General features: G+C 40.5%; 1 protein-coding gene across 4 annotated transcripts; it reads right to left on the reverse strand.

The window, feature by feature from the left end:
* Nucleotides 1–17,590: 17,590 nt before the first annotated feature.
* CHD1 (chromodomain helicase DNA binding protein 1) lies at nucleotides 17,591–72,421 on the reverse strand. 4 transcript variants are annotated; one of them, XM_063180855.1, is made up of 37 exons: nucleotides 72,169–72,421; nucleotides 70,105–70,314; nucleotides 55,816–56,020; nucleotides 54,722–54,823; nucleotides 53,376–53,443; nucleotides 51,018–51,167; nucleotides 50,439–50,713; nucleotides 46,262–46,487; nucleotides 45,286–45,386; nucleotides 44,856–45,034; nucleotides 43,698–43,825; nucleotides 42,907–43,123; nucleotides 42,199–42,288; nucleotides 41,157–41,347; nucleotides 39,940–40,128; nucleotides 39,463–39,625; nucleotides 38,901–39,053; nucleotides 38,351–38,422; nucleotides 36,550–36,699; nucleotides 35,820–35,968; nucleotides 35,488–35,584; nucleotides 35,299–35,394; nucleotides 34,202–34,378; nucleotides 33,880–34,040; nucleotides 32,525–32,566; nucleotides 31,710–31,840; nucleotides 31,184–31,322; nucleotides 30,321–30,471; nucleotides 29,294–29,416; nucleotides 28,787–28,924; nucleotides 26,310–26,573; nucleotides 25,777–25,917; nucleotides 22,849–23,027; nucleotides 20,891–20,987; nucleotides 20,587–20,644; nucleotides 19,448–19,658; nucleotides 17,591–19,242 (listed from the first exon to the last, which is right to left on the reverse strand). In XM_063180855.1, the coding sequence occupies exons 2-37, from the start codon at nucleotides 70,155–70,157 to the stop codon at nucleotides 18,879–18,881; spliced, it is 5,430 nt and encodes a 1,809-aa protein (XP_063036925.1). In that variant the 5' UTR covers nucleotides 70,158–70,314; nucleotides 72,169–72,421; the 3' UTR covers nucleotides 17,591–18,878. The 4 variants fall into 4 exon arrangements, with proteins under 4 accessions (XP_063036925.1, XP_063036926.1, XP_063036927.1 ...); XM_063180856.1 differs by having other exon boundaries at nucleotides 72,075–72,176; XM_063180857.1 differs by lacking the exon at nucleotides 72,169–72,421 and adding an exon at nucleotides 70,472–70,933.
* Nucleotides 72,422–144,179: the final 71,758 nt, after the last annotated feature.

Consider the following 144,179-nt stretch of genomic DNA (forward strand, 5'->3'; position numbering starts at 1 on the left):
TATATAAAGTATCCAGAGAAGAAGAAAAAGAAGAAACTAAGCTACCAGAAAGGAGGTGGGATCCTTTAGACCATCTTCCTCTGCCTCCCCCTCCTGATCCCTTAGATTACCTCCTGTTACCTCCTCCTCCAACTCCTCCTATTACCACCTTCCTCCTCCCCCTCCAAATTTGTACCCCTTGGCACCATCTCACAAGGTGGATGCAATTTCAGTATCTACTCCCACAGGAGTTTTAAAATCACCTCAAGATTTTAATTCAAGTTGTCCTGCTCCTGGCATCCCGTCTTCTGTATCACCTCCCTTCCCAAATATACCAGAACCTGCCCATTCTAGTACTCCTTCAGTTTTGCAGATTCCCTCCAGTTCCTCAAGTACCCAGACACCGGTCTCTAGTACCACTCAGTGTCCATACCCCAATTTTGGCTCCCAAAACTTTCCAAAATTCCCCTCTTTATTTTTCCCCTGTACTTCAACCCATAACCCAGAGTACCTCTTCCCCTATTCTTATTCCTGGAACATCACAAAACATTCCTTTTTATTTATCCCCCATACCCCAACATACTGAGAGTCAAAAGCAGGAGCAAAGTTTGTGAACAAAAGGTCAGGGAGTGAAAAAGGCCTGTTGTTATAAAGATATAGAGGAAAAGAAGTTAATTGAACTACATGAGCATGCAGCAAGCTATCAATATAATAAAAGGTTCCAAGCAAAGAAAATTCAAGATGAACGTGGGAGAACTGAAAAGTTATATCCTCTAAGGGAAGTGCCTATGGGGGCGCCAGAGGTGGTACTGGTTTTGTGAATGCCCCATTAACCGCCTCTGAAGTTAGAAATTTTAAGAAAGAAATTAAAACTTTATTAGAAGACCCAATAGGCATCTCCCAACAATTAGACCAATTCTTAGGGCCTAACATCTTTATGTGGGAGGAATTAAATTCTATCCTAGAAATATTGTTCTCTTCCGAAGAAAGACAAATAATTCATGCCGCAGGTAAGAGGATTTGGGAAAGAGAAATAGTCAGGGTCCTAGAGGGGAAGATAAAATGCCTGTTAACCCACCTAACTGGGATCCAAACCAGGAAGAGGGAAGAGCGAGCATGAGGCAATATAGGACACTAATTGTAAGAGGGATAAGAGAGGCACTCCCAAGAACAAATAATGCAAGATTGGTATTTGATAGTCAACAAGAGCAAGATGAATCATCCAGCACCTTAGAAAGATTAAAAAGAAACTTTCAGTTATACTCAAGTGTGGATCCAGATAGTCCAGAAGGACAAATTTTAGTTAAAATTCAATTTGTTACAAGGGCCTGGGTGGATATATGAAGGAAATTGGAAAAGTTAGATGATTGGCAGGAAAAAGGAATGAACGAGTTATTAAGAGAGGTGCAAGAAGTATATCTAAGGAGGGACAAGGAGAAAACCAGGACAAAAGCAAAAATTATGGTAGCAGTAGCTAGAGAGAGTGCTAGATTTGAGAATAGTAAGTCACCAGGAGATGGAAAAAGCGAGTACACAGGTCCAAGAATAAGTGGGTTTAAAGATCAGCCAAGTAGAAGGTACGAGCCAGACATAGATAATAAGTCACCTTGGCCCGAAAGAAGACCATCTTGGGCAGAAATCACATGCTTTTATTGTGGTAAGAAAGGACATACCAGAAATTTCTGCAGAAAAAGAAAGATGGTTGAGGCTATTGCTCAGGAACAAGACACCTTAGGGAGAAGGCTGAAAGAAGAGGACTAGGGGTATCAGGGGCTATACTCTCTGAGGGACAATATTGGACATCAAAAGGAGCCCCTAGTAAACCTAGAAACTGGCCCTCATAGTGAGGAAATGGAATTTTTAGTGGATACTGAAGCAGATCCTTCAAGTATTTCAAAGTTTCCCAAGGGATGCAAATTAAGCAACTGAACCTGTAAAGTTAAAGGTGCAGAGAACAACCCTTTTGAAGTACCCATTATTGAAGAAGTACCTATAAAAGGAAGTTTCAGAGAAGGCTGTGCTGACCTGCTGTATATGCCTGATTTAGACTCTAACCTCTTAGGCTTTAGGGATTTACAAGTGCGGTTAAGAATAGGAGTAGTCCCTGAAGGAAAATGTATGGTAGTGAAAATGATGGTTTTAAAAGAAGAAGATGAGAGAGAGATAGATCTGAGAGTGTGGACAAAAGGAGGGGGTCGTGGACTGTTGGAAATTCCACCCATAGAAATCAAAATGAAACCTGACATTCTCCCAGTAAGAGTTAAACAATGTCCAATTTCTGTAGAAGGGAATGAGGGATTAACACCTGTAATTAAAGACTTAATTAAAGAAGGAATTTTAGAACCATGCATGTCTCCACATAACACCCCAATATTACCCATAAAGAAACCCAATGGTACATACCGGTTAGTCCAAGATTCATGAGAAGTAAATAAGCAAACTGTTACTCGATATCCAGTAGTAGCCAACCTGTATAATTCATTGAGCAAAGCACCATTGAGACATGCATGGTTTAGTGTTATAGATTTAAAAGATGCTTTTTGGTCCTGTCTGCTTGAGAAAGAAAGCAGAAAATGGATTGCATTTGAATGGGAAGATGAGGAAACCGGGACAAAACAACAATTAAAATGGACAAGGTTGCCTCAGGGATTCACGGAGTCACCAAACCTATTTGGCCAAACCCTAGAAGAACTAATGAAACAGTTTATACCTGAAGAAGGATCTCAAATCCTACAGTATGTAGATGATCTATTAATTTCTGGGAAACAGAAAGAAGACGTACAAACAGCAACTGATAATTTACTGAACTTCCTAGGGGAAAAGGGGTTAAAAGTATCTAAAAGAAAGTTACAATTTGTGGAATCAGAAGTAAAGTATCTAGGCCATATAACTGAGAAAGGATATAAGAGATTAGATGATGACCGAATTCAGGGAATACTGTCATTGCCAGCACCAAAACCAAAAACAGATGTGAGAAAATTAACAGGATTAATTAGGTATTGAAAATTATGGATAGATGGACGCACAAAATTAGGAAAGTTTCTGTATGATAAATTAGTTGAAAATGAGCCCATATGTTGGGATGAAAATGATGAGAAAATGTTAGAAGACCTAAAAGAAAAGTTGGCAAATGTTCCAGTATTAAGTTTATCAGATTTAAATAGACTGTTTGAACTACTCGTCAATGTAGAAGAAGGAATAGCTTATGGAGTTATTGTACAAGAATGGTGTGAGGTGCGAAAACCTATTGCTTATCTCTCCAAATTGCTGGATCCCGTAGTTAGAGGCTGGCCCACTTGTCTCCAGGCAGTGGCTGGAACTGTAACTCTTGTGGAGGAAGGTTACAAGTTGACATTAGGAAACAACATCAAGGTGTTTACTCCGCATGATATAAAAGGTATACTAAGTAAGAAAGCCTGTCAATGGATTCCAGATAGCAGACTTTTAAAATATGAATTGATATTAAACAAAAGTGAAAATATAGAATTGACAACAACAAGGATCCAAAATCCTGCACAATTTTTATATGGAGAATCAAAAGAAGAATTGGAACATCACTGTCTTGAAACCATAGATTGGCAGATAAAACTTAGAGAAGATTTATGAGAAGTACCTTTACTTGAAGCAGATATACTGTTTATAGATGGTTCATCACGGGTAGTAGATGGTAAGCGAGTTTCAGGGTATGCTATTGTAAATGGACGTACGATGACAGTCATAGAAAAAGGAAAGCTTCCCAATAGTTGGTCTGCACAATGCTGTGAGCTACATGCATTATTGAAAGGGCTAAAATGGCTTGATCAAAGGAGTGGGACCATATTCACTGACTCAAAATATGCCTGTGGGGTAGTATATACTTTTGGGAAGATCTGGGCAGAGAGATGATTTGTTAACTCAAAGGGAAGAACCCTAATTCATGGAGGCCTTATAAAGGCAGTGTTAGAAGCCTTGAAAAGACCAAAAGAAATTGCAGTGGTACATATAAAGGGACATCAAAAAGGCAATACTAGAGAAATAAAAGGGAGCAACTTGGCAGACGTAACTGCACAAAAGGCCCCTCTAGAAGATTCTGAAAAGATCTTCAGGTTAAATGAAGTAGGAGATGGGAATGAGGAAAATCAAGAAAAGGAGGAGATTCCCTATATTTAATGAAAAAGAACAAGAGGAGTTACTAAAACATGGTGCAGTCCAAAACGGAAAAGGAGAATGGAGGATACCAGACAGTAGACAAGTATTAAACAAGGCATTAACCAGAAAGATATTACAGGACCTACATGCCTCAACCAATTGGGGTACTCAAGCTTTACATGATCACTTTATGAGAACTTATGTGTGTATCGGGGTGTGGGAAATTGCCAAGATAATAACTTGAGAATGCGTGGTATGTCAGAAGATAAATAGAAAAAGTGTGGGATCTCAGCACCTCAGGATGAAGGTGCAGAGTGACCGAGACCACCCTTGGGGGGCTCAGGAGTCCTGGAATGTTGCCAGAAGTGTCTGGTGGCTGGACTTTGATCCTACACAGGAGGTGACACCTGTATGAGGACTGGGAGGATTTTACTGGGTGAATGGTGAAGGGATAAGTTAGTTAGAGTATAAAACACAGGGTTTAGGATTTCTGTACAGGGGGGTCTAGAGAAGTAAGATGGAGGAATTGGGGCGTGTCCTGTCCTTCTTCTTCTTCTTCTTGGCCTCCATCTTCTGTGGTGATGGTGGCACTTTGGGATTGGTCTTTACTAGAAGTGCACCGGTTAATAAGGGTAGAAGGTATTGGGGAAAAATTATAAATATTGTACACGTAACTTCGGGTATAAAGATAAGTGACCGCCCCAGGGGCTGCGGAGTGTGCCCATGGCTGACTTGCTGTGCAGACCTCTGTCGGGCTGAAAGAAAATCTTCTAGATAAACAATTAATAAACACCGAGACCGAAACAAGATCAGAAGTCTCTCCTCGTCCTTTGAAGCGCTGGGCTGTCCAAGGCCACTCTGGGCATTTCCAGGTCTTTGAAACAGCCGAGAAACTGAGCAAGTGGCATCCCTGAGCTATCCCCGGACATAAATCAGCCTAAAACAGCTGGGAGAAACAGAAAACCGACAAGCATAAAACAGCAAAAAAGAGAACACAGAAATCTACAACTGGCGTTTGCTCCGTGGGCTACTCCCCACCAACCCTTTTGGGGGGGGATCAGCCCTGAAGAGCTGAAGCTAAAGAGCTGAAAAGCAAAGAGGGCAGCTCCAATCTAGGACGAGTTCTCAGGAGAGCACTGATAGCTCCTGAGGAGAGAAGCCTGAAGAAAAAAGAAAAAGAAGAAGAAAAAAAAACGGCCAGAAGAGTCTGCAAAAAACAGCAGTCACTGAGAATTACATCTCTCAGCTTCTGCCGAAGACAGTTCGTAGCAGAGCAGCCCGGATCGGAACCGGAAGGCGCCTCTGGATCCTTCTCCTGTGACCTGCTGGACAGAGACGGGACGCTTCGGACAGCTCTGACGACAGATTCGGTGAGAAAGTCAAAATATAAGAACATAATTGCACACTCTCTCCCAAGAACAACGGGAAATTTTGTCCGCCTTACAAGGCGTGGCTCAAGCACACACAGAAGAGATCCCAAAGAAAGTATTAAAACAGCTATTGTTGTGGGCAAGGCTTAATTACCCACTGGCCGAAACATGCCTGCTATTCGAAGTGGGGTTTTGGCAGGAAATCAATAGGCACTGATATTTCTTAGCGACAAAAAAAGACGAGACGGCGTTAAAGCTGCTCTCGCCGGCAAGGGTAATGCTAGAAAAGCATATCGGTTCAGTCGAAAAGACTGGGAGAGCAATGAAAAGTTGCGGCACCCTCAGCAGAAGGGTGGGGAGCAAGACTCCAGGAAAAAAAAAATTAGCTCTGGCCTCAAGAAGCCAGGGGGAAAGGACTCTCGAGGAAAGAGAGCAGGAAAAAATATTAAAGCCCCGGTCCCAAAACCCAGAAACCCCAGGAAACTCCTAAAGTGTCCTGAAACTCCGGAGAGTACAGGGGAGTCAGGATCGGAAGGGGGGGTGAAGGGGGAAGAGAGGAGGGATTGGGGGGGACGCTTCCTCGCAGGGGCACGGCACGCCAGCGGCGGAGCCGGCGGGGAGCGTGGGTGAAGAGATACCGGGAGACACATGTCCTGGTGCGGCTTTTGTCAGCGCGGCGCCGGGGGGTGGCGGCCGCCCCGGAGACGCGCGCGGCGGGCAGAACTCGCAAAAATCCGCGGACAAATTCGGCTCGAATTGCGGGGCGGGGCGGGCCCGGGTGCCAGCGGGGGGCGGGCCGTACACACCGGCGGGAGGAATGGACACAGAGACAGAGTCAGGGGCAGACCGAGGGAGGAGACCTCGGAGGTGGAACAAGGGGGCGAGAGTGACGTCAGCCCGGGAGAGATGGGGGGTGGCTTGGAGAGCACCCATGCGCAGGGAGTAGAGCGCGGGCGGGGGCGGGCCAGGTCCCCTGTGACGTCTCGGGCGAGGAGGGGCCGTGCTCGGGATCCTATATCCCGGGGCCCCACACCCTCTTCAGACTTGGTACCTCTGGATGAAAACCCTCGGAGTCCCAGTCCCTTCCCTTCAAGGGAGACGTTCTGGTGTTCAAGCTCCATTTCCAGCTGAATTGAAAGCCAAGCAGACACGGTCTCAAATGAGATCACGAACACGGAAGTCGACAGGACGAGGGGCAGTCGAGCTCATGCTGTCGTCCGACCTGGGGAGGCCGGTGACAGCGCCACCTAGTGGGGGGCAAGGCTTTCGCTTGTGTTTCCACAGATCGAGATCTGACGTGGGTGTCGGCTCGACACGTGAAACTATTTCGAGTGCGAGAACATGAAAACGCGGATCCGAGAAACAAGATCTGAGAAACAAAGAAACGAGTACTCAGATAGGAGTCGAAACTCAGACTGCACAAGACGACTCGGAAGAGAAATAAAAATAAACTAAGGACTTTGGGGGAATTCTCTGTTAAGGTCCTGAAAGAAAAGCGAAACAATGATTTCACGTAGAAGCGAAGCCATGAGTTTTATGATGCTTATGTGCATCATTCTTTCATTCATTGCAGTAAGCAATGGGGGTAATTTACCTATTAGTCAGCAAAAGCAAAATGTGTGGTAGAATTCTTTGACATCTCTCCCATCTGGAGAGGAATTTTAAGGGTAGAGTTCTTTGACATCTCTCCCATTTGGAGAGGAATTTTAAGAGTAGGATTCTATGTTTTAATAGTTCTCTTAGTCCTCATACTTGTTATCCAATGCATATTTGCATGTTTAAAACACGCTATGAATCGGATAGCAAAAGAAGTTTTCCTAGTGCAAACAGAAGGGGGAGATGTGGGATCTCAGCACCTCAGGATGAAGGTGCAGAGTGACCGAGACCACCCTTGGGGGGCTCGGGAGTCCTGGAATGTTGCCAGAAGTGTCTGGTGGCTGGACTTTGATCCTACACAGGAGGTGACACCTGTATGAGGACTGGGAGGATTTTACTGGGTGAATGGTGAAGGGATAAGTTAGTTAGAGTATAAAACACAGGGTTTAGGATTTCTGTACAGGGGGGTCTAGAGAAGTAAGATGGAGGAATTGGGGCGTGTCCTGTCCTTCTTCTTCTTCTTCTTGGCCTCCATCTTCTGTGGTGATGGTGGCACTTTGGGATTGGTCTTTACTAGAAGTGCACCGGTTAATAAGGGTAGAAGGTATTGGGGAAAAATTATAAATATTGTACACGTAACTTCGGGTATAAAGATAAGTGACCGCCCCAGGGGCTGCGGAGTGTGCCCATGGCTGACTTGCTGTGCAGACCTCTGTCGGGCTGAAAGAAAATCTTCTAGATAAACAATTAATAAACACCGAGACCGAAACAAGATCAGAAGTCTCTCCTCGTCCTTTGAAGCGCTGGGCTGTCCAAGGCCACTCTGGGCCTTTCCAGGTCTTTGAAACAGCCGAGAAACCGAGCAAGTGGCATCCCTGAGCTATCCCCGGACATAAATCAGCCTAAAACAGCCGGGAGAAACAGAAAACCGACAAGCATAAATCAGCAAAAAGAGAACACAGAAATCTACAAAAAAGTAATGAGAAAATTAGAGAATTAGAGAAAAATCCATTTCAATGTGCACAGATAGACTTTACAGAATTACCACAAGTACAGAGATATAAGTATTTACTGGTGATAATAGATCATCTAACTCATTAGGTGGAGGCATACCCAACCACAAAAGCAGCAGCCAAGACTGTAAGTAAAATCTTATTAGAAGAAATCATACCCCAATATGGAATGATTAATACTGTTGACTCTGATAGAGGTCTTCATTTTACCACCAAGATATTACAACAAATAACAGAGGCCTTAAATATCATCTGTAGATTTCATACCCCATGGAGACCTCAAAGTTCCAGAAGAGTACAGAGAATGAATGAGACTCTTAAGATAACTCTCACAAAATTAACAAAAGCAACAAAAATGAATTGGTTAAGACGTCTCCCTCTGGCATTATTGAGAATAAGGACTAGACCAAGGGCGGATATTGGGATTTCTCCATATGAGATGATGTTTGGCTTACCTTTCTTAACTACTCCAGGTAATACAGGAACATATGAAGAAGGAGAATTAGGCATGAGAAAATATATAAAGATCATAACCTGCACTTTAGAGGAGTTAAGGAACAAGGGATACCTTTCTCAAACTACTCCTCTTGATTTTAAAATCCACAAATTCCAGCCTGGTGACTGGTGTTAATTAAGACCTGGAAAGAACAATCACTAACTCCAAAATGGGAAGGTCCATTTCAAGTTTTACTCATCACGGAAATAGCCATTAGGATGCAAGAACGAGGATGGACACACGTCACCAGAGTAAAAGGGCCAATTTCTGCTCCTGAGAGATGATCTCCCACTACAGATAAGTTAAAGAAGACATCAGGAACACCATAAGAACCACACAAGCTATAAGTTATAATAAGAACTCTGTTAGGTTTGTTATATTTAATTGAAAAGTTTTTAACATTCTTTTAACTTAAGGAAATGGTATTTATATATGGGAGTGAGATTATATGAATTATCAAAAACATGTGTTAATCTCTGGTATTCCTTGTTACAGATCCGGTGATCCGAGAAGCGACAGAGCATTCTCCCAGGCACCTAGCAATCTGGCCCTAAAAGAAAGGAAGAACAGGTTGATACAAAAGGGGAAGTAGACTCCTGCAACAGTAACCGGTAAGAACAGCACAGTAGTAAGGAAAGAGAAGGGGGGAGGGGGGCAAGACCGGATCAGGATATACTCTTGCCAAAAGGAGTCACTTATCCTCTGCGGAGGGGAGACATCAATGAGAGAGTAGCCTGTTCTATTGATCGTCCTACTTATCAGCATCAATAAGGGGGAGATACAACTGTGTGAAAAATGCTATCATCCTCTGTACACAGGAGAGTCTCGGACTGCTGTCCTCAGAACACACTCGAATCCAAGCCCCAGTTGTATCAACTTTTTATCATTAACCACTTCTAGAGAGGATGGCAAAGTGTATTGGCTATTCGAAAATATAGGGAATTTTTAAACAGAAATTGTTGGGGAAATGCCCTATGAAAGAAAAATGGATCTATTCAGAAAGGAAACAGATTAAAAGGAGAAGTAAGACATGCGGCTTATGAACCAGATTTACTGGACATTAAGACAACTATACACAATTGAAGAGGAAACGTGTTAAAGCACTGATTAAAAGACTGGTTAAGAAACTAATTAAATAACTGTCAAGACACTGTTAAGAGGTTGATGGGGGCTAAAGCCCAATCAAAGTTTTAGGGGGGAGATGTTACAAGTAAATGTTAAGTTATGTTAAATTAGGGTATAGTTCAATTATATTGCATTAATTATGTTATATTAATTGCATTATGTTAAGAGTGGGGGTGGTTATTAGAATGTTCTAGGAGAAGGGTCCAGGGTTTGGTGGAAGGGCGGTCTGGCAGGGCAAGGTGAGGTCAAAGAGGGATTGGATGGAAGATCTGACCAATCATTCGAAGCCCTGCAGAAATGATTGGTACGGAACGAATGGCGTTAAAGACCAATGAGAAGCCTGGAAATGGACCAATCATCATGCAGATCCACAATGGACGAATCCTGGACTCGAAGGGGGCTATAAATGGAGTGGGGGACTTTTGATGGGTCAGGATGCTTCTTTTTGGAAACTTGTTTTCTGGGGAGAACCCAGTGCACTTGGGGGTAGCGCACTGTTCTGTTTATGGCTTGCTGTGTGGGTGTTTGGGCTTATCCTAGGTAGTCTGTTCCTTACAGCTATTTTAATAAACGAGAACCTCTTTGTCCAGAGGAGGTTTGGCCTCGTTCACATTCACAACAGCTACCACCTGCATCCCCTTGATTACATGCTGAATGAGCTACACTAAGCAGGGTATCATGCAGGGTAAAAAAAGATTTAAGTTGCTATAGCACATAAAAGGAAAAATAGCATTTGTTTAACCCATAGTCCACCAGGTAACCATGAAAAATGTCCCATTACCATCCTTTTCATGTTTGGGCTGGTACATGAGTTAATTGTCTTATTTCCTTTGCTATCTGCTTGACCACTTTTCTGTTGTCATCCATTTGAAAACAGTAGTTTGAGTCACTTATCTTCCCACAAATTCTTCCTTTTTCTGCTAATAATCTAACACCATCCAATGTTTAAATATTGCATTCCTCAACTGAGTGGATTCATCAGCAAGAAGATTCAGAGCTGTACTTGTCTGGTTGATTAGTCTTTAAAAGACAGCTTGTAACCTAATTATCTAATTCCAATTATAAATGGGTTCTCTGGTACCTAACTTGTTAGGATTCCAGGTGGCTGGTGTGCCGTGCTGTATAATCTGTTCTGGTGGCCATTCAACTTTTCCCTGCTTTGGGGCAATCCCTGCAGCCAGGGATGTGTCAATTGACTGCTTTTCTCTACTTAAATCATCATATGCTTTGATCCCTGATTTCCCTGAATTTGTGGTAGCAAAAATACTCCAGCAGTTTAATATAGGATATACAACATATCCTTGACCAGTTTGGAGGTAACTTGGGATAATGATGTTGGCCATAAATCCCATAATGTCCTTTCAAGTTCCATATTCTGTTGGCAAAGAGACCTTCCCACTTTTCGTCAACAACTGGTGGGTCAAAATGTAGCTTATTTCCTGGGCCTAACGGTATTCCAACAGTACTTGCCCCACCATAAAAGCCACAATATTTCCATTTCCAAGCTCCTAAATGGAGTTTCCATTTACAATTGCATCCCAAGCTGCTTGTTGGATTTGGACCAGAATTCATTAAAAAGGGTTCAAGTTCTATTCTGATGTTACCACTTACACCGATTATCATGGACATGTGTCTTGCTTATAAAATAGGTAGTCAGAAAACTGTCCCTCCCTAGTGCTTTACAGCCTTCAAAATCCCTGAGATAAATGTGGTAGGATCACTTTACCCATTAGTATCATTAGTGAACTTAATGTACATGTGATTCCATCTGCCTCAATATTTAGAGCAATCATAAGGAAGGCAATTTGGGGTCCAACATTCATCCCAAAGATATCTATTTATCCCAAAGATAAAGTCCAGTCATTTACGATGTATTCATTTAATTAAAACAAAAATGAGGAAGCCTGCACTGTCAAAGGTAATACATCAGATGGAAGCTGTATTTTAAAAATTTGTCCAGAACATGCTAGAAGATGATTTGTTGTGGTAGTTCACCTTTCTTCAGTAATTAGCAGAGGCATTTAAAAGAAAGAATAGTTTTAAAACATCAAACTAGAGAGTGTTGTGCTTCATGTGCTTTTTCTTTTTCATTAAAGCACATGGTGCATTCTCCTGTGCATTTTTCCCTCCAGCATTATGGTTAATGCATAACTCCAACCTAACTCTTCAAATGTGTTTATTTGGAATTTGACATGACTTATTGAACACTTGGAAAGTAGTTCTCCAGCCCTGTTTTCTTACATGACAAGGAAAAAAAAATTAGTTAGACCTTACCCTTCCAGATTTTATAGCTTTGATAGAGTTCTGTGAGGTAGAATTACAATTTTGTAGTCTAGGTATTTCGAAACTGACCTCCTGCTTACTGTATTCTGGATAGAGGTTTCACCTGCAGATTTCATTACAAAAGGAATATCATCAACCCTCCTATGAGAAATGAGTGCTCAGTTTTAAAAAAATTAATGAAACTTTAACGAAAAGTACAAGGAAAAGACTAAATAAGGGAAAATTACAGCTCTGGGAGCTGCTGCAACTACCAGCCACATACACCTCTTCAAAATGGATGCTCCTCCTTCTATAACTTTAGCCCCTCCTAGAGTCTTGTCAGTCCAGTGGTGGAGATCACTTTCTTATATCTTGATTTGAGGTCAGGTGTCAGGATAGTAACAAGCCAACGCTCCCCAAGTGCCCCGACTACCAAGGCCATCCTGTGATAACAATGTGGGGAGGAGAAGGACATATTACAGGTAACATAACTACACATCTACAAAACTTCTCTTAACATACTCTGAACATTAACAATGTTTACCCGTTAATTGTGAGAGCTGAAATAAACAGGGCCAGGAGACTTCTTCTCCTTTTTAATGCCTTTATTATAAGTGATCAGCTCAGGATTGGGCAGCTCAGACAGGTCTGCAACTTCCAGTCGTCTCTCCCAGGGCGACTCAGAGGAGGAGGAGGATATGCGAAGCTTTGCCCACTAGGAGCAGAGCTGGGGATCCCGGTCCTCGTGGGAACCTTTAGGGCGTGGTGATCCCTTCTGATGTTACTGCTGCTAGCTCTCTTACACGGCTCTCAGCGCTGGGGACGACTCCCGTGGTCAGGGTGAGAGGGACTACGAAGGTGTTCCGCATCTCTGCAGGCTCAGCACTCAGCTCCTCACATCCAGACATCACTCCAATCTCTCAACTCTTAGGTGGCTCATTGTTTTTGGGGTTTTCTCAGTATGTTTGGAGCAGGGGTCCCACACAGCATGCTGGTCCTTCGAGTTATTTGCATATCCCTCCCCTCAAGTCTCTTCTCCTCACTGTTCGGGAGGTACCCCACACTTCACTGTCTCAGAGAAGGGCCATTAACTCGCCCCAGGGCTTTTACTGATACAAAAACAACTGTTAACAACAACGACCTGTAATTACCATAGCACAAGCAGCAGCCCAGCAGCAACAGTGGTAACCTTTTTCTCACAGAAAAAATTGGCAGAATTCTTGTTCATAACAAGAGCCAACCATCTCATTACTCATCTATAAAAATCCCAAGTGAAATTTAGTTAAATTTTAAACTAGAAAGCTACCTCTCTTATTAACAGCTTCTTTGCAAGCAGTACTAAAAAGAGATGGAACTGTAAGTTCTAGAAAAAAACATGTAACAACTTTATTATGGATACTTGGTGCCACAGTAGTTTTGGGGGGGTTGGGTTTCTTTCTTTTGGGGGTTGGGTTTCTTTATTTTTTCCTTCTTTTTCTTTTACTTACAGAATTTTTTCCACAAAGTTGCTAGGAAACTAATTACTGAGTACTTATGGGTACTTAAGACAAAAGAAGTAGCTGAAGTCAGGAGAAGAGTGTGGCATCTGGCTACTTTTTTCTCAGGGAGTTTCTCTTGGAGAGACTCTTCGAGAATAGAGGCAGGTAAAAGAGAGGAGATAGGCCAGCTGCTCCCTCTCATTCTTTAGCGTCCAGAGAAGGACGATCAGGCCGTCACTTACTGTGGGGAGAATTCACTGGCACTGCTAGAGTTCAGCCCTGAGGGACCAATTACCATCTGCTTGCATGTCCCAGGAATCCTGATCTTCGCCTCTCCCGGCCCTGCTCAGAGCTGGCAGGCCGCTCTTCTGTCCCCGCTGTTTCTTCTGTACTACTCTTGGTTTCCCTATGCTGTAATTCGCACCCTTCTGCCCTGCCAAAACGTCCTGCAGTTCCAGCTACCGCCGCCGAGCTTCTGATACATCCCATCCACCACTCTGGGATTTTTTTGCTCATTTCTGTTGTTTTCCAGCCTAGTGCACCTCAGAGTCCTGCAGGGGCACTGAGAATTGACTGCTGCAGGGTTTAGTGAAGCAGAGCTGCTCCTCCATCCCTTCCCGTCTTGGCCGAGAAGGCTGTCATGGGGTTCCTGGTTCTGTTTGTTGTTTGTTTGCCTTGTTACACATACTAGTAAAGAACTGTTATTCCTATTGTAATATATGTTACGAAATGCTTATAGAGAGAATGTATTTTATAAGATTGTTAAAACCAAACGAGTCTCTGACCACAAGCAGCCCAAAGACAGACGTCTACTTGAATTCTGAGATTCCTGGAGGCAGCAGGAGAACAATACTCAGTTAACTTATGAATAGACGTACCCAGCACGATCATCACCGCTATCCCGAGTGAGATAGCAGGAGTTGCCAGAAAGATATATCTGAATACATGACTTCCCTGGACACGATTAACACTGGCTATCGACAAGAAAACAGCGATTGTCCAGCTCTGCACAGTGAAAGAAAAGTTACAAAAGAACTCCTCTGCCTCAGGCATAAAACCGTATCAAACAGCCCCGCAAAAAGCAGTGCACATGAATGGGGGTAGACCTGATGTGTAGAGGTCGGATCTAAGTTCACTCAGCGCCAACCTCGGGCTCGACGCTGCCTCTTTGGCTGTGGTGGTTTTGAGGACTGTATTTTTGTCACATAAAAAGAAAAATAAAATCTTTCCACATTTTTGATAAATTGGCTTTTCAATTGATCATTTATAACACTATCTTCATATATTTGCCCAAGAGTCCCTTAATTTCAATATTATAATAATTTGGAGGGAGACTGAAATAAACAGGAGACTTTTTCTCCTTTTAATGCCTTTATTAAAAGTAAACAGCTCAAGATTGGGAAGCCCAACGGGTCTGCAGCCTCCATCGTCTCTCCCAGGGTGACTCGGAGGAGGAGGATATGCACAGCTTCGTCCACTAAAGGGCAGAGCTGGGCGTCCCATCCTCATGGGAGCCTTGGGCGTAACCCCAATCTTGACTCTCCACTGACTCCTGGCTCGGGGTCTTGGTGTCGTGCTCAGGGTGAGGGACAAAGGTTTTCAGCATCTCTGCAGGCTCAGCACTCTGTTCTTCACGTCCAGGCATCACTCTAATTTCTTAATTCTGTATTGGCTCGTTGTTTTTGGGGTCTTTTCGGTAAGTTTGACATTTCTCATGGCATGCTGGTCCCGAAGTTATTTTGCATCTTCTGATGCCCCCTCCCACGTCTCGTCCCCTCCCCTCACTGTCTGGGTAGAAGAGCCATTAACTTAGCCCTATCCAAGGCCTTTACTGATACAAAAGGAGCCATTAACTACCACGACTTTTGATTATAACAAACAGGTGTAACTGTAGCAGCAACAACTGGCTTGACTGGTTTGCAACTCTTTTTTTTTTTTTTTTCCCCAAAAAATTTGGCAGATTTTTTATTTATAACAGACACCTGTCTTTCAAACTAAGACATTGCTCAGTCATTGAACACTTTTCAGTGTTCCAAGACTGGAAAAGAATGTTGAGCTAGTATGCTTATACAAATCAAAACTTTGAAGTTTGCTGTGCTTCTTAGTGATTAAAAAGAATGTCAAAGTGTCATTTGGTCTATACAATACAGGTAGCCACCTATCAATGCTAGATTAGGGAAACCCAAATCTGGTAGCTAATTTTAAGTGATGAATGAAATTACTCTCCAAATGCTTCAGTTACTGCAGCAAATACTAGTTCTGATGCAAATAAAACACAGTGGATGTCTAAGAGTACTGCAGTAATAAAAGCTCTCTGATTATTTTCTCTCATGGGATCAGTGTCACATGATTTTCTTCCATGATATCTGTGTGTTTATTTTCAGAGAAGACAGACTTGTCTGATGAAAAAAAATGTGTGAAATAAATAATGTGTATTGTTCAAGTGTGTTATTCAGGCTTCGGTCTTAGTTCTTGAACTAGAATATATAGTTTATATGTCAAAATGTCTCAGAAGTCTTGCAGCTGCAATTTCCAAAGTCTTCAAGAAACATTAAGGGTGAAGTAGTGGGGTGGGAATTTGGGGTATAAAAATAGTTTCACTCAGTATCAGGCTGGGTTTGGACACTTTGGACACACTGGAATAGCAGGCATCAGAGGGACTTGCAGCACCCTGGGGCACCATTTCTTTCACAGTCACCTATCTGGCATACAAGAAACTTGCACTCACCTGACTCCCTCACAGGCATCCTAACACAGCTGAGACTGTCAGCCTTCCAGCAAAGCTCTTCTTTTTGTTACTGCAAAAATGGGATCAACTACTCAGTCTCAAGAGTAGGTTTTGAATAGGTTTATGAAGATGCTAAAAATAATTTACAAATCAGAATTATTTTGTTATGCAAGGTTCAGAAAGAGTTATTTTCTTTTAATCAGGACAATTACACAGAAGTTCTTACATTTTTATGCAAATTAACAATCATCACTAATCTTTTATGACAATTTTTTCATTTTTAAAAGCTTTAAAAATAAAAAAAAATTACCAATAAATTGGTAGGGCTATGGGCCTGGAAAATACATGCTAGAAATATTGGTTTTGTGTTGGCCATATCCAAATACACCATGGGCGTTTAAGGATAGAAGGTACTTACCATTACTCACGTGTTCTCCACTTATATCTTATGTAAATGGAATAGAGAGTTAAATAAAAGCTTAAGAAACAACTAATTCCATTAACCTTCTCTTCATTCTGCTCCTATCAGCATCCCACAAAATTGTGTTCCTTAGCTACTGCTTCTAGATTGTTTCACTGAATAAAAGATTCAGTGTAAAATTTTAAGAACAAAACTGAAATTTCAGCCGCAGCCACACTAGTTTGTTGGAAGAATAATGACATAAAGTGCCAGCACACACTTGTCCCAACACAGTTCACTAAAACAAACCTTGTTTGGTACAAATGGATAACTCATACCAGGTATTATTATTTTAACATTATTTACTACTCTCTAACAGAAACAAGATTTTTTCTACATTGATTTCTGTATAATTCCTAAGTAATGGTGAGGTCATTTCCTACCAAAAAGAGCTATTGTCACTGAACACAACACTAGGTGCAACACTGGAGATGGAAACAGCTCCTTAAAACTGCTTTGCTACCAGAGTACTTCCCTGGGATCTTATATTCTAAGTGGAGCCCTGCAGCTACCCAATTAGGGCTGTGAAACTCACAAGATATGTCTGTGGATGACAAACTATCTCACAGGGACAAAACAAGCAATCAAGCTTCAAAAGGGCATCAAAGGTACTTATCCTAGGGAGTCTCAAAGGGAGGTCAGTGCTCATGTTAACGCCGCAGGAACTGCCAATCCTTCAGTGAAAGATGCCCGAGTCTTTTGCAAGTCCTGTTGATTTTGGTGAAAGACTCTCAGAAACCAGAATGCTGATCAGACACCACGACATATACATGAAGGATCAAAATATGGGAAAACATAGAGGAGCAGAGAAAAACTGCAGCAGCAGATGCAGCTCCTGCTACCTGATGCCAGGCTAGGTACCTTCTCTATTTATCACCAGGAATAAAATTCAGTAAATCTGGGGAAAAGTAATGCAGTATAGAAAAACACAGCAGAAAACTACAAGACCCACATGTCCTTTTACTTTAAATTTAATTTGTCAGATAGAAGTTATCTATGTACAATCGGTGTGCATTGTAACAATTCTGTCAGTAAAGTCATAATTCAAATCTTCTAAAATACTAACTACCTGCATAGCACATTTGACATTATTGCCCGCGTTGAAGAGGGAACATATGAATTTACAATTAATTTTGATTGATTTGGATACTGAACTGTTCAGGTATTTGACACACCTCCTTTAAAACAAATGCACCTGAAAGCTTTCCAGAGCACAGTTTAGCTAGAAATTTCTTACCATTTCATTACAAACAATCACAACATCAACAGCTTAATACAGAAAAAAGACCCCCCCCTCCAAAAAAACTCCCACAAACCCACCCCAACAAAAAACCAACAAAAACAAACAAACCAAAACAAACAAAAAACCCCCAAAAACCACAAAACAAAACATGTATCTAAAGTATCAAAAAAATGGAGCACTAAATGCAAGTTTCCTTTCCCCATTTTTACATTCTGAACAGTGACTCCATCAAAGTTTTTTATTGAAACATGTACGTACACTGATTTTGTTTCATAACTGTGACTAGAAGTCCTGAGTTGCTGAGGAAAGGAACAGTCAAAAAAAGCCTGGGGGGTGGGGGGGAAGCTCATTTAATAAATTTACAACAATTTACAGCCATTATTTTGTGTTTTGCTTTTATTTTTATTTTTTTGTTTGTTTTGTAAAAAGGCATTGTAACTGATCACAAACAGGAGAAATCCTGACTATTTTACAGTTATAGGTACAGAATTTAAATATTCAAGCTTGTGATGAAAAGCGGCAAGGTGGTCGCAGTGTACAATGTAAACAAGTAGCTTTGGAAAGTGAATAAAGTCCTTGAGAATTCTTTACTAAGAAAAAAAATATTCTCCCCATTCCCTCCTGAAATATGAGCACAGGTCAGTGTTTAAAAGTTCATTTACAAACATAACTTAAAACATTATCAGCCTCAAACCACTTTGACATGAAGAGTGTCATACTAAGATCCAGTCTGAAATGGGCAGTGTTGAGGTCCCTGTAAAAGTAAACATCTTCAATTTCTTAAAAAAAGTGCCACAGCATTTGCAGCACAGTGCAGCATAAACTTTAAATACAAAAATATTTTTCTTCTGTTGGGATAATAGACCTTGCATCCTGGAAAGAAGTAACAATACTGCTACTGATAGAATATCCCGTCTGTATCTTTCAAGTCATGTAAGGCAATTACTGTGTTAATTTACTGTATATGGCTAAAAGAAGGTCCAGAAAAGATCAGTCTTTGTTATGTTTTCCGACTACTCCATGTATGTTCAGGTGTACTTTTGTGATCTGATGAATGTTCAAACGGAGATCTGTGACCGAGGGGAGATCTTGAACCATAAGGAGATCTCTGATCCAGGGGTGACCTTGGGGCACTACCTGAAGCTCTATGGTCCATTTGCCAGTCTGAGTGGTACCTATAATCTCTGGGAGATTTATGATGGCTGTACTCTGAAGAGGAACGGTGATCTGAATGTATCCTGTGGTCTGAATGGGAACGGTGATCCAAATGAACCCGGCTGTCTTTTAGACTCCCTTCCAGGCTTGACCTGTGGTCTCTGCTCCTGTAGTCATCTAACTTCCTATGTTTACTATCACTGTAGTACCTAAAAAACAGGAACTTATTTGTATTAGTTACTGGTAACACATCAAGAGCCACAATTATGTAAAATTGACAGAACTGCATTAGAGAAAGATCATTATTGCAATTTTGTGTTACTCAGAAAAGACTGTTTGGCACTTCCTACAAGCATAACTACAAAAACACAAAGGGAATTCTGACCAGCTTTCAAAATTGCTAAAGAAACTCACCTGCTGTCTTGTTTGTAGTGATCCCAGTCTCTGTGATCTTTTCCATTGCTGAAGGCTGAATAAGGCCTTTTCCTGGAATCATTTTTCTTGTAAGCATCTCCCTGATGCCTGTCCTTATGATGATCATGGTATTGTGACAGATGTCTATCAGAGGAATAGCTGTCCCTGCTACTGTCATCATGGTTTGTATTCTCCTTCAATCTTTCCACATCTGTTTAATAAAGCAGAGGTTAAAAGGAAATACCATAACATTTTTACTTCACCTAATTCAAACAGCACTTCTATCTGTCAGCTGTAAACCAGTATGAAATGGACATAATTTAGAAGAAGAAGACCTAAATAGCTGAAAATCAAATGCAATAATGCCAGTGAACACAAAAAAATCTCAGATTTAAGAGGAAATCAAGATAGAATGTAGATGCATAGGACTTGGAAATGTAGATGCATAGAACTTCTCAACCTCTCCAGTCTATGAAGCTGAGTGTCCAAATGGGCAGTGAGTAGAGTACCTTCAGTAGAGCAATTTTAGATAGAATGGCAGCAACTTCCTCTCTAAGAAGGCATAGACTTAGTATGAGTAATAGTTTAAAGAAACACCTTGTTAGCAAAAAAATTTCAGTGGTATTCCTAAAATTTGTGATTGTTGATTTTAAGTCCATGACAATATACTTGGAAGTTCAGTAACACAAGATTAAATAAAGCACTACATACAAAAAGGCAGGTGTGGAAACATGTGGGGAAAAAAATGAGTGTTAATGACAACAATAAAAGACAGCCCCTGTAACTAACAACTGTGACAGCAAGTCAGACTATGAGACTATAGTCTTTCATCATAGTGATACTGTGACAGCTACAGTCTCAGAATTTCTGGTAAGTTTACAGGTTTTAAGTAGACCTCTTGCCCTCTCCAAAATTTAACACAAAAATAGTTTTTTCTAAAGGATGCTCAAATAACCTGGTAAGTACCAGCTTCACTCTGCACTTTGCTGGATTTCAAGAGCAAATTAGTGAAGGTTTTCGAATTAGTCTATTACTGTGGTACTTAACCATGTGGAAAACAGAACCAGAAGACATGTGAAATGAAATAAACATGAATACTTAAGGTATTTAACACAATAATATACTTGAAAGTTTCTTACCTGGATTTCTAATTACATGTGTATTCACATGACCGCTAATATTCTGATCGCTGTGTTGCTAAAAAAGACAAGTACACTTTTTACACTGGTAAATGTACTTATTTAATATATGTACTTATTAGTAAATCCCAAAGTTCATTTGAATACATTAGAAAAATACTCTATCAAAAGAGACTATTATACTGCAAACACAAATAGCAACTTGAAGTGTATTTCCATGTTCTTCATAATCCTCTAAATCTAATAAAAATTATAAAAATTAAAATATATATTTGTATATTTCAAAACTATTTAAAAATATTACCTGAGACTCTTGACGTTTTTTGATTGCATGTTTATACAGTTTGTGCAGCTTTCTGGCATCGAATTCTGTAAACTTAGAGACAAAAATCCACAAATTTCTGAGGAAAAAGAAAAAAAGAAAAGTTGTAAATCCTCTTTAAATTTCTTTGCCCTTTATTATGTAGCAGAACATGGATTTGACTGACATTATTTGAACAGTACTTCAGTAAACTGGAAATGGTATATAAGCTACACAATATTGCCAAATTGCACAAGAAATGTTATGCGGTTGTAAATTAAATACTTGAAGGACTGATCTCTTTAAAAATTTTTCACTTTTTAATATTTATTGTAAGTACTTCAGAGTGTGAAGTGCAAGGACAATAGTACTAATAAGAATTGTTAGATTTTTGTAAAATTCTTATTTAAAACATAGCTATCATTTGATATATATATCTTCTAAAAATTTGTTTGAATTGTGAGTATTTACCAGTCTGTAAATTAAAAATTTAAGTACCTAAAGGAAGTAAAAATTCTTTCAAATGTGAAATTTCTTACAGGATAAAACACTTGACACAACAAACCTTATTGTATTAAACCATCAGCAAGAGAAATTTTCCACAGACTTTTGAAAGTCTAGTCAAGGCTTTTGGAAACCAAGTAAGAGATGTGAAAGAGAACAGAAGTCATAGGGTAATAAATCTGTGCCAAATCTGTGCATGAAGGAACTGAAGAAGAGCAAAGACAGTTTTTCGCTGTCAAGATGCCAAAATTCTGAAGAAAGCTTTTTCTTCCATGATCACAGGTGAAGTTTTTTTAACAGATACTTATTTTTTTAGTGAAATTTGCAGGTGGAATGCTTAGAAAAGTCTACAGAATACAGTGTTCAGAAATACTTGAAGTGTGGGGGTTCACAAAGCAGCAGGATTCTCCTTCACTGTGATTATTTAAACATGATAATTTCTGTCCACAAGTTTGACTAAGTATGCAGCCAGTCAATGAGACCATTCTAACTTAATATAAACTACAATACTTCTTATCAAATGTAGCTAAAATAATTTAATTTATCTACACATAACATCATAGCATTATTCTCAATAACAGCTCTATTGCAAGTTTCCATTTAAAATAATAAAAAAAAAACCTACCAAAACCTAAGACATGGATCTTGCTTTTGTATCTCAGATCACCTTACTATTTTCAAGTAAAGGAAGTAAAATCAGCAGAAGCAAATTACACTAACAGAATTCTTCAAGAAAATGCAAGACTTAAGAATTTGATATATATATATATATATATATATATATAATCAGAAGATGTATTTTCAAGCATAGAGACATTAACTGAACATTCTGACAAAAGTAAGTCAAATTGCATTAAGAATGTATCAATGAAATACAAGACCAGTAGTTTTTTCTTAGTTTTTTTTATATTGTCATCTGATATAGATGTAAACTCTTTCCTCGCTTTTCAAGTGCATCTGAGTATATTATAATAAATACTTGTCATCAAGTAATAGTTAATACATAATACACAATTTCATTTTAGAGTACATTAAAAAAAAGAAAGAATACTACAACTTGGAATCATACATTCAACATAATTTTAGAACTGTATTTTCAACATGAATTATTAAAAAACCAAAATGACCTGAAGTTGAAAAACCAGATCGTTAAAGGTAAGAATGGTTTTCACTGAACACAGTGGCAGTGACCAGTCCCTAGCATTTGCTGTCAGTGTTAAAGACAGAGATGTCTCCACCTTCTGGACAAAATACAGGGCTCTGCATCAATGCTTGAAGTCAATCCATTACAAGTCAGAACAATGTATAATCACCTTTTAATAGACTCCTATTTAAAACATCAGAAAGATACAAGAAAAGGGGAAAAATAAACAGGAGAAATAACTAAAATCTGCTCTTCTCAAAGGAACCAATTGCAGACTTCCCTTTTTCAAGTAAAAGCCAAGAAAATAACTTACTTTCTCCACTGTTTAATTTGTTCGGGACTTGTGTACTCCTTTAGACACTCAGTAATATGATCCCCAATTTTGATAAGACACTGTCTAGTATGTTCCAGCTGTTCTCTTTCAGAAAGGCCCTTCTCTGGTCGATCAAGCTGTTTCAATGCTGCCTTGACAGGTCTCATCCTTTCTTTGCACTGTAAAATGGAAAAAAGGAATGTATCGATCCAAAAGAAAAAAATTAATTCTCAAGCATGACTCACCTTTTACTGTGATATATAACCACAGGTGAAGACAAGATTGTTAGAAGTCAAATGAAACACAAGGCTGTCTCAGAGGTCTAAAAAATGTTTTACATGTTCCCTTTGGAAGATTATCAGTCCAATTGGAAATTCACTTCTCTATGAAAGCATCAGATTGTATAAAATACGTGTATCCAGCTGTAGAAGGTGCCAATGTGTATATCTCAAACATCAGCAGTCTGATAGCTGTGAAGCCACACTTTTTTCTGTTCAAAACCCACTGCTGTGGGCTTATATGGCAGGTCAGGGACTAATATACTGATTTTCATTCAAAGTGTGTAATCTACTAATAAAACCTTCTAAGCTTTTGCAGACCTGCTCACTTTTGAAGTTCCTTTTTCTTGCAAGCTTCCAGGAATCTAGGGTGATGTCTTCCCCTTAAGGGTAGGACACTACTAGGATATGAGAAAGCACTAATTTAATATATAGGATTTGTGAGGAAAAGGACTTACTACAACCGTATTTTGCAATTACAACTCTGAGCATAATCATGTAGGGCAAGACTTACCACATAAAAAGCTATACAAACTCAATGTCAAAATTAAATATGAGAGTGTTCAGTACATTTCAAACAAATACTTTCTGCCACCATTACACTTGGCATTCAACAAAGGGTCAAAATTGCTTCTCTGAGCATTTTTCAAACCTCACTCCTTTGCAGACATTAGCAGAAGTTAAGCTACCTAGAAGAAAGCTAGTTTGGGTATAGGACCATAAAGGGTGGAAACAACCTCCAAGATCATTAAATCCAAACTCTGACTGAACACAACCATCCCAACTGCACTATATCAAGTTCCACATCATTGTTCTTTTGAACACTTCCAGGCATACTGATTCTATCTCCTCCTTGAGCAGACTGTTCACTGTTCAACCACTCTTTCACTGAAGAAATCTTTCCTTACATCCAACATAAACCTTCCCTGAAGTAGCTTGTGGCCGTTTCTCCTTGTCCTGTCACTGGTTCCCTGGGAAAAGACCTAATCCTCACCTGGCTACAACCTGCAATCAGGCAGCTGTAGGGTGTGGTAAAGTCTCCCCTGATTCTCCTTTGGGCTAAAAAACTCCAGCTCTCTCAGCCACTCCTCATAAGACTTGTGCTCCAGACCCTTCCCCAGCTCCATTCCCTTCTCTAGACTGGCTTCCGCATCAAAATGTCCTTTTTGAACTGATGGGCCCAGAACTGAACACAGCACTTGAGATGTAGCCACAGGGAATGCTTAGACTAGCCACAGATAAAGGTCATGCATTCTTGAATTTTCATATTCTGAATCCAGTGTTTTAATAATAAATCCAGACAAATCCAGTTGGCATGGTTTAAATTGCAGACACTTGCTTAATCATACATCAAACTCCAATAGCATGGTACCCATGACCAAAAGAATATCCTCCTTGTCATCAAGGTCACTGTCAGTTAAGCCTGAACATTTCCATTTGAAAGTGCACTCAACTAGTATGTTTAGACTGCACCTGACCATGGCATAAGGATAAAAACCAATCATCTCCTTCCCCCGTTCTTCCCCACTATATGCTACCAAACCTAGAAAAACCAAACAAATACCTGGAATAGAATGAAATAGAATATCACCATTACCAGGTAAGCATCTAGGGACAACTCGGAAAAACTGGGGAAGCCATTCCATTGCCATCTCATGCCACTAAGGAATCAAGCATTTGGTTTACATATTAAACTTGCCACAGATTAAAGTGGCTTTTTAAAAGACAGCTTATAGAGTGCAATTCTTAAATAGAGAAGTGATCAGAAATATATAACTGCACATGGAAATCAAATTATTTTCTGTCATTAGCCACACTGACATATCCACTTGAATCACTCAAGGGCCATGCTGAAAATCACAGGTGAGTTAAGAATAAACCCATGGACAGTAACTGCCATAATCACAAGAATCCTACTGGTGTTCTCATGGCCAGTACCACAATACACCGAACAGACCTAGCTGGCAAAAACACAGCTGTTGAAATCTGAATGACAAAACAACCACAGCTGTGAAAGTAGCTCACTGATACTTTTCCACGGGCCTCAGCCAACCTATAAAACTTCATATAAATTGTGCATATACATTTTTCTCAAATGTTAATTATATTCTTGTAAGCAGTAGTGATTAAACAGAATTCTTTTGGTATCAGAGACATTACCTCAGCAAGATATTTCTAAGTGCTTTAGCACTGTTTCTTCCTGTGTTTACTAACTAAAGTTTGCAATACTTCAGAAGAGAAGTGCTGAATCCTAGTTTTTCTTGCTATCTTACAAAGAAGAAAAGCATATATTATATGGTGAAGCCAAAGACTCCATGACTTCCATTAACATTCATTCACATCTGCTCTTAAGAAGCAAGATATACAGATGATTCTCATGGATAAATCTTTAGTTAATATTCTCAACCTATTAATCCTACAATCTGTTGGGTTTTTCTATTATCTTGCATATACACAACAAAAATCCAAAATAAAACTGCTAGAACAGAGTCAAAAATCACTTTACTACACTGTCAATAACATTCATTGATCCAAGACATTGCAAAAGATCACCTGTGTTACTGTGCCAAGTAACAGTATCAAGAATATCAGTAATTGTCCTCATTTAGACTATTAAGTATACACAATAATTTATTAAAAGGTGACTTACCACACTGAAAGTTTTCTGATCTAGCTCTTCAGATTCTTCTGATATTGGAACTGGTTCACTAGATGCAGTAATATGAACTGGAGTATCCAGCAATGGAATTTTTTTAGTTTTTTCCTTATTTTCGGATTTGATTTCATTTACCTAAGAACAAGATACAAAAATATTTAACTATATTTTATTTTGGTTCTGCAGTTATAACAGATGACAATACCCATAATCACTGCATTCTCCTAAATATATAAGAATAAAATCTATGCTGACATTCAATTACAGCACATTTTACTTTCTCTGTGAAATGGAAAAATAAAATTTTTTGCATACATTCAGTCCAATTAAGAGCTGTATCACTGAACTTCCCCATTTCAAATGCCTGCCCTAATGATTTCAGGTAGTAAAAGTAAAGCTTCAAATAACATAAAATACTTTACTGAAATGACAACTAATCAGATCCACAACATTTTTTCATCTCAAAATCATTTACAAAAACCTGGTGGCCTTCTCTAGCACTATGTAAGATAAGTAAACCTAGTTACCTTCTCTTCCTTTACTTCTTTTTCTTTCTGTGTGGATTCTTTTACTTTGTTTTCTCTCTTTTCTTTAATATCCTTTTCTTTTAATTCTTTCTTATCCTCTTTTTCTTTTTTGTCCCTTTTCAAATCCCTCTTATTTTCCTTTTCTTTTGTCTCTCTCTTTTCTTCAGCCTCCTTCTTTATACCAGTATCTGGCTCAGGCTTTTCTTCATTTTCTTTTTCTGCTTTAAATTTTTTATGCAGATGTTTCACTGAAACAATCTCATCCTGCAATATGCAAGCATATATGTCACATCAAATTGGGTTCCTATCTATACAAGTTTTGCATAGATTAAAACACTTTTTATCTGTGAATTTTTTTATTTCTGGACATAGATTTATCATATCACCTCTAAATAGAACTGAATGCAGTTGGTCAAGAAATATGAGCACTATGCACTCACTTCCTTGATGTGACAAAGCACAAGTACTGATTGGTGGAGACAGTGGGCATGAGAAATTGTATCCAGTTAACTTGGAATAAAATTTGAATTTGATCCCATTAAAGGCTGTTAGACTGAAAACCTGAAATCTAAAAGGAAGTATGGTTTTGAAAAACTGACCTGGTCAGTCAAGCTAGTCAAGTGATGGGAGATGTTAGAAGACCTCTGATCTAATTAGCTCTGTCCCAATCCCATATTAAACACTCACAGGAGAAGGTAACAGAATCCCAACTTTCTCTTTTCCAGAACTGTTAATTTCACTAGGCTTTAAAAAAATCTTTAATTACAGACTCTCTGTTATGTGCCCATTTAACCTGTTTGGAGGTGAACAAAGTATTCCTCACTGCTCTTTATAATATTCACTGAAAAGGTCTAGGATAAAAACTAATATCCTTTCAGACACAGAAAAATACTATAAATAAAGTATTATTATAACACAGATGGAAGAATCATTATCATGTTTGAATTTATTTGAACATACCAGAGAGGCACATACAGAAACTGCTTATCTGTTGCATGAAAACAGATGAAAGACTGTCTAGTACTTGAACTGAACCAGTTACTTAGAACATGTATGAAGTTATGAGCTCAATCAGGGCTAAGTTTTAGTGTTTAGGTATCAGGGAACTACTTTCTAGCAAAAATCCAATGATTTGATAACTTTTTTGTTAATTCTAGCAGTAAAATAGGTAAGTTTTAGATACTGCACACAGTATGGAATCTATGTAGCTAAAGCCAGTAGTTTAGAAAGGTTGTAGTATACAGTCCAGTATTCAGAAATGGAATTGTTATTCAGTGCCCAAAAGTACTGAAGCGATGAGTACCTGTTATTAACAGAGAGGACAGAATTCTAGGCAGTTTCTCAAAACACAGTTAAGTCCATCAGCTGATGGCACTGTCTTTTCTTTTGAGTGGAGATGAAGACTAACACTCATTTTTTAAAGTAGTCTGAACAATTAATTTGCTTAGTTTTAGGGTCCAGTTGTTCCCATTAATGTACGGGCAACTGTGGTAACATTTGCAGGTCTTAGTCTTACATTCCAGGCAGATTATTCTAGCTATAAACACAGGGCAGTCTACATTGATTTTTTTTTTTATTGCTGGCTTCACATTTTATTCTTTATAGTACAAAGAAAGAGTGATTACACTGAAAGAGTGATTAAAAATTACTATTTTTTCATAGATTTATAATGGCTTTTCTAATGCTAATTTAAACTATGTATTCCATAAGCAGTTTTTCTTTTAGAACAAGCTGACAATTACAATAGCTTGTAAGTGTTTGCTTTAAACAAAGTACAGTATTTTATGGATTATAGAATTGCAGTTACTTAATTCAACTGCTTTCAAATCAGCTGTGACATGGTCCTAAATTTTATCCAAATTTTTATGTCTAGTGATTTTGCTATGTGATGAAGAACAAAAAGACACAACAAAAGCATAATACCAAGATTAATAATCAGAAGTAAAAACACCCAACAAGGTTAGTTTTTCTGAAAAATGAGAGCCATGATGTATACATGAGTTTTCATATGCAAGCCTTGAAATACAATTTTTTATGCTGCGCATTCCAATGGAGCTTGGTGACATTTTTCTCAGCCTCAATAAAAAAGTCTTTACCTTAAGAATCATTACCAGAAGTAGTAACACATGAGCAACATCCACTAGTTTTACAACTGTGATTTGCAATTCTTGCAAATACAGGGCTAATGCTTAAAAAAAAAGTTGAAACTGAGCAATGTCACTGTTATTTAGACTATAATATTTTAATAACTATTTGGAAAACTCATAATTCCTTATTTATTTATTTATGATTAAACTGAAATAGATAGTCTTCCATGTGCTTATACTGATGCAACATCAGTTGTAGTGGCCACGGGAAAAGAATGACATTCAGGTGTTTTAATTTTATTAAACCAAGCAGAAGATGAAATACAAATTGATACTAACAGGAAGAACTGAATGTATGGTAAGTATCTTTACTGTGTGAAAGATACTCACCTTGTTATTCTCATCATCATCTTCATCAGATTTTTCTGACGGTTGTGATGAAGAATCACTTTTTATTTCTTCTTTTAATTTTGCAGCCTTTAGCACCTTATTCTTCTTAGTTCTTGTTTTCCTTCTCTTTGAATTGCCCTGAATGTAAATTGATCTCTTTAATCATGTCAACTGACAGGCATCCTAGCACTATATTTGCAAAGTAAGATTTGGTTTTACATCAAAGAGAGAGTTCCTTTTATTTTATTTATTGCCACTTATGACCACCACTTTACTCAGGACTGCAGACAGAGCTTAGTGCAACAGTAGAGAATACACACAAATAGTAAGAGACTAATACTATATGAAACTTGCAATTAATATCCTGAGTTTGTCTTGTGTTCTAAAATTAGGAATAGAGTAATACTACACAAATAAAAAGTGTGGAACTGAAAAATTAAAAGGATCAGGTGACATGCCAATCAGCATATTGTTTTACCTTATTAATGAATGCCACATTTTACTTACTGCTCCAGCAAGCCTTTGTGCTTCCTTCCTCGCAAGGTCTTTATTCAGTAATTTAATGAGGTAGTCTGCACGGGTCTGTAACTGCTTTGCCTGGGGTTTCTTATCTGGATCATCAGGCAAAATCTGAGGAGAAAATGATAGCATCACAGCTGTAAGTACAGATTACCAACTTCAGATGGTAGCCTGGAGCACATTCCAACTATACTCAGTAAATATATCAGAATGTTTAAAGTGAAGGAGAATTTCATGTAAGTTTTCATTTCTCTCCAATGAAACCAATGCAAGTGACCAATGCAGTCTTGGAAATTGCATCAGAGTTTAAAACCAGCTCAAGAAACCAGCCTCATATTTCTATCTCCACTCTGATGTTTCATCTAAGAAATTACAGCCACCTGTACCAGTCAGTCACAGAACTCCAGCATCTGACTTATTCATCTTCTAAATGAAGCTGCCAAGAACACAAATACATGGTTTCAAAAGCCAGACAAATTAATGAAAATCAGGTGTAGGAATCATGACTAAGCAAATTTGGACACAAACCTGTCTTCTCAAATCCCAAAGCTATAGGTTGTTGTCACTGTCATAAAGTTTACTTCACCCCAGGCTTTTCCTCAGTATCTGCTGCTCACTATTGCTAAGAAGTTACTGCACTAATTCTAGTATAGCTACTCTCAATTGAGAGTAGAAGGCAGCTTCAACTGAAGAACCGGGGGATTAAGCAGGGATGGAGAAACAAAACCAGAACATCTGAAGTAAAGAAAGACTGAAAAAAATCAAATTACACAGAACCAACCACGTGAGAATATGAAAACACACACCGACTGCAAGAAGGCATACTTCAAAATAAATACTCAAGACCCCAAAATTTAGTACTCTACTATGAGAAGGATATGAATTACATATGAAGTACAACTGACGTACATTTTTGCAATTTCATGTATCATAAAATAAGTTCTTTCAGTAACACTACTTAGCAGCATCAATACCTAAGCAAACAGTCCTTGATGAACTATTGTAGACGACATACCTTCTGTGTCAAACTGAGATCAGGATCCATTTTTATCATTTCCCAGCTGCCATAACCATATTCATAGATGCCTATCAACAAATTGGAGTCATCTTCCTTACCCCAGTCTATATCAAAATGAGCAGCCTTAGTGTGGCATGGGATGACATATCTAGAAGAAATGTATTAGAAAGAAAAATACATGATTTTTACATCTGAAACTTAGTGAGGGGAAAGAGAACATACTGAAGGTAATGCAACTAGATTTATTTTCTCTGCTGAGATGCTGGTAAATTTAAGAAATTAATCCAAATATTTATAATAATATTTTCTTAGTATTTCTATAACACAGTTATTGAAATCAGCACTGGAATGTGTTTCAAAGCTTATTAAGACTAAAATATGAAGAACAGATATCTGTCTGTAGCCATGAGCTTTGTGATAGGATCGGCTAGCCACGAATAAAAGCAAAAATTAACATCCAAGTGTTCTAACGAAGTGGATAGCTTAGGAACTGCAATACACAAGGTGGCAAGTTTAGAGGGTAGGAACAACTACTGCTGCACTTTGATACTCCTCTCAAGCAGAGGTGACACATTTAGCTCCTCCTCAAGCCTGAATTCCAGTCCTAATTATTATTAGTAACTGAACACAGTTCATAGTGAATACAATTGACAAATTAAGGCTCTTACTGGCTTCTGTGGCAAAGGAAGAAAAAACAAAGTACAGCTGTGGAGCAGGTTACTGCTGCCAGTTCTTCAAGGGAACAGAGGAATAGAGGGACAATGCTTTTAACAAAATGTTTGAATCAAAGTTGCAAAAAAAAAAAAACTTGAGAAGTTTTCTGCATTACTACTCCCTTAAAAATATGCAAAAGTCAGTACCTTTTTCTTTCTTCTGGATCTGAAGGAATGGATTTGTGCAATGGTGCCAACTCTTCTTCATGAGAGATGACTAACTTTGCATTTACTTGCACTCCTGAGATTCGGAATGTCGGGCCTTTAACCTTCCCAAGTCTACCTCCTTAAAATAAATGACAATGCTATTAAAATATTTAGCTTTACAAATAACATGAGAAAAACGTACAGAAAACAATTATATCTCATCACCTTTTCTTGACCAAATGCTTGAATTAAATGCTTCAGAATTGAAAAGTCCCCACTTAACAGGAGTACATCCAAATTTTATAGCAAATCAAAAATCTATTTCCTTTTTCAGTGGTAAGTCACACAGAAAGGGGAAAAAGTCACCTTACTGTAACTCTGGGTTTATTTAAATTATCCAGTATGCACCCTAACAGTTTTGTTTGTATTTCCCAACAAAACTGTTTTCTGTTATAATCAGAGTGCAAGAGTGACTAATTTTTCTTGTCAATTTTCACTGTCCTCTCAAGCCCCCTGAATATTGTACCTGCTCTTTCTTGTCCAGATGAACTGTCCTTTAAGGCTTTAATGCATCCATTATGTACAAGCTCTCCCAAACGTCTGAGGTCTGTCTCTGATTTATCAACTAGCTCAGCATCTCTAGCTACAGCATCTAACCTGTAATAAAAAAAAAAGACTAATTTTTCTAAGTCTGAAAATTTGGCAGTTGTGAATGATTCCTTCAGACTTGAAAACAAAATATATGATCACGTAAGTTAGTAGTCAGCTGTGGTTTCTGTTTGGTTTACAATTTTGATCCAAGAAAAAAACCTCTACATTACTGAGGTATGAGGACAATAAAACAAGAACTGTAAAGAACCGTAACCCTAGTGTTAAATTATTTCACATTTCTTTAGAAAATGAATCATAAAATCATACACACATATATGTATCATATGATCATATGCACTATAAATATTTGTAAGGATTAACATTTTTAAGGATGGGAAGTTTTTCTTAAAATAGGAATAATGAAAGAAGCTCAAAAATGACAATTGGCAATATGTAAAATGCAAAACTAACAACAGGCTTATCAAACATGAAAAGTGAATGATTATCACCAATGAAGAGTAAAGAAGTCAGCAGATACATATAAAGGAAGTGCTCCTTCAAATGGCAAAGTCTGTTGTGTGGCTGTCTGCACACATACCATACATGAAGAAAAGGAAGATATTACACTAAAGTCACTCTATATTCAAGATTATGTATTTCCCCTACTGCCAAAAGTTTCATGGTACATTCTAATATATATAAAAAAATAGATTCCAAGCTGCCGCACAAATAATAATCAAACAACTTTACCTCTCAAGAGGGCCACCAAATTTCTTGTAACTCTTGATAAACCTAGTAACAGAAAATAATGTTACCATTTAAATACACACTTAACAAATAACATTTGTTTTAAAGTTGCATTGATACAATTGTTAATCTTAGTATAACGCTATGTGGACAATAGAGGGAAAAAAATTAGAGCAGCCTCATATATTCAGATAAAATCAGTTCTATGGGTTTAAGAATTGATACAAATAAAACAATAGAAGATATAATTTATTTCAGAAATCACTTTATTAATTTCACAAGACTGAGGATTCCGCAGCTGTACGTATCTAAAAATGAAAACTGAATGTGGATTTACAGTGAATGAAGATTTCAGACATCATGTTATGTATGGTTATTAAAAAGAGCAATAATTCCAACAGGTAACTGGAAGATTTAGGAAATTGACATGAAAGATACTCTCTGTTCAAATATATAAGCAATGGAAAAAAACTGGAGATATTTGGAGGAGAAAGGAAATTTAATAGAAAGAATTTTTTAAAAATTTAAAAAAAAAGAAGAAGAAGAAAGAAAACTTCTTCAACAATTGCTTGTTCATGCACAAGAATAGCCTTAAAAAAGTCCCAATTTGCCTCACTGTTAGATGAGATAGAAAGCAAAAAAGGATCTTTGAAGTTATTCCTCTAAAACAAATACTCTGAAGACTTTACAGCAATTTAGGGAAAAATTTCAGAAGCAAAGTAGCATTTCACAAACCCAAAAATGTTAACAAAAAGAATTCCTCCTCCTCCTACCAAAACAATACTTCAGCAAATATTTAGCATGTACAGAAGGGATCAATGATAATACGAGTTTCAAATAGGATTTTATATTTTCTTAGTTTTAAAAATGCAGGATGTAACAATTCAATTATAGTGCCAAGAAGTTTAAAATGAAAACAAAATCAAATCAAATTGTTTCATTTGTCACCAAAGAGATGTAACACAGTCTTTGAACACTGCAAGTTTTAGATAAATTGGTGGAAACCAGATTATTTTGCTTGTTAATTTTTAAAGGAAAGCACCCCTTGTAAAATCACTGTCAGTAATTATTCAGTGAAATTACTGTCTTCATAGGCTGCAGGAACTAAAAAATTTAAACCAATCATACATATATTTAAAACCTAATTTTACACCTCATTAAAATGGGTTCAGATTCTTACTATAACAGTTCACTATGTCAGCACCACAAGGTAAAAACAATAAATGTCTAGAATAAAAAAAAACTTCAGGAAAAACAGATTACCAGCTATAGTTTCCAGACTGATAATAATATTATTATTAATAAAAATAATCGTAATTTCTTGTTCCTTTAAATATGCATGTCCTCCCATATCTTACCGCCTTATCTCTGCATCACTAAATCCTTTAATATTTTCTCGAGGAATAGTTCGTGGTCTTCCACGTTTTTTTGGCCTTTTTCTTTCTGAGATGGAGTCACTATCAGATCCAGAGTATCTTCTACTCCTATTGCGTCTTCCTTCGCTGCCATTGAAGCTAATCTGGAATTCCAGAGCAAGCTATGTAAGTAACAAATATAAGCAAGTTTTACCTGCTCTGTCAAAAAAAAGTGTTCAGAAAAAGAAAAAACCCCAAACCCCAAAAGCAACAAACTACACCAAAAGCAACACAGAACTATAATTCAGTCAAAACCAAGAGATACCTGTTTTGCACAGTTTCTCATTCTTGGAAGCATGTATATTTCTTCAAGTTCTTTTTGTCTTTCCTCCTCTTCTATTCTTCGCCTCTGGACCTCCGGAATTATTTCTTCCCAATTTCTTGAATTTCTTTCTGGCTCCAACTCAATATCATCTTCATCCATATTGGAGAAGTTGGCCACCTTGTAACATCAAAATATATATATTCTTATCAAGTCAATACATGACACAATTTAAAAAAATCTGATCAATTACTATTTAAGGAAAACAAGGTTACAGATTCCATATTTTATGCATTTATACACATAACACGTATTTTATCTATATATATGCTGTTGTTTTATAAGATATATATTAAATTTATAAATTCAAAATGTTTCATGAAACAGACTCTAATGAAAGTACTTTTAATCATTTAGGGAAGATAGATTCCTTTCAGCATGGGCTAAGAAGAGACACAAGGAGAATCACACCACTCACACCTGTATGACTGTGGTTTAACTACCTTCAAAATAGGGCTAACAACATTTAAATGCCTGATTTAATCTGAAATTAAACTAATCAAACATTAATACAATGCTGATATAAAAATATGGTTTATTTATATTTTTATATTTTATATGAGTGATTAGCAGGAGAGCTATTTAATAATCTCCTGAACCAAACAAACATATCATGGTCTGCATTTTTTTTTCTTGCACACATAATATGTTTAACTCATAACACTTAAAAATACTTGATATTCCAAGTTTACTTTGGGGCTAAAGGCAACCTGGAGAAATTATCAGTTAAGAAACACAAAAAACACATTGCATTTATTGATACTATAGCTGCTTAATAACAAAGACAGTAAATAAACACTACCTTAAATTCTAAGCATTAACACATTCATAAATACAAAATACATAATATATTTCTATTGTTTATAATGACGGTAAGATATCATGTAGAGGCAAAAAACCATTTTACTAAGAAGTGATACACAGTTGACTTATTGAGGCATCTATTTCGGAATAATCAAGAGTTAGATACATAGAAGAGAAATAATACTGTTTAAAAAGGAAAGTATAATTATGGCAGGAAGGAGGGAACAGAGCCATACCTTGAACTGCGAAAGCAACTCATCTCCTACAGTTAATGGACCTGGCTCATTTTCCCGAGTTTCAGCCCTCTTCAATATTTCATCTATATCCATTTCCTGAGGGTAAAAGAAAGAAGTTTCTCTTTACAATTACATAATTCATACATATTTTGGGCTGATTTATCTACCTAGTCCAGAAGCACTACTTACTTGAGGCTCCTGTTCTTCCCCTTCAGGTTCTTTAAAAAGTTCCTCAGCACCAAACTTTAAAATTGCCGACAACTCCTCCTTATTAAAAGGTGTTGAGCTGAAATAAATGATGTTTTAGGAAAAACATTTTAACTTATAAACTTGCAGTTTTCTATAATCATGAGTCAATTAAGCATTCTTCTTACTGTTAAATATAAACTCTTAGTATATTTGCAATATGCATTTATTATGCAAATAAAAATCTACAAAGACCTCGCATCTTCTGTTTTGCCTTTCATTTACAACTGAAATATTCTTAAGGTAAGTTCGTAGAGAAACAAACATAAAGGTACCTTGAAGGAGTAGAGCCTGTATGTAACACAGTTTTCCCTGTAGTGTCCATTCTCTGAATTACTAAATGATCTAACACCATCTTTTTCTTGGCTCGTTCAAGAATATCTTCTTCTACTGATCCTTTTGTGACTAGTCGATAAATATTAACCTATGTGTATTTAAAAAATAAAAAAATTTAAAAGCAGCAATCTCAGTCTTCATTACATGATTTCTGAACTTTTTAATGGGTTCAAAATATGAAATACTAATTTAATCACATTATCACAGTCTTTACAGAAATGTTTTATATTAAGTCATCGTAGACCTTTCTTTATAAACTTCAGTGACTTGGCACAAGCTTTGCCAGAGGCAATAATGTCATATTTCTAACTGTTACTGTATGTCTTTAGTAAGAAGGAAAGAATCATCTTGAGAACTCGAATATTTAAGCATTGGGGATGTGCCTGATGTAGCAGTTATTTTGTAAAATGACATCATACCAATGAACATAAGACAGACAAGTTGACAACTCTTCTCCCTCTCCCACCCAAATACCACAGCTGCCATATTATTTCTTCCTGTATGGAGACTTAGGAAAAAAGAAATTAGCATTACTAACATTTCTGGAGATATGCAGAAAGTATTAGTTATTCTCAAAAATACATGAGGACTGAATGATGCAGACAGAGGGTGGACAGCTAATGTACAGAACTGTCTTTCAGGTCTGGAGCTTAAACTGAGTGTGTTTACCTGTTTCTTCTGTCCAATTCTATGTGCTCTAGCCTGTGCTTGCAGATCGTTCTGTGGATTCCAGTCAGAATCAAATATAACCACTGTATCAGCAGATGCCAAGTTGATACCTAATCCTCCAGCTCTGGTAGACAGTAAAAAGCAGAAGTCCTGAAATCATAAGGTAGGAAATAGTTTTATATACAATACTAGTAATATTCCTAAAGGAGTATATACTTTATGCCGTATGTGGTGCTACCAAATCCATAATTGTTCTATGCTTAAAGCATCTTTAAATGTAAAGCAAACACTGATTACCAATTTCTTTCATAAAGTTACTGACTTCTCAAGTCAGTTTAAAGGAAGCAGTGTCCTAGATGACGATCACTGACCAAGACATCCCAACAAAACCAGACTGGCCAAAAAATCACCAAATCTTACTGTCAAAGCCTTTAGTGCTACAAAAACCCTCTCCCACCCTCCCTGCCCCAAGCCCTGGAAGACTTAACAGTCATGTCAGAGCAGGGAAAGCACTTGAGCCTACACATAACTGATTAAGAGATAGAAGCAAAAACCTTCTTTGAAGTTCAATGCTGTTCAGCATATTCACGAACAATATGAAAATGGTAAGCAGCAAGGAGAAAAAACCCTGTAGGCAATATAAACTTATTGAGAAGGATGATCCTGTAGAAGGATATTGAGACATGCAAAAAACAAGATATGAAATCCAAGCTAAGGTAAAGCAGGTTAAAAAACTCCAACCAAACCAAATTTTCAGTACAGTTACAGGAAACAGCAACCATTACAATAAAGAAAGAGTCCTGAGAATTGTGTTAAAGATTTTCAGGTAGCCTGTAGCTCAGTAACACAAAAACTCTACAAAATCCACCCAAAAATATTATGAAATTTTAGGAAATAAAAAATAAAACTGAGAGCATTTTTCTTCTTGCTGCGCAAACGCAGAGTTTGCATCAATTTTAGAAATGCATAAATTCTTCTTCATCTCAAAAAATATACAGTGTTACTGCTAAGATTTCAGAAAATGTCAACAATGTCTATGAAAGAAATTTGAAAGAGAGTTAGCTTTTGTATTTAACACAGAATTTGGTCCTTCTCACTATACAAAGCAGAAACAAGCTCAGCAGCAACTAAAAAATGCTGTCTTCATATACAAATTAAACTAAACCAAAATCAATGACCAACCAACCTCCTCTCCCTCAAATCTGAGAGTGTAGGACAAAAGATTTAAACCAATCCAACAGTATGGAATGACATGCCTAATAGGAGTGCTAAATAAGGTACAAATATTCCAGTTCAGAATCTAAAGAATTGTGACAGATGCCTACGTACTCACAGGTTGCTTACAAATAATTGCTAGAAATCAGTACTTTACTATTTCTTCCATGGCATGTAACAGGTGTCAACAAATGAAGACAACGGGAATCGTATTTGAAACAAGTAAAATATGATTGTTTGTGCAAGGATATATGAAGTTAGTTGTACCCATTGCCGAAGGACTTTCGAATACTAACTGCTTAAGTTCAGTACTTTTGTAAATATTACTAATTCCTACAGAGGAACAAAGCTGGAGTTAAAATTTTGCAGCATTTATAGAGCAATCAGCTACCACTTTCCTAATTTATGTGTTATCTACTTAACATCTTAAAAAAATATTACATAAACCTTATACTCTAGGCAGTAGCAATGAATTTCCAACCTTATTGATATATTCCTGACTTTTTTCTTCTCTTCTTTTTTGTGCAATGTCTTTTGGTACTTGGGAAAAAATAAGACAGACTCCCCAGGGAAAAAAAACCTTTACCTCTGATCCTTCTGCATTAAAATGATCCAGTGCTTGTTTCCTCAATTCCCCTTTTATTGATCCATCAAGTCTCTAGAGAGATTGAGAACTACAGTTAAAAAGTAATTTTATATTGTACTCAACATCAGAACAATTTCAATTGCCAGCTGCCAAACTATTACATGAAGGGGAAAAAAGTAAATAAACAGCTCACATCATTTTTAATTCATCTGTTTCACTTCAAAATAACATCCATCATAGAGCCAGTCCCCTCCTGGAAAAAGAAGATATTTTCATCCTTTTTTTTTTTAAATCAAAGGGCTAAAGGCTACATAACCACAAACAAAGCTCAAGGGGACTGCTGAGAGTCATCTTGTCTAAATCCCCTACTGGGGCAGGGACAGCTAAAGCATGCAGCCCGAGGTCATGTCCAAGTAGCTTTTGTACCTCAACAAATTTCATAACCTCTGGAAAACCTCTTCCAGTGCTTTGACACCCTCACAGTAAAGAAAAAAAAAATTAATATTCAAGATCAAAGCTTCTTAGCTGCTACTATTAGCAAGTTTCTTACCTGAAATGGAAACTGACGATATTTCAGATATTCTGCCAGGATGTCCAGCATCCTTACCATCTGTGAAAAAATCAGGACTCTGTTGCCTCGTTCTCGCAGACGAATCAGTAGCTTGTCAAGAAGGATTAGCTTCCCACTGCTACGTATTAAATGCTACAAAAAGCAAGAAACACACATTGCAAAATAAATTAATCTCAATACTAATACACACTGGGGTATGTTGGACATCCATCTGAGGTTTGTTTTTCTTTCTGTTACTGTGGGAAGAAAAATAAAATTTATTATATTCCTGAAGAATTTTACAATTTAAAATATCCATTCAATAGTATGTAATTAAATCTGGGCATATTTATTTACTCAATTCTCTTTCAATTATTCAATTTCAATTAAGAATAAAAAAAACTCCAATGTAAAAACACAAGATGCACATTTAATGGAAAACCTGTTTTTTCTTAATACACTTCAATAAGAAGTAATGAGCTGCCAAGAAACTATAAAATTCTGTGAAAACTACAGATGTAAAATCTCTCTTTTTCTTTTTTTAATTAAAAAGTGACACTACCTGTAAGGCCTCCTGTTTATTATAGAATTCATTATCATCTGGTGGTTTAATGAGGTAGCAATGGTTGCAACACTTCTTGAGTTCCATCATGATGTTCAAAAAGCCTGAGGTACTGCCTTTTGAACCTTTGCTAAGGGCTTTATAATTCCTGGTTAAAATCCACCTATGAAATAAAATGTACAATATTAGTAACTTCTAACCGTATGTGGAAGTAAAACAGATGTAGCTGTCAAAATATGAACAAGCTATAAATTAAAAGCATCTCCCAAAAGAGTATATTAATATGCTGAATAAAAGAAACTACATAAATAGACATTAGACCAATGCAATTCCTGAGCCGTTGTTCACAGGATTTTATTGCTGTGAAACTCTACCAAAGCCCCAACTTCCATACAGTATACAAATCACTGTAATTCAGTAAATTGTACATAGACATAATCACTGAAACAGCAGAATACGCAAAGAGGGGGTACATACTTGTAGTATTGCTTCTGCAATGCACTCATTTCCATCCTCAGAATTTGCTCAACTTTAGCAGGTAAGGACTTTTCTACATCTTTTTTAACTCTTCTCAGCAGAAATGGTTCAAGTTCTTTGTGAAGACTTGCATAACCACATTCTCTCCCTTTGCCATGCTCCTCTTCAAAATCTTCCCATGAAGAAAACCTTCAACATAAAAAACACCCTGATGAAGCAAAATTCAGGAATAAAGGTAACACAGACACAGATCATATACCACAAGAACACTTATACATTCAGATTTCTTCCCCACTCCTTTCTGTTTCATCCCATTTCTGAATTTTCATCTCCCAAGAAATCCCAGATACTGTGCCTGTAAATAGAAGAATGGAATTTTCAAAAAATGTCTACAGAATTAAAACCTCTGATTCCTCAATGGAAATGCAATGTTTCTCTGCAAGGACACTTGTCTAGATGGTTGCAGAAAGGTCCATTATTATATTTTATCAAGACAGCATAAAAAACCAGCTCCATGTCCAGAGGATGTGCAAGAGAATAAGAATAGACTTAAAATATGTCTTGCAGCTTGTATGGTCTAACTAATGTGTAGCTATTGTCGGTACTAATAGACTTGGAGAATGGAGTTTATGATCAAACGAATAATGGCTACCCAACCTCAGTGGCTTTGCTTGTACTGTTCTGTATAATCCATAGCTCAGCTTAAACAGAGCGATGGTGCTTGGGATTTACAAGACGTCTAACAGGAACATGCACTTTCACACACGACCTCTAGTTTACCTTAGGTTTAAACAAGTCAGTACACAGTCAGGTCAATGCAATAAGTTTACTGTATTCAAAACACATGGGAAAACCAGCTATCTGATTGAATTACAGTATATGTGGCATCTTGACACAAATTTGTTTTCATCAATAGTATTAACATATGAAAAATTTCACTCTTCTTCCCCCAGAGCAAATCTATATGGTTTTTCTTTTAGGTGAAGATGAAGCCTTTTCCCCAGGTTCTGATCCATACATCAATCCATCATTTTTGCACACTGCTAAAATGGGAAAAGGTGACATCTGCTACCAGCATTACTTACCTAAAGCAGCATCAAAAGATACTTTCTGTAGAATATTTAAGCTATCTTTCAGTACAATTCTCTATTTCTACCGATTCTCACATCACTACACTACTTCACAACAAAAAACTTAACACAAAAAATCTTTCTTACTTTTCTGGCATGATGAAGTGGAGTAAAGACCAAAGTTCTTTGAGAGAGTTTTGCAGAGGTGTTCCAGTAATAAGAAGACGATGGTTAGACTTAAAGTCTATTAAAGTTTTGTACAGAAGAGAGTCATCATTTTTTAAACGATGAGCTTCATCAACTCCTATAAATGCCCAATTCAGACCACCAAGGAATGACTTGAAAAGGAAATGGAGATGGGGGAAAACATTATTGAAATCAACAAATTACATTATTTTCCACATAATATAAACAAGCTCTCAAACTGATCACTTCTTGGTTTATTTCAATAAAATAACAGCTATATGTTTTTAGTAATAATTATGGCTTTTACATTTTCAGGTTCAATGAAAAGCTGTGTAGTCATCCTAAGAAAACATAAATTCAATTTCTTATTTAAAAAAAATGCCCAGAACTCTGACCCACATTTTTTTACATGGCAGGAAAAAAATCATTATTGTTTTCTTCCCATACAAACACTGAAGTAAACAAAGTCAAGTGCTTCTTGAATAATTGTATCAACTTCCACATACTGTTAGAGGTATTAACAATAACTCCGCGCGCTATCACTTCAGAGACAGTATTAATACATGTGCACATACATATGCAAGAATATCACAGAAAAATAATTTGGGATTTCCTAGTTTTGCATCAAATTTGGGATTAAGGTTCTGTTAGGTTTTGCTTCAGTTCCTTGATGGTGGTCTGCAAAGAAGCAGAGCAAGAAGCTCAGAGGAGATCATTACAGCAATGAGATTCTCAAGCAAACTGAAGAAAATTAAGTGTTACCCACCTCATAAAATGGGAAAAGGCTGAAAGCCTGACCACATGTATGTAAAATCCAGAAGTGCTTAAAATAAGAAAAGACTCCCAAGAAACAAAAACCAAAACCCCAAACTACACACTGTTGTAGCACAACTATCAGACTCTCCATGAATTTAATGGGACATAAATCAAATATGTGCAAGTCTAAGCAGAATTATTCTATACTGGGGAAATTATTTTTACCTCCCCAAAGAAGGGCAATTACCTTATCCTTTAGCAAAATTTCATATGTTGTTAAGAGTATGTTAAATTTCAATCGTTTGGTCTGCGGATGCATCCATTCATGAGTTCTTATCTACAAAAAGAAACAAGTAAACTATAAGCTGCAGAAAAAAGGTCTTGCTGACTGGAATCAACTGCAACAATGTAGATATTTACTAGCATAAAACAATATGATAATGGAACAGAAGGACGACACACATATATATAATATTAATATGTATATAACATATAAATATATATATGAACATATATACATTTTATACATAAATATGTACACACGCATATGCATGCTATACACACACACGTACACATTTTATAACAGACAAGGACTCTTTAACAGGTAAGATTAATAACATTAACAAACCAACAACCTTTCAGGAAAGTAAGATCATGACTGGCTTTCTTATATACTTATATTCACTATATCCACCTAAACAATCACATGAGAGAAGATAACTGGTTTTCAAATGCAAAATTCTTAATTCTGTCCACTATTAAGTAGAAAGGAAACTTCTCACACACATTTACATGAGATCAAAATCCAAGTCTTCAATTCACATTTTAAAGACATAGGGCTTCAGCAAATATTTCCTCAGTCCCAACCAAAAAATCTGAGATATGCAGATGATAAAAATATTAAGTATGTCTTGTTTATGAACAAGACTTTCCAATGACAAGGAGAAATACTCACCATATTTCTACTAGTTATATCTCCTAAGTAAACTACAGCATTCATCTGAGGAGCCCAGGTTTGAATCTCTCTTTGCCAAGACGTCAAGGTAGAAAGTGGCACAACCAACAAGAAAGGCCCATACAATTGATGTTCATGAAACAGGTAGTTCAGAAAAGAAATTGTTTGTATTGTTTTACCTAGACCCATTTCATCTGCGAGAATACAGCTATTCCCTCTAAAAAAAAAGAAGAAAAAAAAGGAAACAAAACTATTTAGGGGGTGTGTGGAGATTGGGAAGGTTTGGATTAAAAGAAATCATTATCTTTTGAATATAAAATCCAATCATAAGAGTTTTCAAGATTTTACTACTACACATTTTGAAGACATTTATTTACATTGTTTTTCCATCACAAGATTTCCAACTGCTCCTACCCCCCGAATTAACAAAAAGGTTTTAAGTAGTTCTCCTGAGTCTAATTTTTAAATTTTAACAGTAATATTGACATTCTATAAATGTTTGTTCGGCTTTTCTAATATTACTGGTTTAGGTCTGTTGGTTGTTTTAAAAATATTACTTATTCCATTGAAACTAAAAGCAAAGCAATGACACATCTTAGCTGCTTTTTGTTGAGAACAACCATAAAATTGTAATTTTGGTACTACTTAGAGCAAAACCAGTCCCTTCAGATCTCTGTTTTGAGCTTACAGTATGAAAGTTTCCAACTTTAAAAAAAACCCACCCAACAGAAAAAACCATTTCAATATGTTACAAATGCTTGCAATTTACAAACAAAATTGAGAGTCCTTACTTGCACCATGAGTGAGCAAGCCAATTCAACCCATTTAACTGATAATCTCTTAACTCTAAACTTTCGTGTCCTCCAATGTAAGATGGTTGTTTTTTTAGTGCAACAAATCGTGGCCTTTGTTTTAGAACCTGTGAAAAGCAAATTGATCATCGGTCAATGATTGAACTGCAACTGAAATTACCAAAAGATCTTCCTAAAGAAAAAGTAACAGGAGGTATTTACTAACTCATCAACTCTAGTTTTTATCTATCAGTGTAAGCCAGGCCATAAAAAAACACCAAGTAATTGGCAAATTGAAACTAGTTTGATTGCCAACCTAAATGTCACAACATGAATGACATTAACTCACTCAAAGTTTCCTTTTAAAATAAACTGCAATACTAAACAAATCCATTTCTGAATGCTAGTAAAAATGCAGAGGACTGGCATCTACAAAACCTATTCTCAGTAGTGCTACTGTCCAGACATCCTACTATACAACATTATTGGCATTCTGAAAAAACTTTCAAAAAACTCACAATGTGTATTTGATATGTAGATTAAAAAAAAAAAAAATCTCATTTTTACTATTGCAACTGATGTGGTAGCTTGAACTTGGCCAGGAGCCAAGCTGCTACCCAACTGCTTACTCACTTACCACCCTAGAGGGATAAGAGAGAGAAATGAAAAGGTAAAAAGTGGGAAAAAAATTGTGGGTCAAAATAAGGAGTCTACTGGATGAAGGAAAAACACCCAACCAATCAAAACAAAAAACATATAGAAAAAAAAAATCCCACAAGGGACACAATGAGTCACACATCAATTCACCAGCAGACTGATGACCAACAAATTTCCAGGCAACAGGCAGCCCCTGCTCAGCCCACTAATTTATTGCTGAGTAAGACATTAAACGGCAACAAGCACCTCTTTGGTCAGCAGGTGGTTCAGCTGCTACTGGTGTGCTCCCTCCTAACCTTCTCAATAGTGGGGAACGAGTACACAGGATACAGAGAAGGCACTGCGCAAGCACTGTTCAGTAACAGCCAATATGTGTTACCAAAACCATTTAGGTCACAAAAATAAACCACAGACTGCAGAGCCTGCTATGAAGAAAATTAGCCCTATCCTAGTCAGACCTGGTACAGCTGATTATAAATCTATTGCAAGTTACCTACTCACCTTGCAATCTTTAAAGGGAGTGGTCTTGGATTGATTTCTGCTGAAGTATTCATCAATGCGTGCCTGAAATTTTTTGGCAATGAGAGCTCCATCTTCCCAGCTACATTCAGAATAAGGTAGACCCTGCCACTTACAATAGTAGTCTGGATAACCAGCAGCTGATTTCTGATTTGAATGAGCTGCAAAAATGCATCAGAATTCTGATCAGCATTTTACTTCTGTACTGTAGGAAAACATTCATTTTACATGATAATACAACAGAAGCTAGACCCATACAGACAGCCTGACAGCTTTTCTCTTCACCTGAAGTTTTGTTTTGGATTAAAATTTTGTGGTATCAATATTTGACATTTCTTAACTATAAAAACAAGATCATTGAGAACATAGAGAATCCCTGGCATTGATTTCTGTCCACAAGTTTGTAACATACCAATTATTCTTTCCACTATCTGGTATTGTTTATGTAGATCATCTGTAAGCTCCTGCTGGCAGTTGTAATATTCCACATCTTCTGGAGAAGCATTTTTCAGCCTGGAGCAGGAATTAATTCACAACACTTATTACACCATATACTTCTAAAACTAAGAAAATTCAGCAACTCTACAGCTCTGAATGTAAGCATCCCATGAATCTTGCCTGGAAAGTTTTTTTGAAGGAACAACCTAAAAATCCCTACTACAAAACGGCTGTGTCTGGCCTAAGTGCCTCACCATTAATGACTGAAAATACTTATAGCTGAAAATTAGTATTCTCCATTAGTTGCTTGACTAGTACAACTGATAGCTGTAGCTATCTCTCCAGATAAGCAGTACACTTTTACAGGTTATTTTCATGGAATAGTACTCAGGGTGGCTCACTCTGTAAGAATCCATGTTACGATTAGTGGCTAAAAATCCCACCAGCATTCACTGATTATATTAAACATTCTAATAAAACTGGACACCAAAGAGATGACTTTAAAATGTATGTATTTCTTCATGGTTTTTATTCTCAAGCTTCAACCTCAGGTTTCAGCAAAGAAAGCTGAATTCTGCAAAGTCACCTGAAATGGCTAATGCACCAAGAAAACATTGATCCTTGAAGCAATTCTTGAAGAACTCCAATCAAAGTATAATGGAAAAATTACCAAAAGCTACAATTTATTACTCATTTTTAAATACTACCCATCTTGTTAAAACTCCATTTATACCATACAGACACATACACACACACACGCACACACACACACACCAGATTCATAGAATTATGTTACTGGAACATGTTAAAGGGGCTTTGGCTTTCAAAGTTTTTGTCTTCCCAAAAAGACAAAAAACAGTTACCTTCTCAAAACCAGGTAACAGGTCTCAGAAACAAAACAGAATACCTACAGTGTTTCAAAATAACTATAATTAAAAAAATATATTCACCATCGTTTTGTTTCCTGATCCTTTTTCTTGTAATTGTCCAGTTTCTTCATTCCTTTAACATTTTGTTGCTTCAGTGTTTCCTCAGTTTCCCAAGTGTTGTGGATGTGTGACCAACCTTTCCATTTAATAAGATACTGCACTTCTGCTGGCTCCTTTGATTTTTCAAACCCAGCATTTGGATCACCATCGGCCTCAACTGCATATATTGTGGTTGCAGCACCTGTGGCTGAAAAAGAAACCACACCATATGCCTTGAGTAAGTGTGTGTTGTTGTAAGTTAACCAGTTAAAAATGTAGCAAAGTAGTTGGTGGTAATTTTACATGAGCACATACTTGACCAGTGCCTACTGCACTCATGTCATTACTATTATTTGAAAGATTATGATGTAGATATATTAAGACATGCACAAGTAGTCAAGAGAATAAAAGAGCAACCAAAATTTCTACACCTACCCTGCAATATCTTATCTTTCCTCATGAAAATTTTATTTGCATTCCCGGTTTTTAAAGTAGTCACTAGGGAATGCTCCACACTTACAATGCTTGTCATCTTCTGCTACACTAGTCTTATCTCTGAGCATAAAAAAGACATCTGATGTTATATCTGATCAGCTTCAAGACATGAAAAACCTACTAACAGGGACACTATAAATCTCCTTCTTCCTAAACAAGTTTGTTGCTTGTCCTGACTCTGTTATTTTACGAGGTAAAAATTATTAAGTACAGATTAAGCACAGACTGTATTGTAGCTGCAGCACACTAGCAGCAGGTAACAGCTCATTTTGGTGAGGACAGGGTACAGAATCACAGAATATTCTGAGCTGGGAGGGACCCACAAGGATCATGGAGTCCAACTCTTCAGCTTGTACAGGGATAACCCTGGCATTATTACCAGCCAGCTCTAACCAAGTGAGCTAATCTCAGTGATGTTGATAAGGAAATGAGACCAGCAAGCTGGTGGGGCAGATAAACTCTGCCTAGAGAGGCAAATGCCAAAAAAACAGCAACATCATCTATGCAGGAAGAATGTAAGAAGCTTTGTTCCTAAGGCTTTGACTACAGTAGTAACACCATACACTGGAGCAGGATATGGGAGAGAGAATTTGAGAGAAGAGTACTAGCTGTGACAAGGGTCAATCATTTAAGACAGCACGTATAACTAATGGAGAAAGGTAGACCTGCAGTGCAAGAGGCTTAGCATTTGAGTGGGGTTTTTTCATGTGTTTGTTTAGATATCTAAGAGTAGTATGGGAGGACTGGTTACTTGGGACAAGGAGCAGGCTGAGATACATGACAACTGCTTTGCCTCAGTCTTCACTATGCAAGTGACTAAGCCACACCAGAGAAAGCAAAGGCAGGGAGGGAATGGGAGAAGGAGGAATCACCCACTCCAGGAAAAGATCAGGTTTGAGACCAATTAAGGAAACAAAGTTTCAAGTTCGTGGGACCAGATAAGATACATCTACAGGTCCCGAGGGAACTGGCAGATGAAATAGCTAAGCCACAACCATAATCTTTGAGGTCATGGTGGTCCAGGGAAGTTCATACTAACTAGAAAAGGAGAAATATAACTTCATTTTCGAAAAAGAGGAAAAAGGAAGACCCCAGGTGTTGTATTCATGTTGTTGCATAATTATATTTCCTGAGTCTCATACCTTCTTGGTGGTTTTCTCATGGCAGATCTTCACAGCACTGGTGTTGTTGCTTCTCGGTCAGGGCTCCTCTCCCAGGCTCTCCCTGACCACCCCGCCCCCTTTTATCTCAGCTACCTCCATGGGCTACAGCTGCTGCCCAATCAAGGACATCACAGCTGCAGCCCATTTACAATAACTAGAATCAGGGCAGGGTCACTAATACAATACAAAGATCTTTCACTGCCATTCATATATTTACAATACATAAGTTAACTCAGGCCCCTACACCCAGGCTCTAGGGTCCCCACCGTAACAAGGATGTGGGCTTTCTGGAGTAGATCCAGAGGAGGCCACCAACACGGTAAAGTGGGCTGGAACAGCTTTGGTATGAAAGCAGGCTGACAGTTGAGGCTGCTATGCCAGGAGAAGAGAAGCCTCTGGGGAGACCTTGCAGCACCTTCTAGTACCTAAAGGAGGCTATAAGAAGGCTGGAGAGGGACATCAGACAAGGGCACATAGTAGTAAGACAAGAGGTAATGACTTTAAATTGAAGGAGACTTATATTAGGTATCAGGAAGAATTCTTTGCTAAGAGGGGGGTGAGGCACCATAACTGGTTGCCTGGCTACACCCAGAGAAGCTGTAACCCAGGAAGTAAGTGTTCAAGACCAGTTGCATGCGTCTTTGACCAAACTGGTGTAGTGAAATGTATACCTGCCAATGGCAGAGGAGTTGGAATTAGCTGATCTTTAAGGTCCCTTCCAACCAAAACCATTCTGTGAGTCTATGATTTTAACTTGCAGACTCAAATACAAAGCAGAATTCTAGATAGCATTGCAATTTTAGATGCATTTTCTGTAGCCATTCCACACATTGTTCTGTATTTGTACTGCAGTACCTGAAATCATTATTTCAGTGGTTCAGCCTTACCAACACTGTCTTTCAATGTTCAGACTACTAGTCAGCTCTCCCATGTAGTCTACTTTCTGCACATACACAATTTGCACTGATCAAGACCACTGAACTGTACAAACAGCATCACAACAACATGGTGTGCATTCATGCAATAGAGAGTTATCTTCCACCTGATTTTTACACTCTACTCAGGTATGCAATTTTTCTGTATTCTACAATACTTAGAAAGGAATAGAAACATTCTTACAAATATAAAAGGTGCAACAGTATGACTTCTTTGTAACTGTGGTGGTTGGACGGGAAATGGGATTTCTGGGATGCTGTGGTCACTACCATCAGGCCAATGGATGCTCAGATTGTAGGACCACCTCTGAGAAAAACACAGGGGTTAAAACCCAGAGCTGCCCGCCCCAGGAGTCTCTTGGGACTTCTGTGGGGAGAGGCTTTGGATCTCTCCCCCTGTCCCAGCTGCCGGCTGGGCCGGGGGAGGGGAAAAGCCACGTGGCCATGAGGTAGGCCCAGCCCAAGGATGGAAGGGTGGAAGAGACCAAGAGACATCAGGCAGCCCCCCAGGGAAGAGAGAGAGCCAGCATCTGAATCCGATAGCAGCGCTGGCCCAGGAGGAGAAGGGGGGGGAGTGTGAGGGCATTGTGGGAGTTCCAGAGCTCTGGGACAGGCAGAGACTGAAATTTTAACCCTTTCCTTGCATGACTGAGACCTTGCAAAATGCTGATCCTCCTGGTGCTGAATGAGAAGAGAGATAAGAGATAAGAGATAAGATAAGAGGGAATGGGCCACGAGGGAAGTGCAGAAGACTTTTGAGTGGGGGAGAGATGACAGAGTGGCCTTTTGGCTGGACTTTTCTTGTGTGGCCATAGACAGAACCATTTCTTTTTTTTCCTGTGACACAGAGACTGCATTTAGGGAGAGGCAGTGCCTCAAAACCGGGAGGGTTCAGTGTAGGTACCCCTCGGCCCCAGGGGATGAAAAACTGGGGGGACAGATGTCCCGAAAGAGAGACTGTGCCTTTTTTGGAGTGAGACAAGGCATCCTTGAAAGACAACCCTAGAAGCAGCTCTGGTCCATGTACAGTGGTGAGAGCACTGGGTATGGAAGGAAGATGTCACGATGGCATAAGGACTTTCTGGGTGGCGCTGAGTGACATGGGAGCACACGAGGTTTCAGTGTGTTTCCAGGGGAAGTCTATGGTGCAAGAAGGACTCCTCTCCTCTTGATGAACTGAAGATTGAGTATTCTAAAGGGTGGTGCCGGACTGAGAGTTGGTGATTTGGGGGAATGTATTGGACTGGGGAATTTGGTGGGGGGGAGGAGGAAAGTGCTTTTTGTAAGGTTTTCAATTTTTCCCTTATAGTTTTTTTCCTTCTTTTCTTGTAGTTTAGTTAATAAAGTTTTCTTTATTTCTAAGCTGGGGCCTGCTTTGCTTATTCCTGGTCACATTTCACAGCAGATACCAGGGAGAGGGTATTCTCATGGGGGCACTGGCTTTGCGCCAGGCCTAAACCATTACAGCAACTTTAAAATGATTGCTTTTTAACCTATAGACAAGAATATGCATTGAAGTTGCACCGTGATCTTAACAAGGATTTTAAAAACACTTAAAAAATATACCTCCTTTACGGCCAACTCGACTATCCATAAATTTCTCTATAGTTTCAAATTCATCTTCTTCAGGTTGTGGAACGTCTTCTCCACAAACTTCTAGCAAATCATCAGAATCTGTCTTAGTTTCTTCAGCTTCCTTGTAACTAATGTTGACTGTCGCCTGACGACGAGATCCCCTCTTATCATAATCATCATCATCCTCCTCCTCATCATCATCCTCTGAAGAATCAAGTTGCCTCTTTTTTGGTCCTGCATTTTTCTTCCCACTTTTTGGCTTAATTCTTCAAGACAATAATGTATGACACAAAAATGACGTTTCAATGGAGGCAACAATTAATTTTCTGCATTGTTTTCTGAATACAAGTATTTAATGAATGTTCAATTACTCTCCTTTCATTTAAAGCAGACAGGAAAATGTAGTCACTAGAAAGCATAAATATATTGTCATATTATGTATATTAAAAAAAACCCCTTTTTTTTGTCAGTAAGTACTACCATTTTCAGTCGAATGCATAGTAGTAGTAAATACTCAGTTGGTTTTTAGAAATAGTTTAGAATAGAGCATTCAAATGCCCAACTTCTTACCTGGTTGGAGGTTTACGGCTTTTGACCTTGTTTTTCGGCTCATAGTCAGATTCACTCTCCTCACAGCTGCTTTTCTCTCTGTCTTCCTCAGACTCAGAATCTGAACCTGTTCCCGACATTGACCCTGATCCTGACATTTGCCAGTCTTCACTGTACATGATGAAAGACAAAACAGTAATTTCATATTGTTACATGTTTTAGAACAGTTATTCACCCATGAGGGATCTGCTGTTATTTCAGGACTCTTCACAGAAATAAAAACCTTGTAACAGTTATTTCAACTGATGAGACAGAAATTTATCCTCAGTGAATACTGGGTAAGTTAAAAAATGTCCAATGGCATCAAAAGGATTTGGACTAAGAGGTAGATTTAAAATCTAAAAAAACAACAAAAATCTGGATTTCCATATAAATTTCAGCATGAAGAAATGAGTGAACAAGACATTAAGAAAACAAGTGTACCTGGTAAGATACACTTCATCAGAAGTTAGACATGTTCAAAACATAAAGTTCTATCATACTGTATTCTGCAGAGTCTCATATTTCTCATATTGTCTAATGCCTGCGGTCTCTGTGGCCCATGTGAAGAATCGGCAACTTTGGCACGAGAAATGAAAAATAACAGAGGCAGATTTGAGAAATGCAGAAAAACCTGAAAACCTGAACTGCAACAACTAGTGAGTGGCACTAGCTCCCAAAAGCTTCCACTAAACTCTCAAATCAGTGCTTCACAGCCAGGCAAGGTACTATGAGTAAGACACTTGTGACTGACTGTCCTAGGTTACAATATAAAGATGTATTCTATTCCCATCTTCAAGAGCTGCTGAAACCAGGAGGGGTATTGTTTTATCCTCATCTCCTGTTAATGGGCCCAACAAGGCCTTGCCACATGACTCAGAGATAACTCCCTCCAGAGGCCATTTCTATTTAATGGGTAATCAAGAACCCACTGCATAACTCAGAATGATATCAGCCCATCGTGAGATGCTCCACCCAAGGGGGAGGAGCTAAGCATCACCACCCAGATATAATCTGGGCTTTGGGACAGAACTGGCAGCCCTTACCTGTTTCCAGAGGACAAGCGCTTCCAGATCTTTTTCACAGGATCACCATTTCAACAAGACCATTTTATCTAGACTGCTACCACCACCCTAACTAGCAGGGTGTCAGGTTGTATTCTGACTCCGTCAATGGTTTTCTTCTTTTGTACTATTCCATGTATTTGGTTTTTGTTGTGTTGTGTCTGTTTAAGTTGAAGTGTACCGTTTCCCCCTTTCTTGTAATGGCTCTGCCCTGGTTCTCTCCTCCCTTCCTTGTGCTGCCAGTTATCCCAACTCCTCCCCAGTTGCCATGGCATCCAATGTATCCTATCGCAAATCCCTCCCCAGTGTCCTGTCCACCACTCAGCACTCCCACCTTTCTCTCCAGAAACTTCCAGCTAGAGCGTCAAGTGATTAGTTCAGGGACTGAACACCCTCAAGTTATCCCCATTGGTGCTTTCCCTAAGTCAATCTTTTGTATCTCACTCCTCCCTGAAATTCTATTTGCCCGAGGACTGACCCCTCCCCTGTCTCCTTTCCCCCTTATAAGCTCTTGTAACCTCTCTGAAACTGTCTTTGGGTGTTGGTTCCCCTGGGACTCAATAAACCTGGATTCACCACAGCTGGAGTCCGCTCTCTTCCTCTGCTGATTATAGCTGCAAGCCACGTCCTTCAACAAGGCTATCATTGCTGTGTCATAGCATAGGGCGATTGCCTTAGGTGCTGTCCTGGATCACTGAAATCAGGATAGTGCCCCCATACTGCTAGCTGTGCTGGATTTCTAGCAGGGACATCCAAGAAGGACAATCCTTCTCTAGCTGGCTGCTTCAGGTTTTATTACCTTTTCCTAATAAACTGTATTTCTGACTTGGAGTCTCTCACTGGTTTTGCTTTCAACCCAGAACTCTGAGTAGCAGGATTCCCTGGTTTCTGCTTAACTGAAATTTTTTAGTTCGTGACAGGAAAGATGTACAGTATCTTGAATCAAACTCTGACTTCATGCAGGAAAATTCAATCTTAATACCTTAAATAACAACTTTAATAGAGTTAACTTGTTGTTAAACTGCAACAAAGTTAAACTCAACAAAGTATTTTAGAAATAAAAGCACTGATGAATGTTTTCAAACATATTGCAGACTCATACTGCGAAAGTAGTGCCATAGAGATGCTCATTTGACAGTTCATTTTAAAATTACAAAATTAGAAATGAAAGATCAAGATAATTAAGAAGAGAAGCATTTTAAGAGTGAGGAAATGAAACATAAGCATCTGTCTCTATGATAAAAAATTTGTGCTATTACTTAGGAAAATAGCTTACTCTTTATGTGTTTTTTTCTTGGTTTCACTGGATGAGTCATCTGCTGAATCTTCACTACTTGAGGAGTCCTGCAGAGGAAGAAAATAAACCAAAGCCAAAGGACATAAACCAAAGACAACTCATTTTTACAAAAACAATTATGTAAAAAATCTTCTAACAAGTAGATTTTGAAACGATATATCAGTTTCCACTGTCAAATTTTACCCTCTTCATGCCTTCCAATTTAGCTGTTTGAATCCTGGTATTGTTTTTGTACTTACCCATCTATGAATACACTATGCCAATACTGCTCTGGAGAACACCACATAAAACTCCCAGCTTAAAAAATCAACATTGTGCCCACATAAAAACAGTCATGGTGTAAGCTGCTCCACATTACTCAAGATGGCATCTCTATAAAAATCCTAATGAAATCTCCTACCCTCAAGAGCTTTTTCACCTTTCATATCCGTTCACATTAAAACACCAGTTTAAGAAAATTTTGAGAATAACATATTCCTTCTTTCTTTACAATAAAAGTAAAAACAAGAACCCTCTAAAGCTAGGTTTTCTTAAGACCAGTCTCATTGTCTTAAACTTAGTTTAGAATAACTTTTATCCTGAAAAGCATCTTTCTTCAAGACAGTGCTTAACAGGTGTAAATTAAAATTTTAATGATACATGATTAAGTTTTCTGTTTAAAAGATGAGCTCCTAAATCAGACAAAAGCAGAAATTCAACCAAATGTGCGTGACTACAGTACAAAGTCTTTGTAATACAGGACAAAAAGACAGCTTTACAAATAAATTACATTTCATGGTTCCGATTACTGTTCTTAAAAGATATTCCTACTGCAAAAAGTCAGTATTTCTTTAGCCTATGATTTAGGTTTTGAAATACCTGGAATACAGGTCTCATACTTAAAATATAAGAATTCTTCTGTGGTAACTACTACTAGACTTGTAAAAATTAGTCTTCTACTTCATATGGAATTTCTTAAAACTCTAGCAGGCATCTTTTCCAAAAACACATTGAAAAAATAATTTAGCATTTTTATTTGTCTTTACAATAAACTCAAGAAGCCAGAAATACAGTGTAAGTCAGCACTGTGTGGCTTGAAAATTTTGTCTAGACAACACAGAAAAGCTACGTAAAAAAAGCACAGAATAGCACTGCTGTAATTTTGGGACAACTCACTTGGAAACAAGTAACCAGAGGTATCTTTACTTTTCTGCATAAAAATGTCAGTTATTTGAATGTTAATTTTATAGACTAACCCCAGGCTTCTATGCTCACTCAGAGAATATATATATTTGCTCAATGTAATTTTATTGCAATGTGTACATTTTAAAAATTACATTAATCACCTCTTCTGAAACACTGTCTGATGAGGCTGCCTTTTGTTGTTGCTGCTTCTTGAGTACTCCTGATCTTTGCACGGCAAGTATACTTGGACTAGACTTCCAAAACTAAACAGGAATAGACATGCAAGAGTCAGTTAAACATACTGAAAATCTCCAGTTTACCACATATTTACTTTTCCTAAGTAGCATCTTAATTTTATCAATTTAAACATTTCACTACAAAACACTTAACATTAACTAACAATATCAGACAGCTTTTTAAAGTCGTAAGATTTCTACAAAACAGAATGTTATATGCTAATCACTAGGATGATTACTGAAACATGTTTAACCATAGTTGTGTAGGTAATTGTTAAAGCAAAACTTCATAAAGTACATTTTTAAATTCACACAGATAAATTCGTTCAGATTGCTCAACTGCTATGATTTTGTTTCATACAGTAATAGTTAAACATATGGGAAAAAATTTAACAGAGAATCCTTAACTGTCTTCAGTTCTTGGTGTGATTCATCCATAACTACCTTCATAAATACGGTATACTACTCCATAAACATGGGAGAGCGCATGTAATTCTGGCCCACTGGATTGAAGAGATTTCTCAACATCACTTTTTTCCTGCTCTTAGCAGACTTATTGATAAAGAAAGCTAACCATATGTAAGCCTGAAATCTCTACACAATTATTTATACACACAATGAAACCAAGCATTTGAGAAACAATGTAAAAACAGAATTCAGGAACAACAGTATATGTTATCTTTCTCTTACATAAGTTCCAGTAAATAAGCACATGCTTCTGTATGATGAAATTTAGGTAGCCTTTTAACTGAAAATACTTACAACTGTGAGAATTTTAAAAGTACAAATTTAAACACTTATATGAGAAACCTGCCCAATGTTTAAGGCAGCAAAGTACATGCTTTCACTAACCCAATCAAGTTAAAAATCTAATTAAGAACATTTCATTACCTCTTTTTTTTAATGAGCACTGCTCTTTAAAATAATTTTTAAATATGTTTTTACTATTCCCTTTCCACTTTTTTAGTATTTCCTTTGCCATTTCCTTGACAAAGAATTCATTTATATATCTTGTTTACCTCAGATCCGTCAACTTTTGTTTGTTTAGATTGAATTTGTTTCTTCTCTCTAGATGTGTCAGACTCTGATTCTGACCGAGTCCCTGACTCTGAACCAGAGTCAGAATCACTGCTGCCTGACTGGCTGCTGCTTCCGTCACTACTGCTTCCAGAACTTGAACCAGATCCAGAAGCTGATGCTGACCCAGAATCATCATCTGATCGGCTGCAATGATAAGTTAGTAGGATATTACACAAGTGCCAAAGTAACAGGATTAAAAGAAAAAATAAGACACCTTAGCTTTACCTATAACTCAACTGCTAAGTCAGACCAGACTACATAAGCAGAGTTGAAAAATGCTAAAAATAAACAGGGAATAAGAATTTAAAGTGTAATTAGATACTTTATGTGAAGCCAAAATAAAGATAAAGCAAAACCATTCAAATTATTACAGCAGTGTCATACAGGGAAATTAAAAGTGGTAGAAATGCTTTGTAGCCATACAAACAAGCTTCACTCCCTTCAAAATCCCTGCCTTTAGAGCCATCAAATGCCATACTAGCTAATGGTTTAGACTACTTCACAAAAGACTATCCAATATTGTTTTCAATAAAGCCATGCTAGTCCTTAAAACAAAACAGAAAGCTACACAGACCATGGTCTTCTGTTAAAAGAGCAGCATAAACTTTCCCCACACAGGCAACTCTGAATTTATCAGAGGTGGTAAGACTTGTGCCAAAGCACTTTCTTTGGCATACATTTGAGCTGTCTAAATTACTTCATCTGTATATTCATCTTACACCACATTTAACATAATTAGAACACGCATTAATTAAAGATACTTCTTTTATAATTTTAGCATTTGTTTTTCACTGAGTAGATGAGTTTAAAACTTTAGTAAAATTCCTTACTAGATTAATACTACATTTCAAAGATATCATGAGAAAGAAACAGCGCATGGCAAAATTATTTCAAATTATGTACACACTGTCACAAATGCTTAAAAACCAGAGTACACATGAAGCTGGAACTGAAAATGTTAAAGCCAAAACCGTATCAAAGCCCATCTGGTCTCTGCCAGCACAATTCATCTGGCTGACAATCAGCTGGAGATGAGGTGAGGGAGAGGGAAGATTGATCATTTGCCCCAGAATATACTTAACTGACTATTTTACAACTGCAGAACAAAGCAAAATCACTCCTCTGCTTTTGCTGCAACCAACAAAACTGTGCCAGAAAAGAAGAAATGAAGCTATTCATTAACAGATCCCTGCAGAATGCACCTCCATCAGCCATCTGCAACCAGCAACCAGGAAAATAAAGAGGGGCTAAGTAAACACAGTGAAGCTTCCTTGCTCTGAAGGGCAAGATGTGGAGAAACGCTGCTACATGCCAGAGAGACTACAGAAGGCATTTACTAACTGTAAATGAAGATATATAGAAGAAAACTCAGCATGGAGAGACACAAATAAATACCGGACAAAGTTCTAGTCATAAAAAGCTAACAAAAGTATGTAAATCCTACAGAACCTTGAAAGAGGGGAAAGGAATCAAGTACCTTCATGCAGGACAAGGCTTGCTTGAAGAGGACATTAATAACATGGATTCCCAAATCAAAAACTTATGCAAAACACAAAGCCATATGGATGGTAATTAAGTTAGCTTTCCATATAGCAGTAAAATTGTTCACACATACTAATACAGTGCTAACCATAGGTTTAACTGCATACACAGAGGCAACCAAGACAAAGTGCCTGCTTTCTAAGGTAGCATGGGGAAACTAACACTGGAATAAAACATCTTCGTCAACTTCCTAACACTGTAAGAAACATCTAAACCAGATACAGAAGAGAATGGTGGAGAGATAAAAGAAAATACAAAAAAAAATTTCAGTTTACTCAGATAAGTAAGCCAGAATTACACTGATTAGATAGAATCACAGAATCATCAAGATTGGAAGAGACTTTTCAAGAACATCCAGTGAACCCAGCACTATCACTCAAACTCCTAAACCACACCACCCAGCACCAGACCAAATGCCTCTTGGATATCTCCAGGGATAAACAATTGATGGGAAATTTTAAGTTGTTTTATGTTCTTCCCAAAATTGAGTGTAAGTTTAAAACCAAAGAGGACTGAAATAGGGAAAATAAAACTGTAGTGGATAATGGTATTTGCTGTAGAGTTCAATGCAAAAAAACCAGCTAATACCAGATTTTATTATTTACTAAGAGATCAGCTACCTATCATCTAAGGTCTCTGTTAAACAATAGCAACATGTCAACGTGTGGATTTTGATGTAGATCATACAGTATTCGAAGACAAGAACATGGGCTCCTTATCTTGCCAGCTAGCTCTCAAAGCTCTGAGTCTGGTAATGAATTTCCATTAGGCTTACAAGAAGGACCAGCAATGTAAGAGCTATTCCATAATCCTTGTTTCTCAAAATAAATTGGCCTGATTTGGATAAAAGCAGCCTAACAGAACTCACATCACAACACATAGTAACATCTGACAAAGAGTAAAAATCTTAATTCAACCACATTACTAATAAATGCAAGACCAGAAAACAAACCTACACGCGGAAGTAAAAGAAATGGGGACAGAAATTACAAGAAAATTATAAGAAATTACAAGAAGAAAAAAAACAAATAATAAAGTTCACCACAACTGATTTAGAGCTTCCCTAACGATACCATGCATAAAGGACAATGTAGGATCCCTACCAGAGATTACCATATGGTACACAGAACAGCAAAAAATAGTCAAATGAAATTCAAACACTATAGCACCAATAATAACTTACTAGGCTTTCTTATGCCACAGCATCAAATAAGAACAAGGAAAGGGGAAAAGACAAACTGAGTAGCCTGAAACAATTTTACAACCAGGGTAACAGCAACAACTTGCTGAAATATTTATCAAAGCTTAGTAATCCACGACAGTTTACATACATGCATAAAACATTTGAAATTAACTCACAAAAAGCACTACAGATGTTCAAACACACAAGGCTACTCTATGTTGGGAAGAGCCTACTTCAACTATAATCATCCAAATTAATGCAGCTGCGTGAAACTTGTGTGAATTACAAGTTCTGCCTGTGCACCACATAGTCCCAGATATCTTCATAGAACTACAGCATGTATTAAGAAAATTAGGTAAGAATAACAAATAGGTTTTCACTTCTACAGTTGACTTGCCTGTTGACTTCTTCCTGATTGACTTACCACAGAACAAGTAACTGACAGGCTCTCTTGAGGGCTACCAAAGCAATGTTTCTTTTATCATGTACTGTCATACACTCTTTCAGCCTGAAACCTATAGGCACAAACTTACAAAGATAGCCCTATAAGTCAGAAACCTAAAGCTCTTGTTTGCAAAGGAGACAGAAAGTCGAATAATATATAAGCTCTGCATAACAACAAATTGCAGATCTTTAAGACAGTATAGACAAGCAGCACGGCATGAGATAGAACATTACAAATCCCCGACAGCTGCAACAGTCCATACTTCAAAGAACTTTCCTCCACAGAAATATGAAGGGTTTGAAGCAACAGTAACAGAGATGCGGCACATAAGGCAAAAAACACATCTACAGGAAGAACTACAGGTTTAGGGCTCAGTTTTCAGCGTGCAAAATATTTTCAATATTAGAGAGAAAATTTTTCTTTCTGTAAGTCAAAGACCCAAAAAAGAGCATGTTTATGCCAAGATCAAAATTTTATACTCTTCTGGATGCATACTGTCCTTTTGCTTTTCCTGTACTTAAAAAAAATAAAATATTTGTCTAGCACTTTTAATGATAATATTTTGTGTAACACAGCAGTTTAAAGAAAACATTTTTGTAGAAACACAAAAACAACAAAACCTCTATTGTCTAACAGGACTAGGTATATTCAATTTCTGTTTGAATAGATAATTTTTCAGTCCAAGAATTAGTTATTAATTAGCTATAAAGTTCTGTATCTGCAAGACAGAAAGAAAGAATAGTTGATTATCAACTTTTTTTTTTTTTATTTCTTCACATATCTCACGCAAAGCAGTTTTAGACTGATATCACATTCAACTAACAATCCACTTTTGATATAATGAAGCACCTTATTTGTTTTTTACAAAACACCTGTAAAAAAGCAGCAGCAATGAAGTAAAAGCACAGACCTATGTAACTTTTTCTAACAATGAACAAATCCACCAAAATGTGCACAGACTTATTTGGGACAAAGCGAAAAGAGTTATGTAAACAGGAGAGTAAAGAAATACGTTTCCCGTTACAACAAATGGAAAAGTTAAATATATCCATGGCATTTTCTAGCCATATCTCTTAAACAGTGTCCATAATGAAAAAATGGGGCAGTAAAAATTAAGTCTTACTGAAAACCCAATGCAGCAGCAGTTTTCCATTTCAACTTCTATTAGGCATAGATACTAGCAGTTACTGTATCATATCAATTTAACACAGAGAGACCAATGATTTCTAGCACTTTGCCTCTGCAGATGTAACATCACTGGGACATTATCTGTACTTCTACTTTTGTTTCACACGTAGAACAAAACAATGAGTTGTTGCTTCACATTATCGCATGAGCCAGACTGACCCTGCCTCAGGACTTAGCTGAGAAACTATCTCTTAAAGACAGCCTTCCTAGTGATAAAGACAATCCATACTTCAAACTGATGTGAGGAATGCCAGGATTTACCTAAAGGCTTTATCATGCTCCAAGGAGCCAGCCTTGGAGCTGCAGTATTTGCCCTAAAGTGTTTTATGAATGAAAAACAGCTTCCCCTTCTCCCAGCCACACCACACTTCACTGATGAGTGAAAACTGGCACATGAAGACAATGGTTATTAAAGAGGAGTGCACATAAGCAGACAAGACAATCAGTGGGGGTACGTAAAGAATACATTGGAACTGATATTAAGATTTATTTTTTATTTAAAACAAACAAAGAAAGCAAAAAACCCCACCCAAACCAAAGTAACAACCTATGAAATGCAAAAAGGAAAGGATGGGAAGGACAGCAAGGGACAAAAAGGAAGGAAGGGGAGGCAAGGAGACCCCCAAACCACAAAGTAAACTATACAAATATTCAACTATTTAATAAATGATTTGATGTTGGAATGTTGGGGGACACAAGACAGATAATGGACTTTGGACCTGGTTAACATAAGAGATTTGATTACAAGATGACTCGGCAAAAGCGAATGGAACTTTGAAAATTAGACCTAGGTTGCAAGAAGACTAAATCAGACACATTTATCAGAAAAAAAATCCCATTAAACTCTGCAAGCAAGAGATGTTATACGCTTAAGTTTGTGTATGTGATTTTAACTTAATCATTGTAGCACACATTACTAGTCTCTCTGAAATAGCATATAAGCGTTTGTATCCAACAATAAAATTGGATATTGATCAGCGAATCAGTCTTCCCAGTCTCTCTCCATCGCCAACAGTTTGACACCTGTAAGCTCACTCAGCCCGTATGTCTGTCTGATGGCCCGGTGTCACATAAGGCAGTTGAGGGGCCCTGGAGTAAGTATCTGCTCCACAACCCAGGGGTGACAGTGGCGCAATCACTCCATTCCTTCTGTGTGCAAGTGAGAGAGACCTGTGCGCAGCTTATCTCTGCCCGATGAGGTGGACTCCTGGATAGTATTACTTAGTTTTAACCAAATTAACCCTTACAGAATGGAGTAGTTTAAAAAGAGTCCTGTAAGGAAACAATGGACTCAAAGTACTGTGAGTGCATGTGAAAAGAAAATGCACTACAGCACTACACTTCTATTACAGTACAAGCTCTTCATAAGCCACACTCCCAAGGTAACAAACAATGACAATTAATGACATCTGACAAGAATTTGGATTAAAGAAAATTTCAGTTATCAAGACTACTCAAAATACTGCTTAACATTGTTAACAATTACTCGTACCCTAAATGTGTATCGTATCTTGAGATATTAGCCAATGGTAGCATGAAACCATCACAATTAACAAGACACCTGAAAACTAACAATCCAAAACACAAAGACAAACCTTCATTTTTTCCAGCAATGTTTCAAGTAATGCAATAATAGCAAATCTTGTACTTTAAAAAATGTCCCTTTTTTTAATGATAAATTAAAGTAGCAACCTGAGGTTTTCTTACCTAAGAGCAAGGGGGAAAAAACCATCATGCCATCTGAGAATTGATTTTTTGTGACTTAAAAATAGGTAAAATAATGCATGGAAAATTACAGTGACAAACTGAAGCCCATTTCTTTGACAGCAAATGCTGTTCAAAGACACATAGAAAACATTGCTGAAGATTTGAAAAAACAAGTACTAGAACAAATCATCCATTTCAGAAGGTTTGCTCTACAATTGGATGAAAGTACAGATGTTTCTAACATGTCTCAAATTCAGGAATTTCAATAATGAGGTACATTAAAAATTACTTTTCCTAAGCCACTAAAGGAAAAGCATTAGAGAAGTTACTTTATCAACAGTAAACTACTTCTTTAATTAAAAAAAGTAAAAAAAAAGTTTTATGAAAAAACTATGCAAATATATCTGGGAATGTGTGGTTGCTTTGACTGGAATAAAAAACAGAGTCTAGTAAGGGTGGTAAGAGATTGCAGTACAAAATAAATTCATCCACTCCATCAACAACTGGCAAGCTACTGCAGCAAAGAATCTGGAGCCAGAAGAATGTAGGAAGTCACTGATGTTCTTAATTTTAAGAAAATAAGTCTATTAAATAGTAAAATATTTACCATATTTTGTAACAAGATAGGAAATTAACTTAAGAAACTATTTATGCCATAAGAGGTTTAACTACTAAGAAGCACTGTCGACAAGGAATATTTGTTTGTTTTAAAAAGAAGAGTGCTTCAAATATACTGACCATTTCTGTGGAAATAATTTGTTACCAGTAGTATGCTACCTAGCAGATATTTTTGAAAATAATAAACAGACTTTATATATCCCTTCCAAGTGAAGGTGACATTTTAACAGTTAAAAAGCAGGTGCTTTTCATAAGAAACTCATGCCATAGAGATAGCATTTTGAAAACAGATGTTTGGAAAGGTTTCCATCATTATATGATCATATTACTAAAACCAATGCATGTTCCCTAAAAAAGCTATTGTATTTATACACATTAAAAGCTGGGGGATAAAAATTTCCAGCCTTTATGAAAATCTTCCAAGAAGTTTCAGTGGGTTTTGAACCCATTTGTTAAAAACATGAAAACTGTAACCCCTTCAGATTAACACACATGAAATGACTGTACAGGGTACTTGGAAATTTACTAGACAAAATATAATAAAAACCTTCACATAATTAGCTGATGGCATTGAAAAAAATAGTACTACAACTTAGTAAGTGCAGTAGACAATGCACTTCTTCCATATGAAGCCATGTATCTCTGCTGGGTATCTTCTTAGATGTACTAATCACTAAAATAAGGTAACAGAATAAACTTAATGAGGAACCATACCTTCAAGACACTGTGTCACAAAATGCTAAACCAAGATATTACTAAACAAGAATATTCTTAATATTTTTATTAAGTGATAAAATAGTTATTTTACCAATAAAAATCTAATATTTTCAAATACTAAATCTTTATCTCATAATTTTAAATTTTCTAATTCTTGTATATGTTTTATAAAGGTAGATTTTAGTACAAGTACTACTACATTTATATACTTCATAAATAAAATATATATACATTGAGATGCATGCTGAAATATTGCCAGGAGTGCACAAACAACAATTTTGGAGACCACTGCACCAAGGCATTAAACAGAAAAGGTAAAGGAGAGATGTCCTCCTTCACCCAGAGAAGGAGCAAGCCTTGGTTATTAAAAACAAACATCAGTCTGTAGTCCATTTTGCAAAATTAACTATGACACTCTTCCACATCAGCAGTAATTCAGATTAAATCCTAGTATGCTAGATGCTAAACTTAAGAGTAGAAATGGAATTACTTAGGGATATACATTTACACACATGGATTCAAAGTGAGCATTTACATCTGTCATCTCCTCATAGTAAAAGGGGAACAGAGAAACGAGAAACAGAACTGTAAAGCTTCTCTTTAACTGCTCCTACCTTTGCTCTGAGTTACAGAAATATTTACACAATTCACACTGGGAACAGTATGCCCTGCCACACTTTGAAAACACATTCAGTCCTCACCAATACATTCATCTATTGGTGAGGATATATAAAAACAACTTTTTCTGACACTGATATTTTTGCCCTCTCCAATGTCCCCTATGGTGTCAAAGAGAAGACAGAGCTTTTCAAAGCTACTTCTGTTCTCATAAACATTCTTAAGCATCTATGAAAATGTGGAAGAAACAAGCAGGAACAATCAAGCAGTATTCCTTGAGACTGCTGTCCTGAATCCAAGGCATAAACCAGTGGAAATCAACATAGAATCTAGGAAAAAACACTATACCAATTTCAAATGAAAAAGGCATCTTTGGTATTATTCAGTTTTAGCACATCTACTACATGGTGTAACACCTCTCCTTTCTATGTAACACCTCTCCATTCCTGCACATGGAACTGCAGATGTGACTGATAAAACAGGCAACAGCATAGAGAACTCAAACTACACTGCAGTGTCTAGCAGCATCACAGCAAATTTAGAGCCCATTTACCAGTTTTTGAAATGTAATTGTTTCGGTTTCTGAAAGTTATAGGAAAACACATACAGAAGTTTCAGACAGATTTTTAGTAGCTTAGCTGACATTTTCTTCATCTGCTGAAATGCTCAAAACAAGTATCCTGCCACACAGCCATTAGTTTAGCTGCCACAGTCTTAAGTTCAGCTTCACTAGTTGATTCTTTAGAACAAGATGCCCCTGAGAGAATCATACAATGAGAAACTAGTCACTAGGAATACAGATCCTAAAATGGAAAGCTAAACAAGCCACACTCTGGAAGAACTGACAGGAAATTTAGACTCCTGTCTAGGACAGTAACTGATCCAGAAACAGCTAATTTAACATCACTGATTTCAAGTGCATTCATTAGACAATGTTACCTTAGCCACCTTCTGTTTCAAGGCTAGTAAATCAGAGTGTAACAATTTAAGCAAACTATAGCTCAACACACTAAGAAGTAGAGATTACTATCTGCAAAGTCTTTGAAACTTATCTGAGATGACAGTGGACTGTCTCCTTTGATGCTTGGTTGCTGGGTTTTTTAAAAAAAGCTGAAGGAAGAAAAGCATAGGAATTTGAAGAACCCATTCAAAATATGCAGAAGTAATAGATACTAAATGCCAAACTCATAAAATTACAAGTAAGTTTCTATATGCAAATGTTATGTAAATAGTTTTATTTCTTCCAGAAATCTTAACTATTTAACTTAATTAGAATGCATAAAGCAGATTTATCTTATTCATCACTGCCAGTAAAGAACAGAGGGCACAAGAATATAATGTTCAATCTGCCAAATGTTATTTCCTGTTCTCAGCTATTACAGAGTATGAACTGCATTGAATTTTCCTGGTATGGGCTAACATTCACCAATATTGTGTTTCCTGTCCTGCAGACTAATTATTTGCTGCTACTACTGTAAGCAAAGCAACGTTATCAAAATTAAACTGATACCTACCAACTTTCATGAACGTATGAACTACAATCTTTATTTGAAAGATACAAGTCACGCCTCTTAAGAGCACAAAGTTGTTCCAGGAACCCTTCACAGGCAGGAGGTATCAGAGATTACCAGGGGTCTACTACTTTGTTGTGTAATCTGAGAAACCTTCAACACATAGCTGGATCCAGCAGCAACAAAATTATGTCTTTACTGGAAGCTCCTTAGAAACTACCAGCAAAAAGTATTACATGGAATTTAACAAACAAACAAAACAATCTTTGAAAACCCAAACAAACAAACAGACAAAAAAAACCCCAACCAAACAAAGAAAATTGTTGAAGACAGCTGAGGGACCACATCTGGACAGGTCTGATGTATACACTGCTGGTATCATAACACTTCGTTTGGAGGAACATGAAAAGCTTGCATCAGCTAAAATCCTGAAACTTCTAGAGTAAAGGAATTTAATTTAAAATATGTGGTACAGGTATGTGACATCCAGTTGGGTTACACAAAACACAGGGATAAATTCAGCAAGAGTTACAAAACCAAAGTTAAGAACACATGCAGAACAAGAGCCAGACCATGAATTTTTAATTTTTTCTTTTCATTAGAAAGGTTTCTAGGAAAAAAATACTTGGGCTTGGATACATGTTCTCTCTGAACTCTTCCAAAAAGAAGGGGAAAGATGCTTTTAACTTGGATTTGGACACCTTATCATACTTTAGTATGCTTAATTTTTTAACAGATTGTTCCTGATAAAATAACCATTTGTTAATTAAGGAGAAAAATACTGCAAAGAGCTTTATCCACTAGCTCTTTACAGTTCATGCTACCAACAGTTTTCTTTACCATTCAGGTACTTTCGTTGATCTGAGAATTCCTGTGCAGTAAATATGTATCTAAATATATACAGTTTTATTTACAGGCTCTCTCTTGCTGTATACACTTTTACTAATACCATCTATTAAACTCCTACTAAAAAGAAGTCAGTGCATACAAGTAATTCTGCAAATATGCTTGGTCAATTTCTGTTTTAACTCCCACTTAGATTTCAGGAAAGCGAGAACCTAAAGTCATGGCTTTAAACAAATCTTCTTTACCTTCTATGGAAGGTATGCATTTATATAGTAAATTGAAGCCTGTTGACCACGTCTTTACTGTTTACTTAATTATGTGATTCACAGATTGTGCAGTCCAGAAAACAAATTAAACCCACTGAAATTCCTCTCTTATTTTAACATCAACTTTCAAGTGTAAAAACTTGTAGAAGTCTTTGGTGTAAACAGCTGCTTCCTGCTTACTGCAAAAATGGCCAGCTACCTTCCACTCAAGCAACACTGAGCACATGCCTTTTTACCTAGGAAAGAAAGATATGCTCAAGTCCTCTATACCTTGTTCTGCAGAAACACATAACAGCAAAGAGATAGGAAATCAGATTGTTATTCAAATAGTGCCAACATTTCATTGCTGCAGTCCTTGTTCTACCTGGCACTTGTCTTGCAGTTCAGGTACAACTGCCCTTCCTTGCTGATTAAGCTTTCTTATTGCGATGTAATTTGAATGTATGTATTCACATTGAAGTTTATATGATGAATTGTACTGAATGACGTCAAGAACACTATACGAAGATACTCTGCTTGAGTAAGCTTCTCAGCATATTACTAATAAGTCTGCGTCTACACCCACTTGCTATGCAGATGAATAGTATATGTGATATTTTACCTTGAGCTACATAAAAACATTATAGAATAGTTATTTCTAGTAAACAAGAAACTGGAAACTAGACTCCATTGTGATTACTGGACAGAAACTGGAACACCAAGAAACAAGACTAATTAACAATGTTTACAACAATTTCCATCATGCTCAGTTCTAGTAGTGATTTAGAGCTTCAGAGGCTGAAATAGCCAAAGAAAGTCCAAATGGTGTGGCCATGCACTTTTCCACCTGTAGCAAAAGAGAACTTCAGGATGAATACCTGCAACCAGGGGAAGTTTTCTAGTGATCTAGCAGACAGATGAATAGATGCAATGCTGGAAAGGTATGAAGCAGTGTGGCAAACCGTTCATTCTTCTCACTTAAGAAAAAACAATCACCTTCATAGCTAGACACGGTGAATAAAGGCAAGCTACAATCCCGTACCACAGTGCACCAAGTCAAAGGTCTATGATCAGTTCTTTCTCCAGCCCTCCTACTGCTGAGAATACTACAAGCTTTCAACAACTTTTTCAAGTCATGGTGTTTCCATAAAATGATTGAAAATTGGAAATGAATGAAAATAAATGAAAGTAATTAAAATAAAACAACACAGGAATGGAACTTGACACCATATACCAAAGGCAAGTGAACTGCTTTACTGCACTTTTGAAGTATCAAATGTGCAAACTGACACAAATTTTCAAAGACTTCTCCTACTTAACACCAATGCTGTGGCTTAGATGATCACTGTACTCATCTTCACCTCTTCTTTTTTCCTGCTAATTCTTGAATTTGCTCTTCTTTGCAATTCACTCCCAGCAGCAGTTCTCAATTGCTTTCTTCACTTATTTCATTTCCACCCCTAGCATTCTGAACAGAATGGGATCACTATAAGCTTAGGAAACATATTCTGTTGCCAATTTTTACCTCCATTCTCTAAAATCACACATCCAGATCAGAAGGATAATTACAGCAACAAATCCCAAGTTACAGTAAAGTATCTGTCTACAGCTGCAGCTTGCTAAGGTACCTCAGGGTGAAAATCATCTCGAGTACTCGAAATCTACACATTAAAGTAAAAAATGCTCAGCTATAAACCAAGGCTAAGTCATATAAAAATATTTTGCATTATTTTAATAACGGAACTAGGTTAGACAGAAGAGAGTTCCATCATTTTAAATGCCAAGTTTTCTTGCTTCACTTATACAAACAGCTTTCTGATAATGAACATGAAAATAAACTTTCCAAGGCCTGCCTGTGAATTAGACTACAAGGTTATCAAGTGACACAAGTCTAGGAAATAGAGTTGTTTGGATTTTAAAATTTTAAAGTTTTAAGATGTGCTCAGCAGGACATTTAAGAGGAAGAATAAAGTCTCACTATCCAGGCAAAAATGAAGTTTGAGCACTGTGCATCCTCCTGATACATATTTTTCATTAAATTCATGGGAACTTTATGACATTTAATTTCTTTAGTCTTATGAACTGCTATGGCTTTTAAGTAACTTTGATATACAGATAGTTATGAGCAATCACAGTTAAATACAAAATAGCTTCTCCATAGACCTTTAGCAAGGTGGTTTCTTTCAAGCAGTAAGAAAATCCACATGCTAACTTGTCCCGGGTAGGTTCATGTTCCTTGGAAGGTTTTGTTTTGCCTTTTTTTTAAGCAACAAGCAATATTATTTCCCATAAGAGACTTCATACTTGTTTTTTAACTGTAACATTATCAGCTTTATAAGAAGCAGAAATCTTCAAAAATTACTATGTGTTAAGAGCTTACAAATTATTCACAAATTTGAAAACTTCTGCATATAACCAGAATCTTGACGTAAAAATACACAATAATAAAAGTCTCTTTAGTTTAACTGTTCATAAATTTCCTTCTGATTTGTACCCATAGTCTCTTAAACAATTCTCTCTTCCCTGTCTTCCCAGTCCATCATACACTGTAGAAGTTTGATGGCCAGCACAGACTGTCTGATTAGCTGGCAGTTATATGTTGTTCTTGTATTTCTTCTCTTAAGGCAATAATTCAGATCTCTCTCTACCCAGCTGGAAGTTTTATAGTCTGCAGAACGTAGTTTTCTTTATGGCACTCTGACTGAAAGAATTAGCTAACCAGTTGAACAGGCTGTAATCTGACAGGAAGAGGGGCAGAAAAACAGCACAGTCACAAACCACCTCTTAGAGAAGAAGTCTAATGCTCACCTTTTATTGGTAAATTGATTTTTAAACATCTAGGTTTATCACACTTCCAGTTTTAGAAATCTGAACTTTGTAGCACAGGAGGGGCTTTTTGAACTTAGAACTGTTCTAGTAAGTGAACTTAATTCCACACCCTACAAACTGGCTGTCACCCTGCATAAACACAAGGACATTCTAATCTTTCTCCAAACGTCTTAACATTCTGCACTTCATAGAAGACTGTAATCTGACATTAGAGAACTGATTTTAAGAATCGTTTTAGTTAAGAACACAGCTGGACAACAGTTCTTTCACTTCCAAAAACAAAGCTAACACTTTCAGCTACACAAGTCTGACAGCTCTGAAGAATGACAGAATCATAAAGTATTTCATATCAAAAACTGACGTGAACCACTGCTTCTTTAATGACACCCTAATTAGGGTTTTATACAACATATATTATGCATGTGTGCCTTGCACTTTATAGAGGATAGCTTTAACACTTTAATCCAATGGTTTTGAATTTGTTTTTTCAGGCACTTTTTTTCCTCAAGAGAGATACTAAGCTGCTGGATGCTGACATGGCTTTAATGCTACTTCAGCTTTATTATGTAAGACGTATACATGATCACTCCCATTCTTAGCTGAAATGATGTGAATGTAATAAGCAGATTAAGCACCTGTAGGAAAGCAAAGCCAGTCTTCCTAACGATGATCTGCCTTCTAACCACATTTCAGCATTCAGTTCAAATATAAATTAGTTTTAGTAAATAAAATGTAAGAAAATACATAGCCAAGGATAACTGAAATAAACAAACGCTTACCTTGACTCTCCACTACTGTTTCCTACACTTTCTTCATCACTGTGCCCATTCATTGTAAATATTAAAAAGTTCAAAAAAATAAATACAAGTCCACTCAAGGTACAAGGTGAATATCAGGAATCTACTTCTCGATACTCTGTATGTTTTCCAGACACTGTACGGGTTTGCTTTAGTGTTGTCAGCAGGTATTCAAGATTTCTCCCAAAACACCTAAAACAGGAAAGGAAAACATTAACACAATTTTAAAGTATGTTTGCAATTAAAGATATACCAAAAATAAACTTTTTTTTCCCACTAACAGTGAAAGGGGCATGTTCGACATCATGTCTGTAACTCAAAAAAAGCTTTTTTTTTGTGCGTGTGTTACCTGTTCATGGTTGATCATTTTATCACTATTTCCTTTTCTGAGGAAAAAAAAATTCCTGCTATCTGTGAAAACAAGAAAAAATAATGCCAGATAACAACAGGTCTTCACACTAATTATTTTTTAAAAACTGGAACATGTAAATAAAATACACAAAATGCAGGGGAAAATTTGTTTTGCTTTTTGTTTGTCTAGTGCACTTCTTTTTGCCATTATGCTTCTTTATGCAACTTTTCATGGATGGTGCTATAAAGATGGAAATTTCTGCTGAACTACTAGCTCCAGAATAAGAAAAATTACAGAAATTACATTTTCATTAGTACTGTGGCCTGAGAACAATTTACTGCCTATCTGCACTATACGTCGTGTCTTAACTTTGGGCATAGTATTGAATGCAGGACAAAACAGACCTAAATATTAAAGAAAAAATGCCTACTGAATGAGGTAGGTAAATATTAATGTTCTGCTAAGATCTTCTTAGTAAAATGTATTTCATACACAAAACATAGTGCAAGTATTTCCAGGAACACACGTAATGCGACCCACTTACAGCTGTGGGCAGGAGCAGGAAGATAAAAGACTGTACATGAGCTTCCACAAAATCAAATTAGCAAGATCCCAGAGATGGAATGACCATTATTCCGTATACATTAGTCTCCTAGGCCTGATTACTACGCAGTCAGTATTCGATGCAGCCAGAGAAAGTTTAGGCTCACGGTAAATAGGCCGCAAGTACAAGCTCAGTGATAATCAGATCAACTCGCGCCCTCATGGACTTAGTGGTGTGAAGGCGATTAGGGTCTTGCCTGCCCCGGGGTGCTCCCCAAGAACAAGCTACAGCCCAAACCCGAGCCCATCGAGGCGGTGGTGAGGGAACTCTCGCCCTGGGGCGGACACTGCCCTCCGCTGACACCACCGGGCCGCTCCGGACCGCGAACAATGGCGATGAGGAACGGCAGCGAGATCGGAAGGAAACCCGCAGCCACAGCGGGGCCGCGAAGAACAACTGGGGACCCCGCGGCGAAGTCGGGGGGCGCCGGGAGATCCCGCGACGGCACGAACCGCCGCGCCTTGGGCACCCAGGAAACATCGCGGAGGGCGGCAAAACTTTCTCCCCGCCGCCTGCTCTCTGCTCCGGGCCGATCCGATCTCGGCCCTCATCCTCCACCGCCCGCGCCGCTCTCTCGCTGCCCGCCCACAGGGAGCGCGGGCAGCGCCGCCCGCTCGCACCGCAATCGGCGCGGCCTGCACGGGCGCCGCTCTCTGGCAGCGCTTCCAAGGCCATCGCCGCCGCCCTCCACGATCGCTTCCCCCGGCGCCCCCCACAGCCCGGAGCGGAGCCGCTCTCGGGCCGCCCGGGTGGCTCCGCAGTGGCTCCCCCCGCAGGAGCGCGCGGGAGCACCTCGGCCACACTGCCCACCTCGGTCCCGGAGAATCCCTCCCTCTTCTCCACAGAGAACAGGCAGAGGACCCGACGAGCCAGCCTGGCGCCGGGCATCGACGCCCCTCGAGACCGGCAGCGGGCCCACATTTCCTCCACACCGCCCGCCCCCCTCTGGCTTTCATCTCCCGGCCGGCGAAGGGAGCCATGGAGGCCTTTGCCTACCTGCAGTGCGTAGGGCCCCACCGGCCCAACCCACCCCGAGACCCCCAAGGCCCGAGGCCTCGATGCGCCCCGCGGGGCGTAATGCCACTCGTACCGCAGTCCCGGGTCGCGGGCGGCTCCCGCGGCCGCGGCCGGGCCTGGGCGGCCGCCGCTGCTATTGCTGGCTCCGCGCTGCCCGCGCCGCGGGCTCGCTCGCTCTATCGCTCAAACAATGGGGTCAGGACCACGCTGGGAGGGGCGCAGGGAGAACCGGGGTGGGCGCAGCTCTGCTCCGCCGCCGACTCCTAAGTCCTGGCGACCGCCGCCATCACGCCGTCGCTCCGTTCAGCCTCCCCCTCCCGCGGTCGGATGGAAACCCCGGGCGTGATGTCAGCCCTGCGCCCTGGGACCGACCGGCAGCGGGAGGAGGAGCTTCGGGCGGGGACGATGAGCAGCAGCCCCGCAGCCCGGCCTCGCACTGCACCAGGGAAGGTGTGCGGTCGCTCTGGGAGCCGGTGGGCTCGCTGCAGCTCCCGCCCGCCATCTGCCCTTACCTCGCTTCTGCCTAGCGCTGGGAATACTCCCATCCCGGTGTGCGGGCACCGGACGCTGCCCGAGGAGCGCCATGAGCTGAGCGCCGCGGCCGCAGCCCGGAGCGGGTCGCCTGATACTGCGCTGCGCGGCGCAGGGGTTTTGTTTGCGGTTTTCGGTGTAAAATCACGGCCCGACGACAAATGTAACTGCGTTTCTCACTTCACGTGGTCACAAGCGGTGATGAAGCATGCTTAAAGAGGTTTGGACTGTACCCAGGCAAGGAGCTGGCCTTACTCCTCGAATCCAACTATCCGCTCCTTGCCAGTGATCAGTATGGTGTAACGAGACGCATGTTCGTTATTGGAAAAAACCGAACAACTCAACCCCGAAAAAAAACAACAAACAAGCAAAAAAGTATTTTGTGTGTCCAAATGTTCCCAGAGTGAGTGGCAAAGGAAAGTAGCAGCTGTGTGAGAGAGTGCTGTAAACAACATAGCACGGCGCTGGAAAGTGGAAGCAGCTTACCGGCCTTCTTCCCCATGAAAGCACACCTGCGCTGTAAGGCTCTGTCACTCTGCAAGAGGATTGTGGGGGCATTACTGACTGACATCTAGCACCAGACCTTTGAACACCCTGCAAGGGTGAAAGAGGTCAGATCAGCAGGAAAACAGTTCCGTCATCAGTGAAGGAGATCTTGAAGGAAGCTACTCACCCTGTGGGTATATGAGAGGAAGATAGTCACAGCAGCTGTCAAATTAATTCAGGCTTGAAGAGTTGTGTTGGCTGGAACCCACATGTGAGCCACAGTCACTCAGCTGGAGGCCTTAACTCATGGTTATTCTTCCAGGGTGAGCAATGCTGACTGCCTTGGTGCTCACTGATGTGTGGGACAGCTGTTGCACACACCACCCTGCAGCTGAGTTGGTTAGGTTTCTTGGAGCCTACCAAGGAACCTTCAGTGCGCCAAGCATGACGTGGTGTTGGCTGTCATACTTAGTTCCCTGTCTGAGGAGCTGCAGAGGCCAGATGAGGCACATGCATTGTCTCAGTTCTCAAGCGCCGTATAGGAGATTATGACAAAATCTTAGTGATGGATGGCAGAGAAAAAAATTTTCCCTCTGGAGTTAAAAAAGATGCATTTAGGAATTGCTTGGACAAGAAAACAGCCTGAAAGTTTACAACAAGGGGATAATTATACGATGTTCCTTACTGAAGCACTGAAGTTTGCCTAAGTCATCTTAACAGAGAATATTTTGTGATAGAGTGCTGCAAAGAGGAATGAACTCAAGTTTAAATTGAAGAGTGTCAAAATAAAAATAACTTTTAAATTAAGGTAAATTTTAAAAAAATACCTAACCCCTTCCCATGGGCAGGTGGTTGTTCAGCCATCCCTAGGGGAGCAGCGCCCTGTCACCTATCCCACCATCCTTCTTTTCCCCTCAGTTTTATATACTGAGCATGACACCATATGGTCTGACCCTGTGGTCATTTGGGCTCCACTATCCTGGCTTCCACTCCTTGTGCACCTCTAGCCTCCTCACTGGTGGGATGGGATGAGGAGCATGAAAAGCACTGACTCTGCATAACCCCTGCTCAGCAGTAATTAAAACACTTCTTTTATCAACACTATTTCTAGCACAAATCCAAAACATAGCCCCATTCCAGCTATTGTAAATAAAACTAATTTTATCCCAGCCAAAACTAGCACACCTACATGTTTGTTGTATTTTACTTAATAATCTTCTTGGCTTTTTCAGTTTTCTTTACCCTAGAAACTCAATGTTTATAGAGTTTCTCAGTTCTGAGCCTTGGAAATCCCTTTTGAAGGTATATTTTAACAATGATTTAAATAACTGGAGTCAGAACTGCTGTGATACCAATCTCATCTGCTACAAGAGCCAAAAAATATCCAGTTAACTGTCTGAACTAGGTCACCACGCAGCTGCACATGCAATGATCCCTGTGCAGTGTAATAGTAGCAGCAGTTGTTACTTAGAGTGCTTGAAAATTGCCAAAACATTGTCTGGAGATCTTTCTCCACTTCCATGTGAGAAGGACTTTTCTTTCACTTTTCTTTCTTCATTTTGCATCTTTAACCAATTCCTTCTTTCCCAGACGCCATAGCAAAATATAGATGGCATGGCTATCTTAGCACCATTTTATACTGTAAGTAAAACTGACTTCTGGTACGCACACCTTTCAGTCTGCATCAAGAAAGAAATACACATAATGCACAACATTTTAGGGACAGATGGACAAAGCTTTTTCTCATTACAGAAAGCTACCACCTGTGGAATAAATTATAATTAAATATAAAAAAAAGAATTAAATTGTTTTTTTGTGAAGCTGTATTGCAAGTTTCTGACACCTCACCAGGGTGTGGGTGAGAATATTGTGCCTAAGGAGTCACTGATTTACCCCACCCCAGCAGTTTGAGAGTTGGATATTTGCTTATAGACAAGAGATAATCAATGCACTGTACAACACAGCCGCACTGTTATGCATGAACAGAATCACTTTCAATGTCTATGTTTTCAGATTATTTATCTTTCTAACACTGGTAGGGGTTCATGTTTATCACAGCAACTTTTGTTTAAGAAAGGACTTACCACTGTTCTATTCTTAACATTTAGAAATTCTGGGTAAAGAAGGTTTTTCTTTTTAAAGTACTGAAGCCTTCAATACTGCACCTAGCATTTTTAGTGAGGCAAGATAGATGCAAGAAATAGCCTTAAGATTTAACTATGCACTAAATTATGTTCTAGTTTCTTTGCTTTTTGTTCTCTTCTTTCTAAGCAACTCCTTCACCACACTTAGTACTTTGATTCTTCTGCTTCCACCCTTCAGGTAGCTCTAAAACATGTCCTGAAGATTTTAAAGACCACAACTTGAGATATAATTTCATAGCAAAGATTTTCTTTCTCTTGAGTATCTGTTAAATGCAGCAGGTATAGTCTAGTTTGCTTCTTTTCATTTTCATTCATTTTGTATCCCTACTGTTACTCCATTTAATTTTACATTCTCTCTTCTACTAAGAAGCAATTTATGTAAGTAACACAGTCATTATCCTGTGACTTGAGTCTTTCTTGCCTTCTTTCTTGCCTTCTTTGCCTCTCACACTCATTTTTAAGATACGCACTTGGGCCTAACCAACCAGCCAGCTGCAAAGTGCTAAAGACTAGAGAGATAAGATTTAGAGAAAAACAACAGTGACAAAAACTCCAGTTATTTTATAGAATTAGTTGAAAGAAAAATAAATTGATTCAGTGCATTCTGGTCTAGGGGGAAAAAGCTAGTCTGAATTTTTTTATCAGTTTAGTCTGTGGGCCTCTTTCAGATTACTCTTGTTAGAAATCAGTTTAGTTTAGATCTGCGACTTGCTTAGGTCTTCACAAACAGTTGATCAGAAGTGGTTATTCCAAAAGAATTTTATGTAATATGCAAAGTCTTGTTAAATTTAAATATCAATTATCTGCCAATACTTAAAGTGCAAGTAGATTTGTCAACTGCAGTGCACAGAAACTGGAATTATGGAAGAAAAAAGAAAGAGTGAGTAGTTAGATATATTGCTTAAGTTTGACCAACTAAGCATAGAGATTTTTTTTCATTACTTAATTATAAAATTCTTACATTGTTTGTGTGATTCATGAAAAAATATGTCAGTACATAATTTAAATTATTTTCAATTTAAAAATAACACCTTTGGCTGGTACAAATGTATGCATAAAATTTCTTAACTATATGGATTTAATTAAATAGAACAACAAACTGATCGCTGGACAAGCATGACTACTGCTTCACTTAAAACTGCACATTACAATCAACTAAAGTTTTAACAGATTGCTACCTTGTTTGAACAGAGTATCTGTACACAACTGGACCTCTACAGAAACACTGTATCTCTGCATTGGCTGAATATCTTGCTGAAAAGCTGAAACGACTAATATAAACAGGGGCATTTATATGGTTATAATAAGCCTCTAAAGTTAATATGCATCAGGACATCTGAGAAAAGTTCACACTTTTCTTTGAAGTACTGTTTTGTTTGGTCTAATTCACCACAGATTTGTTGGAAGTGTTAATTCTCTCCAAAAACAGCTGCAGGGTGTAGACCATAGATGTCAAATAAGCATTATGTCTATTACTGTTTCCTTCTCAATGTTTAGCTAACAAAAGTATAAATTGAGTGTAAACTGTACTTTTCTTTCTCTTCTTAGATATTAACCTGAACAATCAAATATGTCAGGTTCTACATGTTGGTAGGTTTAATATGCCATAACTCTCCTTTAGAGATCTGTTATACTATTTCTAGGGCAGACTCTTTTTCAGGGTTTGCAACAGTCATATCATCCAAGTCTTGTTCATCTGGCACCTTTCTCGCTTTCCTTGTTTGCTTGGTGGTGTATCGTGAACTTGTAGAGATCTCATTCATGATTTGTCTTCCCAAATTCACGTGGCTGGCCAGCTGGCCTGGTTTGTAAAGCGTTGATCAGGTACACTTGGCAGGTAGAATATCACAGCAAAAGGCATTATACTGCGCAGGTCTGTTGGAATTTGCACCCATGCTTAATAAGCTCCCATCATTAAGCCAAAACATTTCTTGTGCTGCAGGCTCTCCTCTGTGACCATGTGTTAGCAGGAACCTGTTTTTCATTTGATAAGCATTGTTATGTAGCCTAGTGCATATAATGCCAATTCTTTGTAATGTGTCACTGTAGCCTTAGTTTTTCTAATTTACTGAAGTTAAGAAGCATAAAGTGGTATAACTATATGCTACTATATATAACACTCTATTTATACCTGGAAATTTTATTTGCATGCCTGTTTCACTCACAAGCTTCCGCTGCTCATATTCCAATCTGACAGAGCTTACACTGCAAATGTTTACAAATGCAGATGTTTGGAGCTTCCTCTCTGCTACAGGAAGGCCAATCTTAGGCATCAGTTCTAGCAAACCAACATATTTTATGCTAGTATATTGGTTACATTTGGCCAAAACCTTGAAAACTATGCCCTTTGTACTGGAGTAATGCAATTCTCTAACTGGACCAACTGAAAAAATGTATTACAATAGACTTAGTGCAAGTTGTATAAGACTTTTTTTCTGTCTGAATTGTGACGGTATAATGGGTAGGTCATACTAGAAGTTAAAGTAATGAGTAGTCTTTTGGTACTTCAGTGCAGGGGACGGGAAGATATAAGTCCAATTGTGTCAGGAACCCACGTCTTAAAAAGGAACCCACTAGGCTGTGGCAAAATATCCAAATATGGATAACATTGTAACCAGACCAGTGAAGAGATTTTTGCTTTTATTTCCAGCACATCAGTCTCAAAATACAAAATGGAGACATGACAGCTCACTGATCCACACCAAAAAATGTCTCCTCCCGCAGCGCTGGTATAGAAATACATAAAATCATCTCAGACTAGAATTCAGCCAATCAGACACAGAAAACACATATTGACAAGCATTCTATCCAATCCCACAAAGCACATGCAATGATAGTTAAAACAAAGACTAGTTCATAAGAGACAAAGAACAAAGTTCTATTCATGCTAACCTCTAGACATATACATTAAATAAGCTTGTTGCCATCCTAAAGCCAATTCTACAGAAGCCTATTGTTATTTGTCACGTCTACTGCTTGGGAAACTTTTCTGCTTGCATGGGAAACTTTTCTGCAATGCTAACAAAACTCCAATCTAAGGCCTACATACTTTTTTTAACCATTTCTTAAAAATCCTCTAACCTTATGGATTCCAACACTTCAGTACTTCTAGGTACAAATAAGTTTATAAAGAGCAACAGTTTTCAGTGTCTGAGTCTTTTTCTGAGAAGAGCTATTTGAGTGTGCAGAATTCAGCTCAAAGCTAAGATTTGTTACTTAAGCCTAATGCTGTTAAGAAAAATATACTAAGAATTTGAAGGAATCATATGTGAACAGTTTATTCCAGTTACTAAATGGAGGATAAGCAGGAATGCTGTCTGAAAGAGGAATTGTGCTTCTGTACCTAACATGTAACATATAAAATATGAAGGTGTGTTTGGAAAAGACCTGAACTATATTGCTCTGTACAACAAAACCAATCAATTCTTTGATAGAGTGATGGAAAGCAGTGATTTTGAAGCTGAGAAGAGTTGCAAAAATGCAGAATATATTTATTCCTTCAAAGTGTTTGTACTGTCATTCAGAATTTAATCCTCAAAATATTCCTGCAAGACACAGTAAATAAGAATTAAAAGGATACAATAGCATTGGAAGAAAAAATGGCTACGAAGTGTTAACTGCATGTACTTTACAGCAAGACACTGAAGATGTAACAGTGTCTCTATCTATTTTCTCAGGTTGATTTTTAAACTAATCACAAAATTCATTTACTGCTAATGTAAATAAAAGAAGGGCAGATTTCTGAGGTCTTGTCTAAGACAGATCATTAATGTATTAAAATATAGATCTCTGTCTCCAGGTTTTACCAACAAGATTGGATAAAAATTCTGAAATTATTGATACCAAGCCTTAATTCTTCCAAAGGATTATTATAGAAATTAAATAATTAACTTTAGAAGTAGAGCTGAGAACTCAGTTTAGTAGAAAGGATCACCTTAGAGACAGGGATTTGTTACTTGAGGCAGAAGAGAGCTAAGTCAACCCTAAAACTTAAAGAAATGTAAGAGAAATACCTTTGCTGTCAGACTAGCATGTAAGACTCCATTGTCCAATCATACAAGGCAAGGAAATATAAGAGGGTTTACATCATGTGCTAGAAAATATGAAGCTGTATGCGAGGGCTGGAGCAAAAAAGATAAAGTTCTGTGAATTCTTGGCAGCTGGTAACCATAAAGTTAGAAAATGTCAGACTTTCTTAGAAGGTAGCATGAGTGACAAGAAATTCTAATGTGAGTTTTAACATTTTCCTTTTTGTTTCTGCTACAGTTTGCAATTTTAAGTGAGCAGGTTATTTTTGTTCTTATAGCTTGTCTGTCAATGAAACTGATTATTATTATGAAACTAATTATCTGATTTTTCCGTTTCCTCTTTGTGACAAATTCCACTACATGAGGTGGGTTGATTTTGGCTGCCTGCAAGACACACACAGAGCTGTTTTCTCATTCCTCCATATCAGCAGGATGGAGAGAAATATAGAATAAATTCATGGGTCAAGATAAAGACAGAGAAAAAACCTACTAACTAACTTCACAGGGGAAACAGACCGGACATGGGAGAAATAATTTAATTTATTGCCAATTAAAATAGAACTGGATGGTGAAAAACAAATTTAAAATATCTATACTGCCTTCTCTTCATCCTCCTGCTTTTTCTCAGGCCCAACTTCAGTCCTTCAATCCTGACTCCTCTCCCTGAGTGGTGCCAGGACACAGGAAATGGCTGCTGGGATCAACCTGTAGCAGCTCCTCACTGCCCCTTTTTCCTTATCACACTCTTCCAGTACTCCCAAGTGGGTCCTTTCTGTGGATACAGTCCTTCCCAAACTGCTTCAACATGGGCCACAGTTCTATTAAGATAAACTTACTCCAGCATGGGTTGTATGGAAATCTCTTGACCAGTGCCTGGAGCACCTCATCCCCTTGTTCTCTGATCTTGGTTTCACATATTCCTTACTCCTCTCTCTCAGCTGCTGTGCAGCATTGAACTTTAAATGGTACGGCCCTTTAGGTGGAGATAGGAAGTAAAAGCACTGCTGTAAGTCAGAGATATTTCATCAACTTAGTAAATTACTATGAAGCAGGAAAATGCAATAATATTGTTTCCTAAAGAAAAGCATCACAGGAAATTAATACTTGGCAGGACTGTATTTGGCCATTCTGTGTTTCTAAACTGAGAACATTCAGTGGTATGGATACCAAACTACTTGGTAAAGCAACAGTATCATATAATTTGAATGTGGGACTGTGAAGTGACTGCTGGAACCTGGGCTAGCTCTTAGAACTCCAGTGCCATACCAGGAATGGGGAACTGCCTCGGTGTGAGGATTTACCAGAGGCAGAACCTTTAGAGCCACTTGCTCCAAGATGCTAGACACAAGCCACAACTGAGACCAGGCAGAGAAGAAAGGAAGAGGCTCCCTGTCTTGAGGTTCCACAAGGAACGGTTTATTCCAGCTGAGGCGAGCAGGACAAAAACCCCCTAGCTGTATTCCCAAGGGGTTTTCTACAGATGCAAGTCAGGGGGTGGATACAAACAGCTAACCAATAGGGAATCCTCAGGGGAGGAATGAGCGTCTGGGGCCAATTGGGGTAGGGGGGTGGAGAGGATGGGTCATATTCGTCAAAGGGCTGGATCTTCAAAGGAACACTGTCCCGGTGACTCTCTGAGTGTGTGCTGGGAGTCACCCCGGCTTGCTCTGGCACAGTGAGCCGTGGAGGACACTCTCCCATTCCTCAGGAGCTCAGGAGAACAGCTAAGGCTTTCACCTTTCACATGAGACAGTGGCATGACGTAGGTAGAAGAAGGAGAGTGGACTCCAGTTGAGGGCAAAGTCCAGGTTTATTCTGGAACTCAAACGAGATCCCTAACCCAGGGAATCTAACCAAATGAAGACAACCAAAATGGGGTTTGCAGGGTATTATAAAGGGGAGAGTAAACCAGGGAGGGGTTTGCCCGCCTGCCAATGGGGATATAGGAGGGTGTGGGCATAAGCGAAACAAGCAGGTAGGGGGACTAATAAGGGCCACCCGAGAAAGGGGCCCCAGTACCTTGAACCTATCACTTGACGCCCTTGGTAGAAGTTTCTAGAGGGAGGGTATGGGCTGCCAAGTGAAGGACAGGACACCGGGGAGGGGTTAAGGGAAGGATTGAGCCACATTTGGGGAACAGGGGGAGGAGGTAGCGAGATTGACATTAAAAAGAAGGGAGGAGGCAGTAGGAGCAGAACCAGGAACAGGGGGGAACTGGCATGAACGGAAGTACAATTTAATTTAATGCAAGTGAAACAAATTAGAACAAAATACAACAGAAGATTACACCCTTCTGCAGGATCACTGCTTCAACAGAACCCCATCTGTCATTCCAGGAGGACTGAAGCCACCATTTCAATTGGACTGCTACCAACACCCTGACCAACAGGGTGTCAGGTCATATTCAGACTCTGTCAGTGTTGTTTTGTATTACTGCATTGTTTGGTATGTTTGGTTTTTTTGAAATTTTCTTCCCAAATGAAGAACCGTTATTCCTGCTCCCAACTTTGCCAGGCATCTTTCCCTGGGAGCTCCTTCAATTTCAAAGTTACAACAATTCAGAGGGAGTGGATTTACATTTTCAGTTTCAGGGGAGGCTCCTGCCTTCCTTAGCAGACACTTGTCTTTTCAAACCAAGACAAGTGTATCTGGAGAGTCTTAATTTAACTTTTTAGTTTGAAATACATTTCCATTTATTTCTACATAAATTAGAAATCTTGCTGCAAAAATACATCAATACATGTTTTTAGAATACCCATTTAAAACAGAAAAAAACTCCCAAAACTCCCAACCTCCAAAACTTCACTATTGATGTAACTGTTGTTTTTTGGATTTTTTTTTCATTGAAGGCATGGACAATACAATAATATGACCAAATCAATGAACCATACCAGGTGCCTTTATTTCAAATAAATCTAGAGATCAGTTAGTTCTCCTGATCAGTCCATGGAATCATGATGATTCTCACTAGTATTGCAGGTGTAATAAAAGTGTTCAAGTTAAATTACCACCTCAATTTAGTTGGTCCCCTAAAATGCTGCTTTCCTTTTTTGTTGTTGTTGATTGCAGATACTTTCATACACTAGAAGTCCTACCACATCTTTCTATAAACACAGACTTAAAGAGATTCTGCTTTCGCCTCCCTCCTATTCAATGTCAAAACTTAAAGAAAAGCTAAATTTAATTACTGAATTTGAAATAGACAAAGTTCTGAGTTTTAATTGAAGAAAGAAGTCCTAGATCAAAATAAAATGGCACTTTCTGTTTTAAAAGTCTTGGAAAGATAAATCCGATAGTGCTTTTAACTCTTAACTTGGCTGAGAATACCAGACAGGAAAATATTTTCATAATTTTAAATATGAAGGGAGTGTTGAATAGGAATGAGGGCTATCTTTAGTTTATTTTTATTTCACATTGTTTACCAAACAGTTTGATAAATCATTTAAAATCTATGTTGGCATTAAGGAAGTTCACAGTCAAAGGAAGAAAGCTACTTACTTAGGCTGTATATTACTAAATTTTATTCCTGAGCTCCAAAAATAAGAGAAATGTAAAGACAAGTGAGAAAGGGTGCTTCAAGATACAGGATGCTTTTCATGCAGAGTGCTTTGATGCATACTAATGCTATGAAAAAATTTCAGAGGTGCATTTATGGAAGGGGGAAGATAAATAGTAATTGTGAATTGCTTGAGATCACAGAGCTGTATGAGACAATTCTGGCAATTAAGCAAAATTTTCCTAGACACAGGAATGGATTATACTTAATAAGTGGACAACAGAGATACACCTTCCAAATCATGTTAAGGATTTGTCATACTGATTTTTAAAATAATATCTATTTTAAAACTTTTTCTTTACTGTTACAATCACGAGGTAAGTCAAACCTGAAAAAAGTTTCTTAAAATTCCAAGACATGATTTCTTCTATTGGAAAATGAAGATACGGTTTTGTAACAAAGAATTGAATCAGTTAGTCCCTAAATAAATATGTCTTAAAGTCATTCTTCTACTAGCTAAGAAATATTTGCTGTTGCAGTGATGTGGTTTCAGGGCTTTATTTGTTTGTTTATTTGTATTTTAAATAGTTTTGAAAATCAGCCCTTCAAAAACAACCTTAGGGGCCTTGTACAGCTTGTAAATGAGAGCCACAGTATCTCTATCTTTGGTAGAAAAGCCTGGATTATAATATGAACAGGTGTTGCTTCCTTCAATACACAGAGATTATTTCATATATTTAAGGGATCTAGGACTCAGAAGTAATTGTATTATCCAAAATGGAAGACTGGGAAAGGTGCTTGCAAATTATGATTTTAATAGTGTTTGTCCTTTGTATTTACAAAGCATATTTCTACCAAAAAGGAAACAGCAGATTGTGTAGTTTCTTCCTTACAAACATGTAACTTTGGGAATCAGCCAGCAGAGGAGCAAAGGATGTTTAAGAAAGGAAAAGTTAAAACTAATCAGAAAAGGTAGTAAATCCATTGTTTGGCTCCTCCTCTGTTACTTAGAACATTGGTTTAATTTTTTTGTCTCTGACCCAGTACTAGATTTTGCACATGCATTTTTCTTGTGTTGGAACCTAGTAATTAAACTGTTGAATCTAAGTTCTGGTAGGTTTTTCTTGTAAGATTTAACCTTTTTCATTATGAAATCAGATTTTAACCTCATTTTGGATAAAGAAGGAAATCCCAAAAGGTTAGGTTTTTTTCTTCCAAGAAAATTCAATGAGTCAAAGTCAGTACATGGAAGGAAAACAAGTGAATACTTCAGCCTATGATTAAAGTGTTGATGTAATATGGTATAAAAGAATGAGCATACTGAAACTTACAAGACTTCGGCCTTCAGCTGGAGTGAATATTTGTGTAAGAAACAGATGATCACTTTTATGTTATTGAGAATCACGTTCAAGAATTTAATTGAAAAGAGTTGACAACATTCTGTGACATGTTGAGAAAAGTAGTGCTGTAATTTAAAATCTTAAGAATTGCCTATTTTATGCTTACGTGAAAGTGCTAATTAAGTATGGGGTCATGACTTTCTGAAGTTTCATTTCCAAGTTAAGTTGCCTCCATCTGGATGGATCCATAGCCGTATCATGTCTTTCTTTGTACTATAAATTATATTGAGTTCTAAGGTTTGTACTATCCTGTTGGTCATTCTCAAGAAGAAAATGGAATTATTATGGCGGCAAACATTACCCATCATTAAGAAAATAAAAAAGAAATATGCTGTGCAGCTGTTCCACTTTGGAAAGCTGTTGGTAAATTAAAAATAGTAGCTCTTCACTTAGAGATTCTGGGTTATTGTGTAGCTGTTGTGCAAAAGTCTGTATTCAGTACCTTCTAGTACTTGTGTGTGGCTGAAATCTGAGGTGTAGTTGGTGTTAATTCCCTGCATCAGTAAAAATTAGTGATTTTTGAAATGAAATATTCTTTAGTACAGTAAATTTTCTTTTAATAATAGATGTCTCTTTTACTTCTTGAAGTAAACTGTTCTTCATTGGAAATTCTACTTGGAAACTAATTTAATGTAAGTAGTTTGTCTGTGTTTATAAACATTTTTTTCCCAAGTATGGAACTACACCTTTCACAGTCAGTTTACAATTGGTAGTAGTAGTTTTAGTAGTAGTAGTAATTTTAATTTGTTTGAAGTACTAGCTTTTCATAACACACACTAAAATTCCAGGGGGAATCCCCCACATTATAAACAATTTTGTTATGAAACAAGCTCTGGAAAACCATAAGTGGAATTATCAGCATTTGTGAAAACTAGAATTCTGGATGTTCTCCAGTGACAGTCTTTTATTCATTATTAAATTGATCTAGTTCTGTAATGTTGGAACTGTTTATACTAGTAAAGTATCTGCCCTATTTTAGTTTATAATTCTTAATAATAATGGGAATAGTTTTTGTAATAATTTTTACATCTGTGTTTTAACATTGATGAGTTACAGTGGGAGATACTGTTGTAGTGTGTTAGGTTAGTTTGTTCACTTGCTCCCCCATTTTGTATTATGGTTCTGTCCTCCATTATTTTTCCCACCTAAGTAATGTCTGTCATTTAGTTGCCATGGTTACTCCCGCCTTTAGTTTTGTCAGTCCCCTGGTTATATAAGTTGACTCCCAGTTCTCCTCCCCCTGTTTCCCTATATGGGAACATACTCCTCCCTCCCTGGCCCTGCCAGTCACTCCCTACTCCACCTGTTTTTCTAGAATGTTCCTTACTTTGGGAGTTATGATTGGCTGTGGGACTGGGGCCCCTCCTTTGTTATGTATTTATTGGCTTTCCTGTAATGTCTATTATCCTAAGTTCACACCCTCACCTCCCATGATTGGTTTTTTTGTAATCCCCTCCCCTGGATTCCTCCCCCTTTATAACTCCCTGACGCCTCTGTATCTTCGTCACTCCCTGGCTGTCTTCTGTCAGGCGCAATAAACCTGATTGACCCCAGAGAGTGTCCGGCTCTTGGTCTCGCCATTCTTCGCAGCTCAGCATCGGATCCAGCGTGATCTCATCCCCACGGACACAGCCCGAAGCCTTTAGCCGCTGAGGGGTGTCCGTAGGAGCGATCCTGGGGCCCTGCCACCGGGATTGGCTCTCCACTTATGCAGTAGGGCAGTGGCTGCCCTGCTAACCGGATGGACATTAATTTAAGGCCGCTGATCACTGCAAGATACTACTGGCACTTTAATTCAGATTAAATGGAAAAAAAACATGATGTAACATGTTCTTGTGTTTGTATTCTGAAACTTGGTGAAATTTGGTACAATTTGCCAGTGTGCAATAGAAGGAGCATCAGTGAGAATTCCAGCTAGACCCAAGAGAATTATTCAATTAAATCTTCAGTATAGTTTTTAAGTGTTAGTTAGTTTTACATATCTTTGTATTACTTTAATCAGAACTGATAGTCCTGAAGTAGTCATAGTTGAGCGGTAATAACTCACATGATGATGTTGTCCAGAAGATATTTATCAAACTACTATGTGGGTCTGCTAATTCTAAACCACTGCTGTTGATTTGCCTTTTGATTTTACTGGGTTTGTTGTTTTGGGGTTGGTTTTTTTTCCTAGATTGTTAAGGGTAACTTACATTAACTCAAAAACTGGAACATCTTATTCCTTTCTAGGAGGATGAAGTCTACAGATAATTGAGAAATATTAAAGCAAAAATACTAAATTATAATTTAGACCTTTATCTTTCATCTCTCATTGCTGATCTTTTTGATACCTAATTTGACAACATGGATACTAGAAAGGGACAAAGAAATGGCTAGCTGGATCACTAACTAGAAAATTATTTGATTTTTAAAAAATGCAGATACCTTGTCACTGAGGAGATAATGGTGAGTCAGTTTTGGAATAAGTATTTTTACTGACTCTATCCTTCAGAGTGTTGTCATGCTCTTTCTTGATTGAATGAAAACAGCTCTGGCAAGTTACTGCTTTAAGCAGGGTAAATTGATTATAGTAAAGAATGTTAAAATGCATTAGGACTGCACATTAATCATTCATTAGTTATCTATAGAGAATCTCAGTATGCCTAATGTTCTTTACAAGGTCTGAAATAGAGGAAGGAGTTTCATTATAATGTTTTGAAACATAATTTGTTACATAAACCTCTATGGAAAAAAGGATTTTGTTAGAAGCAGATATCAATCATTCTAATAGAATATAAGATATGTCACTGTTTTTTTTGCATCATAAATTTTAAATCAGTGATAGTGAAAGTTGTTGCTTATGGAGAAATATATGATCCAATAGTGATAACCCAGCAGGAAAATCTTATAAAAGAAGGCATTCCTGACAAATTAGAGGATTGGGATTAGTCTAATCCTCTAATTTGTCAAGAATATGTTACTATGAAGTTTAACAAGGACAGATGCTGGATTCTGCTTCTGGCACAGGGCAACCATGGCTGTGTGTATACAATGGGGAATGAGGTGCTGGACAGCAGTCCCATGGAAAGGGACATGAGGGTCTTGGTGGATGGCAAGTTGAACATGAGTCAGCAGTGTCTTGGCGGCCCAAATGGCCAACTATAGCCTGCCCCAGCATTGCCAGCGGGCGAGGGAGGGGATTGTCTCACTCTGCTCTGCAGTAGGGCAGCCTCACCTTGACCACTGGGGGTAGTTTTGGGCACTGCAATACAAGAAAGACATTAAACTATTAGAGAGCATCCAAAGGACGGTCATGAGGATGATGAAGGATCTGGAAGGGAAGCCATATGAGAAGCAGCTGAGGTCACTTGATCTGACTGAGGAGACACCTGATCCTCAACTTGCTTATGAGGTACACTGTCTGTTTGTGATCATTGTCACAAATGGACAATGATCTTTTCTCTGTGGTGACTGGATGAGTAAATGGCATGAAGTTGAGTGAGGGAAAGTTTTGGTTGGATATCAGGGTAATGTTTTTAACTCACAGGATAGTTGGGCATTGGGGCAGCATCCCCAGGGAAATTGTCACAACAAATAGCCTGAAATAGTTCAAGAAGTGTTTGGACAATGCTCTCAGGCCTATAGTAGGATTCATGGGGTGTCCTGTGTAAGCCCCAGAGTTGGACTCAACGATAGGTCCCTTCCAAGTCAGCATATTATGTGATTCTATGATTCTATTCCCAAGATATCTGAAATAAGGTCAAAACTTCAACTTAAGATTCTTGACATTCTTATACTTGTAATATATGTTAGAAATAATTCATGCTATAAAAGAATGTATTTTATAAAGACTGTGAAATCCAAATGAGTCTCTACCACAGGCAGCCTGAGAGGCGGGTGTCTATTCAAACTCCGAAATTCCTGAGTTGGCCAGATAACAATCGGCATTTAGCTCAAGAATAGACACACCCAACGCGATGATCACCAGTATCCTGAGTAATCGGCAACCGCGTAAGAGCGATCATTGCCCTGTGGATAACATCGATCAAGATAGCTGAAGTCATCAGAAAGATACATGTGAATACACAACTTCCCAGGATTCAATAAATGCTGGTTATCAACCAGGTGACGGCCTGTCCAGCTCTGCACAGTGAAAGAACCAACTATGAATGTGAAGAGTTACAAAAGAAACTGGGACTCTTCACCTCAGGCACAATAAACTGTATAAAACATCACCGCTAGAAGCAACCTTCATGAATGGGGCGGGGGGGCTTCGATGCGATAGAAGTCGGATCCAGGTTCACCCAGCACCGATCCTGGGCTTGATGCTGTCTCTTTGGCCGTGGTAGTTTTGAGGACCATATTTTGGTCCCAGAAAAAGATAAATAAATATTTTTGCACTTTTTATAATTTAGCTTTTGATTAATGATTTATAACATACTGAAGTATAAAGACCCATGAAATTGCTGCTGGTCTTAACAAAACTGAATTTGTTAGTCAACAATTTTATTTTCTTTTTAATATGATGAAAGATGGGGAAAATTATTTTCTGTGTAACCTTCAGAGAAAATGTGAAGAGGCTACATACTAATTTGACCTATAGAGTAAATACATTTTCTACATCAACCCCCACATTCCTCTTCCTCTTTTATGAAAATGCTGCAAGGTGATCCATGGATGGAATAGGCACAATAATTAAGAAGGTACTTCTTGATTTTTGTATTAAGAGAAAGTTATAGGTTGAGATAAGAACAGTTAGATAATGAACAAGAGAGAGGGAAGAAGAGCAATTATTGTTATGGCAGTGACTTGCCATCTCCAAACAGCATATCAGTGCCCAGCTTGTGTCTGAGGATTGGCTACTTTGGAAAGACTACACCCCCACATCTGACTGCTGAGCATGTCATTGCATGGCATATGGCATTTGCATTTCTTCAGTTGGGGTCACCTGTCCTGGCTGCTTCTCTTGCCAGGTTCTTGCTCACCCCTGGCGTGCTTGCTGCAGGGACAGAGTGACAAACAGAGGGGCCCTGGACTCTGCAAGCCCGGTTCAATAACCAAAACATTTTGGTCACAGATGCAGAGTGGGGCACCATAAAGCCTGCTTTATGAAATTAAGAAACATAATTATATACTAAGCAGGGACAGTACAGGTATGCAGATGCTAATGCATAACTCTGTTACTATAGTGCAAATTATTATTAGGCAGTCTTTATTTGCTTAGCCGCTACTTCCTTCTTCTGTACTTAGAGAGTTTTATTAGATCTATAAGGGGCTTTCAAGCACAGTTCTGTTATGCAAAGTAAGGTTTGAACCCCTTTAGGGTTCCCCAAGAGAGCTTCCTTAAAAAATATCCCCAGGTGCATTGTGTTTGCAACCAGACTTGGACAGTGCAGAGGTGAAGGGTGAAGGAGAGAAGGCTATTGGGCTTTGTGGAGATATTATGGACAAGGAAACTGTGTCATTAACAGATACAGCTGTAAGTGCTCTTAAATTCACTAACGCAGTGGAGGGCAGGACTGATTGTCATGAGTCATTAGCATAGAGAGCTGAAGCTGCAGTGGTCATTAATATGTAGACACTAGATATGCATTCACAATCTGACACTGTCCACTGAAATTGAAGAGATTTTAGATTCTGAAGCCAATGTAATGTTCTTATATTTTAGTTTTGTTCACTTTGTTTTTTGATTAGACCTAGACGATGCTTTAAAATAAAAAATGTTACCTCTCCTTAATTCCTATCATGTGTAGAAATTTCCACTTTTGTATCCAAATTATTTATGTAATTTCTTAAAACAAGCCTATAATCTCATCAAACCTTCGCAAGTATATGTCTGTAAGTTCAAAGCACAAATGCAGTGCAATAAAGATATCAAAATATGACTTAGCTGTCCTTCTGCTATATTCGCAAATCTATGAGAGTTACTTTTCCCTGGTAAAGGGTAATTATTTCCCCTACTCTCTTGCATGTTTTCCCCCTCCAAAACAATGAGATTGGTAACATGTAAAACTTTTCTAGGTAAAAAATTTTCTGGGAAAAAAAAAATTGACTGAAATGACTGAAATTGACTATGAAGATAAAAAACAAAGGAATTCTATCGAGGATCTTCTAAAAGATATTTTGATGTGGTCAATAAAAATTTTTCTGGAAACCAGCATGATGATTTCCTTCTCAGTTAGGAACTAAGACATGTTGCTTTCAAGATTAACAAGTGATCAGATGCTATCTTCATTATTATTATTATTAACAATTTTTTTTTCAAATGTCATAGATTCAGAGAATGGTTTGGGTTGGTAGGGGTCTTTTTCCAACAGCATCAGCATTTTTTCCCTTACATCCATTTCATGCAATAAATAATCTAAAGAAACAGCAATGTGTCATGGTGTATACAATGGCATTAATGTGAGCTGTAGTTAGTCATAAATAAAATTTTTTAAACAGGTAAAACCAAATATAAACCAAAATATAATAGTAATCTAGATAACAAATGAAAACTAAACTGTCTTGTACAAATTTTTTTAGAGGCTTAAAGAGGATTTATAGCTAAGAAAATGTACATTTGATTTTCAGTAACTTAAGGCCATAGTTTTCAGAGGCTATTAAGGAACCGGGGGGAAAAAAGGAAAGAGAAAAAAAAGAAAATCTGAAAGAGAACTCCAAACTTTGAAGTTCCCAAATACAATTCTTTCATTCTTTGTATGCAGCCTTTTGCCAAATAGAAATCCAGTATTGCAACATCACTGGAATCATTATACATATGAAAAAAATTGACCTTTCTCACATTATCAAAACAATGGAGAAGATCAGTTTTTTGACCAAAAAACCCATTTGAGCATTCTCCTTGATACACTCAAAATTAGCACTGTGTTCTCCAGCTGTGATTTTATGGTTAAGCCATGTTTAGTTGTGTAGTTTCTCCAAGTGCTTGCTTGGTGAATGCTGCCTTTGGTTACTGCACAACATACATGCCATGAAGCCAAGCTGCAGTAATGTTGCTGATCCTGTTCTACAACTCCTCCTCAGCTCTGAGGTCTGGTACAAAATCTTCATCTTAGAAGGACTGCCAAAGTTGAGTGGTGATTTACTTTAGCTCTTTATTGTGCTGTCCCTCATACTTCTTGTTCTTCCATATAATCACTACCCTTGTTTTGCCTTGTGAAAACTAAGCTTCAGATATGCCTGTCCCATAGCAATTATTAGCAATTAGTTAGCATATTTAAAGTTAGCATATCTTCTGGACTATTGTCTGTCAGTGAAAACAGAGACACTGAGACAGCCCTGTTCTGAGCATGAATTAGTGTGAGATGATTAGCTGTAAAGTGACTTCCTTACTAGTATTAGGAAGCAAAGTCAATATTTGTTGCTATAGCCAAGATTTTTATGTTCAGCTGCCAAAATTCTGTAAACTTGTACTAGCAGGACTAAGCCTGTATCTTTTGAATTTGCTCCTTTTTCTGTTGCAATAACATATTAAAATTATTGATAATAAAAATAATATTCCAGGAGTAGCACATTTATCTTTTACCCAGTAACTGCTAACACAAGGACTGGATTGAAAACTTGGAAATATCATATTTACAAATATATAGAGGGATTTTGGCTCCCTCTAGTGAAAAAAGGCATCAATATTAATGTGGCAGTTTAACTCACACATACAGATAAAATGAGAAAATCATTGAAGGATGTTTGACTAATGCACTGCAGGGCCTCTATTCTGCTACACAAGGCAATCAATGCAGGACTTGGCTGACATAAAGTGTCAGAACTGGATAATCTTTATTAAGCTAAAAGAACTCTTATGCTGCAATTTCTTTAGGAGTTTTAAACAATTTATTGCTGTACAAGTATATAGAAGGAAAAGCTGCTATAAGATTGGCAGCTGTTGGTGTGAGGGGTTTGGTTTTGGTTTTGTGTTTGTGCTTATTTTGTTTGTTTTAAAATTTTAACAGATATTTCTTTTACATTAAAATACTTGTGAATACTCAAATTAATAAAAATATTCAAAAGACATGGACAGTTAGATGGAGTGGGAAAAAGAAGGGAGAAAAAAAAAAAATCAGATCCAGTTTTGCAGAGAAGTGGACTCAGTGTCCCTGTACTGTTTCTAGCTGCCTTAGACCAACTTTATTTTTATTTTCTTCTTTTTTTTAAGAGAAGGATAGAACAGCCAAGTGAGAGAAGAAAATTAAGGCATATAGCAAAATAACATAAAAGAAACAATAACATTGTCAAAGGAACAGAATAATGGCTATTGTTGACAATGTTCATCTGAAGAAGAGCTTGTCAGATCGATCTCAAGCTCTGTTGGTGTGGTTTAAGCTATTTATTTCTCCTAGATGACACAGCTCTGATTAAAGTGATTATAAAAAATTGGCAGAGGCACAAGAAGGTACCATTAATTTTGTTTGAGCAAAAGGCTATTCTTTTCCATAATTTGTCAAGATTTAAAAAAGTTTCTGGTTTCCTTTATTTTCTTTTTTCCAAGGCAAGACAGGAAAAGAAAAACTTCACTCCCAAGTTTTCTACAAATGTTTTCTACAAGTTTTCTACAAGGAAAAACAAGCTGTTGGGTTTTCTGTTCTTTTTCATCCAACCTATTCAGAATTTAGTAAATGAAGACTTTAGGCAAGCTTAATTTTTCACAAGAAAGCTTTCTTTTCAAATACAATGATCAGCCATCTCTAACACATTTTTGTTGTATTATTCAGAAACATAGAGTTTAAAGTAAACAGAAGGAGGGTGAGAAGAGGGACTTAAATCATTGCTGGTCTGAATATTCTTTTAAATTTCCTTCAATTGCATGTCAAGTAAATCCAGTTTCTTAATGTACTGTTAATTGTCCCAAAGGCATGTATCAATTTTAACAGATGATTATTTGAATTGTAGGAAGGACATGGTCATTTTCTTGGTAGGTGTTCTGTTTCTTCTTTAATGGTTGGGGTTGTGGAAATTTATGTATATTATCCAGGTAAATTGTTGTTTAATTTGAACTCCTTTGTAGCATACATGTATTAGAGTGTAATAAACTACCTTGAATTTGTATACATTAATGTTCAGAGAAGGGAGAAAGGAAGAGGAAGTAAATGCTGGCATAAAAGTCCACAAAAACATGTATCAAGGAGAAAAGCCCAGATCTTCCTAGTGTGATGCCTTACCGACAGGCTTTTGCAGAACACATGGAACTAATTCCAGGAAAGGTATTTTTTTTTTCACCTGCTGAACAAGAGTAAGAGTGAATAAATAAATATGTCTAGGCAGGAATTTTCTTTGGGAGAGAGAAAAAAAAATTAGGCCTGGGTTTATCAGAGAACTGATTGCCTTGTCTTGGGAAACTGCCTGGGCTCAAGAGAAGGTGTCAGTAAGACAGTGTCCATGGCTGCTGTTTAACTGCAAATTTTTTGAATTTTTTTGTTTAAGGAGAAAATTAATTCTTCTGCTAGGAACTTGAGAAGGGCTTATAAGAATGTTGCAACTTGTGTTAAGGTCTCAGATGATGAACTGTTCACAAGTTGGCCCATTTAAGTAAAGGTGTGACAGAAGATTTGGGAACTTGACCATGTTTTCCTCAGAGACAGAATGACAGGGCTAGGTTTTCCTGCTATGTGTTTACAAAAGAGTTCAATACAAGTAAATTAATTTTATGGGAAATGGAACTTTGAGTATTACATTTGCTGCTTTGAGTATTTACATTTGCTGCTTTGCAATATGCAAAAGTTGTTGATTGTAGTATACAAAAGAAGAAAGTTGAAAACTAAAATTAAGTTGGAGTTTGATCATAAACTTGCAACAAAAGAAGCCTATTCTGACAGGTGAGATTTTCACAATACGTAGTATTCAGGGAAGATGATGAAATAATTGTGTAACATATTGCGGCTAGGTTGTAAATAATCTGGTAAAAACTAGTCAATTTTAAAACTACTTAAGCCTCATGTGTTGTTGTAATTATATTTAAATTTTTAATAAAGCCAATTGCTCAAAATGCCTAATTGTCCGCTAAATATTACAGAAAAATAATTTTTCTCTGTTGCTTCCAAGCTTTTATGATGCGGTTGGATCTCCCTTTGTCCACAATTAAGGGACTATGACGTTCTTATGGAATCTAAAAGTAGACTTAGTAAGAGAAAAAACAAAGGCAATATAGCTCAGAAAATAAAAAAAAACCCAAAAAACTATTGTCAATGCAGAGTAACAAAAAATACAGTACTTGTGCACAGTGTAATAATTGGAGATCTCTCTGGAATATTGTTAGTCACTGTCACATATATATATTCTCCATTCATTCAGAAAATTAACTGTATATTTCATTAACATCTGCTGTTTAAGAAATAGGGAAGAACATTGCAAATATTATTGATGGCCAAGTAAATATTTTGTAATGGCCAAGTAATTAACTGGGCAAAGATAACAACTCTGAATAGTTGTGACACATTTCTGTCCATAGAATTGACAGACCCCTTGACTATGGGCTGCTGACTGTCAGGACTACTCCCAGTGCTTCCCAGCATTTGTCAGCATGTATCTATTGGAGGGAAACATCATCAGGTTTTAGTGGCACTACTAGACTGTGAATTGGGCAGTGCAGGCAGGCATTTACGCTTTGTGTCTGGCAGAAAACTGGCATAAAGAGCATGAGATGTATTTTAAACCACTGCAGCAATATTCCCACTTTTAAAATGCTAACAGAATCTGTAAAAAGACATTTATGAAAACTGGTCTGTTGAAGTGACCTAAGGTGCATCTGTCATCAGAGTGGACAAACTTGTGAGAACATCTTTATGGTGCTGTCATAAGTAGACTTTATGTAATACAGCAAGATGGACATTAGACAATGATAAATAGCAGACAGGATAATGTACATTTTGCTGTTATCTTCTGTCAAATAAATACTAGCCAAATACTTCATCAAATCTTGCTGTGAAGACAGACTGCCAAAAAGGTAAAGAAACTTCTAAACTTTACAAGACCCCTGTACCATGTGTCTTGGTCAATTTGTATGCAGATCCTTTTTCCATCAGGACCTTTTTGCACTGTTAGTGCACGTTGAACTGAATCCAGAACAAAAGCAGTGAATACAGGAACTATTATCTTTTAATTTGAATGATGATAAAATGCATATCAAATAAAAGCATTTTTGAGCATCAGGAAGATTCTATATGTAGGTAGCAAATCATAAAAAGATGTATATTTACAGGTTGGGTTCCTTTTAAAATTTCCAAGAATTCCAGACAAAAAATGTAGTTTAGTAAACTGCAAATCTAAATCTAAATTACAGTATCTAGAAAGTTGACATGAAAAACAAGAGGAAGTAACAAGAAAAGAAAACCAAAGGAAGTCAGAAATAAGGCACAACCTCTTCTGCTTACTACAGTATCTTAGAAGTACTTTAGAGTGTCTTAACAGTCATGTAAGCAGAAAACTGTGCCAAGAACAGTTGTGGAAAATTGTGGAAAAGTGTGCTATCCAAACATAAAAATTTGATTTGCTTTCATGACGATCAAAATCAGCTGGTAATGTGTGAGGTTAGGGTGTATTTTGTGTATTCAAAAATAATTTTAAAATATTTTCAGATTGAAAATTTTATTTGTTTTATGTGAATGTTTTATTTTATGTTTTATGTTTTATTTGTTTTAATGTAAATTACTTGGCGCATGGCAAAATACTACAGACATGTAGTTCATTTTAGAGTTGCCAACTGTGAAGGAGGGATGCATTTTTTTGTGCTTAAAAATCTTCTGCTTTGCACAAATACAGGAGATAAATTACTCTTTTTTCACAAATATTGCTAATCAGAGCTTTCCTTGAAAAGTTTCAATGATAATCATGACAGTAAAATTCTGAGCAAGCATGAGATAAATACCTTAAGCAAAGAGTAGCTCAAGCATGACTCTCATTTTATGTAAAAAAAGGTGACTTAGCCTGCATTTATCACATCTACTCCATTAAAAAGCCTACTCTGTCTCAGATTCCTTTTCAAGGATACTAACTCAAGCTGTGAAACTGCAGAAAAATGATGATTTAAAGAAGGATATATTTGAAGAATGGAATAATGGTTAATGTTCTTTTCCTTCCAACTGCTTTGTTTACCCTTTTAAATTTTTGAAGTCCTTTCTATTATCACCATGGTAGCACTGCAGCAAGTGTTCCATTCTAAGCTGTCCATATTGCCAGCTTCTGGACTACCTTCAGAAAACTTTCCACTGGTTTTGTATAGAAATCACAAGCAGTAGAGATGACTAAGACCGCAGAAACCTTCTCATCTCCTTCTAGAGCAAGACCATGTCTTTGACCCACTCTTAACTAGACAACTTTCATCAGTCATGAGGGAGTCTCACGTTCAAGAGCTAAGCAATGATAGCCGTAAATGACAAAAAGCACACTGAAATTCTCTTGGGACTCCAGCGCAGAGCAATGAAGGAGGTTGAATTCACCTTCTTGGGAAGTTTTAAAATGCACATTAACTTAAAGACAGGAGCTGAGGCATTGTAATCTTTGTTGAGTATGTCTGTCAGTCTCAGAGTTTCCATCACTGCAGGAGGAATGTCATTTAACCCACATTATCATCACTAGTTGCTCAGCTGCACTTCCTGCAGAGTATCTGCAACATATTTTACAGGGTGGTCTTTTATGTGTAAATCCTGAGAAATATTTCAGAGAGAGGTATTATGTGGGGGGGGTGGGAAACCTCAACTCTTAAATATCTCAAAGAATGGGTACATTTAAAAGTAAAAAAAGATCTAAAATGTTTCATTTCTAGATGTATTACCAGCACAAACTGTACCAGAATTTATGACACTTTTGATTATGACAGCATAACTCTACCATGATTGCTCTTGCTCTTGTATATTACTTAAGAAACAAAGCCTTTTCTCTACGAAAAAAAAAAAAAACCCCATAAAAAAACTAGGCAAAATATTGGGCTTGATTTCAAAGGCTATGTACTAAAGGCCAAACACTTCTAATAGTAATTAGTGGACTAAAAGTTAAATCAATACAGCTTAACATAGGTCAAAGATGTCTTTTGTGCTGATGTTCTCACAGAAGACTGTAAAAAAAATCTATTTTTTGGGTTTGTTTTAACCCTGTAAATGTACCTTACACTTTTTCCCACAGTATGAGAATGTTTATGACAGGGTTGGATGACCTCATGCAACTTTCTATAAGTAAAGAAAGAGAAGTCAGAAAAGAAGGGCAAAATTGTTAATTTTGTGTGGAAAGAGGGAGGCAGAGAAAACTAAAATAGAAAAATAATAATCAAAACCCCCACCATTTTCTGTGAAAAGTAAAGGCACAGACAAGAAAGAACAAGTGCAAAACTCTCACTAGAAAAATGCAATTTATCTGGCTCAAGTGTTTTGTGGTACATTTCTTGCTGTTTTCTCATGCTAAACAGCTTAATCGTTGAAGGTGTCCCTTTTCTCTTTCTCTACTATAGCTAGAAAGATGGCTGTGTCATTGCTGACAAGCTGCTATTCTCAGAGGTGTCCAGCTGAAAATCCTAGATCAATTGATTTGCTCTGTCATTTTAATATGGCATGACTTCACCCTCTTACAGTTTTAGCACCTGAAGTTGCCCAGCCCTAAAATTCTTTGCCCCTTTGAATGATTACGCTACTTGGCAACCAGCATTTGTAAATCCGTGAAATTATACAGAATTTGCACTGTGAGATGATTCCAAATGAGTCATACCAGTAGATTAACTAGGGCACACAAAGCAAAGAGGGAGGAATGAGAGGGCAAGAAGGGAGTACACAAGAAGAGAGTACGACCTACTTTTTTCTCTGCAACAGGCCTAACACCATAGAAATCAAAATTAACTCAAATCCTCCTAGGGCTAAGTTTTGCTAAAGACAAAGACTTCCTTTGGTGTTCAAAGGCCTGGAATATTTAGATTTGGAATATCAATTCAATTAGAAATGTAAATGCAGGAGGGAGCCACCATTCTTAAAATTAGCTTCTATAACATTTTATGGGGATCCATCTTTGTCATGCACATCACATTTTTTAAGAGAAGAGGCATTGTTGAGTGGCTTCAGTGAAAAACACTCTTACATTTACTCTGAATAGAATTAGGATCCAGAGAAGCAATTACTTCCAGAAAGCCTGAGCTATTGCCTGTGATGAGATCCCTTCTAAGAGGTTCACTTAAGGTACCAAATTCTCTATGAAAATACTGGCAGATTAGTGAGAGGAGAAAAACAAACTTTTTAAATGGTCCTTTGGGAAGACAGGGCTTGCAGGGAATTTCATAATTGCTGGTCTATTGCCTACATTCCAGGAAAGAGTTTTAAGTACTGAAACGACCTATGGAAGATGAAGTCTTTGTGAATGTGAAAGTGTAGTGCATGGCAGCCTCAGAAAAGAACCCATCAAAGCCCTTGAAATCCCAACACACATGTTGTGAGTTGGCAGTGTATGCTAGTTCTTACCAAACCACAGCAAAATGCTGATGACAAAAAGAGGCCATTAGGTCACACACAGTATGCAGCAGTATGAAAGAGGAAAGCAGCTGAAAGCATCAACCCTCTTATGTAGTTTGAGTATTCTTACCGACATTAGCAGAAATTTGCAATGAGTCTATGAAAATTACAAACCAGGCAAAAGAAAAGGGAGCAAGACTACTCTGGCATAGCATTTCCTAAGAAGAAGCTTCAAAATGTAAAGATTGTATCATCCTTTAAACTGAAGGAGGGTATTAAAATAACAGACTGGAAATGGCATCAAATGCTAGAAAGACTCTGGGCAGCGCACTTATAGATCAAAGTGCCACTGATGGAAAACTGACTAAACTGGCATCAATGGAGCAGCATTGTACTAAACCCCAGAAATGTCCACCACTTCACTGATTGCCATTCTGTTAATATGCACATAGCAGCTCTGCAACATTTCTACTGATCATCTATCTCCTTGGCAAACTGTGATTGAGGGTCTGTAATGACCCAGAGTTGCCAGGCAAGTTCAAAGGAGAGCTGATTTATTGCAAAAATCAGGATTTTAAAGCTGTCAGGCCATTCTCGGTTACATAATTTTAAATCATAACAAACATAATTCAGACAACCACCATACACCACAACGTGAACACATGACGATTACACAACTGTCGTGGGGTGACAGCCTTTATCCCAATATTGTGTGTTGTGTCTGGCAGCTGTGCCTTTTCTCTCTTCCCCCCTGCCCCCGGCCGTCTTGCTGCGGCGGGGCGGGGAAGAGGAGGGAGTGTGACCAGGCACTTTCGCTTTTGGCTTTTGGCTGCTTGGCTTGGCTAGCCGCTTGCTTGCTTGCTTTCTGCTTTCTGCGCTGTTTTTTTTTTCTTTTCTTTCATTCCCTCTTTTCTTACCCTCCCTTGAAGATACTGGACCGGCTCCGGACCTGACCTGAGACGTCCAGGACCCACCCCGGAGTTTGGGAGAGAAGCTCAGCGCCCTTCACAACACAGCCTGGTTTCTTTTCTTTTTTTTCTTGTGTTGGGGAGTGTTCTTTTGTTACTTGTAAATAAATAGGTTTTGTTTTCCACTTTGCTCCTCCGAGAAATTCCTTCCCAAACCCGGTATTGGGGGAGGGGTGGTTGGAGGTTTGTTTTGTTTTGGGGGGCTCCCTTTTGGACATTTTCCCTAATTTGTCCTAAAACAGGACAATATATTTTTTGGTGCGTTGGCTGGGAAACGGAGGCCAAAGACAGTGGAAAAAAAAAAAACCTATAACAATAATATTTTGGTTTTGGTTGTTTTGTGGGCATATTGGTAATTCATAATGTCTTTTGGAGTGGAAGCTTGCCGGTATTTCTGGTCCCTAGGGGTTTTTGAAGTTTTAATACCTTTGTGGTCCCTAGGGTTATTTCCTTACTCAAAAATAGCTCTGGTGTTGTCCCTAATAAGTAGCTTTTGTAAGCGGGGGGCACTAACCAGAATAGTCATTGTGCTGGTCTTATGTGTGATGATGTGTCGGATAAAAATGCTGGACTTTGTTTCAGGAATGTATGGATTGTTGTTATGGCTGTGTGCTCAGTTTGTTTGGGGAGAAGAAGGGGAAGGGGCTTTTCAGCCTTTGTCTTCCTTTTTCTCCTCCAAATTGTTGACATCTCTATTAGAAAATACTGAATTTCCCCTGAGTTCAAAAGAAACCATCTTTCTGGCATTTAATTTATTAAGCCTTTTCTATACTGTCTGGAGTGTATATAAAATGAAAGCTGAAATTTCTAGAGGGGTTAGAGAGACTCCTGATTCAGGAGTAAAACAAAGCAGGAAAAATCTTGACTGGAGTGGGAAATGGGAGGATATGGGCCAGACTTTAAAGGAATTTTCTGATCCTATAGACTGGGACTTTCCATCTGATTAAATTCAGAACCCAGTCAAGGTGGCAAAGTATTTGAGGGAGAAGTGCCATGGTAATACTAAGGAAGAAAGGATTACTTCAGTGAGCTGGGTCTTGGCGTTTGTTTACCGTACTCTGCTAGATACTGTGGAGCAGCAGATAGCAGAACGGGAACAGGGAAATAAGTTAGTTACTATCCCAGTGACCCAGGCTGCAGCTAACATCCCAGGCTCCAGGCTAGCAGCTGAATCAGACAATAGGCCCCAACCCATGGCTGTTGCAGCTAATACAAGAGGTGGACAGTGTAAAGGCAAGACCGATCAAAAGGTGGAGGATGATGATGATGATGCAGGAGAAGGACCCTCACCAAAATCAGAGGCCACATCAAGGGGCACAGAATCTGGAGCTAATATTGACTCCTTTTCTCTGAAGGACCTCAGAGGCCTAAGAAAGGATTACAGACGACAACCTGACGAATCTATAATTAGTTGGTTAGTCCGCCTTTGGGATGCTGCAGGGGAGGTTATGGTTTTAGATGGTACTGAAGCGAGGCATTTGGGATCCCTGTCACATGATCCTGTCATCGATCAAGGTATGATGAGGGGGGCTAACACTCACAGCCTCTGGGAACGGGTCCTAAGAAGCGTAGCAGAACGATACCTGTGTGCGGATGATCTCTATATACAGCAGACACGGTGGAAGACCATAGAACAGGGGATCCAATGCCTGAGAGAGATGGCGGTGGCAGAGCTCATTTTCTCAGATGATACAACAACTAGGAATCTGGACCTGGTACCATGCACACTTGTAATGTGGAGGAAACTTGTGCGACTTGGGCCACATGAATACGCTTCTGCCCTAGCAATAATGAAGCGGGATGATACATATGAGACTGCGCTCGATATGGCAAAGAAGCTTTGAGCGTATGCAGATGCTGTGCATGGCCCAACTCATGCCAGAATTGCAGCAGTGGAAACCCGACTGCAGAAACTAGAGGACAAAATAGAGGAGAATCATAAAAAACTCCAGGAAGAGATTAAGGAGGACCTTATTCAAATCTCAGCTGTACAAATTAGAGGCCCTGGTATCCAACGCTGGCGCTCCTTTGAAGGGGAGAGAAGGTACATCCCACGGGCTGAGTTATGGGTTTTTCTGCGTGAGTCTGGAGAAGACATGAGGAGATGGGATGGAAAACCCACCACTGCTTTGGCACAACGGGTGCGTGATTTGAAGAAAAGAGGAAGTATCACCAAAAAGATAGCAACTCCGGTCGCTCGTATCCGAGATGTTAAGTATGATGATGACGATGACATGTCCGATCCCCTTGAAGGAACTTCTAAGGCATACGTCCAAGGAAAGAAGGACAATCTGGCTTAGAGAGGCCCTGCCTCCAGCCAGGAAGAGGCACGGGAAAACCGTGTTTTTTGGAAGGTGTGGATCAGATGGCCTGGCACATCAGAGCCACAAGACTATGAAGCATTGGTTGACACTGGATCACAGTGTACCTTAATGCCATCGGAACACGTGGGGACAGAACCTGTTTCCATTGCTGGAGTGACGGGGGGATCACAACAGTTGACTTTGTTGGAAGCTGAGGTGAGCTTGACTGGGAAGGAGTGGCAGGAACATCCGATTGTGACTGGTCCAGAGGCTCCGTGTATTTTGGACATAGACTTCCTCCGGAATGGCTATTACAAAGATCCTAAGGGATTCAGGTGGGCTTTTGGAATAGCTGCAGTGGAGATAGAGGGTATTAAACAATTGAATACCTTGTCTGGACTATCAGAGAACCCATCTGCAGTAGGACTCTTGAAGGTAGAGGAGAAACGAGTGCCAATTGCCACCTCAACAGTGCACCGCAGGCAGTACCGGATGAATCGAGATGCCGTGATCCCCATCCACAAGATGATCTGAGAGCTGGAGAGCCAGGGGGTGGTCAGTAAAACCCACTCACCCTTTAACAGCCCTATTTGGCCCGTGCGAAAATCTGACAGAGAATGGAGATTGACTGTGGACTATCATGCCTTGAATGAAGTGACTCCACCACTGAGTGCAGCTGTACCAGACATACTGGAACTGCAGTACGAGCTGGAGTCCAAGGCAGCAAAGTGCTACGCAACCATCGATATTGCTAACGCGTTTTTCTCCATCCCTCTGGCAGCAGAATGCAGGCCTCAGTTTGCTTTTACATGGAGGCGAGTGCAGTATACCTGGAACTGACTGCCCCAGGGGTGGAAACACAGTCCTACCATCTGTCATGGACTGATCCAGGCTGCACTAGAAGAGGGTGAGGCTCCAGAACATTTACAATATATTGATGATATCATTGTTTGGGGGAACACGGCAATAGAAGTGTTCGAGAAAGGAGAGAAGATAATTCATATTCTCCTGGAAGCCGGATTTGCCATTAAGAAGAGCAAAGTCAAGGGACCTGCCCGAGAAATTCAGTTCTTGGGGGCGAAGTGGCAAGATGGACGGCGTCAGATTCCTGCGGATGTTATTAACAAAATCACTGCTATGTCCCCACCAACTGATAAGAAGGAAACACAAGCTTTCTTAGGTGCTATAGGTTTCTGGAGGATACACATCCCTGAGTATAGTCAGATTGTGAGACCCCTTTATCTGGTTACCTGCAAGAAGAACGACTTCCACTGGGGCCCTGAGCAGCAGCAAGCTTTCGTCCAGATCAAGCAGGAGATCACTCATGCTGTAGCCCTTGGTCCAGTCAGGACAGGACCAAATGTGAAGAACGTGCTCTACTCTGCAGCTGGGAGCCATGGTCTGTCCTGGAGCCTTTGGTAAAAGCTACCTGGCGAGACCCGAGGCCGACCATTGGGATTTTGGAGTCGGAGCTACAGGGGGTCTGAAGATAACTATACTCCAACAGAAAAGGAAATCTTGGCCGCCTATGAAGGAGTCCAAGCCACCTCGGAGGTGATTGGTACAGAGGCACAACTCCTTCTGGCACCCCGATTACCGGTGCTGGGATGGATGTTCAGAGGAAAGGTTCCCTCTACCCACCATGCCACCAGTGCTACTTGGAGTAAGTGGATTGCCCTCATTACGCAGCGCGCTCGAATTGGGAAGTTAAATCGCCCTGGGATTCTGGAAATAATTACAAATTGGCCCGAAGGTGAAAGCTTTAGTGTCGCGGATGAGGAACAAGAGCCAGTGACCCGGGTTGAGGAAGCTCCGCCATACAATCAGTTGCCAGTAGAAGAAACATGTTACGCTCTATTCACTGATGGTTCTTGTCGCGTCATAGGGATGAAACGGAGATGGAAAGCAGCTGTATGGAGTTCCACTCGACGGGTTGCAGAGGCTACTGAAGGAGAGGGTGAATCCAGTCAATTTGCTGAAATCAAAGCTATTCAACTGGCCCTAGGTATTGCAGAGAGAGAGAAGTGGCCAAGGCTCTATTTGTATACCGATTCTTGGATGGCAGCCAACGCTCTATGGGGATGGCTGAAGAGATGGAAAGAGGCCAACTGGCAGCGCAGAGGAAAACCAATTTGGGCTGCGGAAGAGTGGAAACATATTGCTACTCGGTTAGAGAAGTTACCTGTGAAGGTTCGCCATGTAGATGCCCATGTCCCCAGAAGTAGAGCTAATGAAGAGCAGCAAAACAACCAGCAAGTACATCAGGCTGCAAAGATAAGGGAGTTGAAGATAGATCTCGACTGGGAGCATAAGGGAGAGTTATTCTTAGCACGATGGGCCCATGATGCCTCAGGCCACCAGGGTAGAGATGCCACCTATAAGTGGGCACAAGACTGAGGGTTGGATCTAACCATGGACAGTATCTCTCAGGTTATTTGTGACTGTGAGACGTGCGCTGCCATTAAGCAGGCCAAGCGAGAGAAGCCCCTCTGGTATGGGGGTCGGTGGTCTAAGTACAAATACGGGGAGGCCTGGCAGATTGATTACATCACACTGCCTCAAACCCGCCAGGGCAAGCACTATGTACTAACCATGGTAGAAGCCACCACAGGATGGTTGGAAACCTACCCTGTGTCTCATACTACAGCCCGTAACACTATCTTGGGCCTTGAAAAGCAGGTCCTTTGGAGGCACGGTACTCCCGAGAGAATTGAGTCGGATAATGGAACTCATTTTAAAAACAATCTTATTACTACTTGGGCTAGGGAACATGGCATCGAGTGGGTATACCATATCCCCTATCATGCACCAGCTGCAGGAAAAGTGGAAAGGTACAATGGATTGTTAAAAACCACCTTAAAAGCATTGGGTGGGGGGTCTTTAAAAAACTGGGAGCAGCATTTAGCAAAGGCTACCTGGTTAGTTAACACTCGAGGTTCCACCAACCGAGCAGGTCCTGCTCAGTCTGAGCTCCTTAATATAGTAGATGGGGATAAAGCCCCAGTGGCCCATGTCAGAGGTTTGTTGGGAAAGACAGTATGGATCAACCCTGCCTCGAGTACAGATAAACCCATCCGTGGGATTTTCTTTGCTCAAGGACCAGGTTATACATGGTGGATAATGCAGAAAGATGGAACAACACGATGTGTACCTCAGGGAGACCTGATTGTGGGATGAGACTCATATATGAATGTCATTGTTTGTTGAATGTGAGACAGAAGGAAACTGTAAGTGTCAAAGGTCTGAGCAAGTAAGATGAGAGGAATGCGTAAGTGTCAAAGGTGTGAGTAAGTGAAATGAAAGTTTTTTATTGTATGTTCACGATATGGGATAAGGGGTGGAGTGTCGTGGGGTGACAGCCTTTATCCCAATATCGTGTGTTGTGTCTGGCAGCTGTGCCTTTTCTCTCTTCCCCCCTGCCCCCGGCCGTCTTGCTGCGGCGGGGTGGGGAAGAGAGGAGGGAGTGTGACCAGGCACTTTCACTTTTGGCTTTTGGCTGCTTGGCTTGGCTAGCCGCTTGCTTGCTTGCTTTCTGCTTTCTGCGCTGTTTTTTTTTTCTTTTCTTTCATTCCCTCTTTTCTTACCCTCCCTTGAAGATACTGGACCGGCTCCGGACCTGACCTGAGACGTCCAGGACCCGCCCCGGAGTTTGGGAGAGAAGCTCAGCTCCCTTCACAACACAGCCTGGTTTCTTTTCTTTTCTTTTCTTGTGTTGGGGAGTGTTCTTTTGTTACTTGTAAATAAATAGGTTTTGTTTTCCACTTTGCTCCTCCGAGGAATTCCTTCCCAAACCCGGTATTGGGGGAGGGGTGGTTGGAGGTTTGTTTTGTTTTGTGGGGGGCTCCCTTTTGGAGATTTCCCCTAATTTGTCCTAAACCAGGACAACAACTCATCTCTAATTCAGCTGTGTCACTTTCTGTTCAGCCAAAATAACATGCCTGAGCCATGGTTTTACAAGACCTTTCTTTTGTAAGGTTTTACCTATATGCAAGAACAAACCACTAGTTTCTTCAGTGCCAAGAGTCTAGGTAGATGATCTTACAGATGCAAATCCATGCTTGTCAAGCGAAACTAATTGTGGAGAGAAAATTCTGTCTGAGATATTCAGTCATTCCCTTTTCTAGACAGACCAAATAAAAAGAAAAGCAAGCTATAGGATGTACACTTGCCATTACAAAACACCTGTTGCCATCATGAAAATGAACAAGCAGAAAATCAGCAAAAATGAGACTTGAGGCAAACACCCCTTTGAAGGGAATAATGATGTGATAATCATACTACAACTATTCTGATAGAAAAAGGCTCTAGAACTAAAAGCCAGTGCAAGACTGCACCTTTCGTGTGCCACATGTAAGCCACAACACATTTACCGGTACATTCTGTCCTTCCCTTCTCCGCTGCATCTACATTGTGCTCTCTGGATCTCAGTGCCTGAATGTAGGTGCAATTATTTCCACAGAGGGGTAGGAAGAGGCATAGGGAGCTTTGGCATTAATCAAAGGGATGGGACCACGATCAAACTAAGAACGATTTATTGCTTTGATAACATCAATCTCAAAGGCCATGAGATTTATAAGACAGCAAGCAGTTGGCCAAAATCCAAGATGGTCACAAGTTCTTTGTTGCAAGACAATATATAACTTTCTAATCCAATGGACAGCCACCACTGAGTATGTTTTGTTTTTCTAACCTATCACCTCTACTTCTTTCTACTGCAATGTGGATACTTTTGTCCAAAAAGGTCTTATTACAGGTACACATATATGGCTCTATTATAATATCTAAACTCAGCTTATTCTATTACAGTCACATTACTACATTACTATACTATATAACCCTTTATCATCTTATCTAATAAAGTTTCTTACTTAAGGCATATTCTTACTTCTAACTATACAAACAGAAGTTTATGGTTTCTCTGTTCAATGCCTGTGTACCTTGCTTTCACATCAATCTAGACTTCTTCTAAGGCTGTATATCAAACCTTCTTAAATCTGTGAAGATTTTTATCTTTCCAATTCTCATACTTCTTCAAACTCTCTCAGGAAATTCCAACTTGACTGTTTTTCAGTGTCTTCATAAGCAGTGTCTTCATAAGCAGTGTCTTCATAAACTTGACTGTTTTTCTGGCTAGATCATGCAAACACTGCCTGTCTAAGGAAAAATCTAATGTCCCAGCTATGGAAAATGTAGACAGAAGTTTGTGCATCATCAGTGAGATGTGTGTGCTCATACACACATGCAGTGAGAACAGAATGGTGTTATGGTGGGGGTGTGGGTTGGAGACAGAGATGACACACACTACAGAGGTCCTTGCGACAAACAGCCTGTTTTATTGTTCAGAGCTTAGGGCGCAGCATTCATTGGAGAATTCTCATTGTTTGAAGGGGCACTAGAATTCCTATGAGTCAGCATTAGCTGCCTCTCAGGAGGCCAATAAGCAGGAAATGAAGACCAGCACTCTCCTCAGTGTCAGCCATAAGCATGGAGTGAGTGGTTTATGCCTGGAGAGTCCATGTGGTTCAACCTGGCTGTTGTGGGTTGATACTGGCCCAGTGTCAACACAAAACCCAAAAAAGCCACTCCTGCACTGGACAGAGGAGAGAAAATACACCAATGGATTCATGGGTGGAGGTAAGGACCTGGAGAGATCATCAAATACTGTCACAGGCAAACTTATGAAATTGTTTAACAAAATCAGAGCAGGATAATGAGAAGTAAAATGAAACCATTAGAAACACCTTCCCCCCACCCCTCCCTCCTTCCAACCCTACGTTCTAGCGGTGCAAGGAGACAGAGAATAGGGGTGTACGGTCAGTTCATCACCCATGACTTCATGGGGTTCTCCACTGACATCTCCAATGTAAGTCAATGTCACAAACAATAGCTCTCTGGGAACTGCTGCTACGTGAATCCGTATCATGGGCAGCAGTCTTTCCAAAACTGCTGCAGTGCGAGTCACTCTTCCACAGGCCACAGTCCTTCAAGGACAGGCTGCTGCAGAGACATCCCTCTCTCCACAGGTCTCCCACAAGAGTCACAGCCTCCTCTTAGGCATCCACCTGCTCCGGCAGGGGCTCCTCCATGGGCTGTGGGTAGATCTCTGTGGATCATCCCTGTGGATTTCCATGGTCTGCAGGAGGACAGCTGTTTCACCATCGTCTTCACCACAGCTGCAAGTGTATCTTGGTTCTGGTGCCAGGTGCATCTCCTCCCCCTCCTTCCCCACTGACCTTGGTGTCTGCACAGTTGTTCTTCTCACATGTTCTCCCTCCACTCTTCTCTGGCTTAAACTACAGCACCACATCTTTTGTTTCCATTTCTTCTTAAATATGTTATCTCAGAGGTTTTATTGGTATTTCTAGTTGCCCCAGCCTTGGTTCATTGCACTTTGATCTTTGGAGCTTCTATCAGCTTCTCACAGAAGCCACCTCTGTAAGCAACCCCCCAAATACCAAAACCAGGCCATGCAAAAACAACGCACTGGCTTTTGATAAGTCTACTACAGAAGACTGACAAGGAGAAAGCTTCCCACAGAATCCTGTACCTCCACAATATCCCTGTATGCATTTCTATGTGAAACAATAAGACTTAAGCACACATAGGTTACAATGTAGTCCCACAATCCTTTCATATAGATTGTAGCTGAAAAGTAGGGAGTACTTGGAAAATCAGCCTAGAATTCCAAATCGTTGGAGGTGGTAATGCGATAGTTGGCTCTCACAATTAAGAGATGAGTATTATATATATGTTAAGAGAAGTTTTATTGATGTTATGTTATTGTAATATGCTGTCCCCATAGACCTCTTTCCCCTTCCTCTTGCATTGTTGCTACTGGATGGCCTTGGTAGTCAGGACATTTGGGGGGGAGGGCAGGTTTGTTGCTAGGAGGTGTGGCATGGCAACACCTGACCTTCAATCAAATTGCAAGAAAGCAGTCTTCACCAGTGGACAGCAAAGAAGAGTTGACCGATGGACTTTGGGAGAGGTTAGGTTACCTGGTGCAACACCAGAGTATAAAAGGTTGAGCAACCATTTTGTGGTTGAGCACATAGCGTTTTAGTTCTATGCTCCCAGCGCTGTTCTTTCTCCTAATTCAGTCATTTGTTGTATTTTGTTAAAGTTTAATAAGCGTTTGAAATTTGGAAAGTGAGAGTAATTTCTCACAAATGGGGGCTCAGTTCAGGATAAACACCTGGTCTTTGTGGCCCTTTTTAAAAGGGAGGCATGTGTCTCACCGAGTTCAGTAGCTCAATCAACTTCTCCTTGGGTCACCTGTGATTTTCAGGTCAGCACCCTGGGGACAACTAAAGACTGAACAACAAAAAAGAAGAGGGGGAAGGTGAGTACCATTCTCATATTATTTTGGTCAGATTAATTACCTGTAATCCAGGTGCATTAACCCCAGCTCCAGGTGGTAGTGCGCAGGACCTGTACCTAGTCCTTTGGACCTTAAGGATACTGGACGGTTGGGCTGATACAGGGTGGGACATTAAGTAAGAGGAAGGTGGGGAGCTGCAAAAGGCAGGACGTGAGTGAAAGAGGGCGGGCAGGATGTGGAGTAAGAGAGAAGTGGCAGAACTGTGGACAGTGGGATGCAAACAAAAGAGGAGTAGAAAAAGTGAAGGTGGTGGCAGGGACCGGAGGTGGTGAGGGGCCATGGGCGGCAAGAGACTGCCACTAGGTGTTGCAGAGACTGGGAGGCGGCGAGTATGGTAGCACCCAGCAGGGTTGACCCAGTTTTGTGCGGTTGCCAGACCAGGGGCTGCAGGGATTGACATGGGTAGTGGCCAGCAGGAACGCAGCGCAGTAGCTCGCAGCACTTGCTAACTCAACTGGGGAGGTGGCGGCGCTGAAACGCAGCTCACACGTGATGCTGCTGAGGGTCAGGGGGTAGCTCGGTTGTGGGGGAGGGGTCTTGGAAACCACAGGCAGGCGCCCATGTGGGTAGTGGGCAGCAGGACCCCAGCACAGTAAGTCATAGCGCTCGCTAACCCAACCGAGGCAGCACTGGTGCCGAACGCAGTTTGCGTGCCGTGCTGCTGAAGGTTGGAGGCTAGATTGGTTGTGTCGGAGTGTCGCATGTCTCGAATAGATGGTGACAGTGGGGGGACAACAGTCCCCCTCTTTCAGGGCTCTGCTGAATACCAGCTACCAGTGCAGGCTCAGCGCAGAACAAAAAGGCACAGCATGGGCCTGGGTAGCACTAGGTTACTTTATTTGATGGTAAACTCCCCGAGTCCTGCAGTCCCAGGCAATGGACTGGGGGCAAACAACAGCTTATAAAGGGGGACATTTCTCAAGGGAGGATACAATGTTCAGCTAATCAGGAGAACTGGGGGTGGAACACAAGGCAGGGAATACAAAGGAGAAAACTGCTTGAGACGGGAGGGGTTAATAACTGGATGTGGGAGGAAGGGGTTTGAAATTTGGCAGGAAAGTTGCTAAGTAACAACAGATAAGGCACCTGTCTCAGTTGAATAACAAAGGCAGGTCTGTGTCACTCTAAAAGCAGGGGGAGAAAAAACCCAAAAGGACTACCAAAGAACAACTCAAACAAATAATAATAATAAAAAACAATAACCTGCAAAATAAAAACACACTGCAACATAGGAGGTCTCAGAAACTGCAGCGGTTTCCCTGCAGTATCCATCTGCTGGCATAAAGCTATGTGAGCATGGGACCACCTCAGTGGCTTTCAGCAGCTGCCCTGCACTGCACCAGAAGGCACCGGGGTGCTGGACCATGCTGGCTTCCTTGTGGTATTCACCGGCATAAAGCCGCACAAGTATGGGACCACATGAGTGGATTTTGGCAGCTGCCCTGCACTGCACCTAAAGGCACCAGGGCATGGAGCCAAGGCAGCAAGAGGAATGGTGGAACAGACATGATGGTGCAAGGTTCCCCAGATTGCAGATGGGTTGTTTATTTTTGTTTTCCCGGAATAAGGTAAGGTGCTTTTTCCCCCCCACCCTTTCCTTTCTCTTGCTCTTTTTCCTTCTTTTCTTTTTCTTTCTTTTTCCTTCTAGTTGATTGGGAAGACAGGCCTTGTTGGGAGGGCCTTTTGGGCAGGTGGATGTTGCTGGGAGGACCTGTAGTTGGCTGCTGAAGATGGGACTAGGAGCAAGTAGGGAATCCCCAAGGGGAGAAGTGAAGAGATATCAGGTATACCCATAAACAGCCCCCCAGGAAGTAAACTAACCTAGTAGAGATGTGACCTCAACACCAAGAGTGAAGACAAGGTTATGCAGTACTGTGTAATAGACTGGACTGAGAGGGAGATTGAGTCCTACCAGGTGTACTGGCTGTGATGTGAGCCAAAGGAAGAGCAGATGTGTCAAGGTATCCATATAAAAATTAAAGAACAACCCTGGTACAGAACAGGGAGAAGGGACTTCTTACTGAATAACCCTCCTAGCTATAGCCTCTCAGTCCTGAATCTCAAAAGAAAGCTACTCTACACCCCACTCTGTCCAAACAAAAAAATCCTGGATTAGAGAAAAACACTGGTTTGCAGTATGCTTTGCTTTCCTCCTTCCTTATGCCACCTCCTACCTTTTTTTCTTTCACTATGAACACTAATTTTTAATCAAGTGTATAACAGAACAGTCATTCTCCACTAAAATTTAACATTAACATGTGCTACTTCTCTTTCAAGTTAAGAGTAAAGTTTAGGTGTCAAAGGCTTAGATATTTTTCCATGCATGTGCAGTGATTTACCTTGCCCTCTTTCAGTCCAAGATAATATCTTGGTGGACTCTGTTTTGAAGTCACTGTCACCCCTACGGAGTGGCCTGGAGCTTTCTTTACTGTGTCTGCCTCATCCCCAAGAAACTGTGAGCTGCCCTCTGCAGACATAGGGACCACAGGTACCCCCCCACCACCCACCTCAGTTAAGGGGTAAGAGGTACCCCTTGAAAAAACACAACAGTTTATCTACTGTCACCTACACTTTCCCCTTCCCTTCCTCTCGTAAACCACTGAACAGCTCTACTGGGATGGTGAGAGCTAGGCCTAAGAGCTACCTCCTTTAGAGTACATTCCCCCCCCTCCTACAGCCAGTACTATGTGCATGGGAGGAGGAGAGGTTCACCAGAGCCCTTCTGCTGCTGTGCTAACTCCAGGGCAAGACTGGAATGGTAACCAATCAAGGCATAAACCTCCATCTACTCTGCTAGATTCTGTAAAAATTGGCTGCTGCAAAGAAGCAGATTGGGGTACGAATATAACTTTCTAAAGAGGCCAGAACTAGATGCTTCCATAGAAATTTTGACTTGTAGAGCAGTAAGGTAGAGCTGGTTTTAGTTCCTACTCCAGCATCTCATGATGTAAAGAATGCCATGTGTGCTATGCACTAGCAGTGGTCCTCAATAAATCCCTTTAATCCTCTCCTTCATGCTGGCCAAGCCCCTGGAGAAGATGGGACAGCAAAAGGTGCTCAGTTTTGTGCCCTCCTGCTCTTGTGAGATAAGAGGTAGGAGGCAAGAATCCAGCATGGTCTCTCTTCGACCTTTTCTTTAGGACAACACTGTCTGTTTCCCACCCCAAAGGCACAGAGGGTGGCTTTCCAGAATTGCACTGGGAGTGCTAGAGCGTAGGTCTATGAGTCTAAACAGTTAAATCTTGCCCAGAGGATAACAAGCAGTAGATGTGATTCATCTCATGTCAAGACTGGCCTGGCCTTTCTTATCTGTAAGACTGTGCCACAATGTCCCACACATAGCCCTCTCTGCCCCCTTCCCCACTGTGTCATACCACAGAGAGAGACTCACAGAGAAGTCAGAGCCAGGAGAGCTCTAGGGGAGTGCTGTTCATGTGTGTGACAGTGGGCATGGCTCTGTGGGCACACACAGGTGCTCAGGTGCACGTGTGTCAGTGTAGGTGGCTGTGTGCATGTGTCTTGAATTGCACACTCTCAAGTGTGAGTAGGTTTGTGCAAAGCTCTGTGCTTTTGAGTGTGCATGAGCTCTGCATATGTGAGCATAGCCCTGTGTGAGATATGCATTGCGTTGATGTGTACACATTGATGTGCACAGCTCTATATGAACATGTGCTGGTGTGTGCAGGTTAGGAGTGCACAGCTCCATATGTGTGTGCAAGTGTGTGCTGCTAGCAAGTACCAGGGCTCTGTGCAGGTGAGCAGGTGCCAGAGTGTGTGCACTAGCTCTGCACATGTCCCAGGATGCATGTCATGGTTTGACTCTAGTGCAATGCCAGTGCTCCCATGAAAAGACATTCTCCCTGCCTTCTGCTGTGAGATGTGACCAGGAATAAGCAAAGCAGGCCCCCACTCAGAAATAAAGAAAACTTTATTAACTAAACAACAACTCTAAGTAAAAAGAAACACACAGGGAAAAGGAAAACCTTCCAAAAACATTTCCTCCTCCCCCCACCAAATTTCCAATACATCCATCCCCCCAGTCATCAACCCTTGGTCCATCACCACCCTTTAGATAATCAGTTCTCAGTTCATCAAGAGGAGAGGAGTCCTTCTTGTGCCTGAGGTTTCCCCAGGAAACACCGTTGAAACCTCATGTGTTTCCATGTCACTCGTGGCCCCACCTGGAGAACATCTCCCATCATGTCCTCTTCCTTCCATGTCCAGTGCTCTCACCACTGCACATGGACCAGAGCTGCTTCTAGGGTCATCCTTTCAAGGATGCTTTGCCCCATTCCAAAAAGAGCACGCCTTCGGGACACCTGTCCCCCCTAAATTTCACCCCCTGGGGTCGAGGGGTACTAACACTAAACCCTCTTGTCTCTGAGCCATTGCCTTCCCCTGGATGCAGTCTCTGTGTCACAAGGAATATGGTTCTGTCCATGGCTATAACAGGAAGAGTCCAGCTAAGGCCACTTTACCTAAGATTCTTCTCTACTCTTCCGACAACTTCCACTTGCCCAGACCTTCATACTTGCACATTTCCTTCTTCCATTTCATCTCTATCTCTCTTCTAGGATAGGTTAATGTTCTGCAAAGCTTTCATTGTCCAAAAGAGGGTTAAAAGCTCGGGCTCTGCCCGTCCAAATCTCCCACAGCTGCCAGACACCTTCTCGCTGCACCCCTGCCCTTTCTTCTCCTTCTCAGCCGTGCTGCCGGCACCTGTTATCAAGTTTCAAGGTAACACAGTCACAAGCGCAGGCTGTATTCCTGGGGAGGGCTGCCCGATGCCTCCTGGTGCTTCTCCCACTCTTCCATCCTCGGGGCCTCTTCACCTCCTATCTCTGTCCAAGCCCTGGCCTACCTCATCCGGCCATATGGCTTCCCCTCTCCTACCCAGCCGGTAGCAGCTGAACGAGAGAGAGATCCAAACTCTTTCCGCACCGGAACCTGAGAGACGGTTTCCCAGGAATGCTTTGCTTTTAATCCCTGTGTTCTCAGAGGCCACACCAGGTGCCAATATTATAATCTGAATACCTATTGGTGACTACAGCATATCCCAGAAAACTTACTTCCTCTCAAACCATGACAGGGCACACGCGAGCTAGGCATGACCAGGGACATGGCTCCAGAAACACGGCTCTGGATACACAGCTCTGTGCATCCAGCTGCTGTCCCACCTGAGAAAAACGTGTCTCTGTTTGTGTGTGTGTCTGTGTGCGTGTGTCATTACTGAGCTCTGCTGGCTAGAGTGGCCTCTAGCTTGCTGTGTACACTCTTACTGGAATATGAACCCAATATTACCAGTTAGATTGTGCCTGGGCCAGTCGGACCCTTGCATGCTGGGCCAAAGGCAGCAACTGTGGTGTATCACCCCAGAAATGCCTTGGCTTGCTGGAGATTGCAGCTGGGCACTGAACAAGTCCAGGCTTGTTAGGAACTCCGTTTACCTCAGGAGGAGAGCTTCAGGCGATGGTGAAGAGAAAAAGGATGGATTCTGCTGGAAGGTTATATCCAGAGGTTTATTCCATGGTTACAGAAGTCTGAACGTGAGCAACTGCTCCAACAGAATCCGGCCGCGAATCTGGTCTGATTCACCTTTTAAGCTCAGGGACAGGGGGAGGGGAGGTACAGGTGAGCCACCAACCAGGTGAGAGGGGCAGGGTCTCAGGGGAAGATGACACCTAGACAGGCCAATGACCCCTGGGCTTGAGGGGCATCCTTTGAACTTGACCAACCACACGACGCCTTGCTGGGATGTTAAGCCTGATTGACAGGACTCACTCAGCATGGGGGCAAGGGGAAGGGAGAGAGGTATAGGCACACCTGGGGAAGTGACCTGGAAGTCTAAAATGGGACATTACAGCACACCACAACATCTCCCCCTAGTTTTGTTTAAAAAGAAGAGGACTGTGTTTGTGGTGCAGAATGATTGCCAAACCATGGTTGGTAAATCAGTTCTTCCTCTACAGGAGGGTCAGTGTTTTCCACTGAGGCTTCCAGGTCATCCATTGGAGCACTGAGGGCTTCTAAATGGTAGACTTCAGGAGGGGGAGATGAGCTTGAAATTAACTTGAGCACCATGCGTTTGATTAGTCCAAAAACAATGCTAAAAACTACAATAACTATAATTAAAATAAACAGCACTAAAAACACAGTTTTCAGAATAGATCCCAACCAGCCCGAGAGTCCCCAGCCCTTGAACAGTCCACTCAGCCTGTTGTCAGTTTCTCTGTTGATATCTGAGAGCCTTTGTCAAGGTAGTCCATATGTGGTTTGGGCTGCGGCACTATGCAGGAGATCGCAGGTGGGATGATCACGAGTAGGACGAGAAGCAGGCTCGGTCTCATGGCATCTCGAGGCTACACACGAACAGTGGGATCTAAACTGGTACAAAAACTTGAAACAAACATATATTACAAACTATTCCAGATAGGAGGCTTAAATGGAATTTCCTCCAGAGGACGCGTGAGGCGTTTTCTTCTCCAGGCAGCATGAGCAACCTGGGGTGCTTCTGTAGATTTCTCTACAGAAGACCTTGGGAACATAGGGCTTTACCCATTTGGAAGGAACCCACCTTAAACCAGAGGGGTTGGACACACAGGCGTATCCACATCCCCAAGTAACCAATTTGTAAGGTCCCACCATTATCCAAGTCTCAGGGTCCTTTACTAAAAACCAGAGGCTTTTCTTTCATCAGCCTATGACTGCTCCCCCCAAAGTGGCGTAGGATGGGTGGGTTCAGGCTGTCAAAAGAACAATTCAGAAAATTTATTGTGAATAGCGCCCTGGATAACCGGATGTGGGGAGGTTCTACTTTCAGAACCTGTTGTTGCTGGTCCAGGACCCTTTTAATATCACGGTGAGTTCTTTCTACAATGGCTTGACCTGTAGGGGAGTAGGGGATGCCAGTTTTGTGCTCTACTCCCCATTGCTGCAGGAAGCTCCCGAATTCCTTGGATTTATAAGCAGGCCCATTATCAGGTTTCAGCTCCTTGGGGATGCCCATGAAAGAAAAAGCCTGTAAGAGGTGCTTAATAGCATCGATAGATGATTCTCCTGCGTGGGCAGAAGCATAGGCCACTCCAGAAAAGGTATGTACACTAACATGAACATATTTCTGCTGTCCAAAAGACTGTATGTGTGTTACATCTGTTTGCCACATTTCACAACTGTTCAGTCCCCTTGGGTTTGCTCCCGTACTCACTGTAGGGAGTGCATGTTGTTGGCAATTTGGGCATGTGGCCACAATCGCTTTGGCCTGTTCTTGAGTGATGTTAAACTGATGAACCAGGCCAGGTGCATTTTGGTGGAAAAGCTGGTGGCTGATTTTTGCCTGTTCAAAAACATTTGGGAGAGTGGCCATCACTGCAGATGCAGCAAGAGCATCTGCCCGTCTGTTGCCTTCAGCGATAAACCCTGGCAAGTCAGTGTGTGACCTGACATGCTTCACATAAAAAGGTTGCTCTCGGTGAGTGACTAACTTTACCAGTTTTGAGAGCAATTCGAAAAGCGCGATGTTAGACACTTCTTGCAGTATTGCTTGATCTGCCCTGGATACTACTCCTGCCACATATGCAGAGTCTGTAATCAGATTAAATGGTTCTGAGAACCTTTCAAAGGCCCTAACAACCGCAGCCAATTCAGCAACCTGAGGTGAACCTTCCACCTCAGCAATGTCTGTCTCCCACTGCTGGGTTTGAGGATCCTTCCGAGTCATAACGGACTTGTGGGACCTCCCGGATGCATCTGTAAAGACAATCAGAGCCCTTTTTAAAGGTCTCCTACTTAGAGCACTTCTCAATTTTAAGGTAAATTGAACATCTTGTTTGAACAATTTGTGAGCGGGCCGCGCTACCGAAATTTGTCCTGAGTAGGAATCCAGAGCAAACTGCAACACTTCATTTTCTTGAAACAATTGTTCCAGTATTTTCATAGTATTTTGACCTGATTTTAACTCAACTGGAATGTGAATGCACTTAAAATCACATCCTGCTAACTCCCTGATCCGGGTCCTTGCTTTTCAGATCAGTTCTGCTACCAGCTCCTGAGGCTTTGTCAGTCTCTTGGACCTTTTGTGACTGAGGAAAACCCATTCTATGATCAAGAGAGGGTCCCTCTGGTCCCAGTCCTTTTTTGGTGTGTTCTTTGCCTTAGGTGTTTGTTTTTCCTCCCACTGGAAAATAATTCCATGGAGGTGTGGCAACTTACCTAGAATGATAAATTTGAATGGCAGCTCAGGCCGGCATCGGTTGGCCTGTCTTGTGGACATTGCAATCTGAACCTTTTCTAGAGCTTTCCGTGCCTCTGGGGTAATGGACCTAGGAGCACCTGGGTCCTCTCCCCCTTTCAATAAATTGAAAAGAGGGGCAAGGTCTTTGTTAGTCAGACTGAGCCATGGTCTTACCCAATTCAAAGACACACACAACCTGTGGACATCCGCAAGGGTCTTGATCCTTGGATTGATTTCTAGTTTTTGAGGAACAATGGTCCTATTTCCAATTTCTAAGCCCAAATACTTCCAAGGTGGCATCTTTTGAATTTTCTTTTCCTGTAGCTCGAACCCTGCAACAGTCAATGCATTGATCATTAGGTCAAGCGCATGTGTGAGTAAATCATCATTGGGAGCACACACAAGGATATCATCCATATAATGATAGATGATGGCCTTCTCTGCGGCTGCATGCACTGGGGAAAGCAGGGAAGAGACATACCACTGGCAGATAGCTGGAGATACCTTTGATCCCTGAGGAAGAACGGTCCAATGGTACCTTTTCATAAGTGATTCCATATTAATGGAAGGGACGGAGAATGCAAAATGCGGTGCATCGTCAGGGTGCAAGGGGATTTGGAAAAAACAATCTTTAATATCAATAACAGCTAATTTCCAGTCTTGGGGAAGCATTGTTGGGGATGGCATACCAGGTTGGGGAGAACCCATATCTTCAATTACATTATTAATTTGTAGGAGGTCGCAGAGGAGCCGCCATCTCTTTTTGTCAGCTTTTTGGATGACAAACACTGGAGAGTTCCATGGGGACATGGTCTCCACAATGCGGCCCTTTTTTAGTTGCTCTTGCACTAGTTCCTCAAGCACCTTTATTTTTTGTTTACTGAGCGGCCACTGTTTCACATCAACTGGCTTGTCTGTTTTCCACTTCAGTTTTTGGGTGGAGCGCTGTTGTTCAATGACTGCTGCACAAATATGCTGTGGAGAGTCTGGAATATCAATTGTGACACCCCACTGGGCCATTAAATCTCTCCCTAACAAAGGTTCCGAATAATCCAACACAAATGGACGGATATTTGCCAATTGTCCATTTGGTCCCTCAAATTGAATAATGCTTTTGGATTGTCTTGCCAATTACAGACGTCCTACACCTCGAAGGTGACTGGCAACATTTTGCAAAGGCCAATGTGCTGGCCAGTCTTGTACTGGAATCACTGTGCAGTCTGCAGCTGTGTCTACAAGCATCTCAATGTGTTTAGACTCCCCACCCCCACTGACATTACACCATAATTTGGGTTTGTCTTTCCCAATAACTTGTACTCGGGCGATGTGGGCCCTTGTTTTTTGATATTTTCAGGTAAAGATGGCACAGGGATAGCTTTTGCAACAATTTGTCCCTTGGGAAGAAACAGGGGTGGGTGGAAACAATGCAGGCCGAGAACAAATTGCTCAGGATCTGATGTTGTCATTCCTGGAGCAATTTCGATCTCTTGTGGTGTGTGTTTGGTGTCCCCAGTGACGATGTACTTACAACGAATCCGGTTCCAAGTACCTTTCTGTTCAGGATTTACAGACACAAAATGCCAGTCAGTGTCCTTTGGATGGAGTGACTCAGTCAGCTGCAACCTGTAAGGCTCATTGACAGAAGACGTGGTTAACACAGGATCACTTAAATCATACACAGTCTTTGAAGCACCTGCTTCACTTTACACAAACATTAATATTATTGCGCGCTTGATTTGTTTTGCTACCCTTCTTCCCTTGGCCTGCTCTTTTTGTGTCTGCACGCCTGGCAGGCCGGCGCTCCCTTTTCAGTTTTTTTGTTGTTGTTGACCCCCAGGAGGGCTTGTAGTTCTCCTCCCCCGCCATTTCTAAATTCATCCAATTGCCTTTTCAGGGGGCACTGGTTACTCCAGTGCCCTAGGTTGTTACAAAGCAGGTATGGTTTTGTGGGCTCGGCCATTGCTGGTCTCTGCTGCTGCCCAGGGTACTGCTGTGCTGAGGGAAAAGGCGCAGGGCTGGCAATGGCGACACGCTGAGGTGGTCTTGGCAGCAGCCTTGGTCTGGTGTCTTCAGCCACACTCATCAGAGGCACTTTCCTGTTACAGACTAGAAGCATATCTTTTAGGATAGGGGGAGGTTCTATAGGAAGGCCCAGGATTGCTGCTTGACACTGTTCATTTGCATTTGTAAATGCAATTTCCTCTAAAATTGCTTCTCTAGCATTCTCTTTTTTAACTTGTATTTCAATGGCTCTAGTTAACCTTTCTACAAATTTCAAAAAAGGCTCTGCTGTTTAATTTTACTATAGGGCTCAAAAGGCCCCTCAGGTTGTAGGGAAAAGAACGCTTTTTCAGCTGCTTCTTTTACTTTCTCGAGTGTTTCTGCAGGAATTGCAGTAACTTGGATTTGGGGTGAAGACCATTGGCCCTCACCACAGAGGTGCTCAGTGGTGATAGGGTTACCACTGTTGTCTTTGGCTGTGTTTGGATCAGCATGCAAGCCTGGGAGAGCATCTTTTAGCAGTTGTTTCCATGCTAATTCCCATAATTTGAATTCCATGGAGGTCATGAGACAGGAAAAAAGCTGTTTTAAATCATGTGGAATCACTACAGTCCTACTCAATTCAGAATTTAAAAGGCCACGGAAATATGGTCTGTGTGGACCATATTCTTTATGAGACTTACAGATCTCTTTAATCAACTGTTGTCCAAAAGGACTCCAATTAGCAGTTGGGGTTGCTACTCCCTGAGCTGCAGGCTGAAAGGTAACAGGAGCCAGTGACAACATGGGACTATGCATTAGGTCTGCTGTTCCCTGCTCTGTATCCCTTGAATTGGAAGCATTGGGATCACAGATACAGGTTTGGGGAATGGCAGTGGATGTGTCCCCACCGTGGGAACCTGGGGAAGGAGCAGGGACGCAACGAGTACAGGGGGTGGGGACACGGGGCCGGCAAAGGGCGGGGAAACCGTGGGAACAGGGGGTGGGGTCGGGGGCTGGCAGGGGGCGGGGACACCTGGTGACATCACGTCAGCAGACACCCCCTGGGAGGGGTAGAGGGGCGGAGCTGAGGGTATTGCAGGAAAGGGAGGGGGAGGGGGGATGGTATCATGAGGAACAGGAGGAGAGGGGGATGGGGCTGGAGTTTCGGGATGGTTAAGGGGATTTTGGGAAGAAGAAGACCAGGTTTGGGAAGATGCCACGTGGCATCCACCGTCTTGTGGACCCCCTAGGGACTGGAGGCCATTTTGGGCATCACTGCTCTCTGGAAAGCTGACACATGCTGTGGGTTTCAGAGGAGGGGACACAGGGGATTGGGGAAGGTTCCACGCAGCCTGGCTGGGGCCTTGTGGACAGGGCAACTCAGGCATTTTAACAGACTCTGGGAATCGACTTCCCAATGAGTGTGCTCTCTTTAAAATACCAAGTTTTGGGGTAAGAGGTTTAGGGGTTTTAGAGCTAGGAGAGGGAGAAACAGGGAGAGCAGAGGTACATGGCTTTACATTTGGCTTTTTCTCCATTTCCTTTTGTTTGAGCAATGCTGTTCGAATTTGTAAACTCCAAAACACAAATTTAGCTGAGAGTGCATTGCCAGATTGTCCTAAGGTTATCAATTCATTCCCAACTTTATCCCAGAATTGAATATTGTGGATTTCTTCAGGGGAGATTTTTGGGAAGTGGAGGAAAAGCCATCTTATAAACTGTTTCAATTTTCCCTTTGAGAACTTCACATTACCACTGACTAAAATGCTAACAATATTATAATACATCCCTTTTTGTACAACGCTGAGTTTCGAACCCATGTTAGATGTAAAAAAGCAAAGTACTAAATCCCGCCTGACTGAAAACAAAGCCAAAATCAGCTACCGATTTCTAACAAAAACCATAGATAGGAAAGCGATAACGAACAGACAAAAGCTTCACAATGCAGCTGTATATATTGCTTTTAAAATTCCCGGGCAGCAGCAGCAGGGCACGCCCTGCCGAGCTGAGGTGGAAACAAAGCCTCCCCCGCCGTGGAATGCAGCCCCCCCGCGGAGCAGAGAGAGCAGCCACGCCACGTGGCATGCCGAAACCGGGGCCCCCCGCGCCGCGTGTGCAGAGAACCCCCCTCCCCCGCACAGAGAGAGATAGATATCCCTTGACCACGTGGAGAGAGCCGAGCACGCTGCGCTGCAGAGCCGGGGGTAAGGGCAGAGCACTCCCACTCCGGCGCGAATTCCAAAAGAGAGTAACACACGCAGCAAAAAGCTAAAAGCTAGAACGCAATGAATTCCCGTCTGTGGGGCTGCGCAGCCAAAAATGCAAAGGCAAAAAAGGAACAGAACTCACGGCAGAGTCTGTTTTTGAGCTTCTGCTCTATCGAGAGCAGAGATATTCACCCGAAATGGAAGCTGTAGCTGGCTGGGTACAGGCAGGTCTCTTCACCGGAACAGGACCTCTCTATGGGCGAGAGAGGCTCCCCTGTTCTTCCTCTGGAAAATCTGCTCACCACAAAGGAGCTGGGATTTCCAGAGGCGCCGAACAGTCCATGAAACTTCTTCTGGGAATATTCCCTAAGTCTCTAGCTGAGGGCGTTGCAAATAAAGCCCTTCCAGCTGGGTGCATGGCTGCCAGAAGCTTCTCCGAGGTACTGCGAGTCCGTCTCGGGCTGCAGAGTTGCTTAGCCCACCTCAGGGACGCCAAATATTGGAATATGAATCGCAATATTACCAGTTAGATTGTGCTTGGGCCAGTCGGACCCTTGCTGCTGGGCCAAAGGCAGCAACTGCGGTGTATCACCCAGAGATACCTTGGCTTGCTGGAGATTGCAGCTGGGCACTGAACAAGTCCAGGCTTGTTAGGAACTCCGTTTACCTCAGGAGGAGAGCTTCAGGCGATGGTGAAGAGAAAAAGGATGGATTCTGCTGGAAGGTTATATCCAGAGGTTTATTCCATGGTTACAGAAGTCTGAACGTGAGCAACTGCTCCAACAGAATCCGGCCGCATGGTCTGATTCACCTTTTAAGCTCAGGGACAGGGGGAGGGGAGGTACAGGTGAGCCACCAACCAGATGAGAGGGGCAGGGTCTCAGGGGAAGATGACACCTAGACAGGCCAATGACCCCTGGGCTTGAGGGGCATCCTTTGAACTTGACCAATCACACGACGCCTTGCTGGGATGTTAAGCCTGATTGACAGGACTCACTCAGCATGGGGGCAAGGGGGAAGGGAGAGAGGTATAGGCACACCTGGGGAAGTGACCTGGAAGTCTAAAATGGGACATTACAGCACACCACAACACACTCTGTTCTCATAGAAAGAAGAATTTGCCTCTGCATTTCCCTTTCATAACTGTTAAAGGCAGGCTGCCTGCCCTAGAAAGAAGGAGAGGCATCCTAGGCACAGCCAGTCTCTTTGTTCCTTTTCTCTAGGAGAACTGTCCTTTCCGTGATCTCAAGGGCTTTAAAACCTAACACTCCTGAGGACATAGCTGGGTACAGGAAAATAAGGCAGCTGTGGCCAAAAAATCTTTTGCTAAAGCCAGAAAATTTGAGGGGATGCTGATGGCAAATCGTGATGTGGTGTTGCCTTCCTCTGATCACTGTCCCTGTGCTGTTGGGTGCGTAACTGCTGAGGATATTCTTCCTCCCTAGACCTGCTCTACCTTGACTAAAAAGGAGACCACTTTTGCCTTTTTAAGTAGTTGCCAGTCCTCTTTGTGACCTTTCTCACAAAGTCACCCTCTTCCATCCTGTATGCAGCCCATGGTGTAAATATAACAGTGCCCCCATTGGTGACAGCAATACCCAGATCAGTGACAGTCGCTTTTTACTTGCCAGCACAAAACCACAGCATTTTCTCTTGTCCCAAGAGAAGCCCATGTCATTGGCACATCTCCACAGCCTAGAGTGGCAGACAATCAGGTCTTGCCAGTGCAGACAATCCTGGAGTATCTTAGAGATGAGAACCAAAGATTGGGAGCGGTGGGAAGGGAAAGGGGGGTGTGTATGTATGCTAGTAAGCATAGCTGCTATGAAAAATCAGAGCCTGGATAAACACACTTTTTTATTACTTTTTTTTTTTTTTTATGCTGATGGCTTTATTTTTCCATGTAAGTTCAGCTAAGATAACTGCAATGTCTTGTCCTGTCCCTCGGCTGTTCCAATGGCCTGGAAAGGCTCGGGATGGCCTTGGGGCAGCCCGCGCTCCAAAGGACGAAAGGAGTCTTCAGGTTTTTTGGTTTTCAGTGTTGTTTATTAAATTTTATCTACAATATTTTCCCCCGGCCCGACAGAGGTCCACACAGCAAGCCAGCCATGAGCACTCTGACTGCCCTCGGGGCAGTCACTTATCTTTATACTAAATACTACGTATAAGATATTTACCTTTTTCCCCTAATACCTTTCACCCTTATTGACAAGTGCACATTCAGTAAGAACCAATCCTAAAGTGCCACCACCACCACTGAAGATGGATGACAAGAAGAAGAAGAAGAGGGACAGGACACGCCCTAATTCCTCCATCTTGTCCCCATAGAACCCCCCTCTACCGAAACTCCAAAACCCGTGTTTCACACTATAATTAATCTATCTCTTCACCATCTATCCCCATGTGATCCTCCCATCCTCATACAGCTGTTACATCCTGTGCAGGATCAAAGTCCAACCACCAAACACTTCTGGCAATGTTCCAAGACCTCCGAGTCCCCCAAGGGTTGTCTCGGTGACTCTGCACATCAGGACTGCTGTGCTGAATTCCCACATCTCCCCCTTCTGTTTGCACTAAAAACACTTCCTTTGCTACCTGACTCATGACACGCCTTAAACATACAAAAATGCACGGAATAACAAGTATGAGGACTAAGAGAATTATTAAGACATAGAATGCTATCTTTAAAATTCCTCTCCATATGGGAGAGATATCAAAAAATCCTACCAGATCATCGATCCACGATCCTGTGATCTCGCCAAGTTTATTTATGCTGTCTTTTATTTTCTGAATACTTTTTTGAATTGATCTTGAATTGTCTGAGAGATTCATGCAGCACATCCCTTCAAATTCTTCACACCCATGTCCATGAGCGAGCAATAGATAATCGATGGCTGCTCTGTTTTGAAGAGTCGCTTGTCTTACACCATTGATGTCTTTTAACATGTCACTCAATGCGACAGTCACAGACTGAGCATGTTTGCTCAACCAACAACCCATGCAGTCGATTTGAGTCAAGGCCACCCCTGATGCTGCTTGAGGTGAGAAGATTGCTGTAGCAACTCTTGCTGCCTTGTCCCAAGTAAATATTTCGTCATTGCAATTTGCCACATAATGTTGTATTGATCTTTTTTCTTTGTGCTTTTTCTCTCTCAGCGATTTCAAATCTGGCGACAACATTGAAATTTCCCCAATGCTGCATGGACCTCCCGTGGCATTAGCAGGAATGCCATGCCAAATTCTGTCCCCGCAAACTAGAAACAAACCTCATGGCAATTGCACTGGGACTTGGATCGATCCTCTGGCAGTTTTCTCTGTGTATTTGCACCAAGCTGATGCCTTTTTTATAGAATTCATGATTGGGAGTCACATCGATAGTTTTTGCCTTTGTGACATTCGGAGTTTTGAACTGCATGCAGAGTTCCATTGTCATGGACCCAAAAATCTCCAATTCCTGAGGTTCTGTAGAAGCCACAGGAAGAAGATGTGTCCAAGCACACCACTCCTTCACAGGATCTTTTATGACCTGCGAGATGTTAACTGCGGAATGCCCTGGAATTGGCCATTCGTCCACTGGCAATCCAACCATGCATGCTGAAAATGGTCTCCCTGGCCTCGAATGTGTCAGACAAATACTATCCAAATTCGCTGCTTGAGCTAAAGCCTCCCATACATTTTGTTTTCGTTGATTAATAGGTAAATTTGCCCCATTGCTTATTGCAATGAATGAAAAAATGATGCACATGAGCATCGCGAAGCTCATGACTTCACTTTCGTGCGAAATCATTGTTATGTTTTCACTCAAGACCCCAAAGGAAAAGTCCCCAAAGTCTTTAGTTCTTTTTATTTCTCTTCCGAGTCGTCTTCTGCAGTCTGAGTCTCGACTTCTGTCTGAGTACTCATCTCTTTGTTTCTCGGATCAGCATTCTCCTGTTCTCGCGTTCGAAATGGCTTCACGTGTCGCGCTGACACCCACTTCAGACCTCGATCTGTGGAAACACAAGCGAAACCCTTGCCCCAAGGGATTAGTTTGAAAGGATCCTTTATTTGTCCTGTCTCTGGGTTTCTGATCAAAACTAAAGGATTTTCCCTTAGCTTTGCCTGTGTGCTGTTTAAAAAATGCCTCATGATTGGTGGATTAGGTTCTGAGGATGAACAATTTAGGAAATTCAACACATACAACGCCTTATTTAATTTCATGTGAGGTGTTGCCTCTGGCTCACCCCTTCTTTGTCTGTCCAGAAGGGATTTCAGGGTGTGATGTGTTCTTTCAATGATCGCCTGACCTGTGGGCGAATGTGGAATACCAAACGTATGTTTGACACCCCATCTTTTCAGGAATCTGTCAAGCACCCTGCCTGTATATGTTGGACCATTGTCTGTTTTTATCTCCTGAGGCACACCTAATGATGCAAATGTTTGCAGAAAATGTCGACAAACATGGTCTGCTATTTCCCCTGCATGTGCTGAAGCAAAGACTGCACCTGAGAATGTATCTACAGCAACATGAACATTTTTGAGCCTCCCAAAAGATGGATACTTCATGACATCAGCTTGCCACAATTGAAGACTTTTGCAGTCCCCGTGGATTGACTGCTCCATTAGAAGAAGGTGGTTGCACAAGCTGACAGTCTGGACACGCACTAATGATCTCCGTCGCCTGACTCTTTGTGAGACGAAAGGACTCCATCAGCGCCTGTGCATTCTGATGAAAGAACGCATGACTTAATCTTGCCTGCTCAAAAATGTCCAGCAGTGTTTGCAAAATGGGCATTGTCAGCCTGTCTGCCCGAGCATTCCCTTCTGCTAAAAACCCCGGAAGTGTTGTGTGCGCTCTAATGTGCATGATAAAATATTCTCTTTCCCTGCTCTCTAGCAATGTTTTCAAACTCGCCAGAAATGAGTATAAAACCTCATTACTGACTTCTTTCAAGAGCAAACCCTCCAATCGTTTGACCACACCCGCAATATATGCGGAATCTGTCACCAGATTGAGAGGTTGTTTGAACAACTGAAACACTCGGACAACGGCTGCCAACTCCACAATTTGTGGAGAGCCCTGAACCATCTTTACATCTGATTCCCAATCCCCTGTCGTTGAGTTTCTCCACGTGATCACCGACTTGTGTGTCTTCCCCGACCCATCAGTGAACACTATGATCCCATCCAAAGGTTCTTCACTTATTCTTGGTTTCGCTCTGTAACATATTTGTGATTGCAGTATTCTATGCTGTGGAAAATGGATTGTGCAAATTCCTGGAAAAGCTAACAACGCAATTAATAAGTCTTTCGATTGTTGCATTGCCCAATCGAAATAATCTTGCTTCAGAGGTAATCTGATGACTGAGAATTCCCGTCCTGCCGTTGTCAGCAACCTTGTTCTCGCCTTTATTATGATTTGTGCTGCCATCTCTAAATCTGTGAGAATTGTTTTTGAAGGCCTGTATGGTAGAAAAACCCACTCTATGATTATCAAAGAGTCTTTTTGTGATTCATCCCATTGGAAGATCAAACCATGGAACTGTGTTTTCTTCCCCAGCACTGCCAACTGAAAAGGCAACATTGGAACAAATCGATGTGCCTGCCTTTTCTGCATCGCGTCTGTGACTTTCTCCAACTCTTTCTTCGCTTCTTGCGTGAGTGTCCTGGGAGATCGAATGTCTGTGTCTCCTCTCAAAAGATCGAGCAACGCTGGAATGTTGCTGTTTGTGATTCCCAAAACTGGCCTCATCCAGTTGATCTCTCCCCAAAGCTGTTGTAAATCATGCAAATTGCTGATCTTTGTGCTGACCTCCATTTTCTGAGGTTTTATTGTTCTCTCTGAAATCTTCCACCCTAGATATTTCCAAGGCGCAACCTCTTGAATCTTTGAAATGCTGATTTCCAGACCTGCCTTTTGCACCTCTGCGATCACACAGTCATGAGCTTCTTGCAGCTCCTGTTGTGTTGACGCTGCAATGAGCAAATCATCCATGTAATGAATGATCTTCACCTTCGGAAATTTCTTCCACGCTGCTGCCAAAGCTTGTGCCACGTACCATTGACAGATTGTTGTAGAATTTTTCAGTCCTTGTGGAAGGACCACCCAATGGTACCGCTGCAGAGGCGTTTCCTTGTTGATACTCGGAACTGAAAAGGCAAATCTCGGAGCATCATCTGGATGGAGCGGAATACTGAAGAAACAATCCTTGAGGTCAATGACCACAAGCGGCCAATCTCTGGGAATCATTGAGACAGATGGAAGTCCCAGCTGAAATGGTTCCATGTCTTCTATGACTTCGTTGATCTTCCTGAGATCATGTAAGAATCTCCATTTGCCTGATAGCTTTTTCTTGATGACAAACACTGGAGAGTTCCAAGGGCTGTCTGTTGGCTTGATGTGTCCCTTCTGCAATTGTTCTTGGACCAGGTTTTTCAAAGCACTCAACTTTTTCCGCTCAAGGGGCCACTGATCTACCCAAACTGGATCGTCTGTTCTACATGTCAACTTCAATGTGGCGAGTGCCGCAGTGACCCCTATTAAAAGTCCGCTTCGATCTTCGCGCCCCATTGTGCCAAAAGGTCTCGACCCCAGACTGTGATCGACTTTTGTATGACAAAAGGACGAATGATCGCCGTCTTGTCTCCTGGTCCCATGACAACGACAGAATTCTCACTCTGCAGAAACAGAGAAGCTCCCCCTATGCCTGAGAGAGAACCCAATGGCGCGACCATGCTCCAATTGCGTGGCCAAAAGATGTATGATATTACTGTGACATCCATCCCTGTTTCGAGCATACCTCTGATTGCTATCGTCCTGTCTCCACATGTCAGTTGGCACGTGAGTGTGGGTCAATCTCGACCTATGTGCTTCACCCATGTAGTATGTACTTCAACATGTTCTTTCATAGGAAACCCTCCTTCGTTGAAGATTGACATGACTTCTCCAACGGCGTGTGGTGGCAAGGCGAAAGCTCTCGCAACCACAGTATTTTCTGGCACAGTCAATGGTGGATGAAGTGGTCTTGCCAGAACCGTCAATTCTGTATTCTTGTCTGCAGAAACAACTGTAGGATAAACAATGAGTCCAAGGATGCTGCATTTGTCTTTTCCAACTATCAAGAAATCTTTTTTGTTTTATGAGTCTCCGCAGATACCCGTTGGTATCTCTGCATGATTTTCGTCTAGGAAGCATACTAGTTTTGAAGCTGCCAATGCACACTGTGCCCCTGGTGGGAGGAGGTCTGGCTCACTATGGAATTGACTGAGGGTTTTGCTGAGGGCATCTGCTCGTCGCTCACTGATGATTGCCCTGTCTGCTCTTGTGTCACCGCCAGTACTTGTGTCTGAGGGCACTGGCGATTTACGGGTGCGCTCCTTCTTCCGTTTCCCAGACACGGTAACGGATTTCCTTCCACGTCTGTCTGAGAATAACATTCTTGCACAGAGTGTCTTTCTCTTCCGCACCGTGCACAAATTGGCCTTTCTGCTTTTTGTGCTGGTGCTGGTGTATGTGTCTGAGGACAATTCTTTCTCATGTGTCCTAACTCCCCACATTTGTAACACTGTCTTCCTGGGGGATTGCTCTTCTTCTGCATTGTTGCAAGAACTTTGTTGGTGTTCTTGTTCTGTTGATGAAGTATTTTTTCCAGCATCTTTTCCAATGTCTTGTCTTCTGATTGTCTCTCTGAGTGTCCCTTTATCTGTTCTTCCCATTCCTCTCTTAATTTGTTCTTCACAATCGATGTGACATGCTGAGGTGTCCCCACCTTGCTGCATGCCTCCACCATCTCTGCCAAGGATGGCCATCCTGGCATGGCACTAATGACCCGTTGACAATCCGGCTTGGCATTGCCGAAAGCTAAACTTTCCAAGAGATGCCTCTTCGCTTCCTCAATCGTCACCTGTCGATCCACAACTTGCGTGAGTTGATCGATGAACGACATGAATGGTTCTGCGGGACCTTGCCTGATGCAAGAGAACGGAACATCTGGAGCTCCTGTTGGCGTAATTTGCATGATTGCCATTCACACTGCTTCTTTGATGTCCTTTTACACTCTTCGTGGAAGCCGCACTGCTTGTTCCCTGGGTTGTCATCCGGAGTCTCTCCTGCTAACTGTGCTTCTGTGAGATTCGCATTTGGCCCACTTTGATATCTATTTCACAACTCTGAAAGATACTTTCTCCATCTTTTTTCCCAGACGAGACTCTGTGTGTCAGTGAGAATCATTGCCACAATGCTTCAAATATCATATGGCGTAAGGTCATACGTGGTGAATGTCCCTCTTAATAGTTGTTTGAAATATTGTGAATCCAGCCCAAAAGTTTGAGTCACCTTCCCTAAGTCTTTGAGTGTTTCGTGACCCATCCTTTCCCATCTCGGGTTCTGTCCCTGGGCATCATATGTCACTGGCATTGTCAAATCTCCTGAACCTGGAAATAAATGCTTGTCTTGTGCCAACACTTTTCTGATGCGCTTCCAATCCATCGTCTTCACCGGCTGTTGAAATTCCTCCTCTTGAGACTCCATTGGAATTTGCATGAACAATGGGGTTGTGGAGGTCATCGGTGATTCGTTGTACCTCATTGTTTGCCTTTAGGTTTTTGGCCTCGCTCCTAAATCCGGAAAGGAAACTTGAGGATCCTGTTGATATCTCTTTTTTGCTGTATCAAAAGAATGCAAGAAGCTTTTTGCTGCTTCCGCTGCTGACAGCATCCACACCGGAACGCCTTTCGATGCTGTAATCCGTATGATGTCTTCTCCTCGTTGCTGTGCTTCATCTGAATTTTTCTTGTCCTTGCAAAATCCTGAAGTTGAAGGATAATCCATTTGTTGTGTTGTCATTTTCTTCTTAAATGTACTCTTCTTTTTATATGTTGTTGGAAAAAATTGCTGCATTGTTGCAGTCTTGCCACGAGATGGTGCTGTGGCTCCACCGAACAGATCGGCATGTCATGCACTTCGGTCATTCCCCCACGAGGTGGCGCTGTCACTGGACTGGACAGCCTTGAGGAAGACGGCACGAATTCGACTGCCCCTCGTTCGGCCGACTGCCGTGCCTGCGATCTCATTTGAGACCGAGTCTGCATGGCTTTTAATTCAGCTGACAATGGAGCTGGAATATGTGAACGTCCCCCCTGGAGGGAAGAGGCTTGGACTCTAAGGGTTTGGATTGAAGGCACTGGGACTGGAGAGGGAGTGGAGCCTCGGGATGTGGAACCCCGAGTATGGCCCCTCCTTGCCCGAGACATCACAGGGGAACGAGCCCGTCTCCACCCGCGCTCTGCTTTCTGCACATGTGTGCTTTCGGAACCGCCCCCCCGTCTCTCCCGAGCTTACGTCACTCTCTCCCTCCTGTTCCGTCTCTGAAATGTCTTCCCTCTGATCTGTCCCTGACTCTCTCTCCTCCTCCTCTGGCGCTGTATCCACTCCTCCCACCGGTGTGCGCAGCCTGCACCCCGCCGGCACCCGGGCACGCCCCGCGATCCGAGCCGATCTCCGCGTCCCAGCTTCCGGGTCTGACGTCACAACCGCGCGTCTCCTGCGTCTCCCTACGGTGGCCTTTTGGTGCTGTGCAGCTTCTCCTAACTTGCTGCCTGTGTCTGACGCTCCCACACTGGTTTGAGATCCCCCCCCAGGGGTACCGCGAGCCTTGCCCTTCATGCGCGTCTTTGCCACTGTGCCGGCTGGAGCAGCCGCTGCTCCCGGCGTTGTGCTTATGAAAGCCACACCAGAACCCGTGTCTCCCATCTCCTCCTTACTCCCACCCCCCCCCCCCCCCCCCCCAGCCTGCACCGCCGCAGCCGCGCCAGTCTGCTCTGCCGCCGCCATGCCGCCGTGCCTGCCGGGAGAAAGCGCTTCCCCCGACCCTTTTTCTCCCCCTTGGATCCCCCCTTCTGACCCCGCCGCTTCTGAGTCGGAGCCTGAAGTCCCTGTACTCTCTGGGGTTCCAGGGCGTTTTAGGAACCTCTTAGGCTTTCTGGGTGGTGGGATCGGAGGCAATGATATTATTCCCTGCTCCCGTTCCTCGAGAGCTTTTTCCCCCTGGCTAACTGGGGCCAGAGCCAATCTCTGCCTAGAGCCTTGCTGTCCTCCCCCTGCTTCTGAGGGACCCGCAACAGCTTGTTGCCTTTCCAGTCGTTTTGACTGCACTGATACGCCTTCTAACATAATTCTTGCTGGAGACAGCAATTTTAAGGCTGTCTCGTCTTTTTTCGTGGCTAGGAGATAGAGATGCCTATTAATTTCTTGCCAAAACCCTACTTCGAACAACAGACGCGTCTCTGAAAACGGGTAATTGAGTCTCACCCACAATAAAAGCTGTTTCAGCTCCTTCTTTGGAATCCCGACTGTGTACATCTCTGCCATGCCTTGTAAGGCGGACAAAATTCCCAGCTGTTCTAGGGAAAGTGTGCCCCCCATGTTCTTAATTTCGACCTTCACACGAATCTCTGTCGTCAGAGCAGTCCGAAGGCTCCCGATCTCCGTCCAGCAGGTCACAAGAGACGGATCCAGAGGTGCCTTTCTGGTTCCAATCTGGGCTGTTCTGCTACGAACCTTCTTCAGCAGAAGCTGAGAGGTGTAATTCTCAGTGACTGCTGGTTTTTTCAGACTCTCTCGGCCTTTTTTTTTTTGCTCCTCTCCCAAGGAGTTATCAGTGCTCTTCTGGGAATTCGTCCAAGTCAGGAGCTGTCCTCTCGGCTCTTCAGGGCTGATACCCCCCCTTCAGTGGGAGTAGCCCACGCAGCGGACGCCAGTTGTCCCGTCCTTCGGCTGTTCCAATGGCCTGGAAAGGCTCGGGATGGCCTTGGGGCAGCCCGCACTCCAAAGGACGAAAGGAGTCTTCAGGTTTTTTGGTCTTCAGTGTTGTTTATTAAATTTTATCTACAATATTTTCCCCCGGCCCGACAGAGGTCCACACAGCAAGCCAGCCATGAGCACTCTGGCTGCCCTCGGGGCGGTCACTTATCTTTATACTAAAAACTACGTATAAGATATTTACCTTTTTCCCCCAATACCTTTCACCCTTATTGACAAGTGCACATTCAGTAAGAACCAATCCCAAAGTGCCACCACCACCACTGAAGATGGATGACAAGAAGAAGAAGAAGAAGAGGGACAGGACACGCCCTAATTCCTCCATCTTGTCCCCATAGAACCCCCCTCTACCGAAACTCCAAAACCCGTGTTTCACACTATAATTAATCTATCTCTTCACCATCTATCCCCATGTGATCCTCCCATCCTCATACAGCTGTTACATCCTGTGCAGGATCAAAGTCCAACCATCAAACACTTCTGGCAATGTTCCAGGACCTCTGAGTCCCCCAAGGGTTGTCTCGGTGACTCTGCACATCAGGACTGCTGTGCTGAGTTCCCACAATGTCTCTGCCAGATGTGAGGGCCAAGAGACACCTGCCTGCAATGGTTCATAAGCCAGCATTGCAGTTCTGGCCAGGCTGGCAGGAAGATTGCCTGACCCCTGCTGCTTCTCCTATTCAAAACACTCTCCAAGACAGAATTAAGAAGTCCAGTGGAAAAAAACCATAAAGAATGGACTATAACATCCATATCCAGTGAGACAAGATTGGCTCTTAAGCAGAGACCAAGAGATAATCAGAGAAGCACCAGGATGCCCAAAAAGTAGAGCTTCCACCAGCCTGCTCAAGGACTGTTTTAAGTAACACTTTGGGTGGGGAATTTGAACCATATTGGTTACTGATGTAATTGTCCTATTTTAATGGATGAGGATTGCTAGTACCTGTTGAGGGGAAGTACAGGGAGAACAGTGAGAAATGCTGGGGTGGTTTACTTAGAAATTGACAGGTGTAGTGTCCTGGATTGCCAAGCAAATTGTATTCCATTTGCCATCTGTATGGCAGTTGTCTTCTGTTAAGTGGGCAGTTTTCTTTATCTCTTCTATAACCACTCTTCCCTCTGTGGGGAGACATCTGCTGATAATAGGCTACTGAATGTCACTGCATGACTGATAAGAACTATAGCATCCCATTGTGTGATGCTTCGCCCAGAGGGAAGAGCCAAGCATTTCCAAGATATAGCTTGAGATTCTGGAACACCAGCACAGCTTTCTTTCTCCACTGGATTTCCCAGAGGAGCGGCTGCCTCTTCCACTGGATCTTCAGAGGAAGATTACACCTTTCTACAGGATCCCTGCTCCAACAGAACCACACCTGACGCTACAGGAGTACTGCAGCCACAATTCCAATAGGACTGCTACCAACACCTTGACCAACAGCATGTCAGGTTATGTTCCAACTCTGTCAATGCTGTTTTAGTTTACTGCATTGTTTATTTTATTTTTTTTATTTTCTTCCCTAGAAAAGAACTGTTATTCAACTGTTATTCCTGCTCCTTTTTTTTTTTTTTTTTTTTTTTAATTTCCTGAGAGACCCTTAATTTAAAATTTATAGCAATTTACATTTTCCATTTCTGGGAAGGTTCCTGCTTCCTCAGAAGACACTGTCTTTCGAAACCAAGACATGGAGTAAGTCAGGAGCTAGAGGGCAAGACCAGGTTGGCCCCTGTGCTTGCCACTGAGAAGATTATATAGCCCTGCTGCAGGCAGCAACACCATAGGCATGGTAAGGTGGGAGCAGAAGCTATACCAGACTTCTGTCATTCCTCAATTGTCTTTTCCCTCCAGAATACAATATGGATATAATTCACAAATAGAATACAAAAGACCAAATTGTCCTTTGTAGTCACCACCAAGACACATCTTGCTATGTGTAACAACTTCATGGGCATGGTAGATGGGGGTAAAAAGCCATACCAGACCTCTGTGATTCCCTTTGTCTTCCCCAACCAGGTCATGTCACCAATTCCACCAATCATTGTGCTTAAGAAAACCTGAGGGTTTTTTTTCCTGTTTCCACTGTCCTCACTCACATCCAACAGATGCTATTATGACTCATCCAAAATTAAATTTTGACTCAAGAGAAGTAGGAGTGGATCACAGAAATCGAAAATGAGAATTAATTGCTCAAGCCAAGTGACTTATAGAAAAGGGGGGTTTGTAGATAGGTAATGTGATGGTTGCTTCTCACAATTAAGGGACAAACCTTATGTGTACGTTTAGAGAAGTTTTACTGATGCATAGTTATGTTATTGTGATATGTTCTCCCCAAAGTCCTCTTTCCCCTCTCCCTTGTATTGTTGCCACTGGATGGCCTTGGTAGTTGGGGCATTTGGGAGGAGGGCAGGCTTGTTATTAGGAGGCACAGCATGTCAACTCCTTACCTTCAATCAAATTGCAAGAAAGCAGCCACCTTTGGACAACAAAGAAGAGTTGACTGACAGACTCTGGGAGAGTTTAGGGTTACCTGATGCAACACCAGGAGTATAAAAGGTGGAGCAACCATTTTATGAGTGAGCACATGGTGGTTTAGTTCCAGGCTCCCTGTGCTGCTCTTTTTCCTTATTCAGTTATTCGTTGTATTTTGTTAAAGTCTAATAAATCTGTGAAATTTTGAAATTGAGAGTAGTTTCTCACAGAAGTCTCTTGCTTTTACCAGCCCAGTTATTCAGACATTACCTCGACAAGAAGGTGGAATTTTAAAGCTAGTAGCAAATACAACATTATTTTTAATAATTTTCTGGTTTTCTGTTTCCACTAACCAGGTATCAAATATCACTCTGATAAAAAAGCTCTTGTTTATTAAATTAGAGAAAAAAATAAAGGTGCATATTTCACATAGTCACAGTTTAAGGAAAAGGGAAGCCTGAGGATGGTCCTGAGAAAGACCATCAGGTCCTTCAGTACAGCACAAGTCTTCCTATGAATTATCTCAGCTGCATTTATTTCTGTCACACAAGTTATGGCAGTACATTCTGCAAATACAGCAAAGTGTAGAAAGTATGTTCTTTCAGTGCTCACCCTCTTCCATATGGTTTCATGAGCAATAAAAATAAAAAGGTCATGATTTCTTTGCCTCCTCTTATTTTCTTCCTTCTTCTTCACTAAAATAGAAGGAAAGTAAAGAAAGGTTAAAAGGTGACAGTTTTTTTGTGGCTCATCTTAGAAATTAACCAATCCGCCCCAGTCGCCTTCTCATAACTCCAGCTGCCAGGAAAGCCTTCTGCTCAGCTGCTACTTCCAGTGAAGGGCTTTGTGAAGCAGCATGATGCTCTGTGCATATTCCAGATGCTTATCATTAAAATTTACAATGACAAAATAAAATACAATTTTTGATATTCCCTGCTTGCCTTGAGCCCTGCAGTAAAGAATGAAAAAGCTGTAAAATAAAAGAAATCTAAGGCTTCCCACTGCTGCAAACACATTGCCTACTACCATGCCTGAGCTTTTTTCTCCCCACTCTTTTGTTAGTGACTGAAAATTTTAACCTGCCAAGCTGAACCATTTTAGATATTATAGAGTGAAAGAAGCAAACTGTCAAACAAAATTGATACTCTCCTGCTGAATCTGTTGACAAGTCATTTGTTGTTCACAGTTGAAGACTCTGTATATTACTTGGGCTCACAAGTGAGTAACACAAAAACATGGCAAATAGCAAGTCAAAAATGTTGACCTGCTATTTACCTGGGTCGTAAAAAGGCCAATCTTACTCTCTTGTACAGGAGCTGATAAAGTGCTTACAAAATGGCACTAAATAATAATGGCACAACTTCATCAAAGTCAAGACTATACTTAATATTACAAATCCATGCTAATAAGATACCTTCAATGAGGCCCTTGATAACAGTATACACTGCTACCCTAAGACATGAAGAGAAGGGCACACATTTATGTGGGAATCGTTCAAATCAGAGGGTTTTGGGAAGGCTGCAAAAGGCAGGCTTCAGAAACAGCAGAACTGTGATTAGAGCTAAATCGTAGCTAGCTCTAAGGACAAATAAGGAAACTAAAAACAAATAGAGCAATGGTCTGTGTATTAATGCTTGTCTAGAATAACTCCCTAAGCTACCAAAAAGTATATCTAGCAGGATATTAGGAAGTTCTAAGCTTCATAATGAAGCTCCGTGCATTGTATTTTAAGGCTTACAAGCAGGTAATGTATTCAAAATAAGCAAGCATTGTTTTAACAAAAGGTACTTGTGCTTATAGTGGCTGGATAAAACTACTGTCAGTATGCTTTTGCTTTGTGTGATTTGTCAAAAGACTTTTAAAGTGAGTTGTAATATCGAGTTATTTGGCTGCTGCCAAGGATGTGAGTTGCTGGCATCTTCCCACCGTGCTAACCCTGTAATGAGACTGATGCTAGAAAATACACAGCTCGAGACCCATTCCACAGTAGTCCCATCCCATTTGTGATTATGCATATAAACCTTTGGCTGGCATTAAATGGTGCTCCTCGTGTGTTAGGAATTATAGATTAGAGGAATATAAAAAATTAAAAAGAAGACCATGGACAGTTCCAGTGTCGGAGGCCCAGGCTCTTAAAAGGGGGAATGGACTATCCCCCTCATCCTCTGTAGCTGATATACTTGCAAGTAATAAATAGCAACATTGGGGGCTCCTCGGTAATGAGATGGGAAACAATTTATCTAAAGCAGAATGGGAGGTCTTTTGTTGGCTTGAGACAGTTTTACAGGATGAAGGACATTCAGACATCTCAAAACATGAACTAAAAGACTTATTAATCTGCGTAAAAGCGAATTCTCAAATTAAGACTTGAAGTCTCCTTTTGCTCCTTTTGCCTTTGATTTCTGGGACCAGATAAACGTGAAAACTTACAATCTAGTCTCTCTTAAACAGGAAGAGACTTTGGTCAAACTAATGCCTGTCTCCAGAGTTTTAGAGGACAGCTTTAAACAGAATGATTGCAACAGAGACTTTCTAGAACATTGAAACAAGGTACCTAGTTCTGGGACTCTAATTCTGAGTGGTACAAAGCCTTCATCCTCCTCTGAGGGGATTTTGGGTTTTGCTCAGGGTTCCTTCCCTTGTCCTGGCATATCTGAGGTTTCCCCAGGCAGTGTAAACAATGCCCCAGTTCCCAAAAAGAGGAAATCAAATCAACTTCCATCTTTGGTTATGTCCTTGGTTTCTTCTGGGATAGCCTGTGTGCTACAGGGCATCTTCCCATTCCTCTGCGGAATCATCTACCCTTAGCATTTCCGGGAAAGCAGAATTTGGGATTTTTGTTGCGTTCCAAGAATCTGGGGGGTCAGCAGTTGCATTCTGGGCAGGTTGGGAGTCAAACGGGTCTAGGAGATGAGAATATGGGGAAGCTTTGGGTAACAGGGGTTGTTGTTCCTTTGTCCTGCTCCTTTTCTCCTGCTGGTGTTGAGACTGGATCATGTTCTGAAACTGTGTCGGCAGGGTCTGCCTGGGGGCTCTGGATCCATTCTGCCGGGCCAAGGGGCTGTGGGGGTCACCCCGCCACGGTTTCCCCTTCATGGGAAGCCACTCCTTCAGAGTGGACTCAGACTGGCAGTTTGCTTTGCAGTTCTGAGGACTTTCTTCAAATACATTCCTCTGGCAAGCCTCTTCCAGGGTTTTTGCCACTTTTAGCTCCTCAGCCTCCGATTACAGCTGGGGCGGGGGGGCGGTGGGTGGGCTTTGGATTTGTTTCTGCCTGTGGAAAGCGGTCAAGGGGGTAGACAGAGGTGGTGGGCAGCAGCCAGGGGTCAAGAAGGTCAGTTTCTGTGGAGACATAGACAGTTCATTTAGAAGCCTTGAAGCCTGTCTCATTCGTTGTTGGCGGGGGTGGGGGAGGAAGCATGCCAAGATCGCAGCTCACATCTGAGAGTTTTCCAGCTGAGTCCCTGTGGGCAAGGGCATGGTAACACTTCATTGTAAAGTGCCACAAATTCGGGCTTTGTGGCACACAAACGGCCCAAATTGTGCAAGTTGAAAAATAATTCTAAAAAGACTCAATCTAGTGAATTGAGACACGAATTAGCAGGCTCTGGCTTTCTTCCCCTTTCTGAAGCAATACATTCCACAGCTGCTCCCTCACAGCAGGAGAGAGGCTATGAAGAATGTGAAGCTCTGCTCCCCCACCTTCTTGGCAGAGCTTCCGGGACAGCTGGTTACTTTAAAAACACTCCCAGTTCTTCTGTGTCAGGTACAGCAATGGTGAGAGAGAAAAAAAGCTAGTCCAAAGCAGAGGTAAATCCTCAGTTTCCACTAATTCATTGGTCTAAATTGATTGAAATTTATAAAAAAATTTGGATTCAAATGAACAATTCCTTGCTTTACCTGTAAGATATGGTCATAATGATGTAAATCCACAATAGGAAATTCTTTCTCAAAGAACTTAGAGGAAGTTCAAACATTAAAAAAAATTATTTTAACTTTACCTGATCAGCCTCCCACTGTAACACAGATGTTAACAACTTGCAGTAAGCTCACCTCTCCATACAGTATTGCTAATGTGCAAGTCAATGCTTTTGGAAAGCAGATTGATGAATCTTAAGAAAAGTTGAGAAAAACATTGGGAGATAATTTGGGAAAAACTTTGGGAGAAAATGTGGGACAAAAAATGGAAAAGCTTGAAAAAACAAACATTTTTGAAAAATCTGTTGCTACTGTGCAGTTGGACTCTGATGAAAAGTCTTATTGCTTTGCTTGTGGTAAACTAGGACACATAAAAAGGGATTGCCCTACAACAGCAATCCAACCTAAACAACTTTCTATTTGCCCTCGATGTAGGAAAGGGAAGTATCTTGCTAAGTACTGTCGTTCTCAATTTGAACATTAAACTCAAAAAGTTTAATGTTAAACTCAAAAAAGAGCGCATATTGCCATCGTGCCTCTACACAAATAGTGGTACCTCCTTACAGTCAATTATCCAGTCAAATGGTATTGCTACCTCAGTCGGTTATCCCTCAGTCAACCATTCCTCAAATGGTCCCAGCTCAATACTCTCAGGTACAAGGTTTGAATTGGCTTCCTTAAAATTGATACAACTGTTACAAAATTTTTGCTATGAAAGCATTCCTACTGGAATTATTAGTTTTTTTCAACAGAAGACAAGATTTTTTCATTCTAGCCAAGGCCAGCAACAACATTTTTGAATTTTCAGTCCTTCCAGTAAATTGTAAAGAAGAGCTAGTGATTTTAGTTCTTGCATTTAATGCTCCTGTGGTAATTCCACCAAAACCACCTATAGCTATTGCATTTCTTTTACCTGTGAATACACCCGAGCAAAACAACTTTCCAGAGAATTCAGTTATGTGTGTGCTATTTGGAACATCAGGTCCTGAGGTCTTTTAGATGCAATGTTTGGACGACAACCAACCAAAATTGACTTGCCACCTGATTCACCATGGAAATTATTTACATTACAGGCATGCTGGACACTGAAGCAGATGTCACTTGTAATTTCTCACATGTTTTGGCCCAGTGATTGGCATTTGGTAGCTCCTGCATGTTCCCCCACACACTTTGCTACTGTGTGTTTACAAAGTGCATCCATGATTAACATTACAAGTCCTGAAGGAAGGATAGCAACAGTGTGTCCTTTTGTTATTCAGAAGCCTCTCACCATCTGGGGGGAGAGATGTCCTGTCCCAATGGGGAGAAAAACGGGAAGTGGGCCTGTGATGGAAACCATGTTGAAACCTGCCACTTTAAAATTGAACTGGGGAACTGATAATTCTCTATGGATAAAGGCCTGATCAATGGCCTTTAACAGAGAAAAAATTAAATACCCTTAATAATTGGTAAAGGAACAATTACAGCAAGGTCACATCACACCCATGAATAGTCCCTGGAAATCACCAATATTTGTCATCCACAAGAAAACATCAGGCTCCTGGAGGTTGCTTCATGGCCTCTTCAGCCTGGACTTCCTTCTTTAAAAAATGTGACTTTACATTCTCATTTTTCAATGGAACCTCTCTGAGAGGGATCCCTTGTTGATAATAGAATGGGAATTTCTTTCCTACAGGTTTCCAAAGACTATTTTTGCAATTTTAGAGATGATAGCATAAGTTGTAATTAAACTCTGGTCCTGCTGGCCCCACTATTCCTGATACAGGTCAGGATGATGTTGGCCTTCTTGGCCACCAGGGCACAATGCTGACTTATATTCAGTCAGCTGTTGACCGGTGCCACCAGGTCCCTTTCCACCTGGGCACTGTCAGCCACACCATCCCCAGCCGATTACATTGCAGGCGGTAATTGTGACCAAAATGCAGGACTCGGCACTTGGATTCATTAAATATCATCATGTTGGATTCCACCCATCCATCCAACCTCTCTGCAGAGGTCTCTCTGCAGAGCTCTCTTACCTTCCAACAGATTGACACATGCTTAGTGTTGTCTGCAAATTTGCTAATTAAACACTCAACACTCTCATCTATGTCCTCACTAAAAATACCGGACAGAACTGGCCCCAGCACTGACTCCTGAGGGACACCACTGGTGACTGCCAGGTTGATGCAGCACTGTTCACTCTCAGGATCTCTAGCTGGTGACTTTGAGATATGTTAGAAAGTCTCTTCTCTTAGCTCGGCACTCGAAGAAGGAGTCAGAATTCTTCATTTCTCGGTCTCAAGGTAGTTTATTGTATCTTACCTATAAAATTTTTTTTTCTGTCTTGCCCAGGTCTGCTCAGTAAGACAGTCAGAGGCGCTCTCTGCTTGCTTTGGGCTGGTGTTATCTTTTTATACTAAAAGCTACATGTACAATATTTACAATTACTTTCTAATACCTATCATAGACAGTGTGCTTCTACTCTAAACTAATCTAAGAGTGCTAACATCACAGCAGAAGATGGAGACTAAGAAGAAGGAGACAGGCTGGACACACTCAGATTCTTCTATCTTGCCCCCGAACCGACATTCTAAAAACTCCAAAAAATCTATTTTTCATCCTGTGATAAATTCACTATCATTCTACTTAAACTGTTGTGGCTTGCAATTCTTCATATAAGGTTGGTAAATTGTTTTTTCCTAGGGCTAAATCAAAGGCACAGGGGTCTTGGGCTCTGTGCTGAGGTCTCTGAGCCCCCTGGGCAGAGGCTTGAGTCTTCTCAGGCAGCCAGAGGAATTTCTTGGGTTTCAACAATTCACCACTGTTCTCTGGACCTGACCATCCAGCCAGTTTGTAACCCAGCAAGGAGTGGTCCTGTCCGAGCCATGGGCTGCCAACTTTTCAAGGGGTATGCTGTGGGAAACAATGCCAAAGGCCTTGCTGAAGTTCAAATGGACAACATCCACAGTCTTTCCTGCACCCACCAGGCGGGCCGCCTGGTCATAAATGGTGACAAGGTATTGTATTCATATTGCTGTTGTATCATTTCTAGAGTCCTGTACCTTCTAGGTGGTTTTCTCATGAGCATCTCTTCTCAGCAGTGTTGTTCCTGCTGCTTCGTCAGGGCTCCTCCAGGGCTCTCTCTGGCCAACCCACCCTCTTTTATCCTAGTTATCCTCATTAGCCACAGCTGCTGCCCAATTAAGGACATTGCAGCTGTAGCCCATTTAGAACAACTAGGATCAGGGCACTGCCACTTATACAATACATAGATTTTACAAGGACTCCTACTACATTTCCCCCTTTTCTTTTACTGACAAATATTCAAATACAATATAGATATTCAAATACAATATAAACATTTCCCCACAATACATGTTTTACCCCAAGACTCAAAGGCCTCGTACAACACACACATTTCCCCATGACTCAAAGGCCACATAGAGCACACACAGCTCCTTGCTCAAAGGCCGTATTCTTCACAGCTCTTGGCTGTCACAGCTCCTCGACTCAAAGGCTATGTTCTTCTACAGCTCTTGGCTGTCTTATCCACAGCTCCTGGCTCAAAGGCCATCCACAGCTTCTTGGCTGTCTTATCTCTGCCAACTATCACGTCGGGGTCACCACTTATTATATTCATATTGCTGTTATATTATTTCCAGAGTCCCGTACCTTATGAGCAGTACTTCTCAGCAGTGTTGTTCCTGCTACTTAATCAGGGCTCCTCCAAGACTCTCCCTGACCAGAAAGCCTACCCCCTTTTATCCCAGTTGCCTTCACGAGCCACAGCTGCTGCCCAATTAAGGACTTCACAGCTGTAGCCCATTTAGAACAGCTAGGATTGGGGCAAGGCCACTTATACAATACATAGATTTTACAGGGACTCCTACTACAACCAGGTTGGTCAAACATGACCTATCCCTCCTAAACCCATGCTGTCTGGCCATCCTGAAAAATGCAGCATAGTGTTATTCAATATAAACAGCTCCATTACCTTGCCAGGTATTGAGGTCAGGCCAACTGGCCTGTAGTTACCTGCATCCTCCTTCCCGCCCTTTTTGTGGATGGGCATCACATTGGCCAGCTTCCAGTCATCTGGAACCTCACCAGTGAGCCAGGACTGTTGGAAAATGATGGAGAGTGGCTTTGCAAGCTCATCTGCCAGCTTCCTCATCACTCGTTGATGTATCCTATATGGGCCCACAGATGCATAAATACCCAAGCAGCTCAGCGGTTCTCTGACTACCTTCTCTTGGATAACAGGGAACATTCTGCTCCCTGACACCATCTACCTACTCAAAGAGGACAGTTGTCCTAAGGACAAGTAGACTTCTCACTAAAGACTGAGTCAAAGATGACGTAAAAAACTTCCTCCTTCTCCTCATCTGTAGTTACTAAGTTCCCTCTCACATCCAATAGAGAGCAAAGGTTGGTGCCCTTCAATTACCATTAATATATTTGTAAAAACATTTTTTATTATCCCATACAGAAATTGTCAAATTAAGTCTGAACTGAGCTTTGGTCTCCCAAATTTTTTCCTATGTGCCCTGACAATGCCCTTGAATACTTCCTGAGAAATCTGATCCTCTTTCCAAAGATGATATGTTCTCTTTTTATTCCTGAGTTCCTTCAAAGCCTAGATGCCTATCCAGGCTGGATGTTTGCCTTGTCAGTTTGTCTTTCAGCACACAGGGACAATCTGTTCCTCTGCCCTCAAGGTCTCTCTTTTGAAGCACGCCCAAATTTCCTTGGCGCCTTTGGTTTTAAGGGCTGCTTCCCAAGCAACTCTGAATAAGTCTCCTAAACAGGCCACAGCCTGTCTTCCAGAAGTCTAATGTAATAGGCTTATTGAAGTTCCTCCTGATTGCACCAAATATGGAGAACTCTATAATTTCATTAATACTATGCCCCAAGTGGCCTCCAACCACCACATCTCCCATCAGTCCATCTCTACTTGTGAACAAGAGGTCTAACACAGTCCCTCCCTTGGTGGGCTCAGTCACAAACTTTGGCAAAATATTGTCTTCCACACACTGTAAAAACTTCCTGGACTCCCTCTTTTCACTGTATTGAGTTCCCAGCAGATGTCTGGTAGGTTAAAATCACCCACAAGAATAAGGGCTGGTGATCCTGAAACATTTGCCAGCTGCTTGTACAATACATTGTCCACTCCCTCTTTTTGGGTGGATCATAGCAGACTCCCAGTTGGATGTCATCATTTTGGCCTTCTCCCTTAACTCTTACTCATAGGCATTCAACTTCACCATTGTCAGTTTCAATACAAATGGTATCTAAATACTCCCTAATATAAAAGACCACCCCTCCACCTTTGCTCTTTCTCCTGACTCTTCTGAAAAACTTGT

Source organism: Melospiza melodia, chromosome Z, assembly GCF_035770615.1.
Source record: "Melospiza melodia melodia isolate bMelMel2 chromosome Z, bMelMel2.pri, whole genome shotgun sequence".
Taxonomy (NCBI): Eukaryota; Metazoa; Chordata; class Aves; order Passeriformes; family Passerellidae; genus Melospiza; species Melospiza melodia.

What these genes read in the sequence shown, in the direction of transcription:
- CHD1 (XM_063180855.1), bottom strand. Translation starts at nt 70,157, where the DNA reads ATGAATGGGCACAGTGATGAAGAAAGTGTAGGAAACAGTAGTGGAGAG. An exon ending in ATATAACTAGTAGAAATATG is followed by an intron (nt 42,289 to 42,906) that starts GTGAGTATTTCT and finishes TTCTTTTTGTAG; the next exon opens with ATAAGAACTCATGAATGGAT. An exon ending in ATGATGATGAGAATAACAAG is followed by an intron (nt 26,574 to 28,786) that starts GTGAGTATCTTT and finishes TGCATATTGCAG; the next exon opens with GATGAGATTGTTTCAGTGAA.